At 34.1% G+C, this 121,896-nt stretch overlaps 2 protein-coding genes across 2 annotated transcripts in view; both read right to left on the minus strand.

The window, feature by feature from the left end:
* The window catches only part of LOC114329905 (uncharacterized), a 787,321-nt gene extending 774,398 nt beyond the window's left edge, over nucleotides 1-12,923 (minus strand). Inside the window, exon 1 of the mRNA XM_050645282.1 lies at nucleotides 12,708-12,923. The gene's annotated coding sequence lies outside the window, so the exon portion shown is untranslated. The remainder of the gene's footprint in view (nucleotides 1-12,707) is intronic.
* Nucleotides 12,924-48,927: 36,004 nt separating this feature from the next.
* On the minus strand, nucleotides 48,928-120,007 carry LOC114328161 (ubiquitin conjugation factor E4 A). The gene is made up of 12 exons (XM_028276945.2): nucleotides 119,405-120,007; nucleotides 116,680-116,960; nucleotides 104,678-105,010; nucleotides 98,628-98,834; nucleotides 97,849-97,955; nucleotides 94,115-94,306; nucleotides 84,321-84,609; nucleotides 77,598-77,743; nucleotides 76,853-77,002; nucleotides 61,258-61,501; nucleotides 51,614-51,981; nucleotides 48,928-49,198 (listed from the first exon to the last, which is right to left on the minus strand). The coding sequence occupies exons 1-12, from the start codon at nucleotides 119,919-119,921 to the stop codon at nucleotides 49,060-49,062; spliced, it is 2,973 nt and encodes a 990-aa protein (XP_028132746.1). The 5' UTR covers nucleotides 119,922-120,007; the 3' UTR covers nucleotides 48,928-49,059.
* Between the last annotated feature and the right edge of the window lie 1,889 nt (nucleotides 120,008-121,896).

Below are 121,896 nucleotides of genomic sequence, written 5' to 3' on the forward strand. Positions count from 1 at the left end.
ATCACATTCCAAATCAAGAAATAATAAGAACAGACTGGATTTATAATAAGGTAGATATAATAGATAAAGATTAGAGGAAGACCAGCATTAGAATAGAGCGAAGGAATCAGAGGAATGATAGATAAAGCCACAGAAGAGGAATGATCCAAACGAAAAAGGTGGTGGGAGCCTGTTAGACAATATATGTCTGTAAAGGTATTTTAATGTAGAAAAAGTGCGTTTATTTAAGAATAGTTCACTTGGTTATATGAAATTCGTTACAACTAATAGTCTTTAACTACTAATTTATTTTTAACTAGTACCTTAAACTATTAGACTATTAATTTCGAAAATTTGAAAAAACTCATGATACTATCGCGATGCAGTAAATACTGGTACTCATACATTATGTAAAAACTGTTTTTTTTTATTATATAAATTTTTTATCCCCCAGTATGTACTGGTCTCATTTTAGTTCCCATATTCCTACTTCGTTTGTTTTATTTTTAACAACTTAATCTTTCAGCATTGATAAAGAAATCCTATGAAATTTTACAGAGGAGTTTGCAACGCAATTTTTTTCATTTAGTATATATGTACTCATAATGAGTGCAAATTATTTTTTTGCTATCTTGGTTCGATTCTTTGAAAACTCTAGATGAATTTTTCTATTGCATTTCATTATTCCATACACATTTGCATATCCGTTAGACTCATCAACATCGTCATTATTATTAGCATATAAAATTCGGTGCTTTCAGTTTTTTGCAGCAGTTCTGTACTCCGGCCGCACAGCCATAAATTTTGTCGGCATTTTTTCCATAATTGTGAGAATAAATTAGACACAGAAACAAAGAAAGTTTATCCAGAATAGGATTAAAATATTGAATGACCATTCTGAGTCTACATATAAAAATACATGACACTTATGAACTGATCTCTCAATGGACTTCAGAAACTCAAATAAAATAAAACTCAGTAAAATGGCAATGGGATAACTCAAATAACTGTTAAGAGAATCATAATGTAAGTTTAAGAGATCATATAAGAAACGAAGTCTAAAAAGAAAAACCAATGTAGAAGATGTGATCAAAGATATCGCAAAATATAAGTAGAAATGCGCAGGACATTATGGCAAGGAAGGGCAAAGAGAAGTGAACAACAACAACGGCGACTAAGAGCGCATAAACGAAGTATCTATAGGTAGTCCACAAAAAAGATGGATCGACGACATTAAAGAAAAGGCAAGGAGAAACTGTCACCAGATCACTGTATACAGACGAACACGAAAAACACAATGTAACACAAGATGAAAAAATTAATCTATTAATATCTTCCGAAAACACAAGTGATGCAAACGTAAAGAATATAAATCGTCGACTTTATGACATACGCAGTTCTAGGTTACAAGATTGGCGAGTTGGCAAGAAAATTGTTTGTATTTTCATAAATCCTTATTTAATTTGTCTGCAAGACATTAAATTTTAAGCCATCTGAAATCTAGGTGAAAGTTATTTACCAATGACAATTATGCCAAAAAATGAATGCATGGTATAGGGTTTTAACTGCAAGTGATTCAAATTATACTGAAGTTGTTAAATATTGAAGTAAAAAATTCTACCAAAAAGTAATTTCCTGAATTTAAATGTTTTGGCTGTTTACTAAAAAGGTAGTTTCCGATGCACCTATATTGTTTTCAAATCATATTTTATTGATGTTGGCAATCGCATTGACCTATCTTATTTTATTCACAACAGCTCAAAAAGGCCAGTTGATGTTAGACCAGTATATTTTCTAAGATTGGCCAGCCAAGATATAGTCCGTCCGCTATAACTTTTCCCATGCGGTACGATTCATTTTCAATCAAATTAAGTCAAAACAGAAAGTGAAACGTACGCCGATGTGTGTAGTATATAGTATATAGTATACAGTATACAAAATGTATATACACATCGACGTTCGTTTCAATTTATGTTTTGACTTAATTTGATTGAAAATGAATCGTACCACATGGGAAAAGTTATAGCGGACGGACTATATATGTCTACGTCCAGGGCCTCTCTTGCCTTGTAGACTCAAATGTAGAAACCCCTCTTGCCTTGTAGACTGAACTGTCTTCTTCTTCTTCTTCTTTTTATATAGACATTACTCTGTCTGTTTTTCAATGTGCCTTCAGTAAGTTGTCATTCCATCTTTTTCGTGGTCTTCCCACTGATCGTCTTCCTATTGGGGAACCGTCTCCCGCCGTCCTTACTACTCTATTTGTTGTCATTCGGCTGATGTGGTCGTTCCATTCTACTCTTCTGCTTTTCACCCAGTTATTAATGTTGTCCACCTAGCATCTCCTTCGTATATTCGCACTTCTAGCTCTATCCCACAGCGTCTTACCATCGATTTTTCGCAATGTTTTCATCTATGCTGTTTCTAGCATTATTTTTGTCCTTTCTGTATCAGGTCGTGTTTCTGACGAGTATGTCATTATTGGTCAGACGACTATTTTGTAAATTCTGCCTTTCACTTCTTTTCCGATGTTTTTATTTCTCCATATTGTTTCATTCAGGCAACCTTCGGCTCTGTTTGCTTTATTCACCTGATCTTCAACTTCTGTTTCGAGCTTTCCGTAGCTGCATAGTGGGATGCCTAGATATTTAAACTCCATGACTTTTTCTATTATTTGACCCTCCAGCTCTAATTTACACCTTATTAGATCTGCTGTTATAACCATGCATTTAGTCTTTTTTGGGGAAATTAACATGTTAAATTTTCTAGCGGTTATATTAAATTCGTGCAGCATACGTTGTAAATCATCTTCACTTTGAAGGCCGCGTCTCACCATCAAATAATTTGATCAAACAGTTTGAGCAAACTCCGGAAGTACGTCAAAGTGACGTCACAATTGCAGTTTTTTTGAAATTCTAAAAATCTGTGCTCTCACTATCAGTCTAGTTTGATCAATTTTTTTGTATTGAGTTGTCTAACTTGTTTGTACTTTATTTAAAATTAAAATTTTTCATTACTATCCACAATGAACGCTCAGGATGTGACGTCACTAACTGTCACTTTCAGTTTGCTCAAACCAGTTTGATCAAATTATTTGATGGCGGGACGCGGCCTTGAGAAATTAGTATTGCGTCGTCTGCATAGCAGATTATTTTAAGTTGTTTTTCTCCCACTTGGTATCCTTTTTTTGGTCTTACTTTTTTTATTATTTCGTCCATGATCAGGTTGAACAACAGAGGACTCAGGGAATCTCCCTGTTTTATCCCATTGCCAGCTTCAATTGGGTCAGTTAGTTCTTCATCTACTTTTACTTTTATTGTGTTGTTCTGGTAAATATTTTAGATCGTTTTAATTATTCCTAGAGCAGAGGTGTAACCAGGATGATCCTAAGAGGGGGTTACATCTACTTGATGGTCTCTGGGGGTATGGAATAATACTGGTGTTAATCGTAGTATAGAGTTTAAAGTACATCCAAAAGGGGGGGTTATAACCCGCAAAACCACCCCCTGGTTACGCCTATGTCCTAGAGGTACCTCTCTTGCATACAATAAATGGATAACGTCCTTTAATTTGACCCTGTCAAATGCCTTCTTAAGGTCCACGAAACATAAGTATGGCGGTTTGTTATATTTTAACGTACAGACTGAACTGTAGAAGTCGATATTTACTATTACGCATAATGTGGCCGAAGTAAGCCAATTTTCTGCTCTTTGCGGTGTTAATAATTTCTTTGTCTTTTCTTAGCCTTTGGAGAATATTAAATTTATCTTAGTTGTGTGATTTATATAGGAGACCCTTCCAATACGTCGGTAGCACTACATTTCAAATATCTCGTTTTATGGCATCCTCTGTAACACTCCAGTTGTCCTCCTCTACTCCGTAGAGGAGGACACTTAAGACGTAATATCTAAGAATTTTTTGCTTTTATGTCGTCTAGACATCGTTTTTGTGGTCTTTCTCTACGACTGTGCTCGCGTAGTCTCCAATGTACCTACATCTCGTTCACCTTTAGATGATTTGTCGTGCCACGTGTCCTACATTTGCGTAATTCTTTCAATTGCATCTTCCACCTTCGTCCTGCTTCGCACGTCCTCATTTCGTATATGTTCCCTCACAGATACTCCTAACAGAGCTCGTTCGATCGCCCGCTGTGTCGTTCCTAATCTATTGGGTGATACCTCTGTAAGTGTCATGGTCTCCATTCCGTAGGTCATAACTGGTAGAATACAACTGTTGAATACCCTTTTCTTTACATTTATTGGTATCTTTTTGTTTTTCAAGACATCACAGAGTCTTCCTGCTGCCGCCCAAGTCATTCGGATTCTCCTAGGTTTTTTAAAATGAATTTTTATTTCATTGCTATGATCCCAGGTATCCTTAATATTGCAGCACACTTAGCATATTTTCTCCATTCTTTCTAACGGTGTATCGCTTATTGTAATTTGGGCATCTATGTTGGTGTTCTTACTAATGATCATTAATTTTGTCTTCTTACAATTTAGCTTTAGGCCGTATTTATTACATGTTTCTATAACATTATCCAACATCCTTTGAAGCCCCTGAGCACTGTCTGCCAGCAATACTGTATCGTATCTAATATTGTTTATAACTTGGCCTTTTACTGCAATACCATCTTCTGATTCGTCCAAGGCTTCTCAAAAAATTTTTTCAGGGTAGGTAAGTTAAATAATACTGGTGACAGTATGCAACCCTGTCTACCTCCTTTTCAGACTGTGAAGATCTCGGACAGTTCATTTTGAAATCGCACTGTTGCTTTTTGTTGGAGATATAAGTCTGAGATCAGTCTTGTATCCTTACCATCGAGTCCTGATGTTTTTAGGATATCGATTAGTTTCACATGTGGAATTTTGTCAAATACCTTCTCGATATCAATGAAACATGCACACATGTTGTTGTTACTGTATTAGAACTTGCAAAGTGAAAAGTGCTTCCCTCGTTCCGAATCCTGTTCTGAATCCAAATTGACACATGGTGTTCTTCTAATTTTGTGTATATGCGCGAATGAATGATAATAAGGAGTACTTTAAATACTAGGCTCATCAAACTTATTAATCTATGTTTTACACTTGTCCTTGACATTGATAGTACTTAGCCAGTATTTTGGTAAGAGGCCACTGTGACCAGCCTCATAATATGTTGTTGAATAGCTTCGTAAGAGCTGTGATTTGTGGTGTACCTCTAATTAGTCCAGTAAATGAACGGGAAGTTCGGCGATACCGTGTAATTTTCAGGGGCAACTCCGAATTGCATGAAAATTTGGATTTAGGTTCTACTTACCCTCCACTTCAAAGTTGAAATTGTGCCGTTGGTTACTTTTACTTGGGGGTGACAGTCACCCCTTCTCGGGGGTGAAAAACATACGTTCAAGATAAGACCGGAAATGGATAAATTGACTGATTTTAAGCAACTTTTGTTCTATAGCGTTTTTACGTAAGTCAATACTTTTCGAGTTATTTGCCATTGAAAATGTTGATTTTTCGACAAAAAACTACATTTTCAGACGGTTTTTCGCAATTAACTCAAAAAGTAAATATTTTATCGAAAAAAATATCCTCAGCAAAAGTGTAGCTTATAAAAAAAACCCAAAAAAATGGTGTATCAGTAAAGTCTATCAATCATATAAAAACAAAGTTGTAGCTCATGAAAAATACGTTCTTATTCGTCAAATTCCAAATCGAATATTTCAAGGTGAAATCACCGAAAAATTAAGCAATTTTCTGGAAAAACACATTTAAACTTTTTTAAAGTGTTTATAAAAAGCTTTGTTTTAATTGTTAACAAAAGTTTTAGCATTAAAAATAAGCGAGTTACGCTCAAAATAAAGTTGGCCCTCTATTTTTTTGTAAAAAATCATGAAAATCTCGCCGTGTTTAGCTCCTTAAATGAAATTAATCGCTACCGCTTTATAAACAATTTACTTACCTATCTATTTTTTATATGATCTGTCAGTCTCAGCGGTTTAAAGTGTTTATTTTTGAAAGGGTTATAATTGAGAAAGCTTGAATGGGTCACCAATCACGAGTGTATGCAAATTTTGAACAGCCATATCTTAACCAATTTTTGTCTTACGGAGAAACAAAATGAAACTAGCATATTTATAATAGCAAAACCTACATTTTTACTCTTTAAGATTTTTCTTATCACTAATAATTTTTAAGTTACTTTGAAAAAATGAAATTTTTCAAAAATTTTTAGAAAAATTTTTTTTACTATAAAACCAAATGTTTTCAAAAATAAGCACTTCAAACCAATCAAACTTACAAATCATATAAGCAATACACACATAGTTAAAATAGATGGTAAAGCCAAACGATTAATTTCATTTAGGGTGCTAAATAGAGGGAGGTTTTCACGATTTTTTTTTACCAAAAAAAGGGGCCAACTTTTTTTTTCAGTGTAACTCGTTTATTTTTGATGCTGTAAACTTTTGTAAAAAACAAATAATAAGCTTTTTTCGATACTTTAACAATGTTAATAAGGTTTTACCGAAAAACGCTTCTTTCTTCGGTGATTTCGCGTTGAATTATTCGATTTGGAATTAGACGAATAAGAACATATTTTTCATGAGCTACAACTTTGCTTCTACTCAATTTATAGACTTTACTGATACACCATTCTTTTCGTTTTTTTATAGCTACACTTTTTCTAAAAATATTTTTTTCGACAAAATATTTACTTTTTAAGTTATCTGGGAAAAACGGTCTGAAAAGGTAGTTTTTTTGTCGAAAAATCAACATTTTAAATCGCGAATAACTCGAAAATTATTGACTTACGTAAAAAACTATATAGAACAAAATGTGCTTAAAATAAGTTAATTTATCCATTTCTAGCCTTATTTTAAACACGCGCTTTCACCCCCCTAGAAGGGGTAAATGTCACCCCCCAAGTAAAAGCAACCAACGGCACAAATTCAACTTTGAAGTGGAGGGTAAGTAGAACCTAAATCCAAATTTTCATGCAATTCGGAGTTACCCCTGGAAATTACACTCCAAAACGGTCATTCATTGGGCTAAATAGCTTTAAAATTATTTTATTATGCTATTTAAATAATAACATAATTTACAGTTTAAAATAAAACAATATTTGGATTTAATATTAATATTTTTAACTAGAGGTAAGAAAGAAAGTACACACACCCAAAATTTAAAAAAAAAACGAACACACGAAGTCAAACAATTTTTATTTTAAAGCAATTTAATAACAAATACATAACAATGAAATAAAATAATAAAGTATTTAACAAACAAATTGAAAGTAGTGGTTTTAAAGTCAGTAGCTTACAAAATTTCAATGTAAAACGAACAAGAATAAAAAACCGCTAAACGCCGTAAAAATGAGTGGCGCATAAAATATTCCAGCTACAAAAGATCTGATATGAATGTTACGTGGCGCGAAAATGGATTTTCATTTGATGCAAAACAAAATTCTAGTTTTATTTTAAAAGATTTTTCCATAATATTTGCTAAATTTGAAGTAAACGCGCCACAAAAGAGTAACTTTGATACAGTTTGAATTTTGAAACTCTTTTGTGGCGCGTTTACTTCAAATTTAGCAAATATTATGGAAAAATCTTTTAAAATAAAACTAGAATTTTGTTTTGCATCAAATGAAAATCCATTTTCGCGCCACGTAACATTCATATCAGATCTTTTGTAGCTGGAATATTTTATGCGCCACTCATTTTTACGGCGTTTAGCGGTTTTTTATTCTTGTATTAGGAGTTTTTCAAAGTTATTTATAAATTAAATGTATGAAGTTGAATGCAATGTTCCTCTATTACACGTCAAGCTTTATAAATGGTCACCTTTGTTGCATTATCTCCCAAATCATCTAGTGTCCATCGAATGTACACTAGATTTTTTTCTATTCGAAATAGATTGAAAAAAAAATATATTGAGATGGCCAGTAAATGAAGTCGGATTGCCCGTTGCCAGATCAAATTTGGCGTCGTAACCACTACAACTCATAAACCATTTGGGGAATAATCGTTAATTGGATTATACTTTTGTATCTTAATAACTTCTCTAAACGGCTTAACCGATTTTGATCAGTAAACATGAGTTTGAAACGTATTGACCAGTAGTATCTGATGGATCTAAGGTCAAGTATGATAACTGAAGCTATTAGGTACAGGAATTATTTAGCTTTCGAAACCGTTTTTCCCACAGAAAATAGATTTTATCATATTTATGAAGCCTATAACCTAAAAATTTGAATTTTCCCGGATATGAGGTATACATCGTTAGATTCGTCTTGAGTCCTTATACAAACGCTAAGTTATTGGCACAATTCGTACGTTGAAATGTTGAGTAATTGTCGAAAAACCAAAATTTTCAAAGTTTAGTTTTTCAGTTTTTCGGCTATACTGAGCCGTGTGTATGTCTGATCCTGACGGCTTGGACACTATTTGAAAGCTTAAGTCAACACTATTGATTTGATATATTTGCGGTTCTCATGCCTTTTCTTGATCCGAATATATATACCCCCAAAAAATATGCCGTTTTGTACCTACAAAGTCCTATAGCTGGCTTATGGGTGGTCAAAAGTCACAAACTACACCGGTTCTAAATCGGCCCTGACCCCCTCTTTAAATACAGAGAAAAAATATCAAATCGGTTTAACTTTCAAACACACATACATACATATCCACAAACATTTTCCCTTTTTTAAATAAAAATTGAGTCACATTTCTAAGCTCTATAACTTTTGAATGGTACAACCGATTTTCAAAATTAGACATGCGTTGGAAAGGTAATGATCAGTTCTATTAGAAACCGCAAAGGTTGGACTTAAATTTCCGAAGTTTTTGGGAGTTTTGGGGACCAGAACGAAAAACAGACCCTAAATAGGAAGGGCCGTAAAATCGACACCCTTGGACCAAAATGGATGGTTGACATATGAATGGGTGAGTCTTTTTCTGAACTTGAAGATGGGAGTTGGCACAATTTTCAATTCAGTCAGATTTAGAAAATTGAAAATTTCGTGTATATAATAGTGTCGCATGTAGGGGGGTGTATTTCTGCGCCACTGGCGAGAACTGCCGTTATCTGGTAATCTTTCCGATATAAAACTAACAGCTTCGATAACTAATAAATCGAAAACTATTAATTTTATCAAAAAAATGTATAATGAACATTTTTTGTTTATAATTAATATTTTTACCAGCATTTGCGGTCAAAATATAAAAAAAAAAATTTCCACCCTCGAGATGAGGTGGCAACTACCCCCTTGGTAAAAGCGTCTTTCGGCATCATATAGATTTTGATCCTTGGACTATCCACTACTTATTGTCAAATTTTTAAACAAATCTATCCATTCTGTAAAAATTGCGAAGTGAAAAATTTCAGTTCCTGGACTAATTAATTATACCTTTGGAGCTCTATAATTTCTGAACGGCTTACCTGATGTTGATCACTAAACATGAATTTGAAACTTATTGACAAGTAGTATCTGATGCATCCAAGATCGAGTATGATAACTGAACGTATTACAGGAATTATTGAGCTTGAAAAACCGTTTTTTCCCATAAGAAATAGATTTGATCATACTTATGAACCCTATAACTTAAAAATTCGAATTTTTCCAGATATAAGGTATACACCGTTAGACGCGTCCTGAGTCCTTCTACAAACGCTCAGTTATTGGCGCAATTCGTAGGTTGAAATTTTGAGTAATTGTCGAAAAACCAAAATTTTCAAAGTTTAATTTTTCAGTTTTTTGGCTATGGTGAGCAGTGCGTATGTCTCAGCTTGATCGCTTAAGGGCCATTTGAAAGCTTAACTCAATCCTATTAATTTGGTGTATTTGCGGTTTTCCTGTCTTTTCTTGAACCTAAGATATATACGCCCAAAAAATATGCTATTTTGTATCTACTTAGTCCTCTAGCTAACTTACGGGTAGTCAGAAGTCAAAAATTAGACCGGTTCTGAATCGGCCCTCACACCCTCTTGAAACACAGAAAAAAAAATTCAGATCGGTTTAACTTTTCCACATACATACATACAAACATACATATCCACAAACATTTTCCATTTTTTAAATAAAAATTGAGTCATATTTCTGAGCTCGATAACTTTTGGATGGTACAACCGATTTTCAAAATTAAACATGCGTTAGAAAGGTAATGATCTATGCTATCAGAAGCCGCAAAGGTCGGGCTTAAATTTTTGAAATTTTTGGGAGTTTTGGGGACGAGAACGAAAAACAGGCTTTAAATGGGAAGGGCCGTAAATTTCACACCCTTGGACCAAAATGGAGAAGTAACATATGGATGGACGAGTCTTTTCGTAAACTTTAAGATGGGATGTGGCCCAATTTTCCATTCAGTCAGGTTTAGAAAATCGAAAATTTCGTGTAGGTATATATAGTGTCGCTTGTAGGGGTGTTGTGCGCCACTGGTGAGAACTGCCGTTCTCTGTGGATAATGTTAAAATTGTTTTTAAATTTTTTTGTATTTTGTGGTAGTCAGTGTTATCACCTCTAGTCCTTATGCAAGCTTCAGTTTGCGTTAGCACGCTCCTAATCAAATTATCAACGTTTTGTTGTGGTAGGTTGCTTCATCATTTAAGAGCACCTTGTACTAGCCGTGCGGTGCGTGTTTTGTTGGTTATCCCAGCGAGCTCTAATTTTTCTTTTAGGCATATCCCACAAATACTCTATAGGATTAAGCTCGGGTGAGTAAGCAGGCCACTTCAAACAAGGGATACCTTCTGCTTCAATGAAGTCTGTAGTCACTCTAATGGTATGTAGAGGTCCATTATCATGCAATAAAATTAAATTTTCTCCTGTTGCACCTCTCCAGAGCCTGACTACAGGTTATCAACATACCTGTGAGCAGTTAAAATTGATTGGGTGAAAATTAAAGGAGTTTTATTACGGATCACAATTCCTCTCCAGAACATAACACTTCCCCTTGTATATTTGTGAACAGATCTGACAGTTTTCGTTCTTGCTTGTCTTCCTCGACCTCTAAGTACACGATTCCGTGGGTCATCTGACTTTACGCAAATCCTGACTTTTTTTGAAAATAGCACATTTTGTCAATTCCCAATGTTCCAGTTTTGGTGGTGAAGAGTGAAGACACCAATTTAGGCGATCAATCTTGTGCTGCCTGGATAACTCGGGAACCCATAACTGTCTCCTGCTGTATACTTCTTGGTACGAACTCTTCTTCTTATCGTTTCAACTGAAACAATTACACCTGTAGCTTCCAAAAGCTGCCTTTGGAGCTGCAGGTGAGAAATGGTTGGGTGTCTTTCAACTGAATGGACAATTAAACGATCGTGGAGAGCCGTTATTACTTTTGGCGACTTTCCCTTGCTTTATTTTTGAGCTTTCCTAGTTCCTGTTACCTAGCATAGGTTTTGGACAGAACGCCCTGTATTACGCCTAGCTATACAGCTATGTCCCTCTGAGAACATTATTTTCTTCACAAGACCGATAATCTCTCCTCGTTGTAAGTTCTATAACCCCACATGAGGCATATTTTTGTTTTTGGACGCAAAAGTTAGTTTATTTATTTTCGTTCAATTTGCAACTCAAGCAAATAACCTATACCGTACCGAGCTGTACTATCCGATTGTCTTAATATTTGTTTATTTTCCATAAAAACCTTTATTCTTCGCAACAATAACAAGTTTTTTCAAAAGAAATAAATGTTACTTTGAAATACATGGTGATTCCATATAAGTTTGGGTGTGTGTATATTCTATATTCAGTGCGTCAACGTAGCATCATTAAATTCTTTCCTGGAGTTTCTTCATTATTTACTAACAAGAGATTTTTACTGTCATGATCAAATATGATGGATTGAGCGGTATTATTAAGGACCAATTACCAATCATATGTTTCCTGACAGGTGTTCTTACGTATAAGTTCACTATTCTTCAATAAAGTCTTAAATAAATATAGGTACTGGCAATGTCATTTTTCTACTTGCAAATATTAAGTCCAAATTCTTTTATGAATAAGTCAGATATAACTAAATTAATTTTTATGTTTTCCATTGTACCAAAAAACGTGATAATTGAGTTCATTTTTGTAGACTTTGACGAAAACATTGGCTAATGTAAAAAGACAGCTCCAAAAAAATGTGTTAACATCTGATTCATTTTATTATTGTGTGAAGATTTTGTTTGCAGCAATATGCAAATTTTGTTATGTTATTATTTTACTATCAGCTGATTTTTATGGTGTAACGTTTTGTTTTTGTTTGTGTAATCTGCTAATACATTTAACTTAAATCTGTTAGATCAATTAAAATTTTATGACTGGTATGTGGTATATTATTTAAAATTATTTGATTCACAGAGAAAACAAATTTTATCTTAGCATTCAAAATGTGTTTTGCGTTGCACTTCAAAAGTGACCTAACAATGACATGAATATTGAGTTTATTTTGAATTCATGAGCAAATATAAATATATGAATATTAACATAATATGTCAAAAATGATATACAACTTTTGCAAAACAAATTGAAATGATTATGTTTCTTTTAAATACATATTGAGTTCGTCTGTAGATATTTGTGTTTAGTATTTTGTATGTCTATTCTCCTGGGAGCGATTCAAACTGAACACCAAGCATGTCAGTGTTTTTGCAGGATAATAAACATCACCCCAGACTTCCAGGCACCCTTGAACTCGACTCGGGAGTAAACAACAACAATTGACAGTCGGCCAACAGTGACCTGTCAGAGATTCTTACCTTCACAAATATCGACGCGAAGCCCTAGTCACTAAACACCACCAAAAAAATCAAAATCACACACTAACTCGACCTCGGGGGCCGGCAAAACATGAAAGTCACTCACGAAATTCTCGCAACTCGGGACAAGATCGAAGCGAGCCGGTTGTTTATCCGCGGCCACGGCTGTCGCGATTTGTACAGCGCATGAAACCCCGCAAGTTGCTCGTTCTCATCGCAGACGGCAGGCACTTCCTCATTCCGCGTATGGCGCAAGCGCAAACGCGGCGCAGGATTCGCAGCCGACGGCGTCGAGCTTTTGTTTTGGTTGTAGCAGGAGAGTCGGATCGTTGCTGAACGCTGAACCGGTGAATTGTGATTATTATTGTGAATACAAGTCGACTTTTGGCGCTAGCAGGATGATGAAGGAGGAATATTAGCAATATGTATAGCCAAATAAAATCAAAATGTAAATCGGTACAGGTTGGAATAAATTTTATATAAATATATCAAAGTGTAGGTGAAAATAGAGATTTACATATCGGAAAAAACGGGAACATATCGGAAAAAACGGGAAAACAGGTTTTTTCCGTTTTTTTTCAGACTCCAGACCATTGGAAAAAATGGGAAAATTTAAATATTTTTTAATTGATACTTGAAACTAAAGATTTTTTTAAATATACACTGCGGTGCAGAAAAATCGATCCACTAAAAATTTGGTCATTTTTGATGGTTCGAATTTTCTAAACCTGTTGTCCGATTTAAGTGATTTTTTACCACGTTACAGCCTTATTCATTGACAATATCGCTATAATAATATTGTTGCTAGACAATCAAACTGTCATTGTATACCGGGTGTACGAATCAAACTGTGTTTTTTTTATCAAAGTTCGCATCACTCTGTGAATTATTCTAGCATTTATAAAATACTGAAATTAAAACCCAACTATAGCCTCAGGTTTTCTTAACATTTTGTCTTTCGATTCATTCGCATATGTTGGATAATAAAAAGTTAGGTACTTTAACAACTGGCCATGTTCATCATCAATACAGGGTGTTTCTAAATAAGTGCGACAAACTTTAAGGGGTAATTTTACATGAGAAAATAATGATAATATGCTTTATAATCATATGTCCGCAAACGCTTCGTTTCCGAGATACGGGATGTTCAATTTTTTTACAAACTGACGGTTTATTTATTGCTTTAAAACCAGATGAGATATGCAAATCAAATTTATTTGGTGGGTTTTAAGTCGTAGTTATTGCACATTTTTTGACATACAATTAAGAATTTAATATTTTCAATATTGGGGCGCAATTGGGTAATGACCGATAATATTACCCGTACGCACGCCAATGGTGAATATAAAATTTTTAATTGTATGTTAAAAAATTTGCAATAACTACGTCTTAAAACCCACCAAATTTCATTTGCATATATTAATTGGTTTTAAAGCAATAAATAAATCGTCAGTTTGTAAAAAAATTGAACATCCCGTATCTCGGAAACGAAGCGTTTGCGGACATATAATTATAAAGCAAATTGTCATTATTTTCTCATGTAAAATTACCCCTTAAAGTTTGTCGCACTTATTTAGAAACACCCTGTACTGATGACGAACATGGCCAGTTGTTAAAGTACCTAACTTTTTTATTATCCAACATAAGCGAATGCATTGAAAGACAAAATGTTAAGAGAACCTGAGGCTATGGTTGGGTTTTAATTTCAGTATTTTATAAATGATAGAATAATCCACAGGGTGATGCGAACTTTGATAAAAAAGCACAGTTTGATTCGTACACCCGGTATACAATGACAGTTTGACTGTCTAGCAACAATATTATTACAGTGATATTGTCAATGAATAAAGCTATAACGTGGTAAAAAATCGCTTAAATCGGACAACAGGTTTAGGAAATTCGATACATCAAAAATGACCAAATTTTTAGTGGATCGATTTTTTTGCACCGCAGTGTATTTTGTAAAAATAAATACAGGAACACACCTTAGTAATACCTATGTATTTATTAATATCTAAGATATAAGTACATACATACATGCATGTAAATATGGGGTCAACAAGTATAATTATTATCTAATAATTAAAAATATCAAAAACTTCAAAGGTAGAAAGGACATTATTTAATCAAAGCGCCCAGTGCCAGTGGTAAATACCTATACTTCCATCTGAGTCTGAATTTGCTTCTTCAGATCAAGCATCTGATGCAGACTCGATCTCCGCTTCATCATCCTAGACCAGCGGTTCCCAACCTGGGGTACGCGTACCCCTTGGGGTACGCAACGACCTGGTTGGGGGTACGCCGAAAATATTTGGTAATGGCGGACTTTATGTGTTTGTCGTACGTTACGTGATAAATCATTACGTGATTTTATGTTCAGTTTACTTTTTACTTGCTTATTGTGCGTGTTAGTTTTTGACTGATTTGTAAACGATTTAATTGTAATCAAGAAGATGGAAAAGTGGTTAAAAACTGGATCGTTTAAAACCAATCAGACTGATACGGCAAGTCAGGTGCTTAGCAAGCTTAGTACGTCCCGGGACTCAGCAGCAGAACATTCTTCTTGTGTGAGTACCAGTGATAGTAAACCTCAGAAATCTAGTACTAGTACTGGAACTTCCTCAAAGAAACGAAAATATTCAAATGAGTACTTGAAATATGGCTTTTCGTTTACTGGAGAGGAGGAAAGTAAAAACCCACTATGTGTTGTTTGTGGAGAAGTTTTAGGTAATGGTAGCATGAAACCTTCCTTACTTTTGCGCCACCTTGAATCCAAACACGCCCAGCACAAAAATAAAGAAATTACCTATTTTGAACGACTTTCAAAAAATTATGGGAAAGATGGGGTGGTTTCTTCTTATTTCGCATCAGTTAACAGAGATAATGAAAATGCTGTGGAAACCTCTTTCAAAATTAGCTACCATATTGCAAAAAGTGGTAAAAACCACACAATAGGTGAGGATTTGATAGCCCCTTGTATAAAAGATGCTGTTCAGTGTATGTTTGGTCAGGACTTTGTTCGTAAGGTGAACTCCATCCCGCTGTCAAACAACACAGTTTCACGGCGAATTCAAGACATTTCTAAGTACATTGAACAAAAAGTGGTTCAGCAATTAAAAGACAGTGATTTTTTTTCCATCCAAGTTGATGAAAGTACGGACATTGCTGCCCTAACAATCTTACTTGTTAATGCAAGGTATGTAAATCCCAACAAGGAGTTTGAAGAAAATCTGTTGCTGTGCCATGCATTAACTGAGCGTACTACAGGGGAAGATGTGTTCAATGTGATTTATAGCTACTTCTGTGAAAAAGAAATAGACTGGGGTAAATTGTGTGGTATATGCACTGACGGAGGAAAATCAATGTCTGGCATATATATCGGTCTTCAAGGGCGCGTAAAAGAAGTGGCCCCCCACGTAGCATGGAGCCATTGTTGCATCCACAGACAGAGTCTTGCAGCCAAAAAGTTGCCGTCTTCTTTGAATGATGTTCTCAATGAAGCAGTTAAAGTAGTCAACTTTGTTAAAGCCAATGCAACAAACTCCAGACTGTTCAAAGTGCTTTGTGAAAGTATGGGTGGCATTCACTCCACGTTGCTTTTGCACAAGGAAGTAAGGTGGCTATCTCGCGGGAAGGTTCTTACAAGACTTTTTGAGCTCAGACATGAACTGCAAGTATTTTTTGAAGAGCATCCTTTTTATTTAGCCTCCAAGTTTCATGATAGTGACTGGCTTCAAAAGCTTGCTTATTTAGCTGACATTTTTTCTCAGATCAATAAACTCAACTTAGAGTTACAGAACAACTCAATTACAGTATTCAAAGTTGCTGACAAAATTGAATCCATGCTGAAGAAAATTGATTTTTGGAAAACCTGTATTCAAATCAATCAAGCTGAAGTTTTTGGCACGCCTCATGATTTCTTGAGTGACAATAATCTGCCCATATCTGACAAAGTGAAACATCAAACATTTGACAAACCTAAAGGACTCTTTTAGAAAGTATTTTCCTAAACGAGGTGACGGAGAGAACTGGATTGCAGATCCTTTCAATGAAGAAAACGTCAAGACTGCTACATTGACCGTTCATGAGATGGAAAAGCTCCTAGAACTTTTAAGTGACTCCTCCTTGAAATCCGAGTTCAAGAAGAAACCCCTTGGACAATTTTGGGTGAGCATTAGGGATGAATATGGACCCTTAGCCACAAAAACCCCTCTGGTTTTACTTCCTTTTACAAACACAGAACTAGTTGAGAGATCGTTCTCTTCCTATGATTTCATTAAGAATAAGTATAGGAATAAGCTAAATGCAAGTCCTGACTTAAGAGTGTATTTATCAAACTTTGATATTGATTTCAAAATATTATGTGCAACAAAACAAGCCCAAGGGTCACACTAAAACAGTTTTGGCTTGTTTTAAGAATAATTTTGATTTCTTTTTTTTTTTCAATAAACTTATTTGCTAATTCTAGTATATTTTTGTGATAAGAAATATTGTATTTTCTTTGTTACTATTTTTTACAGTTGGTATTTAGAATTTACTAAGTTTACTAGAAACATATATAGGCAGGCCTAATTTTGGAACAATAACTTTATTGTCAAATAAAAGATAAAAAAAAACTCTTGCGTAAATATTTACTTTCCATGATTAATGTTCTTGCAACTTTTTTTTCTTGGGGGTACAATTTGAAATAAATTTATTCAAGGGGTACGGCAGTGAAAAAAGGTTGGGAACCGCTGTCCTAGACGGATAAAACAACATGATTTTTGTCTGTCTCTTCTAAAAGTATATCTGGTCTAGCATCGTAAATAAATGTCTACTTTTCGTTTATAACAAAATTTAAATGAATAGGAATAACTTCAGAATTTTATCCTGTGATAATATATTTTTTCTTTTGCTTGTATATATGAGGTCGTGTAAAGACCAGGTTCTTTATGAAGAGGCGGAAGATGGAGGTCCATTTAAAATTTGGGAGGCAATTGGCATAAGTGGCTGCGACGTACACAAACCTTGCCACCATATAACGGGATGAGTACTATTCGCACTATCCCATAAAGAATTTCGACTAAAACATCCAGTTTTTGTTCTAAATTGGGCTATATTTGCCACCACCTTCCCTACATCTAGATTTAGTGAACGAGCCATTTCAGAAATAAAGTCTATAGCTTCCATTAGTTGGTCTTCATTTAATTTTATTATTTAAAGCGTGCATGAAGAAGATTAGCTGCAAAGTGAATCGGCTTAACAAAATTCGTAGCGTTCTTCAACATATTTTAACGAGCTTTCGATAAGAGAACTACTCGATTTAATATTGCGTCTTTTATATATTTATCGCTTTACTTTAAAAATAGCACTAGAAAAAAGAATACAGAGAAATCAGGAAACCCATTTCGCTCTAATCGACCTAGAAAAAACCTATGATAGTGTCCCCATAATAGAACTATGGAAGGTAATGAAAGACATCGGTATCGATGGAAAACTCATACAAGCAACTAAAATGTTATATGAGACCACTAACACCAGAATCAAAAACGGCAAAAATTTCACTGAGGCATTTAATATTTCAAAAGGCCTCCAACAAGGATGTTGTCTATCTCCCACTCTCTTTAAAATATACCTTGACCAGTCCTTACAGAGGTGGACAAAAGCAGTAAAACCGATGGGACTGAAAGTGGGAGACGACTCCCTATTTGCATTATACTTTGCGGACGACCAAGTTGTTATAGTCCAAGATCAAGATGACTGAAGCTATATGATACGGAAGCTAAATGAACATTACCAACACGCAGGATTAGTAATAAATATGGACAAGTCAGAATACTTCATACTGGGAAACGAAGACATTGAAAACCTACCATTGGAACAAGGACATATTGTTGGTGTGAAACAATGCAAATATTTGGGAGCTATATTTAACAAACGAGGAAATATATATATATATATATATATATATATATATATATATATATATATATATATATATATATATATATATATATATAATATATATATATATATATATATATATATATATATATATATATATATATATATATATCAAACAAATGAAATAGAGAATGTGGAAAAATCCCCTTACGAATAACTCACACATCCACTATTTCGGGCTGGGAAAAATTTTCTGAATAGAATCAAAGATCCAAACACCAGCTCTCAGAAATGTGTTTCGCCCTCTTCAACCTCCCTGGGCTCATCGGTAAAGATGAGAGGTTGAATATCTTTAGACACATTCCATCAAAAAACAACATCCGAGACATAGACATAACAGGAGCGTATATCTACGCATCATCTGACAATGACAGTCTCAAGTTTTAATTCCCTAATTACTTAAAGTAAAATATATGTTTAAAAAACAAAAAAAAAAAGAAGTCAATCTTTGAACACACTCAGTGATCAAAAGATACAAAGTTGGTTCACCGACCAATCGTAACAAAATCAAACAAATGAAATAGAGAATGTGGAAAAATCCCCTTACGAATAACTCACACATCCACTATTTCGGGCTGGGAAAAATTTTCTGAATAGAATCAAAGATCCAAACACCAGCTCTCAGAAATGTGTTTCGCCCTCTTCAACCTCCCTGGGCTCATCGGTAAAGATGAGAGGTTGAATATCTTTAGACACATTCCATCAAAAAACAACATCCGAGACATAGACATAACAGGAGCGTATATCTACGCATCATCTGACAATGACAGTCTCAAGTTTTAATTCCCTAATTACTTAAAGTAAAATATATGTTTAAAAAACAAAAAAAAAAGAAGTCAATCTTTGAACACACTCAGTGATCAAAAGATACAAAGTTGGTTCACCGACCAATCGTAACAAAATCAAACAAATGAAATAGAGAATGTGGAAAAATCCCCTTACGAATAACTCACACATCCACTATTTCGGGCTGGGAAAAATTTTCTGAATAGAATCAAAGATCCAAACACCAGCTCTCAGAAATGTGTTTCGCCCTCTTCAACATCCGAGACATATGTCTATGTCTCGGATGTTGTTTTTTGATGGAATGTGTCTAAAGATATTCAACCTCTCATCTTTACCGATGAGCCCAGGGAGGTTGAAGAGGGCGAAACACATTTCTGAGAGCTGGTGTTTGGATCTTTGATTCTATTCAGAAAATTTTTCCCAGCCCGAAATAGTGGATGTGTGAGTTATTCGTAAGGGGATTTTTCCACATTCTCTATTTCATTTGTTTGATTTTGTTACGATTGGTCGGTGAACCAACTTTGTATCTTTTGATCACTGAGTGTGTTCAAAGATTGACTTCTTTTTTTTTTGTTTTTTAAACATATATTTTACTTTAAGTAATTAGGGAATTAAAACTTGAGACTGTCATTGTCAGATGATGCGTAGATATACGCTCCTGTTATGTCTATGTCTCGGATGTTGTTTTTTGATGGAATGTGTCTAAAGATATTCAACCTCTCATCTTTACCGATGAGCCCAGGGAGGTTGAATAGGGCGAAACACATTTCTGAGAGCTGGTGTTTGGATCTTTGATTCTATTCAGAAAATTTTTCCCAGCCCGAAATAGTGGATGTGTGAGTTATTCGTAAGGGGATTTTTCCACATTCTCTATTTCATTTGTTTGATTTTGTTACGATTGGTCGGTGAACCAACTTTGTATCTTTTGATCACTGAGTGTGTTCAAAGATTGACTTCTTTTTTTTTTGTTTTATATATATATATATATATATATATATATATATATATACATATATACAAGCTGTACGCTCCCGAGGAAGCTGAAGCTGTTTTCACTTGAAGATCCTTTTTGTGGGGGATCATCCCATTCTGACTTTGGTTTTACAATTGCTGGTGTGACTTCGCTGTTTCCACTACCTTTCTCCATTCTTCTCTCTCTCTGATTTTGCTTCCTATATTTCTAATTTCCATACTTCTTAAGTCTTCCTCCACTTGTTGTCTCCATCTGAGTTTAGGCCTGCCTCTGGTTCTTGTACCTGGTGGTATCCATTCGGTTATAACTCTTAACGGATTGTTCTTCTCTCTTCTCATTATGTGTCCATACCATCTAATTCTCTGTGCTTTTGTTGTTCTTACTATGTTCTCTTGACCCATCCATTCTTGTATTTCGTGGTTCATCCATTGCCTTGCATCCTCTTCGTTTTCCCTCTTTGGTCCCAGAATTTTTCTCATAATTTTTCTCTCAAAAACTTTCAGCTGCTCTTCTTCTCTTGCTGTTAATGTGAATGTCTCCAAAGCATATAGCACTATTGGTCTTATGGTCGTTTTGTAGATTTTCATTTTTGTATTTCGGCTTATCTTCTTATCTTTGAAATTTTTTTTATTTCTGTAGAATGCTTTGTTTCCTGCTTGAATTCTTCTTTTCATATCTACACTTTCATTTCTTCTGTTGACTAATACTCCCAAATATTTGAATGTTTCAACCTCTTCGAAGCTGTGTGCGTCTATTGTCATTTCTGTCAGTTGCGTCTTCTTTTTTTTACTTACATTCATGTATTTTGTTTTATTTTCATTTATTTCCAGTCCTCTTAGTTTGGATTCGTTTTCTATTTCTTGAAAGGTTTTCTTTAATGCCTTTTTATCTGTTGCTACTATGGTTATATCGTCCGCATATCCAATTATTTGTACTGTATTTTTATTTATAGTTCCTGCGTTTGACAACTTTTTTATTATCTTATCTAATGATAGAATAAATAGTACAGTTGAGAGCGCATCTCCTTGTCTTACTCCATTTTTAATTTTTATTATTTCTGTTCTCTCTCTTCCGGTGTCTATTGTTGCTTGGGAATCTCGCATTGTCATTTCTATCAGTCTTATAATTTTATTTGGTATTTCACTCTCTTGTAAGTCTTGGATCATTTTTCTTCTACTTAGTTTGTCAAAAGCCTGTTTAAAGTCTAGAAAAAGTATATGTGCTTCTCCGTCGTACTCGTATGTTTTCTCTATCGCTTGTTTTAGTGTATGGATAGCATCTATCGTGGATCTTCCTTTTCTGAAACCGTACTGGTAGTCTCCTATGCTTTGTTCTGTGTATATTGTTAGTCTGTCTCTAATTATACCAGTCAGTACTTTATATGTTACATTCAGTAAATTAATTGCTCGGTAGTTTTTACATATCCTGTGGTCTCCTTGTTTTGGGATTGTCACAATAATTCCTTTCTTCCATTCTTCGGGCATTGTTTCCTTATTCCATATATTCTGTATTAGTTCATAAATCTTTCTGTATAGTGCTTCACCCCCGTATTTTATAAGTTCTGCACATATTCCGTCGTCTCCCGCTGTTTTCCCGTTTTTCAGTTTGCATATTGTATCTTTTACTTCTGTATAGGTCAATTCTTCTTCTTCACCTTGTTCCGGGTTCATTATTGTTTCTCTTTCTTCTTCTACATCCGTTTCTTGATACATTTCTTCGAAATACTTCTGCCATGTTTCTGCTTCTATGGCTACATTAGCTGTCCGTTTTCTACTACCTAGCTTTAAGTATTGGTACAGTGGTTTTGAATTGTGTCTCTTATTTTCTGTTTCGATCTCGTTCATAATTTCGTCTACTTTTTTATTTTTCTTTGATTTAAACAATTTCTTTGTCTTTTTCCTTTGATCTTGGTATTTTTCTCGTTCCTCTTCTTTACCTGTGCTTAGCCATTTCAATCTTGTTTTATTCTTTTCGTCCACTGCTAGTTTGCACTCTTCGTCAAACCAATTGTTTCTTCTTTCTTTTTGCATTTTTCCAACTACTTTCTATGCTGCAGTGTTTATTCCTTGTTTGATTTTTTTCCACTGCTCCTCCATTTCTTGTTCCTCGTTGAACTGCATCTCTACATTTACTTCTTTTACAAATCTTCTTTTTACTCCTTTATCTTTCAATTTATCTACGTCCCATCTTCCCTGTGCTTTTCGTCTTTCATTCTTTGTTGTTTTTATTTTACATTTTGCAATCACTAGCATATGGTCCGAATCGATGTTTGCCCCTCTGTGAGATCTCACGTCATTTATCGACTGTTTGTGTGACTTTTTAATAAGTACATGGTCTATTTGATTCCCCTCCAGACTGCCTGGTCTCATCCATGTTATCTTGTGTATGTTTTTGTGTTTATATCTCGTGCTACTTATGTCCGTGTTTAATGCCGCTGCTAAATTACATAATCTTTCTCCATTATTGTTTGTTGTGCTATGTAATGAGTTTTCCCCTGCAACCTCCCTAAAGCATTTTTCTTTACCTATTTGTGCGTTGAAATCGCCTATAATAATTAATATATCTTCTCCCGGGATTTTTTCGGCATTTTCTTCTAGTGTTTCATAGAACTGTTGTTTTATTAAGTCATCACTGTTTTCTGTGGGTGCATAGACATTTATTATGGACAACTTTTTCGGTTTGCTGTTTACTCTTATGTATGATAATCTTTGACTTATGGGTTTAAATTCCATAACTTTATGCCTCATTTCCCCTAACACAATAAAAGCAGTTCCTCCATATCCTTGTTTTTCTTCTCCAGCATACCATACTGTATAATTTTCTTTTTCGATTTTTCCATGTCCCCTCCCCCACCTGGTTTCTTGAATTCCTGCAATATCTATATTGTATTGTTTCAACTGTGTCGCTAGCTCTTCCATTTTTCCTTCTTCTAGCAGTGTCCTGACGTTCCATGTTCCAATTTTTTTTGTCATTTTTTTAATTCTCTTCCTTTTTTTTGTATTTTTCTTATTATTTTGAATAAACCGTGACTCATTGACCTCTTCGTTTGCATTGTCTGTTTCCTTTTCATCCATCCATTCTCTTTTGTCTAGTTTTTTGGGACATTTTCAATTTCTATAAGTTTATTTTCTCTTGCATTCCATTTTAGCACTTTGTCATTTATTTCTAATTTCTGGTATCTGATTTTTACTTTTGCTCCTTTGCTTCTCTATTGTTTTGCTATGTCTCTGATTTCTTTTTGTATCTTTGCTTCCTTGAACGTCAGCGCTGCATCTATGTATATTTCTCTACAGTCTCTTGTGTATTTGAGTTTACCTTTTTCTTGCAGTATTTTCTGTTTGTCTTCCCAGCTCTTCGTTTCTATTATACATTTCTTGTATCCTATCTTAAACGCACTTTTAACTTCTATTTTCAGTTGCAGCTCTGTTTCCATCATTTTTTGTATGTTTTCTCTTAGTCTAACTTCATCTTCCAGATCTACCTGAATTCCTGTTATGATTAATTTATTGCGTATTTTTTCTTTATCGATCTTCTCTAATCTATTCTCCATGAGTGTTAACGCTTTTTTGAGTTCTTCGTTTTCTTTCTCCCATTTTTGTTCTTTTTTTTTCTACTTCTCTTTTTAAATTTTCTGTTTCTGCTTTGTTTTGCCTAAGCTTCTGCTTAATATCTTCCAGTTCGTTTTTCATATCCTTGATTTCATCTTTAATCTCTGTTTTGCTTTCCAGGATATCTTCTTTAATTTCTTGCCTCATCTGGCTCAGCAATATCTTAATCTCCTCCATGTCCGTTAATATTGTACTTACTTTTTTTATACGCGTGTCTGGAGCTTTTTTGCTTTTATGTTGCTCTTCTTTGTCTTCTTCAATCGAGCTGTCGTGCTCCGGTTTGTGTCTTTTTCCTTCTTTTTTATTTTCTTCGTTGTTCATCTATTTGTCTTGTTGTTTGTTTTCTAGACTGAAAATCTTTATCAATATAATGCGAGAAAAATATATTTTTAGTTCACTTAAAGCTTATAATATACACAAAAAATAGGAAAATGTAACCTGTGTCTAATAGTAATTATTATTATTATTATCTTCTTATTTTTAATTACGTTTTGGTAAGGTCTCAGATATTTTGCACACGCCGGCAACGTCGCAGAATATTTGGCCGTACTTCTGTTTGCTAATTTATTTATGGCTTTCAGTAATTAAATATTCATTAATGTTTAATTATACACGTTTTTGTTATATTCAATGTTGGTTGTATTTGTAACTTAAAAAATATTGTTCTGTATAATATTATTGCAAATCTCCTCTCTTACGTGCATCAAATTAACAGAAAGATGACTTACAGTTGAAATGTTGAATTCACCACACACTTTGTGAAAATTTCACCAAAAACCAATGTTTACTTCCGTACTAAAACAACTTTTTTCACCAGAGAGCAAATCAACTTGTGTTCACACCAACTTTTAACACTCGAATATGAGTTACGTTATATGAGACCACTAACACCAGAATCAAAAACGGCAAAAATTTCACTGAGGCATTTAATATTTCAAAAGGCCTCCAACAAGGATGTTGTCTATCTCCCACTCTCTTTAAAATATACCTTGACCAGTCCTTACAGAGGTGGACAAAAGCAGTAAAACCGATGGGACTGAAAGTGGGAGACGACTCCCTATTTGCATTATACTTTGCGGACGACCAAGTTGTTATAGTCCAAGATCAAGATGACTTAAGCTATATGATACGGAAGCTAAATGAACATTACCAACAGGCAGGATTAGTAATAAATATGGACAAGTCAGAATGCTTCATAGTGGGAAACGAAGACATTGAAAACCTACCATTGGAGCAAGGACATATTGTTGGTGTGAAACAATGCAAATATTTGGGAGCTATATTTAACAAACGAGGAAATAGTGAAGATGAAATACAACATAGGATCAATAAAGGTAGAAGCATTACTAGATCTCTCAATTCAATTTTATGGGGCAAAGATATCAGGAAGGAAACAAAGAGAAGAATATATGAAATTTTAATGAAGAGCGCTACAATCTACGGTGCAGAAGTTTGGGACATAAGTGCAAGAAATAAAAAGAAGCTACTTAGTACAGAAATGGACTTTTTGAGGAGAAGTTGTCAGGTTTCGAGATTAGAACATGTAAGAAATGAAACAATTAGAGAACATGTGAAGGTTGAAAAAACTATAATAGGCGATATTGAAAAGAGACAGCTGACATGGTTCGGTCACGTTAAAAGAATGAATGAGACTCGCTGGCCGAGAAAAATATTAGAGTGGGTCTCACCGGAGAGAAGAAAAAGAAGACGACCACGGAGAAGCTGGAGGGACAATATTCAGGAGGCAATGGATTCGAGACAATTAGATGAAGATATGTGTTACAATAGAAAAAACTGAAAGCTGGGTATGGAGAGGCGGCGACAGCCGTAGAAATCCATTATATATAAAGACAAAAGGCACTTTTGGTAATATAGATCTATCCGATTCTACTAAATTTATCGATTTTGATACGGGATCCAAAATTTGTTTAGTGTATTGTAACATATTTCAATGTTTCCGTATTTTTCCATTTTTTCCTATTTTTTCCACAAAAAACAGGTTTTTTTCCTGTACCTACCCAATTTTTCCGGAAATGTTAAATCTCTAGGTAAAAACCAAAGATATTTTCAACAAAGTTTTCACCCCTTAGGATACAAGGATACAATGACAAATGAGATGTCGAATGAAAGCTTATAACCCAAGGATGGTATTAAAGATTAGAACTTTGACCTCGGACTTCCGGTTTTGCAACCGGAAGTACTGTTTTAAAGTCGCCGAAATAGTACATACGATATGTTATTCGACGCGCCTTAGCAAGACGAAAACAAATATATAAATCCGGTTTCATGCCTATCTGTCCGTCCTTCTGTCTGTCTGTCCACAAATATAACTCATATGTTATTAAAACAGATAAAATGACAAATAAGGTGTCGAATAGGAGCTTATAACCCAAACATGGTATTAAAGCTGCTGAGTTGCAACCGGAAGCACTGTTTTAAAGTCACCGAAAAAGAACAAGCGATATATTATTCGACGCACCTTAGCAATACGAGAACAAATACATATATACTTCCAGATTTTATAACACTGCTAGTTAAATTGTTATAACCTGAAGTGCCACATTATAGTCAAAACAAATACATGTAGACAAAGTTTGGCAAAAATGACACACAATTAATGTAATCGTGTTAACACAATTAATCAATCGACGCAAAGTTGCACGAAGAATTCAAATATCGACTTCCGGTTATACTTCCCTACTAGGAGTTACGAAGTTCATTTTCTTGTTTGACATGAATCATTCAGATTTATTATTTCGTAGGTAGATAATTTGTGAACATTAATTCTATACTCCAGATTCATTTCCGCGTTTCAGAAAAACAAGAATGCACAAAACTAGGAAACTACCATAAATTTTGGACAATGCGCAAAAAAATTATATACCTATAGAATATTAGTTATTTAAGTACATGTGATTGCATTATAAAAATATAAGTCTTCTTCTTTACGAGCCATCTCCGCGACGAAGGTTGGCAATCATCATTGCTATTCTAACTTTTGACACTACAGCCCGAAAGAGTTCGGTTGAGTTGCATCCAACAAATTCTTTGAGATTTCTCAGTCAGGACATTTTTCTTCTACCTATGCTGCTCCTTCCTTGAATCTTTTCCTGTATTATTAATTTTAGGAGTTCATATCTGTCACCACGTGTTATATGAGCCAAGTATTGCAGTTTTCTTATTTTGATGGAATCCAGTATCTCCCTGCTGTTCTCTATTCTTCTTACTTCTTCGTTGGTTATTCTATCTGTCCAGGAGATCTCAGCATTCTTCGATATGTACACATTTCAAATGCTTCCAATCTATTGAGACATTGTTTATTAAGAGTCCATGTCTCCACACCATATAAAAGAACAGAAAATACATAACACTTGCCTACTCGTTTTCTAAGATTTAGGTTGAGGTCTCTACTACATAATATTTGCTTCATATTATTTAATGCACTTCTAGTTTTTTCTATTCTAATTCTGATTTCTTTGGTTTAATCGTTCGTTTCATTATTGTTTGTCCCTAAATAGTTATAATTCTGAACATGTTCTATCGTCTTATTATTATCGTGTATATTGATGTTTCCAATATTTTTCTTTGATATAACCATGAATTTTGTTTTCTTTACGTTTAGTGACATACCAAATTCTTGACTCGTTGCAACAACCTTATCTAAAATGATTTGTAGATCAGTAATTAGTAATATTTTCTGCTATTAGTATTGTATCATCGCATATCAAATTTCTGGAGATCTACCTCTGGATCTTTTGCCTGCTACGTTTCCTTCAATTATCATTCGTTTCATGCCTTCCCTTCTTATATGTCCAAAACATCTCAGTTTTTTTTTTGGTTGATAGTTGTGGTGAGTCTAGTTCTTACGTTAAGTTCTTCTAGTATTGAATTATTTGTACGATGTGCGATGCTAATGTCATTATAGGCTTCGAATCCTCTTCGTAGGTAGCGATATTAAATATTGATGCACTAAGAAGCCGTAATTTTGTGTTTTTTGTAATGTTGGTGTTCTTCCATATTTTTGTGAGTTTGTTATTTCACAAGTAGCTTTTTGTGACAATGTCTATTTCCAGGTTTGATTTTAGTCAGATATTTATTTAATTTATTAGTTAGTATAGTAATTCTGTAAATTGTTACTAGTTTTCGGAATTGTTGGTTAATATAAGAGAGGTGGAATTCTACGAAGAATTTCTGAACTTACTTCTGTGAAGAAAGGAGAGTCATCTGATAGCAGGTCAAATAAGAACAAGCTGTCAAATTCTTCATTTCATCATCAAATGCGAAAAAGGTGTGTAGGATAAAGAAGGAGGCGGGCCCCCTCAACACCCTGCTGCCGACGTCCCGCAAGCTGTCACATCCAACGCCTGCTCCAGACGTGCTTTAGTGATCCCCAAGCGGCGACCCTAATCATAAACTATTAAATTCCATTCTCATGGCGCATTTTATGCCTACTGTCAGGTGTCATTTTTTGTGTCACGGCAGATATCCCTGACACCCTCTGAGTATTGGCGCTTCGAATAACCAGAAAGCATCCCCCATTCGCAGGGGGCCGCGCCCTATAGAATAACTGACAAAAAACTCCCACGTATTATTATTATTATTAAATTATTATCAGATTTAGCCATACGGCTCACACTCCCTCTGAGGGGAAAATTGACTCATCCCAGATACCTACGGTATCAAAAGGATTGAGCTCTGGTGGGACTCTTTCCGTGTTATCGAGCCCTAGGTGACTTGGAATGCAGGTGTATCTCCCAAAAATTTTCTTACACTTCTGGCCGTCGCAAGTAGTACAGCTTTCTGCATGGTCTTATAAATATGTTCATTGAGACCCAGCTTTTTTATGCTTTCGAGGAGGGTCTTCGGAATGACTCCAGTAGTAGACATAACAATAGGTATCGTCTGGGTACTTTGCATTCTCCATTGTCTCCGTATTTGAATTTCCAGATCTCTATACTTGGCGATCTTTTCAGTAAATTTACTACGTAGATTATTGTTGTTGGGTATCGCCACATCAATTAGTGTTGTTTGTCTTGTTAATTTATTAACTAGTACGAGATCTGGTCTATTATGTGCCACTGTTTGGTCTGTGAGCACACTGCGGTCCCAGTATAGCTTGTAGTTGCCATCCTCAAGCATACTCTCAGGAACGTATTGATAATATGGGAGATGGTCCGTTTGGAGAAGTCCCAGCTTGTTAGCTATCTCTTGATGAAGGATTTTTCCCACTGCGTCATGCCGTTCCTTGTATTCAGTTGCAGCAAATGCCTGGCAGCCCCCTGTAATATGTTGGATGGTTTCTTGGGCTTGACATCCATATCGGTATCTGTCGTTTTGAACCTGAGGGTCTTTGACGATATATTTCAGGTAATTTCTGGTTGGTATAACCTGATCCTGAATGGCCAGTAATGAACCCTCCGTTTCAGGGAACATCTTTCCTGATGTCAACCAATAGTTCGACGCTGTATTGTCGACATAGTCTTGGCTAACCTCATTGGGATGTCGCCCGTGCAGAGGTTTACCCATCCAGGTGCGCAGTTTTTCGTCCTTAGTAAGGTGGTTTATGCGCATTTCTGGTTCCCTCAGTTTGATCGGTGTTGTGTCATCTACTGCGCAAATTGCGCGGTGTAGAGTAGATGTCTCAGCCTGCATCTGAAAATAAGTTCTTAAATTAGCAATCTGTTTATCTAATTGCTCACCTATATCCATAAGTCCTCTTCCTCCTAAATACCGGGGTAATGTCGTTCGTTCTACTGCACTTTTAGGGTGGTGTTTTTGTGCCTTTGTAAGGTGTGTTCGTACTTTTCTCTGAAGATTTTCTATATCCGTTTTTGTCCACTTAACAATACCAAATGAATAGCCAAGCGCGGAACAAGCGTAGGTGTTCAGTGCCTTAAACAAATTTTTACTGTTAAGCTGTGAACGAAGCAGTTGTTTTACCCTTCTTATAAACTCAGTTGTTATCTCAGTTTTCATTTGCTTATGGTCAATTTTCCGCGCCTGCTTTACTCCAAGATATTTGTACATATCGTTATCGCCCATGGCCTCGATGTTCTGGCCATTTTGCATATCGAATCCACCGGGCTGTACATTTCCTCTAACTATATTCAAAACACGGCACTTGTCTAGACCGAACTGCATACTAATATCATTAGAGAATGTTTCTACAGTTTTTAGCATCTCTTCTAGGTGTTCTCGAGTGGAAGCCATTAATTTCAAATCATCCATATACAACAGATGATTGAGCTTCGCTACTACAGTATTATTGCTTTTAATGCTAAAACCTGAGTCAGTGGAGTTTAATAGTTGGGAAAGGGGGTTCAGAGCTAAACAGAACCACAGTGGACTCAACGAGTCTCCTTGAAACAGGCCCCGGCTGATTGCGATATTTTCGGTTTCGATATTGTTTTCACCAGGTATTTGGAGGTGAATTTTAGTCTTCCAATCTCTCATTATATGCCTTAAAAAGGTCACTATGTTATCATCGACTTTGTATATTTTCAATATATCTATTAGCCATTCATGCGGTACTGAATCAAAGGCCTTTTTATAGTCAATAAAAGCAGTAAAAAGGTTCCTTTTTTTAGTGAATGCCTGGTTAGAAATGACTGAGTCGATGATAAGCTGTTCTTTGCAACCCATGGAACCCTTAGCGCATCCTTTCTGTTGAGGCTCTATGATATTGTTTAGAGCACAGTGTTGGTAGATACGCCGGGTTACACAGGATGTGACCAATTTATACAATGTTGGAAGACAAGTAATTGGGCGGTACTTGGATGGATCTTGGGTGTTATTTTGATCCTTGGGTATTAAATAAGTAGTTCCCTGAGTTAGAAATGATGGTAATTCCTGCGGATTAGAAATAACATGATTAATTAATGTTGATAAGCACTCATGAATACTCCAAAACTTTTTAAGCCAAAAGTTCTGAACTCCGTCTGGTCCAGGAGATTTCCAGTTATGAAGCTCTTTGATGACATTTGAGACTTCTTCAGTCGTGAATGGTTCGTAGTTAGCAGTGACGTAGTGGTGACAGTTGTGTGTCGTATCTTCTATCCAGCCAGCATTGTTGTTAAGAGCAGCTGGTGTGGAAAGTTGATTTCCCCAAAACTCATGAATTTCTTCTTGGCTTGGGTAAGACTTGTCGACACTTTCTACGGTGGAATTGAGTTTTCGGTAAAACGCCTTCTCAGAGTTCTCAAAAAGTGCATTGTCACATTTTCGGTTGTTACTAACTTTATACCTTCTTAATCGTCCTGAATAGACGGAGAGTTTTTGTTTTAATGTATCCAGACACTGTTGAGCTGTGTTATTTTCTGGATCGTATCTCGAGTGTCTTGCAGTGCTCCGCATTATTTCTTCAGCTCTCTTAATGACTTTTCTACTTGTTACACCTCTTATATATTCTGTGACTTGACCAATATCCCTACGAAGTAATTCAATTTTTCCGAGAAGTCTTTTTTCCCAGGGTGCAATTCTGTTACCAGTCCTTCCGTTATTAGTACCCCCGTCGTGTTCTGATCTTAACGCCCATTACATTGGCAATTGCTGTTGCTGCACAGTAGATTAGCATATGCAGATACTCCAATGTGTGGGCTTCTACGACATAATTGGGTAGGACTTCAGTGTTCACAATTTGTAACAGCGCACCTAGTTTCTTACAAGAGTTTATTCGTGGTAGCGGTGGTCTGCTAAGTGGATTTGTTCCATTAAACTCTTGTACGGCACGAGCCATTTCGTTTGCTAGACTATCGCGCAACTCGTTGTTTTCCTGCTGTGTATTGTCAGGTTGAGTTTCTGGTATGGGAATCTCAGGAATCTGCTCATCAAGGATTTCATTAGGGACTTGATCTAAAACTAGCCCTTGGTTGTTAATCTCCCGTTCGACTTCGCTTTTCATCGTATTGCGTCTAGCCTCTGGGATAAGGTTGTTTCTTATGATTACCCGGTATTGATCTGATACTCTTTGCTCCGATACTTGAATATCTGGGTACTCCCTGCAAAATTCGGCATACAGCTGTTGTCTGAAGCCGATCGTTTCTTGACCGAGGTTTGTCACCTTATAATAGAAGCGCAAAATGCTTTCGTTAATGGACACAGTCCATTTCATGCGCTGCCTCGGTCGTCCCGCTTGAGTGAGCGCCGGCTGATGTTCCAGCGCAGCACCTTCAGCGGGTGGAGCTCTTGCTGTTGTTTGGCTCGCTTGTGGTTGTTGTTGTTGTTGGGCTGTAGCTGATTGTATGACAGGGGCCCGCCTCCTCAACACCCTGCCACCGACGTCCCGCATGCTGTCACGTCCAGCGCCGGCTCCAGACGTGCCCTGGCGATCCCCAGGCAGCGATCCTAAACATAAATCAATATTCTCCATATTAATGGGTGTGCATTTTATACCTACTGCCAGGTGTCAGTTTTTGTTCCACGGCAAGTATCCCTGCTACCCTCTGGGTATTGGCGCTACGAGTACCCAGAAAGCATCCCCCATTCGCAGGGGGCCGCGCCTGATAGAAGAACTGACAAAAAACTCCCACAGGTTATTAAATTATTATGAATATTATTATTATTATTATAGGAGAATATATATTTACACATAACTTAAAAAACAATTTCATTTAATTGCTTCATAAGTTCAAAATATATGTATTTTGAAAAGATATGTATTTCAAAATATATGTATTTTAAGGTAGGTAGGTGTAGGTAGGTAGGTAGGTAGGTAGGTAGGTAGGTAGGTAGGTAGGTAGGTAGGTAGGTAGGTATATGTAAGTACTAAAATACAACGTATCGATGCTATAGCAAGGCAAGTATACAAAAATCTAAACTGAAAAATAAAATAAACAAACAATTATGATATTTAATTGACGAAAATTTGAAAAGACATCACACTAAACGAAATAAAAAAACCCTTTTATCTTTTTATGTTGTGATATCGAAGGGATGGGGTTTTTACCGCTCCGTCGTCAATCGCCAACTCTCCCTTCCATAGTTTTATTTTAGTATTCCAGCAATTTCGCCCTAGTGATGATGATATGGGGTGTGTTTACTTTCCTTGAGACAGCTTTGTTTATGAAGGTTGGAGAACAAAGGATTTGGCAACTTCCATTCCCTTAAAAACAGTAAACGCCGTACCTATAGAATACGCTAATATAAGAAATTGATCTAAAATTAAATGTTGACTTAATTTGAAATAAAAGCATACATCTAAAGATATTTTGCTGTTGCATTTTACTTTTACAAATTATAATATATAAAGGGAATGTACCATAATTAAAAAAAGTGAATTAAAAGCTGTAATATAATATCTTAAAAAACTAGAAAAATTCTACCATTCTATTCTATTAATATATTCTATTGTTTTACCCAACAAAATCTTTGGAAACGATTCAAATTTAAAAAATATTATCAAATCATAAAAGGAAATTACTGATATTATGTACCTTATTATTCCAAAACATAATTTTATGGAATGGAATTTATGTATGGAATTTATGGAATTTTACGGAATGGGTAAAAAGCGAAGAAAACACTTCAGTTAAAGCTACTTCTAGTAATAAAGATTTTCTTTGTAGTAAAATATCAAAATTTTTGTTATATAGGGTGTCCCAAAAGTAGTGGAACGGTCGAATATTTCGCGAACTAAACATCGGATCGAAAAACTGAAAAATACGTGTTTAATCATTTTCAAAAATCTATCCAATGACACTAAACACCAACCCCCACTACACCCCCTGGAGATGGGGTGGGGGGTAATTTTAAAATCTCAAATGGAAACCCCTAGTTTTTCTTGCAGATTTGGATTAGTTACATAAAAGTAAGTAACTTTTATTCAAGACATTGTTTCGAACTGTGGATAGATGGCGCTATAATTGGGAAAAACGATTTATCCTGATACCATAGGTAAATTATAGAAACGGTCTAATATCTCGAGAAATACACTTCCAAATGAGAAACAAAAAAACAGGTTTTTAATATTTTTCAAAACCTATCGATAAACACCAAAAATTACCCTCCAACCCACCCCCTGGAGGCGGGGTGGGGGGTAAATTTAAAATCTTAAATAGCAACCCCACTTTTTATTGCAGATTCGAATTCGTCATGAAAAATTAAGCAACATTTATTCGAAACATTTTTTAAAATTGCTGATAGATGGCGCTAATAAATCGTATTTTTCCAATTAAAGCGCCATCTATCAATAATTCTAAAAAATGTTTCGAATAAATGTTGCTTAATTTTTCATGACGAATCCAAATCTGTAATAAAAAGTGGGGGTTGCTATTTAAGATTTTAAAGTTACCCCCAACCCCACCTCCAGGGGGTGGGTTGGAGGGTCATGTTTAGTGTTATTCGATAGGTTTTCGAAAAGTATTAAAAACCTTTTTTTTTGGTTTCTCATTTGGAAGTGTATTTCTCGAGATATTAGACCGTTTCTATAATTTACCTATGGTATCAGGATAAATCGTTTTTCTCAATTATAGACTCAAAAATGTCTTGAATAAAAGTTGCTTACTTTTACGTAACGAATCCAAATCTACAAGAAAAACTAGGGGTTTCCATTTGAGATTTTAAAGTTACCCTCCACCCCACCTCCAGGGGGTGTAGTGGGGGTTGGTGTTTGGTGTCATTGGATAGATTTTAGAAAATGATAGAACACGTATTTTTCAGTTTTTCGATCCGATGTTTAGTTCGCGAAATATTCGACCGTTCCACTACTTTTGGGACACTCTGTATAATATAAAAACATTCACACACAATACAAATCTATACTAAAATCACAATAAAGATGCACTAGAAATAAACAAATCAAGACTCTTGAATGTTACAAGGAGAACTCCTAAATCATGATATACAATGTATATACATTGTAAATCCCAAATCATGATGTACACAGTTTATACTTCCAAAAAGCATTTTTTTCAAAATTAAAAATTTTACTTTAAAACCAAATTATTTCAAAAATTAGCACTTTGGATCGATAAAACTTACAGATCATATAAAAACAACATAAGTAAAGCAACTTGTGTAGCGGTAACGATTAATTTCATTTAAGTTGCTAATTAGGAGGTGATTTTCCCGATTATTTTACCAAAACAAAAGGGACCAACTTTATTTTGAGCGTAACTTGCTTACATTTGAGGCTAGAAACTTTTTTTATAAAAATAGAAATAAAGCTTTTTTTACACTTTAAAAAAAGTTGTAATGATTTTTCCCCAAAAATTGCTTATTTTTGGATATTTCACGTTGAAATATTCTATTTGGAATTTGGCGAATATGAACTCGTGATTCCATTTCAAATCACTCAAATGTGGAGCAAAAAAAATTTGGATCTCCGATTTGTCTGAAAATTGATATATAGCTTCCGCGGGAAGATATTTAAGGTCAAAAAAATCTTCGTCTTCTTTTTTCTCAAAATGTTATTTTATGCGATGTTACAGTTATCTGGAGTTTATTTAAACAAATTTGCATTTACTATCGTAAAGTATCAACGGAAAACATAATATTTTAATACAAAGGATTCAAAAATGTCGTTATATGGGATTATAACAAGTTACTTTGATTCAAAACAAGTTTTTGATCAAATTTTATAATGTAGAAAACGTTAAAATATCGTTGTTACATTTTTCTCCATTCCCAAAATACATCATAATCGATTTGGCTAAAAATTTGCCCACAGATAGCCAAAATATAGGACTTTAAGTGGTGAGAAGGAGAAGGATTTGAATTATATTACAATACCAAAAAAGTTACATGCAATATCATAGTCAAAAATATAGGCGTCTACTGTAAGTACAATTAACTCGAAAATATCGACCTCACGACAAAAATTGTTAAAAATAAATTGTAATAATTGTAAATATGATTTATTTGGAACAATTTCAGTTCCTACCATTTTTGTCGAAAAGTTAAAAATGGCGGAGATATTGAGCAAAACAGGTTCTCCTTTAAAAACAAGATGGCGGCTAACGTAACGGAGGAATTCATTCGTGATTTTAAATTTAGGCTACTATTGACTCCGCTAAAGATTAGAAAAATAAATTTTGGGCAGCTCGGCATGCAAGGTCAAATGCTATCCCGACTGGACTAATATACTTTTGAGTCTGATATTACTGCATGTAACTTTTTTGGTATTGCAATATAATTCAAATCCTTCTAACCACTTAAAGTCCTATGTTTTGGCTATCCGCGGGCCAATTTTCAGCCAAATCGATGATGATGTATTTTGGGAATGGAGGAAAATGTAAAAAACGGCATTTTAACGTTTTCTACACTATAAAATTTAATCAAAAACTTGTTTTGAATCAAAATAACTTGTTATAATGCCATATAATGACATTTTTGAGTCCCTTCTATTAAAATATTATGTTTTTCATTGATGCTTTACGATAGAAAATGCAAATTTGTTTAAATAAACACCAAATCACTGTAAAATCGCATAAAATAACATTTTGAGAAAAAAGGAAGAAGATTTTTTGACCATAAATATCTTATTTGTATGTCCCGCCGAAGCTATACACCAATTTTCAGACAAATCGGAGAACCAAAATTTTTTGCCTGAGTGATTTGACATGGAATGTAATACCGAACCTATTTTTCGTTAGCGTTAACTATGCTTCTACTGGTGTCGCGAAAAAAGGTCGCCAACAATTGGTCGAGCGAAAAAATGTCGCGCACATTTGAGCGCGTATCAAAAGGTCGCCGGCGAAAAAACAGCGCCGACGAAATAAGGTCGCGTGCAATTGATCGCGCGAAAAAAGATCGCGTCATGTTTTACATTATTAAAACCATTCAATTGGTTTTCAAAAAGGTTCTAAAGAAATTCTATTTGCATACTTTAACTTTATGCATTATGAGCCGATTAGTCTTGGAATTCCATCTAATTACTTTTTAATGTATTTTGGATGTATAAGAAGATGGGAAAAATAACGTATATCTAAATACTTTTTAATGTATTTTGGATGTGTAGGAAGATGGGAAATATAGGAGAATGGGAAATTATTTCATATGGTATTTTCAGGTTATTCAAGTGAATATACTTGAAAATTGAACAATTTTTAACATGAAGAAAGTATTTTTTTGGTTCTACGTGAATAATTTTAATATATGGATCTAAATTCAGAAAGGTACTTTCCTTCACACTTTTTACAGGCTTAGGACTGTCAGCAAAAAACTGGCGTGTTTAAAAGTGTTTGCTCTTCCTAATCGGATATCGTTAAAAATGTACAGTAATAATAGTTCTATTTACAGTATATATTACATACAAACGAATACCAGGTACCAGTTTACCTATTTTTGGTATTTTCAGAGACCGGTAATTAGCATAATTGGTTCTTAGTAGAAAGTCGTTATGCAGATTAGTGAAGAATAAGTAGTTTAGATAAGGGCACCTTATTGTGTAGGTATTTATTAGGAATTCCATGAAGTCATTACGATAAGACATTATTGGAAATGCTAAAATAAATATTGTACAAAAGTTCTTTGTCTAATTGTGCGTTATTCACTAATGTGGTAATTATTATTCCATATTCGTGAAACGTACTTTTATTACTTTTTAATGTATTTTGGATGTATAAGAAGATGGGAAAAATATCGTATATCTCATTATTCATTAGCTTGTCGATTTGTCAAGATGGTCTTAACTTACGTAAAGAGTCAAAAAGGTGCCAATATGTTGGTGTATAATGGATATATCCATAGAAAGGAAAAAACGATTGATCAAAAGACAATTTGGAAGTGCGCTCAGTACAATAAGCATAAATGTACCGGGAGAGTTCACACAGTGGGAGATGAAGTAGTGAAAAGTACAAGTCACAACCACGTTACCGATGCGTCAATATTAGAAGCAAAAAAGGCTTGTAACAGAATGAAAGAACTGGCTCATCAAGTTGAACTAACAACACAAGGAATCATAGCTACCGTTTCACAAGAAGTGTCTGTGGGTGCAACTGGGCAGCTACCTTCTATTTCATCCCTAAAGCGAACTATTCAGAACACACGCCAAAGAGTGGAAGCTATTCCGGCAAATCCAAGAAGCTTAACAGAGCTTATTATTCCGGAAGAATACACCAGAAACAATAACGGCGAACCGTTTCTTTTATTTGACAGTGGTCCAAACGAACAGAGAATTTTAATATTTTCCACTGAAAGAAATTTAACTTTGATGGCGAGCTGTGAACACTGGTATGCCGATGGAACATTCACATGTACTCCTCTATTGTTTGGTCAGCTGTATACAATACATGGCGTACAGTATAGCAACGTTATTCCAACTGTTTTTGCTCTACTTCCTAATAAAACTCAGGCAACATACACTCGACTCTTCCATGAATTAAAAACGTTACGACCAGGTTTACGTCCTACAACAATAATGGTGGATTATGAAAAAGCAGCAATTAATGCTTTACAACAAGAGTTTCCTGAAGTCAGAATCCGTGGATGTTTCTTTCATTTCACACAATGTTTGTGGAGAAACATGCAAGGTACAGGACTGCAACAAGTTTATACAGAAGACGCGAATTTTGCTCTACATCTGCGACAATTGGCAGCCCTAGCCTTCGTACCTGAAGTAGATGTTGTTGCAACATTCGGAGAGCTACTGGACAGCGAGTTTTACACTCAAAATGAAAATTTACTAACACCTTTAATAAACTACTTTGAGGATGTATGGATAGGCAGATTGGATCGACGACAACAAAGAAGACCGCCAATGTTTCCAAGGAATCTTTGGAATTGCTTCGAATTTATAGAGGAAGATCTACCGCGTACTAATAATGCTGTCGAAGGTTGGCACAACAGCTTCTCCTCGATATTAAATGCAGCACACCCAAATCTATGGAAGTTTATTACGGGGCTAAAGAAAGAAGAGAGTTTAAATCGATTAAAAGTGGAGCAATACATAGCTGGAAACCAACAACCTCAAAAAAAAATTTATAAAGATACAGCGCGGCGAATAAAAACGATTTGTTTGCAATACGGGAACCGGCCAAATCTAGAATATTTAAGAGGAATTGCCCAAAATTTTCAACTGCAAGTATAAAAAACTAAAAAACAATTAAAAAAAAATTAAAAAAAACAAAAAAAAAATAAAAATTAAAAAAACACAAAAAAATAAAAATAAAAAAAAAAAAAAAAATTAGAAAAAAATAAAAAAATTAAAATTAAAAAAACTTTTAAACACGCCAGTTACTAACTGCCAGTCCTAAGCCTGGATAAAGTGTGAAGGAAAGTTAAAGTATGCAAATCTGTTATTAATATAAATGTATTCTTTAACTATGATATCTTCAATAAGTACTCACCAGTGACAATGTATTAATGAAATTGTGCCTGTTATATAATTTTTAACCACAATATCATTATTTTATTTGGGAAATTTTATTTTAATAAAGATGGTAGCCCTTAACCTACCCTATCTATATGTAGTATATACCCAGAGGCGGCTCTAGCCCATGTAGCGCCCGTGTGCAGTAGATGCCTTGGCGCCCTTTGGTAGACGCGCAGTCAAAATGGAATAGTCGAATAGGTACCTATCCAGTACTAGTACATGGGGTATTAGAGGCATTAGGTACGCTTATAATGTAAACAAAAATCCAGATGCAAATATTGCAATTTAAAGGTTGCGGAACAACCTACATATGATATAATTAAAAGTACACGTTTAAGGCACGCATGTGAAAGTTTGCAGAATGAGTGAACCGAGTTCTGCAATTCACATAAGTGCCTTAAAAATGTACTTTTTAACACGCATATCATACAATATTTTTTTCTACAAACGTCATTACAGGACAATATCTACAAAAACTTTTACTTGAACTTGACTCACATTCCATTTTTATATTTTTTTGACATTACATCAAAAATGCCTATACGGTAAATACGAACTGCAGTGCCATAAAATTTTTAAAGCACTAGTGCCTTAAAGTAGCATTTTTAACACTCGTATCGAGTGCTAAAAATTGCATTTTTAACACGGTTGTAGAAAAAAATATTTAATTAAAAATTAAATTTTTTACCTATGAGTAAGGTTAAAAATTGGTTGAGGAAATTTGACAGGTTTGAGTCCACGAGTAAATAGTACTTTTAGGAAGGAATTGGTTAAATGAATAAAAAAGAACACCGTTGTGATTATTTAAAAAAAAAACAATAATAATTTATTAACGAATTATTACAGGACGCACATACTATAACATATAATTATAAAAAAGATACTTTTCGTGCTTTTGCATTATAGAATAATATGATTTACCGCCAACCGTCACTAAACTCATCCATTATTGTATTCATTTGCAGCAGTAAAGTAACACTTTATTGTACTGAAAGAAGAATTTTAATTTACCTACCGCGATTAATCGAGATTGAATGTAAGTAGTCGATGGCAGTAATCGATTATTCATTTGAGTTAACTTACAATTTATGTACTTTAATTATTAAAAATATTGTACAAAATTAACGACATTGTTAATTAAATTTATGCCAAAAATAAAATTCTGTAGTATTTTGTAATTATATTCATAGAAAATAAATCAAAACTTGACCGAATTAGTAATTATTCAATATGTATTGATATATGTACTATCAATTAAAAATCGAAAGCGGCCATCATGCAAAAGTCATCTGTCATCACTGTCATAAAATTTTTATTAACTCTAATATTTAAAAAATTCTTAAATTTTAAATTATAAGTAAGTGTTAACCAATATCAAATTGTTCGCGATAGAATTTTGTATGCACCACGTCAGTAAAGCCTCTTTATCGAACTCGTCTGTTATTCGCCTAGCTCGCTAGTCTCGTTCGGCTCATAATATCAGACTCGTTCGATAAAGAGTAAATTTACTGACTTGGTACATAAATAACTATTACTTCAATTTTTATTTCATGTTCAATACTTACTAGTTATAAATTTGTCAATCGGCTTTGCGACAATGTTGACCTTAGATAATTTTTAATTATTTTTAATTTAGAAAATGATCTTTTACTGTGCGCTACTGTCACTGGCAATGTGAGGTAAATTCTAAGGGGAGTGAACAAATTTGGGAACACTGAAAGTAATTTATTTGCATACAAGTAATTTAAAATATCCAAACCTGTAGTAGAATCCAATGTAATTTTTCATTAATCGTTTTAAAGCATATTTTATGTTGAAAAACAAAGTAAAGGATCCGCTCTTTGGCGCTCGCTGCCGGCGCCCCCAACATCGCGGCGCCCGTGTGCACCGCACACCTTGCACAATAGGTAAAGCCGCCCCTGTATATACCCTGTAAAATATATTAAGCTTATATTAAAACTTACTCTTAAATAACCAAGGGTAAATTTTGCGACACTGCCAAGTCGTGAAATAATACCTCTAGGTACTTTCCCTACAACATTTACAGTTAAAATTACCTTAATTCGACCATTAAATTGGTCGAACATTTTACATGATCAATTTCAAATAGGATTATTTACTTCCAATTATTTTCCTATTATTTAAAGTGGAAAATAAAACTAAAGTCATTTAGAAGTCAATATTGGGTTGACGAAATATTTTTTACCAATAGGTTAAAATGACTAATAAGAAAATATTTAACTGTTTGGGTCATTATTTAACAGCAATCCTTTAGTTCTATTGCATCATCTAAATCTGACCTAAGCCTGGATTAAGTGTGAAGGAAAGTTAAAGTATGCAAATGAAAACATATTTTCTGACGCGATCTTTTTTCGCGCGATCAATTGCACGCGACCTTATTTCGTCGGCGCTGTTTTTTCGCCGGCGACCTTTTGATACGCGCTCAAATGTGCGCGACATTTTTTCGCTCGACCAATTGTTGGCGACCTTTTTTCGTAGATCCGCTTCTACTAGGTCTAGAGACCTCATGCGTACACCAGTTTTTTTAACTTTTTTACAGGCTATATTTTTGCTAAGAATGTTTTTTTCGATAAAATACTTACTTTTTGAATTATTTGCGAAAAATCGTCTAAAAGCATGTTTTTTTTTTGTTGAATAATGAACATATTTATTCACTCGCAAATAACTCAAAAAGTATTGACTTAGTGAAAAAACCATATAGAACAAAAATTGCTTAAGTATAATTAGTCACTTTATAGAATTCCGGACTTATTTTGAACGCATATTTTTTCACCCCCGGGAAGAGGTGAAACTTACCCCCAGGGCAAAAGCGCACATCGGCACAATATCACTTTTTTCTTTGACTTGTATTAGTTATGCGTATGCCAAATTTGATGTCAATCCAAGCCGTTCTTTAAAATTTACCGCAAAAACCGTGAGAAAATGTACTCAGTTTACCAACATAATCAAGGGTTTACCTCATAAATATATTATACAGAGTGGGCCAAAGAAAAGAGTCCACCTCGATATTTGGAAGTATTTATTAGAGTTCAAGGAAATGACGAAACAGGTCGATTTTTGATCTAAGGGGGACACATTTTTACGCTACATACATTTGTCATTTGTCAACTCCCTCCCTTTCACTTCCCCCACCCCTTATTGTTAAATAGGGAATAGGGGTCGAGTGCTAGCTCTTTTGAAAGGTTATTCAATTCTCTATTCAGTAATATAAATATTAACATAATTATTTATACAGGGTGTCCAGGAAAAAAATATTTTTATTAAATTAATTGACACAAAAAGAAGAATGTATGTAATTTATTTAATTCAAAATACATTCTACTGCTGTCACAAAACAGAAAAAATTATTTTTTGACATATAAACATTGCTTTTCGCTTAATTTCAATGTTCAAGCTGCCACCCATCTGCCTCTTGGTAGGTTAAATATTGAATTTAAGCGAAAAACAATAGTTATTTGTTAAATAAACATTTTTCTCTGTTTTCTGTCAGTAGTAGAATGTATTTTAAGTTTAATAAATTGCATACATTCTTCTTTTGTGTGAAATAATTTAATTCAAAATAATTTTTCTTGGACACCCTGTATAAATAATTATGTTAATGTTTATATTACTGAATAGAGAATGGAATAACCTTTTAAATGAGCTAGCACACGACCCCCATTCTCTATTTAAATATAAGGGGTGGGGGAAATGGAAGGGGGGGTTGACAAATGACTGATGTATGTACCGTAAAAATGTGTCCCCCTTAGATCAAAAATCGACCTGTTTCTTCATTTCCTTAAAATCTAATAATACTGCCAAATTTCGAGGTGGACTCTTTTCTTTGGGCCACTCTGTATATAATATTCAATTTATTTATACCCTTCTCTACCCGTCTTGTTTATAGCAGGACACGCGTTCTGCTATATTGCAGTTTTAATTATGTAAGCAACGGCCGTGAAATTATAATATGTGTCAAATTATTTAAAATTCCTTGGTCCCGATTCCTGGAAGATACATGGGGCCATGGCGCCCATATAACAACTTTCAGGGGTGGGGGGAGCAGACGTGAAGATTTTGCACATTACATTTTGTACACTATGGATACCAATATATAGTTTAAATCACCCGAAAAGCCAGGGGGCACGCCCCCCCTGCCCATGGGTATGGGCGCCTATGCATGGGGGATAACGTTTTCTATGTTTATCTGGCAAACTTTGGCAAAGAATCTTTGACTTGTACACGCTATTACACGCATTGTGCTTGGACGTATGTAATACCTACAGTGCGGTGGAATAAGTGTTGCCCCCCCCCCTGTTAACTTGTTTATTGTAAGAATATAAGCAAAACGCTCGAACAGGTCGATTTTTAAACTAATCATAGTATATTATAGCATCAACGTTTCGAACTTTACGCGATCCTTCTTCAGGTGACAGGCATAACTTTGATTTTTTTAAATGGTAAAGTACATCATGTGATACCTCATTTAACAGCTTTTAAAATACTGATTTCAAAAATGTATTACACTTTAATCCTTTTTGAGATCTCAGGCCCAATATTTCGGTCGAACTCTTTTTAAACGCATTTATTTTTTTCGAATTCTGAGAAAACTAATAAGTATTTTTGAAAAATTTAAACGCAGAATGAAAGATTAGATTATTACCGAGGGCTGACAGTCCCTTAAAATAAACAAAAAGTTTCTTTTGAATGATATATTTGAAATTAAAAATCACACTAAATTTTCTCTTTTTTCCACCACTGTGACTTATTAAAATAAACATTATAGGAGTTCTCAGGGACTTTGGACCATCGAGAATACTGTAATATTTCATTCTGCGTTTAAATTTTTCAAAAATATTTATTGGTTTTTTCAGGATTCGAGAAAAATGATTGCATTTAGAAAGAATTCGACCGAAATTTTTCGCCTACGCTCTCAAACAGGATTAAAGTATTATACATTTTTGAACTCAGTATTTTAAGAGCTTTTAAATGAGGTGTCACATGATGTACTTTCCCATTTAAAAAAATCAAAGTTATGGCTGTCACCTGAAGAGGGATCGCGTAAAGTTCGAAACATTGATGCTATAATATACTATGGTTAGTTTAAAAATCGACCTGTCCGAGCGTTTTGCTTATATTCTTAAAATAAACAAGTTAACAGGGGGCCAACTCTTATTCCACCGCACTGTATATGTTTTCAGTAGACCGCAATTATTATCTGGCTACCAGATACGCCAAAGTTAGAAATCTGTGGGGAATTCGAAAGCAATTATTTACGTCTTTTAATTACATACATACTCTTTTGGGAGTCGATTAGAACTTTGAGTTTAAGAGACACAAGAAAAAAAGGGAAAATTACTGAAGTTGCTTAAAATGGAAAACCTATGATTAAGAGAAATTTTGCGATCGAATGATTATTACGTAACCTCTTAACTTCTTTAATTGGGACCTTTTCCATAGCTATAATTTCTTCTTCTTCCTACTTTATATATAGGCTCAATGCCTGTTTTACTTCGATTTGTAGCCTCAATTAACGTTGTCTGACGTTTTCCTCGGCCATCCCAATTCCCAATGATCTTCCACTTGGCGATTTGTCGCTTGCTATTCGTACTATTCTGTTTTCTGTCTTCTATTTTCTTCTTTCTATGTGTGGATTCCATTCTATTTTTCTTCTTTTGGTTCATATGTTTATTCCTTTTGTAACTATAATTTGTTTTTTTATTGATCAATCTCTTTATATGGAACAATGTTCAGTATTTTGACAATAACGATAGCATTTTTCACAAACAATACCTGAGTCATTATTTATACCAAAACAATTTCGACACCGGCATGACTTAACTTTACATCGCAAAAATCCATAAAGTCATCGTTAAAATATTGAACAAAGGGCAATATGTATGGTTTTACGGTTTTCTCGAGTTAGCCATTATTTAGAAACTGAACAATTACCATTTGTCTGTTTACATATGAAATATTACCATCTTTATAATTTTTCGCTTCATACGTTGATCTTGAATTACCTTTCTCAGAAATAATATACAGTGATGAGCGCGCTAATAATCGACGCAATAAAATGACGCAAAAGAGGGAAAACATATTAAGTTGTGAGATAAAAAGAAATGAAACTAGTGGAGTGGAGGTGGGAAATTTAGCTATAAAAAACTATAAATTTACATTCAATTTATTGTTTCCCATCTTTAGACGGATCAGAGGAGTATTTCAACTAAAACTGTCACTGGCATAGTGACAGTTGCCAAACTCGTCCGAAACGTCTAAACAATAATAGTCCAGAAAGCCACTGCGCATTCGCTAGGAGAAATATTCTGATTCGGATTTTTTGCACAATCTCATTCAAAAAGGACCCCTTTTAACAAATTTGCATGTTGCCAAGTCCAAAAGTGGATCAAAAATTTTTTAAACGTTTTTTTTTTAATTATTTTTCCTGCATCGAACAAAGTTTTTTTTGGGTTTTTTGGATCATTCCAAACAGAAAACTTCTTCCAGGCTATCAAAGATAACTTAATTAGAGAACGTCTTCTGGAATCCAATGAAAAATCATTTGAAAAATTGGAAGAAAAGGCTTTAATCTTAGAATCTTCAATTATCGACAGTAAAGAATTTTCGTCAAGTAACAATTCTTTAAATATCAACCAAACCAGTCAATCTAAACAGAGATCAAAGTCAACGTTTCATATTAGGAAGCGTTCTCAATCTAGGTTAACAATCAATTTTCAGGAATTGGGTATAGATAATCGAAGCCTACGATGTGGTATGTGGTAAACAACATCTTGTTAAAAACTGTAAAATCGATCCTGAACGACTTCAGTGCAAAGGTTGTAAAAAATATGGTCACGTCATTTCAGTCTGTATTTCTGTATATTATATTTGGTTTGAGTGTTATAATTGTTCCTAGTTATCCGAACCTCTCAGCTTCCTCAAATCTATAGGTACTCTTAGATATTCTTGGTCTCTGCATTCCATGTATTTTGTTTTTGTCATTAATTTATAGTCCTTTTTATGGCTTTTTCTTCTAATTCTTTATTTATCCGTATCACTTACTGTTTGCTTCTCGCTACTCTATCATCAGTGAACGCCAGGCATTGATACTTTTTTATGATATAGATATTCATATAATTGCTTTTCTATTTATATTCACTTTCCGCAGCACGTGTTTCAGGGGGAGACTAGAGGATAAAATGAAGTGAGTCCCCCTGTCTTCCTCCTTCATTTACTAGGAAATTGTTTAATAGTTCATTATTTACTTTTCTTCGTAGTATTATTACTTAGTATCATTCTAACAATTTTTCTGCTTATTTCTAGTTTTTTAAGTGATTTATACAGTTTATTCTTTTTTACTTGATCAAATGTTTATTTAAAGTCTATAAATAATATTATGGTCCGTTTTTGGTATTGATAGCTTTCCTCTATAGTATCTTTTTCAGCAAAAGAATCTACTCTGTTATGCTTCTTCCTTGTCTAAAAACCACATGTATACACCAATTATATCTTCCATTTTTTTAGTATATTCTTTATATGCATTGCTAATATTTTGTATGCAATGTTTAGCAATGCCCCTTTGTATTTTTTAAATATTATTGCTTCCGACCATTCTTTAAGTAATAATTTTTCTGCATTCCATATTTTTTCGATTAATATCTGCATTTCTTCACACATGCTATTTCGTCCATATTTGAGCATCCCAGATGTTATTTCGTCATTTCCGGGATTTTTGTTATTATTTAGTATATATTTTTACCTTCTTCCCTAGTTGGAAGCGTCTCGTGGTTATGATTTGGATATGACTGTGTACTTGGATATTTTTCCTTGTTGTTTAAGTTTACTTCCAGATTTTCTTATTCATTCAGCAAATGTTCGAAATATTCCTTGCATCTTTATCTGCTATCTTTATTTTTGTAAATTCCTCAATTTCTTCCTATAGTTTTTCTTTATATCTTCTTTTCTCTTAATATTTTTTAGTTTTTTCATTATTCACTTTTAGCATCTTTTGATCTCAATTTCAGCAATCTGCTGAGTCTTCATTTACTTCGCTCCTTTAATTATTTTCTACATTCGTCATCAAACCATGTTTTCTTCATTTTTAAAATTTATTCTGTAATGTTTTTGGCTGATTTTACCATATCTCTCTTAATTGTTCTCCTACTTCTACAGTTTTGTCCATATTCTCGTTGAATGTTTTTGTTCCTAATATATTTTTTCATTTTCTGTCATTAATTTTGTAGCCATATTCATTCTTCGTTTTTCTGTGTTTAAATTCTTCAGAACTGGTATGATCTGTTTCATTTTCGCTCCTACGATAAACCTCCTCTGTACCTGCTGATGTTAGTAATACTTTTCTTCATACTTTTCAATAAGTAGATGGCTCACATGGTTGATTACTTTTCCATTTGGAGATTTACATGTGCCTTTATGTATACAAGTGCTCTTAACAATTAGATTATTTCATTTTCCGAAATATATCAGTAAGGGGAAATTATTATTTTTAGTTTCTTTGGTGCAAACTGTGTTTACCTCTTGTACGTGTATAGATTTCTTCCCTGTCAATTTTTGGGTGTTTGCGTCCTCTATTACCTACCACTTTCATACCAATACATCCTATTTAGGTATCTTCCCATATGCTTTATTCAAATCACCGTAAAATTCCTCCTTCATTTCTTTGCTGTTTTTATCTGATGGTGCGTGTATGTTCACAAGTGAAATTTTTTGAAATTTAGCTCTTATTTTTAGAATACATAATATTTCTGAAATTGCCTTAATCGCAACACTTATTAACTCCATTAATTTTTTGTTTATTGTGAGCCTTTTCTCAACATTCTATTAAATTTGTATCCCCACTGTTAAAGAAAATTTCATTTCAGAAAATGCTAGGGCAGATTTCAAGTAAAATTTGCCCTAGCTGCTTAGTGTCCCATATGGCTATAGTAAAATCAAATTTACATTTATTTAGGTACTTCTGCAATCACGTGTTTTAGCTTTCCTTCCTCAACTGCGCTGTGATATTCCACGTTGTCCATGCCTTGTTGTTACCGTTGCTTCGCCACTTTCTTTCTTTTTCTCGATTCCATTTCCATATTTCATTCCCAATAAACATCTGTTGAGATCCAATTTTAGCATGCTTTCCTTTTGTTCTTTCGTCCGTTGCATAGTTTCTTATGTTTGCTTGTATATCTCTTTGTACTTTGGTCACATCGTTATTTACGTTCTTAAATTTATTTTTCATAACTGCTATTTTTTCGCTAGTACTTAACTTTAACTCAACCAAACATGTTTTCTCTTCCAATTATGTCGCTACATTAAATGTTATTTCAGCTCTTATTTCTTTCCCAATAAAATTCTTCATTGTGTTTCGCAATTCTTCCGGCACATTATTTTTTATTGTGAGTCCTTGTACCTACTATATTTTTTACTCGTTCTTCACTTTCTAGTTTTCCTCTCTTTATTCGTCAAAGAGAGCTCTTTTTTAGCTGCTCCAATTCTTGCATGGCTTGTTCATTAACTTTAATTAACAAATTTTCTCTCAACCAATAACTTTCTCCCCCATATAAAGTAACAGGGCAAATGTGCGAAAAAGAAAAGAAAACCCCTGAATAATTTATTACAATGAATAAAAACATATAACAGTTATACACATGTAGAAAAAATTCTATTGAACATTCATAAAAATATTTTAAAAAATTGGGACAACTTCCTGATAACCATCTAAAAATCGCTCTACGATTGATTCGCTGCTTTCCTCCTCCTCTCGTCTATCCAATTTCTAATTTCTTGGGCTAATTCTGTGTTTGGTATCACTTGATCCATAGATAAGGGTGATCTGTTGAATGGATCCGTTTGATCACTAAGTAAGTGGCTAAAAGAAATAATAATTTTTTTTTAGAAAATATCGTGATTAAATATAAATATAGAAGCAGAAAAATAGTCGATTTTAGAAACGGAGGTTTCTCACCGATCGTTTATTCATTTGGAGAAAATAAAATCGTAAATAGTAATAAAATCGAAAATAACGAAAAGAATTATGAGGATATATACACAGAATATGGAGACAAGAGAAAAAGCCAAATGAGTGGAATAAGAGTATCTTCAGTAGATATACTTGAAAGAAAGGTACTGAGAATACTGTACTAACTTCACAATCAAGATGCAGTAGAAATTAACAAACCAAGATACTTCAATGTTACGAGAGCACCCTCGAATCATGATTTACAATGTATAAACTTTGTAAATCATAATTGAGATTTATACAAAGTATATACATTGAAAATCATAATTTGAAAGTGCTCCACGTAACATTGAAGTGTCTCGGTTTGTTTATTTCTACTGCATCTTGATTGCAAATTTAGTATAGGCCCCATAATACAATATATACAATATACAATATACAATCATATACAATAGGGAACTTGCATAAAATTTTAAATTCGAAAATAATGCTATAAATCACAACAGAACATAATTTAAAATATATATCAAAGAAAAAATTTGTTTTTTCTTTCGTTTGGCCTCTAAAAACGATTAAAATCGAGATATAATTTAAATTAAGCAGCCAGTCCAAAACTCGCCCTAATTGGTCGTGACGTCATAAAGTTAAAAATGTTCCAGTTTCGCGCCATTAACTCATTACGTTTCATATTAGTTTACTTGTTGTAGTCATTTTATATTGTATCTGTTTTATAAATTTTTAGATAGTTGCTGTGAACTATATATTTCATAAAATTCGGGTGTGTTTGTTAAGACAATTTTTTAAAATGACCAAAGAGGGTTTTTCTAAAGGGCAGTCTGATAACTTACCCATTATGAACATAAATCTTTATTATTATGATTAGTTTATTTTAATTTTATAGTAAAAACAGTTCCAGAAAAATATTTATTCTATAGGTAAATTTCATTCAATCTGTAATGACCACAATCTACCAAAAGTTCTATTTTCTTTTTGTTCAAAATACACTTGACTTATTAAAAAAAACCATTAAGCAGGCAGTAGACATTAAATACTTACATTAAAATTATTTTCACATACATTAAGACCGTGAGTATGAACTAAAATGTCTTTAATGCCCTTTCAACAAGCATGTAACCACTTTATTAAACGCCGGTTCTTATCGACTGGTAATCTACATAAAAATTATATTGGTGGTTTTAATGGTTTGTACTTTAACACAATGGTACTCAAGAACACTTATATAGTATTTACTTTTATTTTCCATAGTAAACACACACACAATTCAATACTATGCTTCTTTTCATGAGCATTTTTCAGTGCGTCCCAAATGATAGAAAAAAGGTAAGTCTGTGATTATATACATTCATGACATTTATTCTAACATATTTTAGTTAAATCTGACAGTTGTCAAATTTTATTTGCAATTTGGCATAAAAACAAATCAATTGTGTTTATTGCATTTATAAAATAGTATTTTTTTTATTTGTATAGTCTAATAAATTGTACAGATTATATTCGTAGATATATTATATAATTCGTAAATATTTTTTTCGATTATAGCGCCATCTATCGACAACTAGAACAATCACCGAACTAGAATAATTACCAAAGTAATCAACGACGTGCCTTTTTTTCTGTCACATAAAATTTAATGCGTTAGAAAGAAATCGAAAAACTGTGACGCACTGAAATATGTTCATGAGAAAAAGAATATCTCTTCAAAAACTGTATAAATTTTTATATGAGACAGGAGAAATGTCAAAATACAAAATATTACGATATAACGTCACAAATGTTCGCGCGTTTTTTGATTGTTTGAAATAATTAATTTAAATACACAGAAGATTTTAACTTTGTACTTCTAAGTTATTGTGAGTTTTTGTCCACCACTTTTATGTCACCATGTATTTTTCAACAGATTTTCAAAAAAACTGTTATGGAAAGACCTATTGGAAGACCGAGATGGAATGGAATGGGAATATATAGGAGGATGATATGGATGAGGATGCAAGAAATCTCCTTGGCAATCGATCGTGGAGAAGAATGAATACAAACAGAAACGAATGGAGAGGTATACTGAGGGATCCCGTAATATATTTACATATTAGTAAAACAATTAGAACCTTGTCTTAATGTTGGATATTTCTTTTGAATTTGTTGAATAAAAATAGTTTTTAGCTACCTAACCTGTTTCAATTGAACAACCATAGTAGAAAAGTTAAGTGCAGTTTAGAAGAAGATTTGCAGATCATTCCTAGAGAATAAAAGACAACTCGATCACAACACCTCAAGAATATAGGTCTGAACCGAGGAGAAAAAACTTACCGAGCAATGGTACTTCTATCCACAATTTGTTTCGAACTCGGTAGAATAACAGGATCAGCCATTAACGTAGACATAATAGGGTCCAAAAAATGTTCAGGTGCTTCTGCCAAAACTTCTTCGTTCGCTTTATATTCACTTGATTTTTCCGCAACCTTGGCTGCAACTTCTTTCAGTTCCCCTATCAAAGGCCCGCCGCCTATTCTAACCAGGACATCTTCCGCTAACGAGAAGAGACTAGGACTATACGAACGGCCATCTTGAGAAACAGCTAGGCAAAAAGCGGCGCTTTCTTTCAGGTTGACGTATATCTTACATATTTCTAGAACCGTATCCGCAGGATCGAAGTGATATTCTTTGGCATCCTTCACCTAAAAAATATCATGAAGGAAATTACTAAGAAAATGTTTACTAATTAAACGTTCATTACAGACAAGGTAATTTGGACAAGATAGCTTGGTAAACAGGTTTGGACCATTTTTGAAGTTATACTTCTTTAGGCATAAGGGTGAATTTTTACATTTCCTGGCGCATGCGCACACCGACAGTATATTAGTCAATTATCGTTATATATGACAGTATATTTAGCCGCTCAAACGTTATACGGGATCGTATTGGGTGTTAAAATCATCTGTCAATAACTGTTGGAGATTAAGGATCAACAAATGTTGTGTATATTAGTTTTTATTGTTGTGATGACAGAGAAAAAACTAAGTTTATAATTGTAGTGACTTTTTAAATAGTTTTTAAAAGCGACAGGTACGTAATAATTGTAAATGTTTCAGTATCCTAATAAAAATTATATGGGTACCTACCTATTTGGAAAATTTAAAATGAACCTATCAAAATAGCATGTAATGCTTTGATTTATATAATTTGATTACCATCAAAATTTCTGTCAATATTCACCTAATATATTGTTTTCTTACTCTATGTTTTGTTGTATTTTAATATTTCAATATTCTACAAAAATCAACATAATTTGGTTAAATTCAGAACTGTCAAAAGTTTAAACCGTTTAGTTCGTCGATCTTCCCACATGATGCAGGTGTCTCCGTGGGTAGAAGTGTAAGATGAATGAATTCCAATACTAACTGCGCAAACATAAGCGGGTTCGAACCCCAATAGAAACTTTTATTTTTTTGTTTTTTTTTTATACATTTTATGATTGTAAGTATATTTATTATATATATTTTTCTTCAGAAAATACGTATTTAGTTAAAAAATTTTCCGACAATTATTGTTCAGAAATTATTTGTGGCATTTTTCAATGTGTTTGTGTGTGTTTTATTCTTTTATTTTTTTAATTTTTGGTACTGTTTTAATAAAAATTTTGAAAAGTAGTAAGTATTAAAATAAGTTTAATATTTAAATAAAATATAAATAAACTGTTTAAAGTATATTAATTTCGTTGAAATCATATAATAGAAGTATACCTTCATATGTGCGTACAAAGTACACACACATTCTTTTTTTGTTTGAACTACCCGTATGTATGTTCATCTAGATATTTCGCTATGTAAAGCTATCTTCTTAAAGGATAAGATTAGCTATTGGCCTAGGTTAAATAGTCAAAGGATCCAGAGTTGAACTCCTTCGCTTCACCTATTGGGAACTCGTAATTTTTTTATTTAAGAAAATAAAGCTGCATCCACCCGAAGGTTATTACCGACATTCCTGTGACATTTGTAACAATTAACAATTAAACTTTATCCAACATATTTATACATTTTAAGTAACCTAATAAGTTGTACAGGGTAAATAACATCCTTCATGGATAAACGGACAAAGAGTAAATACCATCCGCTATGCAGATGACACTGTCTTAATGGCTGATTTGGGCCATAATCTCCAAATACTGTTAGATAGGGTCACTAAGAGTTGGGAAAAAATTTGGATGAATGGAGATCAATACTGCGAAAAACAAAGTTATGAAAATATCAAAGAACAAAAATTTACTCCTTCCAATTTACGTGAAGCACCAACAGCTTGAATATGTAGACCAATACAAATATATTGGCTACTGGTTCAATAATCAACGTGATTATAAACAAGAAGTAAGAGCGAGAATAGAGGTAGCCCAACAAAGCTTTACAAAAAATGTCACTGTTACAGAAGCTTATTTTGTGACAGTCACATTAATATCAGTCTTAGATGTCGTTTTCTGCATTGCTATGTATGGTCAAGAAGGCAGATCTGAACGAATATGGTATCAATATAAATGGAGAGAAGCTCAGTCATTTGAGATTCGCAGATGACATCGTCCTTATAGCCGATCGTATGGATGATGCAATAATAATGTTGAACAAGTTATATCACTCTTCCTTAGAGGTCGGACTAAAGATTAATATCAACAAGACGCAAATAATGACTAATCTGGTGCTAAATCGTAATATTGTTGTTGATGGAATGGATATTGAGCAGACTGCATCTTATAAGTACTTGGGACATGAAATTCGGTTGAGAAGAGATAACCAGACGTGTGAGCTCCCACGTCGCATAGGATTAGCCTGGACAGCGTTTGGTAAACTGAGCTATGTATTTAAATCGGACTTACCCATGTGCCTGAAAAGGAAAATCTTTGACCAGTGTGTGTTGCCTGTACTCACTTATGGGGCGGAAACATTAACACTTACAAAAAAGGTAGTGAACAAGATTCGCATAACTCAGAGGGCTATGGAGCGCCAGATGTTGGGTGTCTCCCTGAGGGACCGAATCCCAAACGAAGAAATACGTCGTAGAACAAAAACAACGGACACCGTCGAAAGAATCGCGTCGCTCAAGTGGAATTGGGCAGGACACGTCGTCAGATTGTCAACCGATGGACAAAACGTATTGCCGAGTGGAGGCCACGAGAAGAAGCACTACGGAGGAGAGGACGACCACCAACCAGGTGGGCTGATGATTTGAAGCGTATTGTCGGCACCTGGATGCAAGCCGCACAAGACAGAGAAAGATGGAAGGAGCTGAGGGAGACATATGTCCAGCAGTGGGCGAGTACGGGTTGATGATGATGTATGGTCAATATTATTGTATGGAACGGCCTGGCCATAACGCTGATGTACAAGTTAAAAACCTTTGAAGCCTAGCTTTATAGAAGGATCTTGAAAACATGGTGGACAAACCACACCACCAACGAAAATGTTGTGAGGAGAATAGGTACAAATACGGAGCTGTTAAAGATCATCAAAGTTAGAAAAGCTAGCTACTTAGCACACATAACAACACATAGCAACTAATCGTCCAGGGGAAGATTGAAGGAAAAAAACGGAGTCCCGGTAGGCGCCAGATTTCATTGCTTAAAAATATCAGAAACTGGACCGGCCTTCATTTAACATCTTTGTTTGGAGACGCATTGGACAGAGACAGATTTGTTAGTGTAGATGCTAACCTCCACTAAAGGAGACAACACTACAAGAATAAGTAACTAAATTGTCTAGAACAAAAGTTTCATCAAGTAATGCTTTCAGATGGCTTGGGAAAGTGTAAAAATCTCTTTGATTTATATATCTAGGATAGTCTATCAGAAAATTCCGTACACGGACTACTCCATTGCAAGTTGTGCATTTTAGAGGTTAGGTATTTGACAATAGATGGCGTGATTAACACCTATAGTTAATCATTTTGTAGACTTGATCATTTTTTCAATGGGGTGTTTAAGGTAGATGTTTTTTTTTATAATGAGCAGTCTGAAATGATTAGCCAGGAATGTGCTAAATATTTATGCGTTAGATGACTTTAAACAAACCAAATAGTTCTGCCGTATAGGTGGTGGAATTTTGATCAAGTTTAAATTGAAAAGAGTCATTTGAGATTACGGCTGCTGTTTCGACTCCAAAGTTCATCGTTGGATGCATCTGTATATATTTTAATCCAGTCATTGTATTGTTGGTCTAGGATTGAATTTAGTTTGCTTTTAAAAACAATGGGGTTGTTTTCATTTTAATTGTATGTACTTAACGTTGTAATGACTTTGGGTTGTTCAATAGTGATAGTGAAATGTTCAATAGATAGTGATTGGAATTAGTTTGGAATACTGTTGGGAACCGAATGTTCTACTACTTAATAAGGTCCCAAGTAGCACAATAAAAACATTTTAGTTTTATTTAAGGTTTATAAAGGTTTTATTCTGATAAATAAGAAGATACTGGTTTTAAAGTTACCTTGTAGATATACTGCCAGAAGTTTAAAACTGTTAAGCATTTGTCACTAGTTTTAAAGTATCTAGTAAGAGTATCAAATAAGTCTAATTAATCTTAATAGATAATTTGTCTTATAGTGATTTTAAAATGGTTTATTCTCAGTTCACTTTAAAACTAATCAGTTTTATGAAGAACTTCTGGACTGTTTGGTTTTATTAGATTCTAGTTTGTGACCTTTTAGTTTTATTGCAGTTTTAAAGATTCTTCAAATGTGACTAATAAAACCTATTATTAAAACTACTTGATCTCAAGATTATTATGTCAGTAAATCATATGACTTAAAACTATTTTTTCAGTTTTCTTTAAAGTTTCTTTTTTAAAAGCAATTATTAGACTATATTTAAACCAAACGCTCTTAACTGAATCAATTTGGTTATTCTAAAGACTAAACTATGCTTCTTGTTAGAAACAATAAAACTAAACTCATCCCCTCTTCTTTCAAGTCAAAAATGGTCGGCCATTTGTAGAGGAGGCATAATGCCTCCTCTACACATCGGCAGACGCGTCTGCGGATGCATCTGCCGATGTATCATCACGCGCTGACCAGACATCTGTAGTACACATCTGTAAATCGTTCAGTCTGTGTTAATTCTCGGGTGACGCAATATTTACTTTGAATTCACTGCGAAAACTAATGCGTCGTAGAGGTCCGAGGTAAACAACAGACGATCAAATTACCCGATCTACACATCTGCGGATGCATACGCAGATGCCGTCCGCGGACACGTCTGCCGATGTGTAGAGGAGGCATTAGAGCGAAACAGTGCGGTACCGTAAAACGGGGTTACTTTGCACCATTTATTATTATTTTTTTTTCTTAGAGTGGATATAAAGTTACTTGAAAGAAGATCTGAACTTTTTATTATATACATCTATTGAACAGGTCGTAATATAGCTTTTATTTTAGCTATTTTTTAGGTATATTGCATAATTAAAAGAAAAACCTAGTTTTATTAGTGGTGCAAAGTATACCCTAGAAGAGTCATACTTTGCACCACTCGATATTTTAATAATATTTGGCTACAATATGCTTACTGGTGCATAGTAATCCTACCGGATTTTAAACTTTGCACCAATTAAATGCAAAAAAATGTTCAGTGGCCAATTTTTTTAATTTAAACCTACCTACATTTATGAAAGAAGCATAAAAGGAAAAACATTGCTACATTTTAAATGAATAAACTTTATTATAACGGCAATAGTGAAAATACGAAGTTTGAAACTAATCCCACCACAATTTGTCGCATTCTGGAACAATGTACAATCCTCGTCTGGAAATTTTTTTGGGAGGTTTTATGGCACCAATGGCGAGTTTTTCATTAAATTCGCTTTCTTCTTCCATCTCTTGCACCTCATTTATTTCATCGTCTGATGAATCCCTGCCTACTGGAAAGTGGTCGTCCAAAACATTGTTCTCCTCTGAATCATCTACGATTTCTGGCTCAACAGCTTTATGAGGTGTGGAAGTAGATGCTTCAGTTAGATCTTTTAAACTAATTTCAGAATGGGCAATACTTTGTCCTGCCGGAACAGTTATTTTCTTTTTCTTCCCTTGTGTCTTAAACTTTGTGGCTTCCTTTCTTTTATCTTCTAAATACTGAATGAAAGTGTTTTCGATATCCGACGAACTTGATTTATTATTTGTTGAATCACTATCAGTTATCACATTAGATCGCTTAGTTGTTTTTAACCGCTCCAAGAGCGGTGTTACATCACAAGGAACGATACCGCATTTCTTAACCGGACTTTAATATCTGATCGCCATTCTTTTGTATTTTTTCGATTAATGACCGTAAAAGCGTTGGAAAATGCTGTTTCTCAAGTACATTTGATCTACTGCCTACATGAGTTTCCTTATATTGAGATAAAATTTCCCTCCAGGCCTTTTTCATTGGAGCAAAGAATGCAACATCTAACGGTTGTGTAACGGGGGTCCTATTCGGAGGCAAATATATAAAATGAATGTTGTGTTTTCGACACAAATCCAGGACTTCAACATTAATATGAGAAGACAAATTGTCTAATATAAAGGACCTTCTTTCCCTGAATTTTTTTAAGCCTAGGAAATAGAATGGTGTTAAACCAATTTGCAAATGTCTGTGATTCGAACCAACCAGAGGCAGTATTTGCATAACGTTTACCAGAGGGGCCATTTTCAGTACCGGTGTCCCACAAATTCTTGGATTTGTACACCACATAAGGAGGTAGTAGCTCACCAGCTGCATTTCCACACATCATAAGAGAAATGCTACTTTTTGAAGAGTTACAAATTCGTTCAGGATATTTAACCCCACGTTTAGTTAATACCTTTTTTTTTCCGGGATCATCTGTTAAGTTAGTCTCATCATAATTAAAAATAGCATGTGGCTCCACATCAGTTATAGTTTGTCTTAAATTTTCAATGTATTCAGTCATTTGGTCTGCATTGAGTGCTGCTCTGCTTCGTTTAATGTTTGAGGCTATCCTTGCAGTAAGGTCCTTATGGCGACTTAAAAATGATTTGACCCAATCGATACCTGGAGTATTATCCTTAAAGCGAGTAATATTTTTTCCTTGGCGATTTAAATAGCTCTTTATTATTTGCCGCAATTCCATCCCAGTAACAGGAAAACCAGCATCACCAAGGCGCTGAATACATTGTACGAAGCACCTTTCCTCTTCGTACGAGAATATTGTTGGGTATCCTGGTTTTCCAGCGTGTACTCCTTTTAATTTATAAAATATAGTTCTCCTTGGGATTTTAAAGGTTTCAGCTGCAACTCTTGTGTTCATGCCATCTTTTATGGCTGACAAACATGCCTTCAGATCTTCTTCTGTGTAGTCTGCATTTGCGAGATCCCAGTTTCCTTTTATAATGTCTGGGCATTTCCTAAAACAATTTTTCTATTTAACTTTTACTCCTGGGGATACTTTGCACCACTTGCAAGTTGGCGGTGCAAAGTATACCCAATTTCACGTCTTAAGTGCACATGTTAACAATGTTTTTTTTGTTATTGCTATCCTCGTTTAAAACCGTTATTTTAACAACTAAAAATCGCAATCGGTTATGGTATATATCATTAGATGTGTACTTACCAATTTTTGACCGCTGTGACTGTCTGTACTGTATGATTTTGCAAAGCCAGAAAATAATAAAATTTTAAGGTTGATATTCGAATCGTTACTGATGAATAACTAACGACCGCAGGGACAATCGCGCGCGTCTTACTGATGTATTGCGATGTTGCCTATGTGTTCTAAAGGTAGTACAAATATCTAAACAAAATTGAGCGTATATTTACACAAAATATACTTTTACACGTTCGGTGCAAAGTTACCCTGCTCAGTGCAAAGTAACCCCGTTTTACGGTAGTGTGTTGTAAAAAGTGGAAGTACAGTTAGTATGGAAGAAGTAAGTCGCAAGTACTTAAAAAATAAACGAACTGGTCATTACGGCTTAATTTTCAAAGAATACAACACACACAGCACTACGACGTCTCGATTTTAAGGTTAAATTCAAATTCAAACCGAGTGGCATTATTGACAGCAGCATTAAAACTAAACGGTTTTAATTCCAAGGAAACCTTGCTTTTATAAAGGATATCTGCTCTTGGAAAGGTACAAAATAAAACCATTTTTGATCTTAACAATTCTCTGTCGATAGGCTAAATAGTTTTATTTGGTTTTCGGCCATATTGCTTTCTGGAGATGCTAAAAGCCATGATAGATTACAATATAAGGCTTAAATAAAAATTATAAATACGCAAAGACATAAATTTAATTTATTTTAACATTAAAATTGTAGATAAACTTATTTTTCTTTCAAATTAATTAATATTTTTTGAATTGTTTTATTATTATTATTTTTTTAATCGCCAAAAGTCAGAAATTTTAGTACGAGTGAGTTGTTTAGGCCTATTTTTGTTAATATTATCAATAAAGTTGGGTGCGCAAGTGTTTTTCTACCTTGACAGTCCGAAATAACCAAGTACTTTTTATTATTTTATGGTTACAATTACGTATCTACCTATCATAACACATGTAAAACTTTGTTGGCCTATATGGAGTATATGGGTTTAAAGAATCATTTAATATGGTAAATTATTGTCCTTAAAAGTCTCCATTTAAGAAACCTTTTTAAGTTTGCTTTAAACTGCCTGCACTTAAAGTGTCTTTTAACATGGTTTTAAAAGCACCTTCACAGCAGCTTTAAAACCAGTTGCTTAAGAAAACAAAGTTTTAAGAAGGTTTTTACTTTTAGTTTTATTGACTTCTTTCAGTGTGGGCCATTTTATGCTGAAAGCGGTTTTATTGCAACCTTAAGGGTTACTTAAAAACGAATTGGTTTTAATTTTAGTTTTATTCTACAGTTTTAAAGCATCCTTAAAAGACTTAATAAACCCGTTCGGTGCTACTTGGGGTATCAACTACTTCATGAGGTGAAGTTGAAAATCTCTTGTTTATTTTCACTTTAATAATAATTGGGGCATATTTTTTCAAGTCGGAGATTGTTAATCCTTTCCATATTTCGCCAACAGCAGTTGAGGAATTTATTTCTGAAATATAGTTAGACTCAGAAGACTTCTTGGGTTGTTTGGTAATCCTTAGCATGGAGCGATTTAAATATACTTTTAAATTTTTTAAATCTTGTATTTATTAAATGCAGTTTTATGTGCTAGTGCTGGACACATAAATAAGCTCCACATTTTTCTCTTTTTACGTTTTTCAAAGCCTGATTGTATATGTTAAATGTATATGTTAAAAACTGTAAGTGATAGACCACGACCCTGTTTGAGACCTTTTATTGCAATTATTGTTGTTGTTATTTCATTACCTACCATAATTTGCACTTTGTTTCTTTATACAGTTTTTGTGTATATATTCAATCATTTCTCTCTAAGGTGCATACTTCTCATTGCTTCCTGCAGATGTTTTATGGGCACGCTATCATATGCTTTCTTCAAGTCGATAAAGGTCATATGTGTTTCAATATGTTTCTCTTTGTTCTTTCTATCAGTTGTGTCACGATCGATATATTATCTAGACATGATCTGGCTTTTCTGAATCCGGCTTGTTCTTCGCCAAAATGGTTCATGTGCTGTCCTATTTTTTCTTTTATAACTGTGAAAACGATTCATGCTAATGACGGCATTACACTGATACCTCTAGTTATTTGTTGACCTCTTGTCACCTTTTTTTAAATAAAGGACATGTATGATAAATTCCACTCATCTGGAATCTCCTTCCCTGCTTCAATTTTCTTGAACAACACCCGTATAAAGAATACTATCCTTGCGCCATATATCAGCAGTTTTATTTCTGTGTTTCCTGGTCCTGGTGCTTTGTTATTTTTGGCTTTTTTGATGTTTTAGTTATATCTTCCTTTGTAATTGAAGCTTTATTTGAAAAAAAAATTCTGTATACAAAATTTTTAAATCAATCTATATCAATTAGTACGTTTCTTACCTTAAAGTTCTTTTTATTTGGTCCAACAAGATTAAGTAAGAAATAATTTAACATAGCAGCTATCCTGTCGACCATCGTCGAGTGGGTAAAAACTAGATTAATTTTAGAAGTTAATTTTTCAAGCATCCCTATGGTATCTTTGCCTAAAATATTATCGAAGCGAGCTAGATTGCCGATGTGATGCATATATGAAGTGTTTTGGGTTCTTTCTCTTTCGTTCATATTTACCCATTCTTCGCTCTCTCTAGAAAAAAAAACAAAAGTAAAATGGGATAATCATCAACATCTAAGTTTAACAACTAAACCATATGACAACCAATAACAAATAACAGACAAACCTAAACAGTTGGTGATGGTATTGGTACTTGTATATTCCTTCAATAAAATGTCTATAAAATGTATATAGCATCTTATTTTCTCGTTTCAACATCTTGGCGACTCACCTCGCTATTTCTAGCAACATTGTTAGTAATTTTTGTTCTTTCTGACAATCGTAATAGGGGAACAAAAGAAATCTCCATTCGGCTTCTAATATCTTCGTTTATTACATCAATATCAAGTCTCAAAAATGTCATACTGTATATCAGATAGTCCGTTTCAATGGCATATACAGTGATGAGCGCGCTACTAACCAGAAAAATAACGCAAAAGATGGAAAACATAATGCGTTGTGAAATAAAAGGACATGAACATAGTAGTTAGAAAATGATCGGTATTAACCTATAAAACATCATCCATTCGGCATCATTAATTTCATTCGTTATTTTACTATGTCCTGATTTAACTGGTACGTTGCTCAGGTTTTCTCGCAGTCTATAATAGCCCATTCTCGCCTCACCTCTTATTGTTATATGTAAAGGAGGGAGATCCAGTAGTGCCTCCATAGCTGCCGTAGGTGTGCCCCTCATAGCCCCCGTGATCCCGAGACAAGCAAGTCTTTGCACCTTGCTTAATGTGATGATGGCACTTTTTTGCTGCACTTTTGGCCACCATACCACTGATGCATATGTAATTGTGGGTTTTACCACCATGTTATAAGTCCAATATACCATGTCTGGTCTCAAACCCCACATTTTTCCATGAGTACGTCTGGCTACCATTAACGTAGATACCGCTCTCTTCGTTATTCTTTCTATCTGCTGATTCCAAGTAAGTCTTGAGTCTATTATTATCCCGAGATACTTTACTTCACTCACCAGATTTAAATGTACACCATTTAGACTTAGAGGACCCAATTCCTCTGAATTCCTTCTTTTAGTAAATTTCATGATTTTGGACTTTAGAGGACTGATGTTAAGCCCTACATTTGAAGTCCATTCTGTAACTACGGTCAGAGCCTGTTGCATTCGATCTCTGACTGTACCATTAAATTTTCCGTGGGCTAAGATGACTAGGTCATCCGCATAGCCCAGGACGTGATGCCTATCGTTGTCGAGTCTAGCTATCAGGCCATCCATGACCAGATTCCACAATAGAGGAGATAAGACTCCCCCCTGTGGGCAGCCTCTGGCTACCTGAGCTGACACTGTATCCCCTAGCAACGTAGCATATATCACACGGCTTCTCAGCATGCAGTCTATCCATCTACAGCTTGTTTCGTCTATTCCTTTTAGACGGATCGCCCTTGTGATCGCTTCGTAGGAGGTGTTGTCAAATGCTCCCTCAATATCGAGAAATGCACCCAACATCACCTCTTGGTTTTCTAGAACGTACTCCACTCTCTGTACAAGATGGTGCAGTGCCGTTTCTGTGGAGACTCCCGCTCGATATGCATATTGTCCCCGATGTATCGGACTTTCAACCAATACACCATCCCTGATATGCCTATCGAGCAGTTTTTCTAAGGTCTTCAGTACGAATGACATCAGACTTAATGGCCGCAGAGACTTGGCCCTTTCCTGTCCGATTTTGCCAGGTTTGGGTATAAAAGCCACCCTTATCAGCCTCCATGCTTTTGGTATGTACCCCAGCCCTAAACTAGCCTGCAGTATCTTACACAATTTTTTGAAAAGAAGGTCGTTTCCCTTCTGTAGAAGTATTGGATAAATCCCGTCCGGACCCGGTGATTTATATGGCTCGAATGATTTTATTGCCCATTTGATTTTGTCCTGGTTTATAACTTCTTTTGCCACATGCCAGTTTTCCCTAGAACCATAATTCATGATATCCAGTCCGGTTTGCCATGTGTCTAGTGGTATCAGTTTTGTCTCAGACTCAGGAAAGTGCACCCTGAAAAGCTCTTTCAGGGTGTCTTCACCATTCTGAGTGTATTCACCTGACTCTTTTTGGAGCGAGGGAATACTTATCTGAGGGTCCTTTGAGAGAACTTTATGGAGCCTTGCCATTTCTGAAGTCCCTTCTATCTCTTCACAATGCCTTCTCCACGATTCTCTTTTTGCCCTTCTCAGTTCCTTATTGTAGTCAGTCAGAGCTTTGCGATAATCGCCACACTCGCCTGACCTTTTGGCGAAATTAAATTTTCGTCTAACCTCTGTCCTTTGATTTGCAAGATTATGATTCCACCAGGGAACTTTCCTGTTGGAATTCCTCACTATCTCCGGACAGTTGTCTTCGAACGCTGACGTGACAATCTCTTGAAATTGTTCGGCTGCCATGTCTAGGTCCATTGTATGCCTTATCTTCCCGTTAATCCTGCCTAAGCTATATTCTATGTCTGCTTGATATGCTTCCCAGTTTGTTTTACGAGGATTACGATAAGTTTCCTTGATAAGCTCATTGCCTGTCATTTCAAAACAAATGTGTCGATGGTCTGAAAAGGACACCTCATCTGACACATGCCAGTTTTTCACAGTTCTAGCCACGTTAGTCGTGGCAACTGTTATATCAATCACCTCCTTCCGTCGTGGAAGTCACGAAGGTTGGTTTGTTTCCTACGTTTAATATGTCAAAATTATGTTGCATTATAAACTGTAGTACTGACTCACCTCTTGCATTGGTGTTTGTACTGCCCCAAGTCAGATGGTGCGCATTCGCATCACAGCCAATGATTAATTGCAATCCATTTTTCCTGCAATCTCTCACTAGCTGCTCCAATTCCCTTGATGGTGGTTGTTCGGGATCATCATATGGGAGGTATGCTGATCCGAAAACTATCTGCTTCACCCCTCCTCCATCTATGATCATCATCTTTACCGTGGTTAAATCCCTGGAACAGTGATTTATCAACGGCAGTGTTTTGATGTTTCGTTTGACTATTATGCAAGTTCTCGGGACATCGGCAGATCGGCTATATATAAGCTCTCCACCAATACCCGATAGACCTCTTATTTTGCCCTTGTAAACCCAGGGTTCTTGTATCAAGGCTACATCAAACCTTCTCATGGCGACAGTAAGTTCTGCCGAAGCTGACTTACTATGCTGGAGATTCGCTTGCAGGATTCTGATTGGAGCCATCAATGCCTCTGATGGTTTTGAAGGATATCTTTTCAAGTCTGTAATACGCCTTGAAATTAGCAGCCTTCAATGTTTTATAGGAGACCTCGTCGATCGTGTATACGAGGATTTGCATGTCCTCTCCGACCTTCCGATTTTTCAACAACCAGTCTTCCGTCTTAAGGTCTTTATTTTGCCTCTCTAAACGGGTTCTGACTGTTGATTCTTCAGCCTCTTTCTCGGGGATGCGGGCGAGGACCATAGGGCGTTTGACCCGATGATTTCTGACCATATGACATCAAGATATATGCCTTAAGTACCTTTTCAAGTGGACATTTGCCCACGAGACGAATGGGACAGAGGAAACTCTCGACACAGACTGCAGGGTTGCACCTGGTATACGGACGGGTCTAAAACTGCAGACGGTTCGGGCGCAGGAATATTCTATAGTGGTGGAAATTTCAACATTTCTATTCCACTGAGGGAATGTACCTCCGTATTTCAGGCAGAGATTTTTGCAATCTTGCAGTGTGCAAGAGAAAACAACCTGAGGGCATTCGAACTGCAGCGGGTTAACATATGCACAGATAGCCAAGCAGCCAATCGGGCTCTTATAAGCCCTAAGGTGAACTCTAGGCTGGTGTGGGAATGTCGACAAGAACTTGATAGACTGGCACAACATAACAGTGTTATACTGGTATGGGTTCCAGGTCATCGGGGCATATACGGCAATGAAAGAGCTGATGCACTTGCCAAGAGAGCATCAGCTACAAAATACCTGGGTCCAGAGCCGGCCGTGGGAGTGCCAAAAAGCACCGTCCGCGAACGAAAAAAAGCCTGGATCCGAAGCCAACAACTCACACTGGGAGAGTGTACCCGGTCAAACACATGGCAAGATGTATATCGGACGGACATGTGCTAGTAGAGCTGAGTTACTGCTGAAAACAAGCAGGAATCAGCTCAGAGTCATAACAGGTTTCCTCACTGGACATGCGCCAGTTAAGGGTCACCTACATACAATGGGGCTGTTTCATGGAGACTTGAGCTGAAGACTCTGTAACAGAGAACCTGAAACAGTCAACCATATCTTGCATGACTGTGAGGCATTGGATCGGAGGCGGCAAACACTTTTCGGAGACATCGAAATGACTCTAAATTTATATGGCACCCACCCACTAGACCTGTATAAGCTGGTACAGGGTTCCAGAATTCTGGAATGGGTTTCATAAACAATGGAAGATGTACAATAAGCCAAGTGGCTGCAGTACAACCGGTTCACAACAGACGGCTTCCAGGAAAAAAAAACCTATAAAACATTACCACTTACAATAGTTTCCCATCTTTAGACGTTAGCTAAGATCTAGTTGACTTTAGTCATACGTATAGTGTTAACGTGACATTAAATTTTATTAATTTCAAATAATTTTGACGGAGCTGTTAAAACGAATAGAATGAGTGAGTTTGGTAGCAAGGCTGTCAATAAATAAATCAAAAACAGTAATAAATTAAAAGTTAATAATTTTACTTTAATTTTTAAAATATTTTTGTTTAAAAACTAATTTAATAATTAAACTTTCACAGTTTTCCCATTTTTTTATGCAAAGAATATTCAGCTACTACCTTGTCATAATTTGACGTTTATTTGTGTCAGTCGAAACGAAAAAATAGCTAACGTCCAAAGTTGGGAAACTATTGTAAGTGGTCATGCTGTAACGTTACAAACGTCACATCTTTGCTATTTTATTTTTAAATAATTATTCTATTTTATTATCTTTAATATTTCATTAGTAATAATCTTCTTCTATTTGTTTTACCTGTTTTCATTTGTTTTACTCTATTTCCTATCTCTCTTTTCATCTAAAATCTAAATCATCATACGGAACGTACTTCATATATTCTCACTCTATAGGTATCTGTCTTTAATACGGAACATACTGCCACTTCCTACACTTGCTTGCTTCCTACAATGACAGTGACACTTCGTCTCTTAATTCTCAATATGGTGGTGGAAAATTAATTTTGGTATAAAAGCCAATTACAAGGCTGATAATAGCTATCTATTTCCAGACTTTGATATTCTCTTGGGGTGAGTAGTTTGTAACATCACTGTACAAAATTTTCTAAGCCTGTATTCATTTTTTATAACGATTTTTCTACCTAACCTTCCATGTCTACGAGCACATGGTCAGTTTTAAATACCTATTTCTTTCTAATTTACATATATGCACGTGTAAATCAAATTTTAACTATTCCCCTCATCTTTAAATTTACCCTTGCCATCTACTAGTTTTTGAATACTATTTGGCAAAGGTGCATTTTGGTTATTAACTTCTTGATTGTCACTTATACGCATTATATCTTCTAGTTTTTGGGATAAAAGATCACCGTCCTCCCTCCGGCAGCTTCAACAATCCTCAATCGCCGGCGATACAAGAACGAGGAACATGACATCTAGACTGCAACGACATCATCAAGACTGCAACGACCAACACCTGTAGGCCTGGTGGCCCTAAAAACCTACAACACCAGAGCCAGTTTCAGAACCAACAGCAGTACCATTCGACATCAAGAAGTTACCATCGAACCAACACCACAAGCCATGCATAAGTATAATCCAGAATTGTTAGTTTTTGGCAAGAATTTGAATATATTTGTTAATGCATTTAATAAGTCACATTTTTATTATATCTTTATTGAACAATAAACATGATTGGTTAAAATATTGTTTTTTTTGCTTCCATTCTAAATTTTCAAAGTTCATATCTAAGATTAGGAGAGCACACACCTTGAGAGACTGAGCTGAGCTAGGGTGAACGATAACTATCTTAGTTGGTTGAAATATTATTTTCGAATAGTGTTTCAATTAGCTGGGGTAGTCTATCGTCGTTTTCGTATCACTGGCGCCCAACGTGGGCGCCAGTTTTCAAACAGACGTTCTTATTTTAGTCTAGTAAAATAAAATTTCACTACATGTAAAACAAAATGTAAATTCGTACAGGTTGAAACAAATTTTATATCAAAGTTTAGGTGGGTACAAAAAATATTTTCAAGAAAGTATCCAAATCACACAAGGGGATCATTCTTTAAATAATTAAAAAGGGGTCATTTTTGCAAAAAATTTACTTTTTTAATTGCTGAGGTCATTCAATTACTAATGAAGGTCTATAGGATTATTTTCTGCAAAGTTGAAGGGTTAATCTTTCACATATAACTTACTAAATTAAATTTGACCCCCTATTTATTTAAATAATTATACATGAAACTTTAAAAACAAATTTGCAAAAAAATATTTTTAGCGTTTTAAATAAGCACTATAAAATATCTTATTTTACAGAAGAAGTTGCACTATGTTATCAGTATTAATCAAAAAAAAATTAGTCCGAAAATATTTAATATTTTTTGAGATATTGAATTTGTTTATTAAATGTTACTCTATTTTCAATTGCAAAAACGCGGTTGTTGCCAAAGAAATATTCACCTGTATTAAATCTTATTAGTTTTATTTTTATGTATATTTTCGATAAATGTATTGATAAATTCAAATTTCAATTAAACTTCCCCCTAAAATGACATTTGAAAATTATTCAAATTTGTTTATAATTTGTTTTTTTAATAACGTCGCGGGGATTAAATATTTTGAAATGCCGTTTCGATAATTGGGTTTCTGGGAATTTTTCACTAATTAACAAATTTTTTTGTCTTTTTTTCCTCTTCTTTTTTTTTCTTGGAGTTATATTACTACGGGCCCTTTTAGGGTTAAGTTTCATTAAGAATGTCGAATCTCTAAGTTATAGATTCTAGACCTAAAAATATTAAGATTGGTCTAAAATCACTTAAATAAAATGTGGCTGGTTACTGAGTTACAGGGTGTTTAATTTAAAAATTAAAAATTATTTTTACCAAGTACTTTCAAACTATTTGACGCATCCTTATCATACTTGTCAGAAAGTGTGGATACTATACAGTCTACTAAATTGTGACAAATAAAAGTTTCTAGCTACTACCAGAGGCGTACGACAGGGGATAGTTAATGGTTGACCATTTCCAAATTCTACGCCACTGAGGGAATTACTATTTTAGCGAAATTTTTCGATTCTCCAATACTTTATATGTAAATAATATACTCTTTACTGGTAACGATTAAGTCATTAGTTTTCGAGATATTGGACGTTAAAAATGAAACGGCATAGTTATTTTGATTCATTCATTCATTCATTTTAAACTTCCAATATCTCTCAAACTGATGACTTTATCGATACCAATAAAGTTATTTACATAAAAAGTATTGGATAATCGAAAAATTTCGTTAAAATAGTAATTCACTCAGTGGCGTAGAATTTGGGAAGGGTCAATCATTCACTATCCCCTGTCGTACGCCTCTGGCACTAGCTAGAAACGTTTATTAATCACAATTTAGTAGGGTGTATAATAGCCACACTTTCTGCCAAGTATGATAAGGATACGTTAAATAGTTTTAAAGTACTTGGTAACATTAATTTTTAAATTTTTAAATAAAACTCAGTAAGTAGCCACATTTTATTTAAGAGATTTTAGTTCAATCTTAATATTTTTAGGTCTACAATCTAGATCTCATAGACTCGACATTCTTAATAAAATTTAACCTTAAAAGGGCCCGTAGTAATATAACCCCAAGGAAAAAAAGAAGAAGAAAAAACGACAAAAAAATTGTGTTAATTAGTAAAAAATTCCCAGGAACCTAATTATCGAAACGGCATTTTAAAATACTTAATCCCCGCGACGTTATTAAAAAAACAAATTATAAACAAATTTGTATGATTTTCAAATGCCATTTTAGGGGGGAGTTTAATTGAAATTTGAATGTATCCATACAATTATCGACAATATACATAAAAATAAAAATAATGAGATCTTAAGCAGGTGAATATTTCTTTGGCAACAACCGCGTTTTTGCAATTGAAAATCTAGTAACATTTAATAAACAACTTCAATATCTCAAAAAATATTAAATATTTTTTGACCAATTTTTTTTTGCTTAATACTGGTAACATAGCCCAACTTAGTCTGTAAAATAAGATATTTTATAGTGCTTATTTAAAACGCTAAAAATAATTATTTGCAAATTTGTTTTTTAAGTTTTATATACAATTATTTAAATAAATAGGGGGTCAAATTTAATTTAGTAAGTCTTATCTGAAAGATTTACCCTTCAAGCTTTGTAGAAAAAAATCCCATAGACCTTCATTGATAAGTGAATTACCTCAGCAGTTAAAAAAGTATTTTTTTGCAAAAATGACCCCTTTTTAATTATTTAAACAATGATCCCCTTGTATGATTTGGATACTTTCTTGAAAATATCTTTTGTACCCACCTAAACTTTGATATAAAATTTGTTTTAACCTGTATGAATTTACATTTTGACTTTTTTTTAATTTATTAGGCTATTTGGGTTTTCTGGACAAATAATAATCTACACCGAACAACCCTTAAGCTCGTGGGAGACTCCCTGAAGCTGGAGCCCCCAATGTCGCCGCCGATGCATCGATGCTGCAGTGACTAAACACCTAGAAACCGACCAACACATTTAGGCCTGGTGGCCAGAACATCCACGTCGCCAGAGGCAGAAACAACAGCAAGACACCAAGAACCCGCAGATAGATACCAAGTACCATCAATAAGTATAATCTCTGATCTGTTAAGTTTCGGCAAGGTCTTGTATATATATTTTTTAATACATTATTTAATTATGTCTTTTATGAAAAATAAACATGATTAGTTAAATATTATTGTTTTGTTTGCTCCATACTGGATTTTCATTGTTCATGTTTTTGATTAGGACAAGGTGGACTCACAACTTGGGAGATTGAGCTAGTCTACGGTAGACGAAACTATCACAGTTGATTGAAATATTATTCTTCAATATTATTTCAATTATCTGGGGTAGTTTATTGCATCACTTTGCAAAATTATCAGTATAGGTTTATACTGATAATTTCCCACTTCTACTAGTTTCATATCTTTTTATTTCAAAACGCATTATGTTGTCCATCTTTGGCGTTATTTTGCCGATTATTAGAACGCTCATCACTGTAATCGTAATTAAAAAATAAAAATCTCAGTGGTTGGCTGTATACCATAGTTTAAAAAAACTTACAGTGAAGTGTGTTGGGATACACGGCATCTCTTAGTAATCTTCTTATTAAAGCAAATCCTTTTAATAATTAAAAATGTCTTTAGCAAAACAACTACGTTTGTTGATAGTAAATACGATCGACCTACATTAGCACATATCGGTGTAACAGTTTAGGTTTGACCAAGGTCGGTTTGAAATAACAATAGTATTAATTATGTTTATAACCTAGTCGACTCAGCGCTTTTAACCAAAATAATCTTACTTTCATTATATACCAAAACAATAAACAGGAGAAGACTAATTATTATTTTCTAATTCCATTGCGAAGAGTAAGTCATTAATATTTGAGATCCCAAAGGGAAAACATCACAGCTACTGAGAACTAACGTACCACCAGCTCTTTACCGTTAGTACTCTAACTTACAAAATAAATGCATCTACGGTGATACGAGTTATTTCATCAACCCTTATGGTAGGGGGTAACCAACCCTTAATTATCTGAGGTAGCTCAGAAGCTAGGAGCTACCATATGGCGATCCAAGACCAGGGAAGAACACAGGACTGGTAAACGGGACGAGTATGGAGAAACACGTCAATGTTCTGGTACCTCAACCACCCTAGAACAGTGTGGTATATAGAAAAAGGATGGAGACGTCAGGCCCGAGACGGAGCTGAGAATGGTATGGAAAATGGAACTTGGTATGGAGATGGAACATCGTGGGACAACGGACAATGCTATGGAACGTGCAGCGAGGACTTTTGGGTGATACGAACACAGACCGTGTAAAAGTGGTAAGTCCATATTAGCTATTCTTATGGTATTTCCACGATATTACTCCTGATTCGTATAACCATATAATAACGTAATATAATCGTAATTTAAGATACATAATCTAAGTTTTACCTATTTTTATCTACCTAGTTTATTTTAATTACCTTATTGGTATTATAAGGAATTTTTTTTTACAAATATTATGGTTATTTATAGGACGTAATGATACATTTTTATTTGATATTGATTTTTATTTGATTTTTATATATTTACTAACATATATTTTTATCTTTACTGACTTTTTATCCATTTATTATTTTACCTACTGATTTTTATTACATTTTTATTGGTCTACTGATTTTTATGGTGATTTATATTGATTAATATAATGATTTTTTATTGCAATTTACTATATTTTTACTATTTTTGACATAACATTTTATATACATATATATTTACTATACCTCGTAAGACTGTCAAATTTATGCGTTCGTTACGGGTACAGGAATAAGGAAAATTATGAATAAATGAGTAGCAACAAAGTTACTTGGGAAGACTTCGTCAAAATAGTTGAGGAGATTACGCAAGAAGTAACAAGACAAAGTAGAAGGGTCTTGAAGAAGAAAGTACCTAAATCTAAGGATATACAAGAAGAAGTAACGACACAGCTAATTAATTGTATAACAAATTCGCACATTTAACGAAGAAAAATTGGGAAGCGCTATCGGACAAACAAAGAGAAGCGTGCAACAAATATTTCGGAAAAATAAGAGACAAAGTTATACGCTCATTTCAAGCTGTAAACTTAAGAACAGTAGTTCCAAGTTCAATACACCAACCAATCGACATGGAAATAGAGGAAGAACAAAGCGACGAAGAAGTAGAAGAGGAAAAAAGTGACGAGGAGATAGAGGAAAAAATTGACGGGGAAATAAAAGAGGGAAAAAGCGACATAAAACAAGATATAAAAATATTAAACATGGCTCTGACAATCAACGAATTTTTGAATATTGCAAGCAAGGTATTGTCCAACGAGTTTGATGGAAGCGCAGGGAAACTACAACCATTTTTGGACGCATTAGAGTTACTTGGAAAAATAGCAGAAGGACATGAAGAAACAGCGATAATATTAATAAAAACAAGATTGACTAATAAGGCTAGAAACCTGATAACCACAGAGGATACGATCCCACTTATAGCAGCGGCACTGAAGAAGGAATTAAGAGGCGACAATCCGAAAACGATAATAGACAAATTAGCAAAGAAAAGGCAAGGAAACAAAGATGCAGCAGTGTACGCATCCGAAGTAGAGGAATTAGCGGAACAGTTGAAGGTAGCATACATAGCGGAAGGAATGCCATTGGAGCTAGCGAAAAAATAGACAACGGAAACAGTCGTAGCAACAATGAAACGAAATGTTAATACAGATAGAGCTAAGTTAATACTGGAGGCAGGTAATTTCACAACACCGCAGGAAGTAGTATCTAAATTTTTATCGATTGATACGACAGAGGAGAACACACGGGGAAGAGTATTCAATTATAGGACGAACTATGACAATAGGAGAGGACAGCAGCAATACCGAAGAGGATACCATAACAAATACGACAGAGGAAGAAGAAATAACTTCGGGCAACGGAACGAAGGAGAAGAAACAGGAAACCAACGGAATTATTCCAACAGAGGATATAGACAATTCAACAACCAAACGTACAGAGGGAACCAGAGAGGAGGACGTAACAGAAACGTAAGGCTACTTGAGTTAGTCGGAAACAAGGAAAGTACACAGTCAGAAGTGGAATATAATATTTACAACTTCGATTTAAACCTTACGAATTTTGTACGAATGAAAACAGGAATCCTAGAAAACACAAATACCTTTATCATAGACACAGGAGCTGATACTTCAATACTGAAATGTTCACAAGATTTTATGAAGGAACATGTGAAAACTTCTGATGTAGGATTACTGCGTGACGTAACAACCTTTCGTGGGTTTAGGTTGACTTTACAAGCCTCCATTCCCCATCCAATTTTCCACACCCATAGCTACCTCAAATTTTCAAGGACCTTGTAGCTGGTATTTAGGAGCATTATTTCCCGGTAATTAATACACTGCTTTTTGGTTTCCCTTTTTGTGGATTGGTACCATAACTCCTTCTTTCCATTCATCTGGCATTGTTTCTTCTCGCCAAATGTCTTGAATTAGCTTGTATATAGATTTATACGCTTCTCCTCCGTGTTTTAAGCACTGTGTGGGTATATCATCGCTACCTGGTGCATTATTTTTAAGTTTGTTAATTGTCTGGAATGCTTGCTTGTATGTAGGATATTGGTCTTCTGTCATATATTTCAACTGTATGTACTTCTATGTTTGATGTATTTCTGCTAAATTGGTCATTTATCAGTTGATAGAAGTACTCCTTCCAGGTTTTTAATTATCATCAGTAATAAGCTGTCCACTGTCGTTTTGAAGAAAGTCTCCTGTTCTTGCTTGGTACCCGGCCTTGATGTTTGAAACTCCTTTATAGAATTGTCTTACTTGGTTTTCCTCCGATTTTCTTCTATGTATCTGATTATTTGTTCCTGGTACTCTTTCTTTTTCCTATTCTTTAGTTTTCTTGTCTGTTTTTGTCGTTTAACTTTCACTGATTTTGTGTGAGAGATGTTGTAGAATGTCCCTTCTAGCCAGGTTTCTTTCTTTTATGGATTTCAGGCAATCGTCATCGAACCATTTTTTGCTTTTCTCTTTTCGTCTTCTTATTTCATCTGATAAGCTTCTAAAAGTTAATTTTATATTTGTCCAGAGCAGAATCTTAGCACAGTAAATGAACGGGAAATACTGCGATACCGTGTAATTTTCAGGGCAACTCCGAATTGCATGAAAATTTGGATTTAGGTTCTACTTACCCTCCACTTCAAAGTTGAATGTGTGCCGTTGGTTACTTTTACGTGGGGGTGACAGTCAGCCCTTCCCGGGGGTGGAAAACATACGTTCAAAATAATCCCGGAAATGGATAAATTGGCTGATTATAAGCAACTTTCGTTCTATAGAGTTTTTTCTGTAAGTCAATATTTCTCGAGATATTTGCGATTGAAAATGTTTATATTTCGACAAAAAAACTACTTACGTTTTCAAACGGTTTTCCGCAAATAACTCAAAAAGTAAATATTTTACCGAAAAAAATAATCTTAGGAAAAGTGTAGCTTATAAAAAAACTAAAAATATGGTCTATGAGTAAAGTCTACAAACAGAGTAAAAGCAAAGTTGTAGCTCATGAAAAATACGTTCTTATTCGTCTAATGCCAAATCGAATATTTCAACATGAAATCACCGAAAAATTAAGCGCTTTTCGGGAAAAATCGATTTAAACTTTTTAAAGTGTTTACAAAAAGCTTCATTTTAATTGTTTATAAAAGTTTTTAGCATTAAAAATAAGCGAGTTACGGTCAAAATAAAGTTGGCCCCTTTTTTTTTGGTAACAAAATCATGAATATCTACCTGTGTCTAGCTCCCCAAATGAAATTAATCGTTACCGCTTTACAAACAATTTACTTTACTTTTCTATTTTTTATATGATGTCAGTTTCATCGGTTTAAAGTGCTTATAGTTGAAAGGGCTTGAACGAGTCACTATACACGAGTGTATGCAAACTTTGAATAGCCATATCTTAACCAATTTTTGTCTTACCGAAAAGCAAAATGAAACTAGCATATTTCTAACAGCAAAACCTACATCTTTTTATTTTTTGAGATTTTTCGTATCACTAATACTTTTTAAGTTATTTCGAAAAAAGGAAATTTTTCCAAAATTTTTAGAAACATTTTTTTACTATACAACCAAATTTTTTCAAAAATAAGCACTTTAAACCAGTCAAACTTACAGATCATATAAAGAATATACATACATTTAAAGCAAATGGTAAAGCGGTAACGATTAATTTCATTTAGGGTGTTAAATAGAGTTAGATTTTCACGATTTTTTTTCCAAAAAAAAGGGGCCAATTTTTTTCAGCGTTTATTTTTGATGCTAGGAACTTTTGTAAAAAATAAAAATAAAGCTTTTTTTAAACACTTTAAAAAATGTTAATCAGTTTTTCCCGAGAATTGCTTAATTTTTCGGTGATTTCATGTTGTAATATTCGATTTGGAATTAGACGAATAAGAACGTATTTTTCATGAGCTACAACTTTGCTTTTACTCGGTTTATATACTTTACTGATACACCATTTTTTTAATTTTTTTTTACAAGCTAAACTTTTTCTAAGAATATATTTTTTCGATCAAATATTTACTTTTTGAGTTATTCGCAGAAAACCGTCTGATAACGTAGTTTTTTTGTCGAAAAATAAACATTTTCAATCGCAAATATCTCGAAAACTATTGACTTACATAAAAAAACTCTATAGAACAAAAGTTGCTTATAATCAGTCAGTTTATCCATTTCCGGGCTTATCTTGAACGTACGTTTTTTCACCCCGAGAAGGGGTGACTGTCACCCCCCAAGTAAAAGCAACAAACGGGACTAATTCAACTTTGAAGTGGACGGTAAGTAGAACCTAAATCCAAATTCTCATGCAATTCGGAGTTGCCCCCGAAAATTACACTCCAAAACGGTCATTTATTGGGCTATCTATGTTGTTATAATACTCTGTGTGTGTAAACGCTATTTGTAGAGCCTTTTAAAATCTCTGATCTGTCTCATTAGGTTCTTCTTCTTCTTCTTCTTCTAAGGCACAACAGCCCAAATTGAGCCTCCTTTATTTTTTGCCTCCACCCTTGCCTGTCTGTGGCTGCTCTTCTCCATACACGGACTCCTAAAAGTGCTTGTGCGTCGCTGTTTACTATGTCCTCATTAGGTTTTTTAGTGGTCCCCAAAAACCACTTCTATGTAATAGGTACATTTACTAAAAATTTTAAAAATCCTAATGGATTTAATAAAATATGTCCAATTCAAAACGTTTTCGGACCTATCAGTTCATCATCAGTGAATCTAAAATATAATAAGTAATCCCACTATTATTCTATTTTAGATTCACTGATGATAGACTGATAGGTCCGAAAACGTTCTGAATTGGACATATTTTATTCAATCCATTGGGATTTTTAAAATTCTTAGTAAATATACCTATTACATAGAAGTGTTTTTTACTTCATGTTAGAGTTTTTAACTATATGGTATACAGCCAACCTAGGGAACTACCCCTTTTTAGTTTAAATAAGTTGTATCCACAACAACTTGAAAAATCTGAACTAAATTTACATTCGTGCCAATAAGCTTATATTCCCGATAAAATAATATAGTAATGAATACTTACTGTTGCTGTTGCATTTCCTTCAACTTCGCCATATTGGCTAAGGCTTCGTCAAGTAAGAAAATGGCATCGTTAATTAATAAATTTGCGAATTTTAAAAATAAGGGAGGATTAACAGCTTCCATATTCCTCTCGGCATCTTGAGCGAGTTTTCTACAAAATAACGTTTAAAATTTAATATTAATAGTAATCTTGCTAGTCCATATAAAAAATCTAAGACTAGGTTTCTTGTTGAAAAATCACTATACCCTGTTTTTAAACTAGGAGGAGTAATTCAAATTTACCGCACCGTAATGCTTGTTCGTAATTGGTCTAACTTCAGGCAAGTTTACTCCACTGGTATGAAATTTTGATACTATTGATATTTATGAAACTTTGATACTTTTGGCATTTCATAGTGTGTTTTATCGGCGATTTTTTGTGTTTTCTGCACTATACCTTTAATTTTTAGATTTTTAGTCTGCTTTTCTATAAAAAAAGAGTTATTTTTATAACTCTTTAGCGACGTATTAGTATAATATAATATTTATGGATTACCGTCGAAGGCCGATATGATCAACCAAAAAGAGGATGTATTTGGTGATTTTTCTAGTGACATTATTGGGTGCGAATGTGTCTTTTGAGTTTACTCCTCCTGTTTTAAAAACAGGATATAAAACTCTCAGTCCGATTGACCTCGCAACAACTTTCGTTTAATCTAGAAATTTTAAAATTACTTCAACTATCCTAGAAAAAATTGTTTTCTTACCTAATACTTTCTAAATACTCTGGTATCTCCCACAAATATTCAAATACAGCATACATGGGTCTACGGTAGTTGAATTTTTGCTCAAACTCTACACTTTGACCTGTCATCTCTATTTCTACAAAGACGTTCATCAAATTTTCTACAATCTGAAAAATATAAGATGTGTATAAGGAAAATATCAAAATAATTGAGGCGTTCTTTGCAAAAACCCTATTTGTTATTATTTACAACATTGAAGATATTTAAAAAAAAAAAGTTATTTAATTGAACCGTATTAAGTTTACAGAAATTCTCAAATTAGTGATTTATTATTTTGATGATTACACACAGTTTACAATTTAAATAACATTATTTTTTCCTTTGGTTTTTTATGAAGGGCATTTATTCATTTGACATATCGGGTTTTTGCAGGAAATTTTCATTAATTTATAGGAAAAACGATATTTATAGTAATAAACCAAAATAAAAAATGAACGAAAAATGGTGTTTACTTATAAAATCACACGACACAACTATTCGAAGGAACGTTAACCTGTAAAAACCTACTGACAGCCAAGCGATAAAGTTTCCCGCAAAAACACCAATAGTCATTAACAACTGTGGTTTTAATGGAATTTTCTTACGCAAGGAATGTAGGTAATTATTCCTTCAATCCATAGATGGCGCAAGTCCATTTCCGAAAAAAACTGACATATATGGGGTTTTTGCAAAGAACGCCTCAATTGTTAATAATAACTTAATTACCAACAAATGAAAGTATTTGATGGAATCTATATTTAACTTAAAAGGGATAGTTCCCTAGGTTGGCTATATACCATATAGTTAAATAAACTCTAACATCGAAGTAAAACAACTTCTAAGTAATATGTATAATTAATAAAATCCTAAAAAATCCCAATGGATTGCATAAAATGTGTTCAGAACGAACGTTCTCGGAGCTATCAGTTGGTTAACGAACTTTAACCAACCAAGAAAGTTTTCGGATAGGGTTTCACCATGTTCCCTAAGGTTATCTACTAACATCGGCGTTAAGCCATTCAATTTCACTACTTTAGAATGTAGATTGAATTATAATTACAACCATTGTTTGGTTCTGGGGCTAGTTAGCAAATATACGAGTTCACTGATGATCGAAAACGTTCGTTCTGAACACATTTTATGCAATCCATTGGAATTTTTTAGGATTTTATTAAATTATATCTATTACTTAGAAGTTGTTTTACTTCGATGTTGGAGTTTATTAAATCTACATTTGTATTCATGCCTCATGTTCCTTTACTATGTTTACACTGTTACTATTGTTGATTTCTGCAGGTACGGTGACATCTATATAACATATGAGGACTTCCGAAAGGGAGTCTGGATATATACGTTTAGTCTCGAACATATATACTATTATGCTCTGTATTTTCTTTCTGTTGCGAGATTGATCAGCATCTTATTAATTCGATTAATTAATTATTTTAATTGCTACTTATGAAAACAAAACCAAAATTTAATAAAACTTTCCAATAAACAATATTCTCAGGGCTAATTGATTTTAATGTATTACCTTTAGTTTGTGACTTCTAGTATTTCTCGTTGCTTACTTTATCCAGGACAGGGAAAATAAATATTCTCAAAATCATATAAATTGTATAACTATTATTTATTTATATACTATACCATAACTATAAGATTTAAAATGTATGCTAAACTTTATTCGGTTGTAAAAATTTCTTATCTGATAAAAAAAATCTTTAATTCTACTATCTCCTTTTTTGAACCAAAAGTCATTTAAATGATTCGGTGGTCTGTTTACAAAATTTAATTTTCACTTTTTAAATAGATTACTTATATCTTCTGTGAATTTATGAATGAATAAATTATGCTGTAAAACTGTTAAGTTGACAAAAAACAAATATGGTATGTAATATAAAACAACTCTCTCTTTTCACAAATAATCTGACTAACCTTTTCTATCTTCTTTACTTCTTCTCATGGATTGTGTTGTCCTCGGTTCTCCCACAACGTGCTCCTCGGATGCTGCGACTGTCCTTCTCCTTCAAACTGTTTCACAAACAAAAACAGCACTCGCTCGAATTCTCTGCTCAGTTAAATCTCTGACTCGATACAAACAATATCAATCTTTATAATTCTAAGATTTCTTCTCTCAGCTCGATATCTCGTGCAAGTTGATATAAACCGGCTACTCGTTCCAGACAGAAACTGGAATCTATTCGGACACAAGGAGTTTGTACTTCTCGACTTGATCACGATTTCGTCTCAACACGAATCTGCTTCCATGGCCACCAAATTAACCACTTTACACAAAAATACTACTTTCGAACTGGACTGGTTGCTTCCGATCTTAATTACACAGTGAATTCTTTTTCCCTCATCAATTCGAAAATCAACCACTCTATTCTCCCTCCATCGGTCTCCTCGCCAATCACAAGCATTCTCCATATATCATATCCCTACTTTTTTTCTTAAGAACAAATAGCATTGTATACAAATTTTCTGTCTTGTCAATTTCCAGGAGATATTATAATTAAATTTTACTTACATTCTAAAAAAACCTCTATTCTAAACTAAACAAATAGTTTACCATCGTTTCTTTCTAGGAAACCATTTAGAAACATGGTCTATTGTCCATTCCAAAGCGGCGCATTAACTTCTAAAACTACCGTTTTCTAGTTCATTGTTTTGAAATGTATTAATCCGTTCGTAGAAACTTTACCACTAGACTTTGACTCTTCCACGAAACACTGCTTACGGCTAAATTATTTTATTTACAAATTTTTGGTCATATACAGGGCGATGAAAATTTACGATCTCGTGGTCTTTGATACAAAATTAATTCTCTAAATTTTTCCCATAAAAATTATTTAACAATACATTACAACTTGGAAGTTTTATTTCCACGAAAATAAAACCTCTAATAGGACCAAGTTTCTGGGTACGCCTATTCGTGGTTTCTATTACATATTTGCCAACCAAACGAATGATGAATGAAAGAAGACACGGGGAAGTCTAAAAGTTGCACCTCAATGCCTGTTTATTTATTATGGCCAAATTCCAACGAAAACTTGGTTCCGATACTCACTTAGGAGTAAAACTAATATAAAATAATTCGCTGTAAAACGAAATTAGGAGGCATTTTGTATTTCGGTTTGTTCATAGAGGACCATAAACGCCCTTACGTAGTACGTTTCGCTCTCATTAGAGATCTTCAGAGGTAGCCATTTATACACCAATACCGAAGAAAGGAGAGAATTGGGTTGGAATGACTGAGGAGAATGGAGAGGGGTAACGTGAATGAGTTGAGGAGCATAGGCGTAACCAGGGGGTGGTTTTGGGGGTTATAACCCCCCCCCCCATTTGGATGTACTTTAAGCTCTATATGCGTAACACCATTACTATTCCATACTCCCCAGAGACCATAAAGTAGTTGTAACCCCCCCCCTTAGGATCATCCTGGTTACACCTCTGTTGAGGAGGGGTTAAATTAAACAGTTTTGCACAACGCAATTATTAAAGGGGTAATTATTTTTCCTGTATAAACCTATATCAGTTATTTTATACAGGCTATACGTTTTTAAAATATATTTCTCTTAAACGTTAACATGTGTGATTGGCTGGGATACGGACTGCGAAACCTGTGTTTTATTTGCCTAATCATATTTGACATTAATTCTTAGGACAGAAAGATATTAAAAGTTGATATATTGAAAACACTTCACTTGTTAAATAAACTTAAGTTCTATTGTTTCCTGATACTAATTAGACTAACTTATTCACGTTATAGTCGAGGAAATGAAACTGAAAAAATGGCAGAACCTCGCAATTTTTTCGTCCAGCATCGATTTGTACAAAAATTTGGGATTAGGCTCATTTCGCCCTCTAGTTCATTTTCTATATTGAGCCGTTGTACGCTTTTGACATTTTTTAAGGCTTTTTTTAAGGGTGAAAACTACCCCTAATTGTAAAAAATTATAAAATAACCTTTTAAACTTTAATATTGTAAATGTTTGGTTCTTATTAGTTACATAATGATTGTTTTACAAATGATTTATTTGAAACGTCACTTTTAAGTGTTTAAATCGTAAAATTTATTGTAAAAATGGATAAAACACAATCAAAAGTCAATGTAATTCTCATAGAAAACGAAGTCCCGCCCGAGGAGTCCCACCACAAATTATTCGCAATCCTTTTTTAAGATTCTATGAGATTTTCGTAGGTTTGATAAACAAAATTTAACAGAATCAGTGAGAAGAGGAGCCCAAATTTGAAGAGAGATGAGCAAAAAGATTATTTTTGATTCCTTTTTGTAAATTTTAAAATTATTTAGTGTTGTTTTATAATCAAAATTTAACCCTCACGCACAAGTTGTACATACAACTTCAGTGAGGAACTGAGTTTATTTTATATGTACAATTTATTTGCTATAAATAAACTCCATTATTATTATTATTATTTTATCCTTTAAAATATAATATCATAATATTTCAACCTTTAAAACACCCCTTGTTGGAGCTATATTTAAAAATTTTACTTATCCTCAAAAAATTATTTCGGCTTGCGTCGATTTACGTAAAAATTTGGGATTAGAATCATCTCACCCTGTACTTCATATTCTATATCGTGATCAAGGGCGTTGATTATTTTTACGGGTGTATACTACCCCTTATTGTCAAAAATTATATAAAAACATTGTAAACTTTAATATGGGTAAAATTTGGTTTTGATTGGTTAAATAATGATTGTTTTTATGCTTTAGGATATATCATAATATTTCAACCCAAAAACCACCCTTAATAACATTGCAATTTTTATAAGTAGATAATTTAATAGATCTATACAGAAAAAAGTAGAATTACGAATTACAGATATGTACAAATACAAATACAATAATTTTTTAGTCATCTTCTAGTATACGAACCGGTTCTGTGGTATTATATACATAGAAAATGCTCTATAAGCAGACTATTCGAATTTTTCGAAAAAAAAAATCGTTTTATAAACAGCTCCTTCAATCTTGGCGATAAAAAGTTTTTTCAAAAATTATTTTGTAAGATTTTTGAAGAGCTATAAGACTATATGTAAATTAAATTCCCTAAGATCCCTTATAGGTCTGGATCCCGAGTACCAAAAAAAGTTGATTAATAGCAAGCTGAAAATTTGTTAATAGCTTAAGGGTGTCTAGTCGGACAAACTTTGATATATTGGAACACTGGAACAGGGGAAGTTTTAATTGTGGAACAAGTTAAAAATTTGGATTTATTTTGTCCGACAGAACTTCCAATTGATTTGTTACCCTTTCATTATACTCTCATGCAAAAATCAGACTGCTATTACTAACCAACATGATTTCTGTCATTTAACAAGTTCTTCGTGTTCCACTCATTAAAATGCCCAGTTGGTGATACACACCGGTCTGATTTTTGCATGAGAGTTTAATGAACGGGCAGCAAATCAATTGGAAGTTCTGTCCGACAAAATACATCTGACGTTTTCGTAGTCTGACGTTCCAAATTTTTAACCTGTTCCACCATTAAAACTTCCCCTGTTCCAGTGTTCCCATATATTAAAGTTTGTCCGACTAGACACCGTTAAGCTATTAACAAATTTTCAGCTCGCTATTAATCAACTTTTTTTTCTTATGCTGGATCCAGTTTTTAATTGGGGTGGGTTTAAAGGGCTCGAATAAGGGGGTGTTTGCTCGTAAATATAGGTTTTAAACAGCTGTATCTCGCTAACTATTTCAGTGCACAAAGAAATTTTAGTCGTTAAAAAATCTACAATTTAGTAATCCATAATTTTTTTCGTATCTCCAGAATTTTCGGAGATATTTTGAAGAAAAAGGTGAAAAATACGAAATTGCAAAAAATAAATTTTTCTTTAAACTCCAATTTTTCTAAAATTAGGCCTTTTGAATATTTCAAACTTTTTGGGTGTATTGACAATACTAATATAAAAGGAATTACAGAAAGGTGAAGACCAATTTTTAATTAGGAGTGCAGTTAGGGGGTTATTTTCACTGATTTTTTGGTAGAGAAAAGCAGTTACCGACATTTTTTTGATCATAAGTCGCTTAATTTTAATGCTAGAAACGTTTTATTATTTTTTTTTGAAAGGTCTAATTATAGACTTGAAAAAAGTTTATGTAAGTTTTCCTCGAAAAATGCAAAGTTTTCCCGTTATTTGGCTTTGAATATGTCAAATTATGCATTTTAACTTGTCGTATCTCGGTTTTTATTGGTCGTAAAGATATTATAGAAAAAGAATTTGATTTGTGTTACTTAAAGATACAATTTTGATATCTACAATTTTTTTATTACATTCATATTTTTCGCGAGTTATTCTCAAAAAGACCCCCTAAAAAAGTCGATTTTTTTCGCCGAAGAACTGTTACTTTCAACCGCGAATAACTCGAAAAATATTAGTTTTAAGAAGAAAATGTACAAAACATTTTTTCGTTAGAAACACTTTTTACATCAATTTACATGGTTAAAATGTAATAAAAAATTCCCCACCCGAGATGGGGTGGCAACCACCCCAAGGTTTTAGCGTACAACGGTATGATATAGAAAATGATCCTTTGACTATCCCCTACCTTCTGTGAAAATTTCAAGTAAATCCATGCTGGACGAAAAAATTGCGATCCAAAATGCCTCATTTACTGGACTATTAGGAATATTCATAGATGTCGAAACGTTTTCATTAAAATACTAAACTTACCTCTCCTTTATGAGGATGTTCCCTAAACAACCGTAGCCTCTGAGTACTTCCTATATTACTTCTTTGAGTGTCGTGTTTGTGGTAAGGTAACATAGATTCCAAAGCCTCAGCTAACCTAGCTCTAACGTGGGGATTCTTCATGTGTCGTCTAGAACCCATGAATACTAATACAAAGGTAAGAATAGGGCACAATTTTTCGTAGCTTTGCTCCTCGAAGTCTTTCGGTGTAAATCTTCTCACAAATATTAGGAATGATACAATGTTTTCAACTATAAATTCTGGAATGCATCTAAAAGGAGATAAAGGTTGAGGTTGTCATTATTGTTATTATAAAATGATAATTTACAAGCAGTTTACATCTCTTTAGAACTGAAGAATTCGGCTGATAGTATTCGCGAAATATACGCTGCATAACCCTATCTTCTAGAAGATAGGACTAAGATAGGAATTGTAACTAAGCGTATAGACAGTTGATTACACCAGGGCAAAGTCCCTAAGAGCTGGAACAACTCTAAAGTAATCTTATTACACATGAAAGGTGATAATAGAAAGTTGTAAAACTACAGGCCCATCAGTCTACTGTCACACCTGTTTAAAATACTCACCAAAGTCATAACTACCCGACTAACAAGGAAATTAGATGAATACCAACCATATGAACAGGCAGGTTTTAGAAAAGGCTATTCAACTTCCGATCACCTGTTAACCACAAAAATACTAATAGAAAAATGTAACGAATATAAGTTTTCAATTTTTATAGCATTTATAGACTAAGAAAAATCTTTCGACACTATTGGGACCGTGCAAGTTCGGCAAAGCGACCCCTATTTCTACGCTCTATACTAAAATTCGCACTTTTAATTATATTGGCCAATTATATTAGTCCTGGTTACTGGATAATTGTCAAGACCATAGTCCAAAAAAATAATAAGAAGAAAAAATAAGATTCAGGTTATGTTATGAAAACGTCAACAATTGTATGTAGTAAATAAAATTAGTTATTAAAATGCAGTACTGCAAGCAAAATAAAATTAATTAAATTTACCTTTATATAATAATTGCATATCATATCAATATTGTGGAGCAATATATAATTTTTCTGCTTCATTGACAGAAGGTATGAAATATACGTCAATTTGACAATTTCAATTGACAATATGAATTATTTAAGATCGTTGCAATATTTCTCCGCGACTCGCGCAGGGTCGTTTCTCGTTTCCCCTTCCAAGTACTTGCACACCGCGAATAGAACACACGGCCGTAATAAACGCAATGCAAAATTGTAGAATAGACAGCAGATATATTAACTTAATAAAAGAAACTATGAACCAAGCTACAGCTACATACTACTACCTAAATGAAAATGAATACACGAACCCTGTACCATTAAACAGGGGAGTCAAACAGGGAGACACTCTATCACCCAAACTGTTCACCTTAGTTTTGGAGGACGTGTTTAAAAATCTAAATTGGAAATACAAGAAAATAAACATCAATGGCCGCTACCTCAGTAATCTTCGATTTACGGATGACATAATCCTGATAGCTACTGACCTACAAGAAATGCAAACCATGCTTTCAGAACTACACACAGAATCTTCTAAAATAGGACTGAAAATGAATTTAAACAAAACAAAAGTCATGCACTCCGAAGAAACCGTGACAATAATAAACGACAAAGTTATAGAAAAAGTTGAAGAATATATATACTTAGGACAAAAAATAATACTAAATAGGGAAATTCAAACGGAAGAAATAAAAAGAAGAAGAAAGTTAGCATGGGCAGCATTCGGCAATCCGAACTATATACTCAGAAATCAGCAAATTCAACTACATCTTAGATCTAAAGTTTTTGATGCATGCATTATTCCGATATTAACATATGGGGCACAAACATGGACAATCACAAAAAAGAATATGAACATACTCAGAGTCACTCAACACGCGATGGAAAGAGCAATGCTTGGCATATCACTTATGGACAGGAAAACAAACATATGGATAAGACAGAAAACCAAAGTCACCGATATGGTACAAAAATCATTAAAATTGAAATGGGAATACGCTGGACATGTAGCTAGGAGCGATCTAAACAAATGGCACAGAACAATTCTAACCTGGAGACCATACCAACACAAAAGACCCAGAGGCAGACCTCCTATGAGATGGACAGATGATCTGAAATGAACTGCCGGGAAAAATTGGTTACAAGTAGCGTACAACAAAAAACAATCAAAAGGAAGACTTGAAGAGGCTTACGTTCAGATATGGACGTGAATGGCTAGACGAAGAAGAAGAAGAAGACGCTGCATAAATTATAACGGAGTTGGTTATTCTCCCTCCTATAGCGCTACAACCCAAGTAGGGCCCTGCCCTCCCACAGCATCCGCCACTGTCATCAAGCATCTTTTTCCTTAGCTGCTCTCTTACAGTTCTTCTTCTTTACGTACCATCTCCGCGACGAAGGTTGGCAATCATCATTGCTATTCTAACTTTTGACACTACAGCCCGAAAGAGTTCAGTTGAGCTGCATCCAAACAATTCTATGAGATTCCTCAGCCTGGACATTTTTCTTCTAACTACGCTGCGCCTTCCTTGAATCTTTCCCTGCATTATTAATTTTAGGAGCTCATATCTGTCACCACGTGTTATATGACAAAAGTATTGAAGTTTTCTTATTTTGATGGAATTCAGTATCTCCCTGCAGTTCTGTATTCTCCTTAGTACTTGCTCATTATTTATTCTGTCTGTCCAGGAGATTCTCAGCATTCTTCGATACTTCCACATCTCAAATGCTTCCAACCTATTGAGACATTGTTTATTAAGAGTCCATGTCTCCACACCATACAAAAGAACAGAAAATACATAATTTTAGTACTCGTTTTCTAAGATTTAGGCTGAGGTCTCTACTACATAATATTTGTTTCATATTATTGAATGCACTTTTAGCCTTTTTTATTCTAACTCTGATTTCTTTATTATAATCGTCTGTTTCATTAATGTTTTTCCTTAATTAGCTATAATTCTGAACTCGTTCTATCTATGGTCTTATTATTTACGTGTAGATTGATGTTTATAATATTTTTCTTCGATATAACCATGCATTTTGTTTTCTTTATGTTTAGTGACAGACCAAATTCTTCGCTAGTTGCAACCACCTTATCTAAAATTCTTTGTAGATCTGTAATATTTTCTGCTATTAGTATTGTGTCATCAGCATATCTAATTTCACATATGGGTAGGCCATTTATTTTTATGCCTGCCACTTCATCTTCTAATGCTTTTTTGAATATTTCCTCTGAGTATGTATTAAACAGTGATGGCGACAAAACACAGCCCTGTCACCTCTTTTGATTTTTATTTTATTAGTTTTTAAATTATTTATTCGTATGACAGCTTCTTGTTCATAATATAGATTATTCACCCTCAATATCTCTCAAGCATAGATTCTCATTTCGCCCATCCACCTCTTCCTTTATCTTCCTACTATGTCCCACCAGCGTTCCAATAAGCATTATATTAAGTGTTCTGTTATTATACATTCTTGTAAGGTGACCTGCTCAGCGCAATCTTCGTATTTTTGCATAATCTGCTATAGAGGGTTCTTTGTAATATGGATATAACTCCTGGTTGAGCATTACTCTCCACATACTATTGTCGCAGATGGTAGCAGCTGGGAGTCATATCTGGTGAATACGATGACTGCGGAAGCAATTTGAAGCCCGATTCACCGTCCTTCAACGCTTCAATAACGCAATGTAATAGTCGCTGTCGATTCGCTAATCTGAGACCAACTGTCTACACAACAATCACAATAAAAGTCTGGTCAGCTTATCGGAGAATAGACCATTTTTGGGAAAAGTTATTTACCAGCAATTTTATTGCTGGAATAGAATCTTATGATTGTACATATTAATAATACAGGTATGCAAAGTCTAAGATTTTTACTTTACACCAAAAACACCCAAATAAAAATTATAAACAATTTTTTGGCTTATAAATAAATAGAACATCTCTGGAAATATTAAATTAATTTAAATCATGAATACGGTATTGGAAAAAAAGCGACAGGGCGCTTCTTTTAAAAGAAAAAACGTTTAATTGTGATGAGTGGTTCCTGAGATACAACCGGTCAAAGTGGACCGGCATTTACGGCAAAGATATAAATAATAGGATCATAATTGTCGAACCATCACCTTTCCATTTTTGTCCTCTTTCTCCACACCAATTTTCATATCGTTAAAATACTCATAACATATATTATTATAATAAAAACTATCGATATTACGAGTGAAAATTGACAAAAATCGCAAAATTCCAATAAAAAATTAGGTTGGAGAAAATGTAATCTCAAAGTTCAAAATCGGTATACGTTAAAAAAATGCATTTTCTCGGCTTCCCATGGAGCAATTTTCTTCATTCTTTTTTGTTCCCAAGTAACTCGAGTAGAGCATTCTAACTAACGCATTATTAAATGCCAAAAATAATTATGATACATAAGAATAACTATGATTTTTGTATAAAAAGACACTGTACCTATCTAATGTACTTTACAGAATTGAAATTGGACTATTTAAGCAGCCTCAGGAATAAAACCGGCCCCTTAAAATTATAAACAATTTTTTGGCTTATAAACAAATAGAATATCTCTAGAAATATTAAATTAATTTAAAACATGAATACGGTATTGGAAAAAAAGCGGCAGGACGCTTCTTTTAAAAGAAAAAACGTTTAATTGTGATGAGTGGTTCCTGAGATACAACCGGTCAAAGTGGACCGGCATTTACGGCAAAGATATAAACAATAGGATCATAATTTTCGAACCATCACCTTTTTATTTTTGTCCTCTTTCTCCACACCAATTTTCATATCGTTAAAATACTCATAACATATATTATTATAATAAAAACTAACGATATTACGAGTGAAAATTGACAAAAATCGCAAAATTCCAATCAAAAATTAGGTTGGAGAAAATGTAATCTCAAAGTTCAAAATCGGTATACGTTAAAAAAAATGCATTTTCTCGGCCTCCCATGGAGCACTTGTCTTCATTCTTTTTTTGTTCCCAAGTAACTCGAGTAGAGCCATCTAACTAATGCATTATTAAATGTCAAAGATGCTTTTCACTCATCAACCAAGCTATACGAAGTTGACATTAACCACAATCAAATTCCACAATTCAAAAACAGAAGAGAGCAAGTAATCTTCGCTCGTCTCCGGATTGGCCATACTCGATTAACCCATGACTACATACTTCAACGTGCCGATCAACCTGTGTGTGATTTGTGTAGAAGTGTCCTTACCGTAAAGCATTGTTTATTGCAGTGTCCGAAGTATAAAGTGCAACGAAAAAAGTGCAACATACCACCAACATTAAATAGTGCACTCGGAAAAGACAGTGATACAAAAAGCATCTTCACATTCCTCAAAGACTGCAACCTCTTACCAAAAATATAGTATTTTACTTTACTTTGTATAGATTTAGAGCTTTCTATCATTTCCTATTGTTATGTTTAAAATCTATTTTTAATTTATAATTTTGTAACACAATCCATACACGCTAATAACCCTGCGTGGTTGATGCGTAATGTAAGAAAAAAAAAGAAAAAAAAATATGCTTTTGTTTTGTTATAATAGATTAATTTATTTATAAGAAAAGAAAACTACTTATTTTTTCCAGTTGTAGTCTTTTTTTAGATAAACTTACTACAAGTGTTCCTTTTAACGTTAAAAACACAAATATTCTCATTTAAAAGCTGTATAATTATTTAAATAATCTTTATTTAAACAAATTAAAAATTTTTGTTATAAATAAATTAATTTATTATAACAAAACAAAAGCATCTTTGACATTTAATAATGCGTTAGTTAGATGGCTCTACTCGAGTTACTTGGGAACAAAAAAAGAATGAAGAAAATTGCTCTATGGGAAGCCGAGAAAATGCATTTTTTTTTAACGTATACCGATTTTGAACAGTGAGATTACATTTTCTCCAACCTAATTTTTGATTGGAATTTTGCGATTTTTGGCTATTTTCACTCGTAATATCAATAGTTTTTATTATAATAATATGTGTTATGAGTATTTTAACGATATGAAAATTGGTGTGGAGAAAGAGGACCGAAATAAAAAGGTGACAGTTCGAAATTTATGAGAAGCGTCCTGTCGCTTTTTTTTTCAATACCGTATTCATGATTTAAATTAATTTAATATTTTCCGAGATATTCTAAAAATTCCTAATAATATTTCCCGTTTATAAGCCAAAAAATTGTTTATAATTTTAAAATATTCCTGAGGCCGCTTAAATAGTCCAATTTCAATTCTGTAAAAGTACATTAGATGGGTACAGTGGAGTGTCTTTTTATACAAAAATCATAGTTATTCTTATGTATCATGATTATTGTGATTATTATAGAGACCGTAAATTTTTAATTAACAATTCAATTGTTGCTAAACTGTTCATTCAATTTCCATCGGCTTCTGGAATTATAATCTATACGAAAAGAGCTTTTATATTGCCAGTTATTTAATTATTGATAAACAATTATCTAATGATAAATAATTATCTAAAATTTTAGTTCAAAATTAAAGATTTTGTTGGAAAACCCCGCATTTTCCGGGGAAAATTTTCGTCGAATTAAATCGGGAAAACACGTCTCTATGCAGAATTTAATTACGGTGAATTTTTAATTGGGTGTTTTTGGTGTAAAGTTAAAATCTTTGGAGTTATAGAGCAAAATTTGAAAAAGACACGGTTTTCGGGCGCCATTTTGTTTATAAAAAAAAGTAGCACACTATCTGCGGACTTTGCATATCTATATTATTAATATATACAATCATAAGATTCGATTTCAGCAATAAAATTGCTGGTAAATAACTTTTCCTTGTATTTTGCTAATTAGCCCAGAGTATAAAGATGCACTAGAAATAAACAAGTACAAAAAGCACTCCCAAATCATTATCTGGGAGTGGTCCTCGAACATTCAACGTGTCTTGGTTTGTTTATTTCTATATAGCCCATCTTTATTCTGATTGTAGTGTAGACAATTGTGTCTCAGAATAGCGAATCGACAATAGTTTTTCCTTTTCACGATAGTCGATGGATATTATACCATCCATCCATCCAATGGCACTACAGCCCAAATCGAGCCTCGGCCTCCTTCAATAAGCTTCTCCAATCATTTCGATTTACCGCTGTTCTTTTCCACGAACGCGTTCCCAGGAAGTTCCTGGCATCCTCATCGACTTCGTCTTCCCATCTCTTTTTAGGTCTTCCAACAGGTCTTCTTCCCTGCATTCTTGCATTTAGCAATTTTCTGGGGATTCAATTCTCATGCATGCGGACCACGTGCCCTGCCCACCGTAATCTCTGCAGTTTAGTGTGTTGTGCTAGAGTTGGTTCGCTATATTGCTCGTATATTTCTCTATTATACCTAATTTGCCAGTTGTTATTTTCTCTTATTGGGCCCAGTATCCTACGTAATACTTTTCTTTCAAACACATCTAATGCATTGGCAGATTTCTGTGTCACCACCCATGTTTCGCAGCCATAACTTACTATGGGCCTGATTATTGTTTTATATACCCGGAGTTTTGTTTTCCGGTGTACGTCTCGCGATTTGAATATGTGGCCCATCGCGAAATAGGCTTTATTTGCCAGCACAAGCCTTCTATTTATTTCCGGTTCTTCTTCATTGCTTGCAACCAGATCCATTCCTAGGTACGTGAATCTATTCACATGTTCTATATCGTCAATAAAGTGTTGTTGCGCCGGTCTATTTGATCTGGTTTGTATGAGTAGTTTTGTTTTATTTGTGTTTATTGCTAGCCCTACTGCTTCTGCATTCTGTTTCAACTCAACGTAGGTTTCTTCCGCTGCATTCATTGTTCTGCTCATTATGTTTATATCATCCGCGTATGCTGCTAATTGGGTAGATTTGTTTGTAAGTATGTTATTTCCGCTTACCGTCAACCGTCTAATTACATATTCAAGAACAAGATTAAAAAGCGTTGGAGCCAGTCCGTCGCCTTGTTTCAGTCCTTGCGTTATCGTAAACGCATCAGTGATCTGTCCTTGAATACATACTTGTGCTTCTGTTTCTGTCATTTGCACTAGTCGTATTAATTTTGATGGTATGCCAAATTCTTCCAATATATTAGGTAGAATTGTTCTATCTATTGAATCATAGGCTTGTTTAAAATCTACAAAGAGATTGTAAACGCCCATCTCATATTCCCATGCTTTGGCTAGTATTTGTTTAACTGTAAATAGTTGGTCAATGGTAGATCTATTTTGCCTAAACCCTGCTTGATATTCCCCGATGATTTTTTCCGTGAGAGGTTGAAGTCTTCGATTAAGGATGTTTGTGAATATTTTGTATCCCGAACAAAGTAAAGAGATGCCTCTATAATTCTGACACAACAGTTTGTCTCCTTTTTTATGAATAGGGCAGATTATACTTTTCTTCCATTGTTGGGGGATTTCTTCTTCTATCCATATCTCTCGTATTAGCTGATACATCTGTTGTGTCAAATTCCTTCCTCCTTGCTTGAGTAGTTCTGCCGGTATTTTATCTATTCCCGGTGCTTTATGGTTTTTTTGTATGTGGATTGCCGTTTGGACCTCCTCTAGCGTTGGGGGTCTAGTTAATTGATTTTCTTCTCCATCTTCCCCCAGCTCTTGTTGTTGTACCTCCTGCCGTGCCTGCTGCTGCCTCTGTTGTTGTAATGGTGGTTGTGCCCCTTTGTTTAATACTTCCTTAAAATATGTCATCCAGGTTATCTTAATTTCGTCCATATCGCTAATGATTTCACCCTTCTTATTTTTGCAGAGGCTAGTCTTCGGATAGAGGATATTATACCATGCGCATCCCAAAATACTGATGTCATAATCCTGCCAGCCGACTATTGCATCTTTCCACGCTTTGGAGTCGGTTCATCACGTGCAATCCACTCGGCTGACTGTCGATTTGACTCCAATGTGAAATGATGGAATCATGTTTCATACATGGTAACATATCGACGCAAAAATTCGGTTTTATTACAATTGAACAGCTTCAAACACTTCTCAGAATCAATTTGTTGTTGTTTTTGCACAGAGTTGTTTACTTTGCACAGAGTTTTCGCATGCCCAAATATTTATGCACAATATATCCAACACGTTCCTTTAATATCTTTAGTCTCAACTATCTCGAACAACTTCACTTTACGTTCGTCCAAAATTATTTTGTGGACTTTTTTGATGTTGTCGTCGGTAACAGTCTCTTTGGGGCGTCCACTGCGTGTATTGTTCTCGGTGCTAATTTGGCCTCGATTAAACTTAGCAAACCACTTCTCAATGGTTGATTTTCTTGGTGCAGTCCGAATAATGTTTATCAAGCCAAGCCTTGGCTTAAACAGTATTTTCTTTCGACAAAAAGCAAAGCTTTATTAAGACACGAAATTCCTTTTTGTCCATTTTTTTAAACTAGTACAAGTTGCTTCACTCAAAATGCTATATCTCATAAACTAATAGTTCGACAGCTGTCAAATTTACACACGCATCTGTTGAACTAACACGCTAACTAAAAATAATATGGATTTTATACCAGTAGTCCCATCTATGTGGCAGCCTACGAACTTTTCATTCCACCTATTAATATATTCCATACATAATATAGTAATAAGTTCAGTGTTTCTTACTCTGTATATTATGATCTGTACATATCTGTACACCTCTTATACCCTGTACATTATAAAGAAGCAATCATATTCAATAAAAAAAATATAGCTAAGATAATAGATGCCTTACTTTAAAGTATCAGGTACATTACAATCTAATGGAAATGTGACTGGCAATTCTTTCAAAGGGGCGAAGGCAGTTGATTCCGGGGTATGTTGGTGCATTGAAACCTGGCATAACCAGTAAGACGTAGCTGATATTAAATCGAACATTTTGCTTATTACATCAGGATCCGAGAGGGCGCATTTTAAGGATAAATACCTAAAACAAAAAGTTAAGATTCAACATCAAATGTAATAGGTTAAGGTGCATCGAAAAAGGCGAAAAAAAAATTTTTTTTTGCGATGGAAAAGTAATACCTTACAAAAGTTGCCCAATCAATTGTTAAGTATTTTGGTAAAATCTGTTCGAAATTGGAAAATATCTTCTGCCTCCCCAAGACAATTAAAAATTTTGAAAAAATATTAATAGATGAAAAAAATTTTTATTTTGAAACGAAAATGTAATATCTCACAAAAGTTGCTTAACACACTATTTACCAATATATTAGTAAACTTGCGTTGAAATAAAAAAATGTTTTTTGCCCGCCACGGCAACTAAAAATTAGAAAAAATACATTAATATGCTAATATCTTTTGTAAGGGAAATGTAATATCTCATAAAAATTGAATAAATAAATTCGGTTTACATTGGAAACAATTTTCTGGTTTCACAAGGCAATTAAAAAGTTTACTTAAGAAAAGTATGCTCCAGTATTCTTTTTATAACAAAATAGCTTAACTTATCCGTCTCTCTGACGTCACCAAAAACATTCTGTTCGAAGATGTCTTCCGATTTAGCATTAAAGTGAATCCTAGTTTTTCTCGAATCAATTCGCGATTTTATAAATCCACTCCTCTAATACGCTCCACAAACTGCTAGAGAATGTTGTGTCACAAGCTTGACACATTGTTCTACACATTGTTTGTGGCAGTGATATTTCTCAATCTCAATGTTAAAAGGGTCTAAGTTAGAATTCCTAATAAAATCTCGCAGATTGTCACTCGAAAATCTAGAGAATATAGGTGATTCTGTAAGGTGATATTATTACTAGTTAATTAACTCAAAGTAGTCGTTTGAATCAAAATTTTTATAGGAGAAAGTTTGAAGACCCTCACGTTTTTTGATTTGGTCACTGGCGAACTTCTTTTGATGTCCAAGGGGTAGATCATTTGAATGTTGCAGACATACAAACCACTGAAGCAGTTTTTTAAGATGTTCTTTTAACAGTCGTATTGCATCACCCTTAACGCCAGTATTTACATCTGTTCCGTCGCATGTAATAGCTGGATTTGATACTTTCTGATGTACGAGACAGCGGAGACACATATATCCGAAATATTTGCACCCTGACTCATGCATAAGTGTTATGTGTTCTTCCGCGATCGATTGACGATAAAACTTTGTACCGTTTTTTACCTTTCTTCTTTACCGTTGTTCTCTTGAATATATTTGTTTTTGTTTTCCATAGGTATCAATCGAGCTTATCACCATTTTTCTGGGACCTCTTTGATTTAATAGAAATTCGCGATCATCCAGTCACTTTTTGAGATTTGCTACAAAGACAATGCATCAATAAAGTGTCACATTTGCATGCTGCAAGATCGAAACGTGTAGTTTTACTTTTGTCCTTAAAGCATCGAATTTTATTTTTGTAAAATTCACTGTTTTGCCTGTTCTTAAATGGTTTCATAAGTTTCATATATTTGTCATGATAGGCTTTTAAAAGCTGAATAATTCTTGTATGTTAAATTATTGGAATTGAAGTATAGCGATACGCTTTAATTACTATTTTTGCTAATTGTAATTTTAATATTTTTTCTCAAAAACAAAACAACGTTAGTCATTCAAACTGCATATTCAAATACGAAGGTTATGGCCTTACCCTGTGACATCTGTTGTTCGTCTATGCGGCAACAAACTGCACCCTCATTAATTAAGTATTTTATCAGACAGTTAATGTGTCAACAGCTAGCTATGCATTCGAAATTGTTTTTCTTAAAAACCGTAAAAGTAGACGCCAGACTTGATAGTGATTTATGTGATCATCTGGTCAGGGGAAAAGGAATACAAACATGATCATCGTTTGTGGTTGCTTTCTTTAGTCACTACGCAGCATGCGAACCATTCACACATACCGACGCGACCCTCTCCGAGAGACCTAAACGAACACATTTTCGTTGCAAAAATAAAATTACCGTTTGTTTTATTATATCCATTTTTAATTAAATTCCGCAACTCACCCATCGGAATAGAAGTCTTTTTCCATATTTCCTACATTTAATTATTGCAATCTGTTCGGAAATACCGGAAAATTCTGGCTATTTCTTGGTGAGGTTTTTATCCTCTTCCAACCACAAAACTTAATCACTTGTTTATATTTCGGTAAAACATTTTCAGGTATATTTGGTGGTTGCTTAAAAATGGAACGGTCCACAGCACATCTTGATTTTATTCCCCACGGTCCTGGTTTATCTATTTCAAAAATCTTTAATTTACAGACAACAATACTAACAAAAGTACCGCACCGTACCAAACATAAGCGAAAATTACACGCACGGACTCACAAAGCGGAGAATTTCAAAGGGGTTGGGAGACTGAAAAAAGAAATAAACCATTAAATATCGTTTAAATTTGCAATTGGCAACATTTTAAGTTTTCTTTAATTGATCTTAGATTGAGTTAGCACATATTTTATTCCAAATAAAATAAATTGAAATTTCCATAAAAATCATATATTAAATAAAATTTAAGATCGTTGGGGAGGCAGAAAATTCGTTTAGAAAAAAAAATTAAAAATACTAATATGCTAAAAAATAACACTAGCAACTTTTTCACGCTATTAGATATAACATTTCCAACTTTTATTTTTTCGATGCACCCTATTATAGGTATCTATGTGTATACAATGTAATTGCTTATTTATTTTGTAAATAATGCATTGGTAGGAAAACAGCTAGTCCAGAAAGACTTAAAAATTTTTGAAATAGAAATGCGTTATACAGTTGGGTCCATGGTTATTTACCCGTGTGTCATTATTAACGTCGCATACGACGAGCATACGAAAATACGTCGGAAATTTGACCAAGCAATAGCAAGTGAGAAAGTGGCTACTGCCTCTATCACAGATTATATTATAAGATTTGACGTTATCAAATAAATAGAATGTAAAATATTAGTTTTTCTTTAAAATTTTGGTGCAGAATTACAGCTACATTTGAAGTAGCTTAATAAATTATTTTAATATCATTCGTGATTAATAAATAAATAATCAATTAATAAGAAAATATAATTAAATCATTAATTTGTCATTTCTTTCACTTTTGCGGAAACTTAAACAAAACCATTCCTTAACTGTGCGAATGAGGTTAACTTTGTATGTAAATTACTGGCAAAATAAAATACACCTACCATAAAATTTCAAACTCGAATATAAAATTAGTTGTGACAATAACTTTGTGTAATATAAATACCTTCTAAATGCAAAAACAGGACAAAAAAAATCAGCAAAGAATCCAACAAACTGACAGTCACAAAGAAACAAACCAGAAATATAAGAAATTGTACTTAAAATCTGAAAACGTCCCCAAGCGTCTTTTTTTGTACCTATCTCTTTTCGATGTACTGAGTCTAGAGTCTAGAGCGTTCATAAAATAACATGTGTCTTTACTTAAGGGGATGGGTACGAACTTTCGGCTTCAATGCTATTTAAATGAATTAAATGCTAATTTAAAGAATAATAATAGATCTAGATATATACTTACTTTGTGAGCTCATCGCTCATTCTATCTTTGATAGTTCCCACAAAATCAGCATTCCCACCGGCTTGTTGTACAGCTTCATTAAAGAGTCTTTGGATTCTACCCATTTCCTATACATTTTTTGTATTAATATTTCTTATGCATATCAATTGAAAAAAAAAACTATTAAAATTATGAGGGTCATTCGGGAAGTTTTTTTTCGAATGACCCTCGTACAAAAGATATAATGTTTCACAAAAGTAAAAGAGCACATTATTGATGAGCTAGCTTTCTTAAGAATGATGTAAATAAGTTCAAGCAATTTTATTATACACAAACTAAATCTAAACTATTCGCGAACTCAATCGACTATAGGTGGCAGTGCAGTTGCATAAAAATGGCCGATGTAATTGGGATAACGTATTTTGGTATAATTAATATTGTTATTGATGTAATTAATTAATATAAATAAATTATTCATTAATTGAACACATCCGACAAGCTTTCAAGCAACGTTGATACATAGGTTAACGGATGACTTGCTTATATTTTCATCCTGATTCCTCTAGTTCCAAATAAGCGGCAGCACCCTCGCTTGAGCTCGCGAATATGTTTAGGTTTAGTGTTATATTCTTAAGGAATCTTTAGTGATGCCCAATAAATAACTAAACCGAAAGGAAAAACCTCTTTAGTGTAGAAACCTAAAACGGTCTTACCCCTTTAGAATCACTATATTTTTGAAAGTTTTAATTTAAGTTTTTATATTTTTGTTTATAAAAGAAACATAAGTATATCATACATACATGATTTTGTCGCATTAGTTTATCTACTCCAACCCTATATCCCAAATCTAAAGACTTGTGAGCCATGAAAAAACACTCGGTAACAAAATTGTAACTTTTGGCAGTCAATCGTTTTTCCTCCAAGGTATCATCAGAAGATACTGGTAAAAAGCAAGTTTCTGTAGACATATCAGACATATGAATGCCTTTTTCGACTATATCTTCATTCTAAAAAAATATAACTGTACATAGTATAATTAGTTCATTGAAATGTTACATTTTTAGGCCATACCTTCAATACCTTGCATTTGTTAGAGGAGTCAATTTTATTTTTTTAATGTGTAGCGGGGATCAATAGAAGCTTAAGTTCAAGTTTTTGGGGTCGCCACCCTTGTCCCCGGCCGCCATCTTGGAAAAGGGTGCAAAGGGGTTTCGCGCTATATCTCATAAACTACCAACCCTACGGAAAATATAATACAACATAGAATGTAGCAAATTAAATTTTCTACAATTTTGTTTCTATTACTTTTTATCGTCAAGTGACCAACAAAAAAGATATAAACAAAAATAAGTAAAAATTTTTTTAACAAGTTTCCTTTTGGAGGTTATAATTTTGTTTCAGTCCATTTTACAATAAAATTTTGCAATTAAAATAGCAATTTTGTAGAGGGTTTTTCAGCGAACAATTTCCACTATAAAGGTGTTTAATTCTATTTACTTATCTAGGTTTTACAGCGCTCCAAACCCTAAGCGTATATAGAAAAGGTCCAAGAAGTTGTTTGAGGACAAATTCGCCGGTCTAGAAGAATGATGCAACCGCAAAATTCTTCAGAAGAGCAAAAAAAAACGATTTTTAAATATTTAAAATAGGGATTAAATGAAGAGTAATCGTCCAGGAGCATTTTATTATGGCGTTTGTTTTTTGATAACGATGGCTTTTATTTTCATCGATATTGGTTCGAATTTCCTTATCTTAATTTAATCGCCCCATTTTCAACCCTATCTACAGTTGCCTCATTATGCATCTGAAACAAGGTCTAACATAGCGCATATTTCAGTAACGACGCAACTACCCTATAGTGGCTCAGCACATTTTTACAGTTCTGTCTTTTTGTATCATCTTTACATAGCATTTTAGAAGTTAATTGCGCAATAAACAGGAATTGACAAAATTTGCAGTTACGTCATTTTTCTTCCGTACCTGGCTGAATATCTGCCTGCTATTACTTTTATTATTATAATTTATCCTAGATGGCACAGCAGTCGGCCCCCCTCTACTTAACTTATTCTTACAGTTGTGCTACCTATTTGGCCACGTGCAGTCGTATTAAAAATTGTGAAAAGTACTTTGAGTTTTATAGATAATACTATTGAGAGTCTTGTGGGTAAAATTTATATTTTTGTGATTAGATAAGCATTTTGTAAGAGCGCATCATGAGTGGTGTTTATTTTATTTGTAAGAAACCTCTGGGGAAAATTATTTATCAGTGAAAAGTCGAGCCATCTTTACTCACTGTTGTCGGCGAACGTTTTTCGTCTCTTTATATGGCGGAAATAAAGACGATTCTCTGGAAACCCTGAGATACAAACGATTGGCTAAAACAGTGACCAAAAATGCATTTAATCTCTTCTCACTTCCTCCAACACAAGATGCAGCCCGTTTCGACAGACTCCGAGTGTATCACCAGATTCGGTCATGGCTTGGTAAACATTGTGATCCAGAAAATTGGGGCTGGAAAAAGAATGGAAAATTTTGGATACAAATCCAAACTGCCAAGCCTCCAGTACCCCCGAGCATATGAAATTCATCTTTAGCAGATGCAATGGAAACTGGAAGTGCATGTGGTTGCTGAAAAGCAGACCTCAAATGTTCAGCAGTGTGCCTCTATTGTGGTGCTGAAAGTTGCAGCAACATCGTGGGCATATCAACATTAATTATTGAAGAAAATGAATTGGTAGATGAATTACCGACAATGACGCCAATTCTAACTCTCATTATACCACAAAAATTCACCTCGGATACTGATTCAGATCTTGACTCGCAGCCTGGATCTTGACTCGCAGCCTGGACTATCGAAAAAAATTAAAAAAAATAATAACTACACTGGGGTGCAAAATTAACCGGACACCTTAAAAATGGGTCATTTTTGATGTCTCGAATTTCCTAAAACTGTTGTCCGATTTAAATGATTTTTTAATATTTTATAGCCTTATTCTTTAACAATATCGCTGTAATAGTGTTGTTGCTAAACAGTTAAATTTTCATTGTATACCAGGTGTACCAATCAAACTGTGTTTTTTTCTCACAGTTCGCATCACCCTGTGGAACATTCTAGCATTTATAAAATACTGAAATTAAAACCCAACTATAGATTCATGTTTTCTCAACATTCTGTTTTTTGATTCATTCGCTTATGTTGGACCATAAAAAAGTTAGGTATTTTAACAATTACCCATGTTTTTCATGAATACCGGGTGTTTCTAAATAAGTGTGGCAAACTTCGAGGGATGATTCTACATGAAAAAATAATGACAGTTTGCTTTATAAACCTATATCCGCAAATGCTTCGTTTCTGAGATAGGGGGTGTTGAAATTTTTCTTACAAACTGACGATTTATTTATTGCTTTAAAACCGCTTGAGATATGCAAATGAATTTTGGTGGGTTTTAAGACGTAGTTATTGTACATTTTTTGACATGCAAGTAAGAGCTTAATATTCACCATTGGCGCGCATACGGGTAATATGAGCGGTTATATTACCCGTATGCGCGCCAATGGTGAATATTAAATGCTTAATTGTATGTCAAAAAATGTGCAATAACTACGTCTTAAAACCGACCAAAATTCATTTGCATATCTCAACCGGTTTTAAAGTAATAAATAAATCGTCATTTTGTAATAAAAATTTCAACACCCCCTATCTCGGAAACGAAGCATTTGCGGACATACCGTTTATAAAGCAAACTCTCATTATTTTTATGCAGAATTTCCCCTTAAAGTTGGCCATACTTATTTAAAAGACCCTGTGTTGATGAAAAACATGGCTAGTTGTTAAAGTTCCTAACTTTTTTATGGTCCAATGTAGGCGAATGAATCAAAAAACAAAATGTTGAGAAAACATGAGGCTATAGTTGGAATTTAATTATAGTATTTTATAATTGCTAGAATGTTCCACAGGGTGATGCAAACTTTGAGAAAAAAACACAGTTAGATTGCTCCACCCGGTATACAATGAAAATTTAACTGTTTAGCAACAATACTATTACAGCGATATTGTTAAAGAATAAGGCTATATTATATTAAAAAAATCACCTAAATCGGACAACAGGTTTAGGAAATTCCAAACATCAAAAATGACCGATTTTTAAGGTGTCCGGTTAATTTTGCACCCCAGTGTATGATAGATCTTTTTCAACATAATAATAAATAATATTATTTTGTCTAGAAATTGTCCGTGGATTAGGCCTCTTAGGGATACCATACAAAAAACGCGCCTCCAGACTCTACCTCATAGGTAGCTTATAGCTACTCATAAATAGCTACCTCATAAATAGCTTAATAATAGCATAGGAATGTTAAAATCATAATAAATAAATAGATAGATAGAAAAGTAAGCCTAAGGTTTTTGCTTTTATTGCATTCCTATGAGAATTCGAGAATCTGATCAATTTTGGAGCGCTGTAAAACCAAGATAAATAAATAAAATTAAACAACTTTATAGTGGAAATTGTTCGTTGAAAAATCCTCTATAAAATCGTTATGATGTTATTTTATTGTAAAATGAACGGAAAAAAGTTATAACCTCCAAAAGGAAACTTCTTACAACATTTTCTCCTATTTTTGTTTATAACTTTTTTGTTGGTCACTTGACGATAAAAAGTAATAGAAACAAAATTGTAGAAAATTTAATTTGCTACATTTTTTTATGTTTTATTATATTTTCCGTAGGGTTGGTAGTTTATGAAATATAGCCCGAAACCCCTTTGCACCCCTTTTCCAAGATGGCGGCCGGGGGACAAGGGTGACGACCCCAAAAACTTGAACTTAAGCTTCTACTGAGCCCCCCTACACATTAAAAAAATAAAATCGACTCCTCTAAGAAATGCAACTCTAAATGTAACATTTCAATTGACTAAATTCCCTTAAACCTTGTTCCACGAATTAGAAACATGATTATGGCTGTGAAAGATACGTGTTTGGTATATAAAGACTTACAAGATTACAGTTTTTAAACAATGAACAAAATTGTCAAAATTGAAGAAAAATTATGTTAATATTGAAAATCTGTTTAACGTACAAGGCATAAAACTGATTAATACTGTCAATTTAACTTCTTTTCTTACATTATTGCCAATTTTTCATCGACATTCTGTATACAGGGTGAGGCAGATAACTGGCCTATTAGAAATATCTCGAGAACTAAAGGCAACAGAATCATGAATTTTGGAATACAGGGGTTTTGAAGGATGATATATTAAATAAAAATATTTTCATCTCTTTGCAACTGCCGGTTATACCGGAAGTTGCTTATAACTTCGTTTTTTTAAATGGGACACAATGTATATTTTTACATTTTTGGATTCTCTTCCATGTCTTCTTTCTTAAAATATGAGGTTTTGTAATGTTATACAGGGTATTTTAAAAGATAATTACGTTTTTTTTATTAATTTCGTAGCAATATTCACACCCTGTAGAATTGTAGTAGTTTGACAACTAAAACTCTACTTACGTTCAAATGATTTTTAATATAGTCTACTATTGTTAAGAATCATTAGCATAGCTATATTTTCAATTTTAGTATACAGGGTTGGCCGAAACTCGGAATGAGTATTTTCTGAGTTTTCTTAAATGGAACACCCTGTATTTTAGTATTGTAATGAAATGATATTTTCCACCTACCTCTACCTAAAGTATACTTTTCCGGACCTGATTGTAGGGAGCAAAGTTGTACTTTTCCTCCCTAGGGAGGAAAATATTTTTCCTCCCTAGGGAGGAAAAGTAAAAGTGACGTCATGGTATTTCTTTCATGAAATATAACTTATTGACGCCCTGTACAATATCTATTTTCTATTATTTAAGTATCTATACATTTTAACGTTTATTTAAAAATACTCTGTATTTTGCAGAATGGTAAAAAACAGTAAATTGTTATTTTGGTTTAACAATGTTTACATTAATAATTTGACTTATATTTGACAGTTGACAGTTATATTGTACCTACTTGTTAGTTTTAGTTCTAATAAATTTTGTTGGTTAGTTACATAAATAAATTAAGTAAAAATGAAAAAATGACTTGTTATTTGAGGAAGGTGGAAAAACCATATGTATAACATGGGAGTAAAGTGCCTTTTCCTCCCTTGAATGATTACTGCCCTCCGCTACGCGTCGGGCAGTAAACTTCATTCTCGGGAGGAAAAGTAGCACTTTCCTCCCTTGTTATACAAATAGCTATTTATGGTACTTTTTTATTTCTTAAGCATTCCCTATACCTAACTGCTTTAATTTGTGCTTAATTGTTAATCGCACCAACAATCTTAACTACGTAGGTATTTTGATAGCTAAACCATTATTGGTAATTTTAGGAATCAGTCTGGATTAATATGTATTTATTTCTGAAAAATTATTTATAATTGAATATTTTCACGGCCAACCTAATAAAATTTTACGTATTTTTTGTTGCAATTAATGTTTAGCTTGAATCACCAATAACTCACAAATTAAAGCAGTTAGCAAAATATCTTTTAAAATACTCTGTATAATATTACAAAATCTCATATTTTAAGAAAGAAGATATCGAGGAGAATCCAAAAATGTAAAAATATACAGGGTGTCCCATTTAAAAAAACGAAGTTATAAGCAACTTCCGGTATAACCGGAAGTTGCAAAGAGATGAAAATATTTTCATTTAATAGATCATCCTTCAAAACCCCTTTATTCCAATTTTCATGATTCTGTTGCCTTTAGTTCTCGAGATATTTCTAATAGGCCAGTTATCTGCCTCACCCTATATAGTATACAAGTTACAGGATTTTCCTAAATAAAATAAATGCTTTTTTGGGATAATACTTACAGTAACAGCACAATACGTGGGGTCGACTTTTAAAATTCTTTCATCATTAATCTTCGAACAAAATGGTTGGCACAAACTTAACAACAAATTACTTAAATTCAACATAAACCCATCTGTTACGTTCATATACATAGCTAGATTTATCTGTTGCACATGTGTGTTCCATAGCTTGCCTCTATTGGCATTTCTTTTAAGACAATTTCCGATCCAGAGTGTCATTTTCTCTTTAACTTTCGGACTACACTTTAACATAGCTAGAACGAATTTGTGCAAGTTTTTGTTTTGTTTTGAAAGATATATCCAAAGGTATTCTTCCGTTCCGTTGTTTACAGGCTAGAACAAACACATCAATACAATTCGAAAATAATAAGTATAAGTAAAGAAAAACAAATTATATCTTAAATTTCAAGAAATAGAAATAAAATAACTTGAAATCACAATGTCCAGCTACGGAGACCTGAACAAAGAAGTGGGAGATCAAGTACAAAATGCAAATAGACTGGCAGGATACCTTAATAACACTATCTATTGTTGTTCCACTATAACTTTTCCCACGCGTCACGATTAATTTTCAGTAGTAATTGCACAAGAGCTCTAAAATTATCGAATTTTTCCCGAGTGACACTTTGACAGTTTTAATTTCACGACCCCAAGGGGAGTGAAATTATGTCAAAGTGTCACGAGGGCAAAAATTCGATAATAATTTTAGAGACCGAGTGCAATTTGTTGCGATTATTTCATGAATAAAACTGTTCAAAACCAAAATTGTATTGTAATTTATTTATGTAAGTACAAATTAGTACAATTAAACACACAGTTGTTATAAATATTTGACGGTTGAAAGTCATCACTTTTATAATTTTTAAAACATTAATTGTCATTAATGTCACTGAATGTACTTTTTCGTAGCAACGAAGGGCATATGACGTAATATACTTGACGACGGGATATTATCAAAAATTATCGGGTATAGTATCACAAGAGAGTGAGAATAAATTGAAAATAATGCGACAGTTTTCCGAAAATTTGTTGTCTGGCAATAGACACGAGAGCCCTCAGGGCTCGAGTGGCACTCTGTCATATAAATATATGCTGCCATATAAATATATGCTGCTGGCACATAAACTGTCACTGTAATTGAAAATTATAAACGTCAAAATTTATAAGCTAAGACATTCGATATTGTTTATCCTTGTTTAACTTATTGTGATTTCTATGGAAAAGCGGCTTAATTTTGCGATAATATTATCTGTGAGGGGTGTAGGGTTGTGTTATTATGATAAGTAAAAAATTGATGAGAGCTGTCACAGAGTTTGTACCATATTCCAACCGTACAGCCTTAGTAAAACTTGAAGCGAAGCCAAATATTCTCAACATCATACAGGTCTACTATGCACCAACTGCAGATGCAGCAGATGAAGATGTGGAAAACTTTTATAGTGAAATCAAAGAATTGCTTAAATTGACAAAGAAACATGATGTTAACATAATTATGGGAGAGTTTAATTCCAAAATAGGGAAGGGCAGCTTTGAAGACGTAGTTGGACCTTATGGTCTTGGAACAAGGAACGAAAGGGGTGACCGACTTACATAATTTTGTCAGGAAGAAAACATGAGAGTTAAAAATACATGGTTCTAACTCTACCCCCGTCTCCTTTATACTTGGAAATCTCCAGCCGATAGAGCTCAGAACATAATAAGAAAGCAGATATACTTCATTCTCATCAACGGTAGATTCAGCACAACTGTCAAAAGAGCTTGCACATATCCTGGATCAGATGTGCCTTCTGACCATGTACTATTAGTTGCCGTCATAAAGATCGCTCTTTCATGCAAAAACAAACCTGAAACTCAACAACAGATAGTATTGGATAAACTGAAAGATCCAATGATACAAGCAGAAATAAGTAATGAAATAAACACACAAATTCAAATATTGACGACAAACATTACCGAAGATCTAACACCAACATGGAATACGATTACAAGTGCTGTAACAGACATCATGAAAAACAACTTGGGGTACAAACCAAAGAACAAGAAGCAAAAATGGATGACAGAAGAAATACTATTACTAATGGATGAACGACGACGACACAAGAATGACCCAGACGGCAGCAATATGTATAAAAACATTAATAGGCAAATAAAAGCAAAGATAAAAATAGCAAAAAATGAATGGTTTAAGCAACAATGTATCGATCTAGAACATTTAAAACGACAGCACGACGAACGTAATTTACATAAAAAGCTTAAGGAGACTGCTGGAATATACAGAAAACGAAGACCAACTACAATAGTTAATCAGGATAACCAGATAGTGCTAGGTGAAAAAGAGAAAATTCATATATGGGAAAACTATATCCAGGAGCTCTTTCATGACGAAAGACCCATGAGTGAAGTTTATACAGACGACCAGCTGACTGGCCCTTCAATCACTAAAGAAGAGATATAAAAGGCGATATTATATTCAAAAAACAATAAGGCACCTGGAGCAGATGAAATCCCTTCAGAAATACTCAAACTACTGGATGAAAGGGGAATTTCAGCACTACATAAAATATTTAAATATATTTATGAAACTGGTTGCTATCGTCAACAGTGGTTGCTCTCTACATTTATTCCCCTGCCCAAAAAACTCAATGCTAAAAGATGTGAGAATTACAGACTCATTAGCCTGATGAGTCACACTTAAAAAATATTCCTAAAAATACTACCTATATCAAAGATTATACAAAAAATGTGAATAGGACATCAGTGATTCTCAGTTTGGGTTTAGGCAAGGTTTAGGAACAAGAAAAGCAACAGTAGCAACACAGGTGTTGGTCCAAAATTGTTACGATCATAGGAAGGACGTGTTCCTGTGCTTTTTAGATTACGAGAAAGCGTTAGAAATGACATAAAATGCATTGAAAACTTGTATACTGGTATCAGACAGCACAATTAAAAATAGACAATTCTATATCCAAACCCATACATATAAGATGCAGGGATGTGTGCTTCCCCCTCTTTTATTTAACATTTATTCGGAAGCCATATTTCAAGAGTCTTTGGAAGATGCAGAGATGGGAATCAAAGTGAATGGGGTATTGATCAACAACATACGATATGCTGATGATGCTGTCTTAATTTGTGACAACATAGCAGATCTTCAACAACTTGTCACTATAATCGGAGAATACAGTAAGCGAATGGGATTAGAGATTAATACCAAAAAGACCAAATTCATGATCATCTCCAGAAACTTGGATGCATTTGAAAACTCCACCATAACACTGAATACTAAGTCCATTGAAAGAGTGAGCAAATTTAAATAAGTACATAGGAACGTGGCTTTTTGAAGACTGGGCATCGGACAGGGAAGTAAAATGTCGCATTGAGCAAGCTCTATAAGCTTTCGTAAAATTCAGCAAGGTACTGACCTGTTCAGAGTTCGATCTTACACTGAGACTAAGGTTTACTAAATGCTACTTTGTAATGTGGCTTTATCGCCGTATCCTAAAGATACCATGGACGGCGAAAGTCACAAATGTAGATGTCCTTAAAAAAATCAACCAAGAGCGCCAGAAGAAGAAGAAGTACCTGTAAGTTAAAAAGAGACCTAGTATAAAAAGTAGTTCGTGAATAATTTCGTGCATGGGAAAAGTTATGAACTTCACTCGTCGAGTGGAAGTACAATATATGACGAAACCGACATATTAACACTGAAATGAAGTCAAGAATTTATAAAGCCAATGTAAGACCAATGGTGACATATCCATCAGAAACAATATCTGCTGTTATCCATCCATCCATCCATCCAATGGCACTACAGCCCAAATCGAGCCTTGGCCTCCTTCAATAAGCTTCTCCAATCATTTCGATTTACCGCTGTTCTTTTCCATGAACGCGTTCCCAGGAAGTTCCTGGCATCCTCATCGACTTCGTCTTCCCATCTCTTTTTAGGTCTTCCAACCGGTCTTCTTCCCTGCATTCTTGCAATCAGCAATTTTCTGGGGATTCTATTCTCATGCATGCGGACCACGTGCCCTGCCCACCGTAATCTCTGTAGTTTAGTGTGTTGTGCTAGAGTTGGTTCGCTATATTGCTCGTATATTTCTCTATTATACCTAATTCGCCAGTTGTTATTTTCCCTTATTGGGCCCAGTATCCTACGTAATACTTTTCTTTCAAACACATCTAATGCATTGGCAGATTTCTGTGTCACCACCCATGTTTCGCAGCCATAACTTACTATGGGCCTGATTATTGTTTTATATACCCGGAGTTTTGTTTTCCGGTGTACGTCTCGCGATTTGAATATGTGGCCCATCGCGAAATATGCTTTATTTGCCAGCACAAGCCTTCTATTTATTTCCGGTTCTTCTTCACTGCTTGCAACCAGATCCATTCCTAGGTACGTGAATCTATTCACATGTTCTATATCGATCTGCTGTTATACGCAAATCTATTAAACAGTCGTTACTGAAATGGAAAGTGTATAAAAAGGATTAGATGGGCTAAAGTAATGGCGCGTCCGCATTGGTAAATTTTTCGTGCGTATTGAACTAATGGTTCATCGCAAGAATTTGCGTCGCAAATTTTTACCACTGAGTACACGATGCTCAAATCATTTGATCTTTGCTCGAAAACGATAACCGATGGAGCGTGTGCGTTGTGCGTCGAAAATTCTTGTGTCCGATTTATGCGACGAACACGTCCACACTAGCACAATTAATTTCAAGCACGCAAATATGTAGATCAAGTACAATCAGAAGTAAAAGTCGTTTACAAATACACGTTTTTAATATTCACATGTTTTTTGTGGTTTTTAGTTGAGAAAAACACCAAATTATTGGCTGAAATTTATATCTGTAGATGCATAAAAATCTGCAGTTTGTTTTCAATGTATTAGTAAAAAATTTGTGTGAACATAATTTGTGAAATCAGCTAATTTATTTTATTATAATTGTGAGTGTAACTTTTTTTAACTAAAGTAATTAACATTAAAACCTGTGCTGATACGGTTAATTTGTTTTGGAAACATTATAATTTTTATGAAGTGGCTACTTCTCACGTGATCAGGATTAATATCTTTATTTATTTATATTTTACACATAATATTTAGCTGTTAATGGTCATTTCTGCATTAAATTACAATTCAAAAGTGAGGATAACCATATCTTCAGAACTGTGTTCAAAATGCAAATATTCCATTGAAGGTGAAGATAAACCCTTATACTGTGACTGCTGCCGTGTAGTGTTTCACTTGTCAGAGGTTGCTCAGGCCTCTCTAGCTCAGAAACAAGGGCTGTGGTTCTACAAAAAAGAAACCTTCTCTATCTTTGTGTTGAGTGTCGTAATGCATTTAAATCAGCGCCCATGGTGGCAGAGGCGGCTTTACCTATTGTGCAGAGTGTGCGGTGCACACGGGCGCCGGGATGTTGGGGGCGCCGAGCACCAAAGAACGGCCCTTTACTTTGTTTCAACAGAAAATATGCTTTAAAACGATTAATGAAAAATTACATTGTCACTTAAGCGAGATTTATAGATTGCCGCCCGCCCGGCTGTCCGTCCAACGAACGGCAACTTTTTGATTCGTTTGAAGATGTACCGACAATTATTCCGAAATCGGTTGTGGAACCTATAAAGATCAAACTGCTTGGGACTTGCAGGGCATTTTCAAAGGCGTTTGTACAGGTGTCGCGGGGTAATTTTGCCCTGGGTAATTTTGGGTAAATGACCCCTTAGAAAAGCTTTGACGAAATGGATTAAGTATTATATTTAAGTTAACATGTACTACTATTTACTTGTGTACTCAAACCTTTCAAATTTCCTCAAAAAATTTTCAACCATCTCATAGATAAAATAGTTCATTTTTAATTAAATATTTTTAACAGATTTGGGTAGGTTGTTCTGACGCCGCACTGTGGTTCAAAAAGCTGAAAACGTGGTCATGAACCTTTAAAAGCGGTATATTGTTTATACACTTTGGAAACATGGCTAACTTGTCCCTGAGCTAAGAATAAGAATACATCCTTTCTGATCCTTATACCTGCGTATTACGACTCTACGATAGTATAAGAAAACAACTATAAACATGAACATCCCTAGATAGGGATTTTTTCTTTTACCTCATGACCACGTTTTCCGCATTTGGAACCACTGTATGCCGTGAATACCTATTGGCTCCCGACATCATTTAATATTGCACTATCTGCATCTGGATTTTTGTTTACATTATAAGCGTACCTAATACCCTCTAATACCCTATGTACTATGGTTTGTTTTTAAACTAGGAGGAGTAAACTAAAAAGACAGATTCACACAAAATAAAAAGTTCTAAAAATAATTGTTTTTTATATAAAAGTACCTAGAATAAAAATCTAAAAATTAAGGAATAACGCAGAAAACTCAAATTATCGTCGATATAACTTAATTAACTTATGAAACGCCAGTAGTGTCAAAATTTCATAAATGTCATTAGTGTAAAAATTTCAAACAGTGGAGTAAACTTGAATGAGATTGGACCAGTAATTACAAACAAGCAGTAGGCGCGGTAAATTTGAATTACTCCTCTTGGTGTAACAACAGACCATAGTACTAGATAGGTACCTATTCGACAATTCCATTTTGACTGCGCGTCTACCAAAGGGCGCCAGGGCATCGACTGCACACGGGCGCTACATGGGCTAGAGCCGCCTCTGCATGGTGGTCAGGATTGTCCAGGAACTTCAACAAGAGTAGAGGTGGTTAGTCTTAAAAAGGAGATTCAGGAGTTAAAATCTTCCCCAACAGTAAATACCGATGCAGTTTTTGAGGAGATAGAAGACAGGAGCCGGAGAAGCAAAAATATTATTATATATAATGTACCTGAAAACCATTCAAGTGATTCTAACATCCGTGCTGAACATGACAGAAATGTGGTACGCGGAGTTCTCAATAAAATTGGTGTAACCAACAGCACCTTTAAAGCCTTTCGTCTTGGTCGACTAACGGATAAAACAAGACCTCTTAAAGTCGCATTCAATGATTCAACCCTTGTTATCTCTTGTTTAAAACAGCGCAGAGCCTTAATGGGTTCAAATCTGCGAATTGGAGCTGATATTACCCTATTGCAACGTGAGAAAGTGAAGGCAGTTTATCCGGAAATGGAATACAGGAAAACACAGGGTGAAGAGGACTTGAGGATCAAATACTTTAATGGGGTGCCCAGAATCGTCAAGAAATTTTACTTTCTTCACACTTCTTCACACTTTCTAGTTATGATATTATCATTATCATTGAAACATGGCTTACTGCTAAAATCTTAGATGCTGAATTGGGATTGAGTGACTTTCATGTGTATAGGCACGACAGAGACACTCAAACTAGTTCGAAGACTCGTGGCGGTGGTGTCCTTATTGCTATCCATAAGCGCCTTCATTCAATGATGGTTAAGCCTATCGATTCCTCTGTGGAACATGTATTTGCACAGGTAATGTGTGCTACTAGAAAGGTAATCATTGGTGCTGTGTACTTTCCTCCACGTATGGTATTATAATATCACCCTGTACAAAAGATGTTTAAAACTCATTCAAAGTCATTAATCCATGTAGTATCTGTTCTTGGATTCAATAACCGCAAGTAACATTGAATTGTCATGTTTTGTTATTATTTAAATGTGTATATAAACATTAACTCGGTCGAGAAAGATCATTATGATTACCGATGTAGTTGGAAGGTATTCACGTATAGGATAGGTCAAGTTAATATTGTAAACAGCTTATGTAGTGAATCATCGACATTCGAATTAAATATAATGTTATCGGAAAACCTGAGTTTTAATTAATTGGGACCAGAAGGCATAACAACACTATTTAATACACACGGTCATCTGGGTCATTATATGAGGAGCATTCCACCTGTATGTTGGACTTAGCCGATAGATTCAGTGACTGTGAGTTCTGTATTTATGGTGACTACAACCTACCTGAGGTATAATCTTATATAATCTTATAATCCTGGTATAATCTTAATGATGGTGTAACAGTTGAGTGTCCGCAACACTATCCAGCAAATATTATTTGTACTTGCTACAATTTTCTTAATATGTCACAAGTAAATACTTTGCCTAACCTTAATAATAAATGTTTAGATCTAGTTTTTTGTACGCAGAGGGATGCAGTTGTGTCGATTTCTACTGATATTCTATTGAATACTTCTCAACATCATTCAGCTTATACTATATTGTTACCTGCAGCTAATTTAAATTTGTTTCTTAAATATGATGTCTTTTATCATGATTTTAAAAAATGTAATTATCAGGTTTTAAATGAATATTTAGCATCAATTCCTTGGAACGAGTTCCTGCATAGAAAATGTTTATCATATTTTATATGACGCCATCAGTATGTTTGAACTTTCCAGTTTGGTTTTCACAAGAATTGATTGAACTTGTCATACAGAAAAAAATAGCTCACCGGAATTTTAAAGCAGCAGGCAACTCATATGAGGAATTTTCAGTGGTAAGGGAAAGATGTAAATCATTACAAGCAGTATGTTATAAAAACTATTTAGAGAATATTCAAGAAAATCTTTCAAGCAATCCCCGCTCTTTTTGGAGACATGTTAATGCTACACGTGGGTCTAACGCTTATCCTAATGTAATGTCTGATGAAGGTGGGGATGTAATAGCTCAGTGTGGTGAGGAAATAGTCAATCTATTTGCCAATTATTTTTCAGGTACATATAATGATAGTGAGTATAATTTACCTAACTTTGAATTAGAATACAGTGTAGATATCCAAACTCTGGAATTTAGTCTGACTGATGTTTTTGAGGGAATTGTGAGTTTAAAAACTACATATTCTTCAGGGCCTGATGGTATACATGCAGCACTTATTAAGAACTGTATGTTTTCCCTTTGTAAACCTTTACAACAAATTTTCAATTTATCATTGTCATCATCTATATTTCCACATTATTCGAAAAATAGTTTTCTTACACCTATCTATAAATCTGGCAATCGCGAGTGTGTAAATAATTATAGAGGTATAACTATTCAATCAGCAATCCCAAAACTTCTAGACAAATTGGTATCGATAAATCTTACCTGGGCTTGCGGAAACATAATTATTGATGAGCAACATGGTTTTTCTAATGGAAACTCAACTGTAACAAACCTTGTCAACTACTAACAATACTTGTTGGGTGCATTTGAGAATAAGATTCAGGTCGACAGCATTTATACTGATTTCTCAAAGGCATTTGACAGGGTTAATCATAACCTGTCGGTTCATAAACTTCATGCATCTGGCTTTGGTGAACCCCTTGTTAATTGGATTAAATGCTTTTTGATGGGATGTACACAACAAGTTCGTATCAACAATTATGTTTCTAAAGAATTCCATTGTTGTTCTGGTGTCCCACAAGGGTCTCATTGTGGTCCCTTGCTCTTTAACTTGTTCATTAACGATATTGGTATGCTTTCTACTATTTGCTGATGATCTTAAGTTATTTCGTTACATACATGATATATAAGATAAAGATCTCCTGCAAGATGATGTTAATAGTATATCGACGGCTGAAAGGCAAAAATTACCAAGCGACATTTGGCTAGCTTAACTTAAAGTTTGAAATGTTGAAAAAAAAAATTCATAAAACATGATTTAGTGGTTTTATTGTCATAATTCCAACGAACTTTAAATGCAGTTTAGATACTTTTATAAACTACCCCTTGTAGACTATGTATTTTTTTAATAGTTTATTAAATAGTGTCGGTTAGTGATATTTTCTGCTAAATCGCAACCAGGAAAAAGTTACCAACCAACTATATTTTTTTACCTTCAACTGGAAAAAAATACTGAAGGTAACTGATTTTTATTATCGGAACTGGTAAAATTGACTAAACCTGATAAATTTTTGACTGTATTTTAAGAAATATAACCTAACCGAAAACCATTGATGTTTTGTAACAGGTAAAACGGTTGAACTAGAAAACTAAAAAATATAATTTACAGTAATTATCATATTAATAACAGGCCTTACTTTAAATCGTCTCGTCTTTATCCATACGACATGAATGATCAGTGAAATGTATAAATTTCTTATTTGAAATATGTACTGCTTTCTTGGCATACTGCTACACTACTTACCAAAAGTAAATCTTTGGTAGATGCCCCTGCGCTTGCCTAAGCTAGGTTTAGGATATTATGTATTCGTTTTCTACTATCCATTATATTAATAAAACAATACGATTACGTTGATCCAAAAAAGAGTTATTATAATAAGTAATACCCAATACTAAAAAATATAGATTTCAACTATTCCACAATTCGGAGCACACTGACCGATATTCTGTTATTAACTACAAATCAAACTATGATTTGGAGGCGTTCTAAACGGCGGAACAGGTTACGTGCATTAATGATAAGCTTCCCTTTAAAATTTCTTTTTTAAAGAAATATATCTCAGCAACAAAAACATTAAAAAACGGCAGGTAAATTATTACCAAACGACAAATACCACCTATTTTAGGTAGAAAGAAGGACTATTTACCTTGTTTAAGAAAGTTACATCTAGATATAATTTACTAAACAAAAAATGGTATTTAATTAATGTGCGAAAAAAAGTAATAAATGATAAAAAATATTTTTGGATAGGGTAAAATTTCTAATTTGGATAGGGTAAAATTTTTAAAAGCATTTTAAAAACTCTAGATATTGTTTGTAAAAAATCACTAAGCGCTTAAACATTTAAAATACAATCTAACAAAAACTTACTAACTGTAAAGGATTAAAATGAGATAGGTACCAAATGAAAGTTGTTCTTAAATTTACAAAATTCTAGTGGCTTGGTCGCCGAAAATTGTTAAAAACATCAATTATTTTAAATTACCAAGCGACAAAAAATTCATCGTAGCCACATGAGGATACAACCAATCGACGCAGAAAAATTTTCTGATTTCAGTGATATATATAACTCAATATCGCCCAAATTGGCGTTTGGTAACTTTTGCCTTTCAACCGTCGATATGTTCATGGTCGAAACAAAATGGTTTAAGCCTAAATCTGACTAAATGTTCTTGTATTTCATTTGGTCGTATAAATAATCTAACAGCTAATAGATATGTTCTTATTGATGTACTTTTGGATTCAGTTACTGAGATTAAAGATTTGGGTGTATTATTGGATTGTGCATTGACATTTAGAAGCCATTATATTAAAATTAAGTAAACAGGATTTCGCAATCTTGGTTTTATTTATCGCAACAGTCATGATGTCTCACCTACTGTATTCAAATTACTGTACTGCTCTCTAGTGCGTTCAGGACTTGAATACTGCTCTGTTGTTTGGTCTCCATTTCATCAAGTCTACATTGATGGATTGGAGAGCGTTCAGCAAAAGTTTCTAAGATCTTTAGCTTATAAAGCACATACTAATATAAGAAATACTGAAAATTTGGTCATAGATTATTCTGGAATAATGTCTCAATTTAACATTGCTACACTGAAGAACCGCAGGTTGAGAGCAGATATGTTGTTTCTATTTAAAATTCTAAACAATGTTATCAATTGTCCATCGTTATTGGATAATGTGTAGTTAAACACAATACATAGAACTCGACACACTGCACTCTTTTATATTCCTTTTCATAGGACTGAGTATGCTTGTCATTTTCCCTTATCGAGGATGCTCAGCTTTTGTAATAGCATGCTACTTAATTCATTCTGTCCAAGCATTAATATCTTCAAAAGGCAGCTTGGGAGTTTAATGATCTAAAATATGTGATATTTTTCATCTTCTGTGATTTGATATACTGTGTTATTTTACAAATTTTATTGTTTAATGGTCTTTTATTCGTTGATTTTTTGATGTTTTCTGTACATGATCTTTACTTTTACTATTCTTTTTTGTATTCTTTTGTAAATGGTTCTACCGTTGAAATAAATAAAAAAATATTTGCAACGGACAGCTGGTACGCACGAAAAATTTACCAATGCAGACGCAGCATAAGATGAATACGAATATGAAAGAAATTACCTGATCCACTGGATTTGTAAAGTGTACATACTGGCCATCTGGGGTCTTAGGTAAAGCAGAGTTGTTCAAAATGGCCCCTAACAGAGTTTCTGCAAAAGCTGACCCTATAGTATTCTCTGGAGCACAGCAATCTATAAAAACTTCGGCTAATATTTCATTATTAGGTACAACATCTAAATAGTTAAAAATTGAAGGGTTAACATCAGTTATTGTCGAAGGAGCCAATTCTGCTATTAGTATTTTATTGATAGCTCTAACAAAAGTAGTTATTGAAGTTGTGCCTAAAAATTGAAGTGATACAAAAAATAAATGTTGTTTTAAGTACCCATTCATTAACACATTTGCTGCCACTGACGCCAAAAGGCGTTTTGTGCTACTTGAGTCAGGTGGCGCTACGTCGTTTGGAGTTCATAACCTGTGAAATTAAATTGCATTCTTTTCATATTGGCTCCACACGAAAGTAATTGAATATAGGTGGCGGCAAATGTGTTAAATACCTTAATTGAATCAGTGTAAACAAAAACATTCTGTGTCATGAAAACCATTTTTGCCGAAAACTGGAAAAAACACTGTACAGTGTAGACTCCCTTTATAACAAGAACTGAAATGGTGGACTAATTACCTCGTTATAAGCGGATCTCGTTATATCAGAAACAATAATATTGAAATGTTTTGATGCCTCTTACGTAGTTTATTAGGTGTCAATGGTCGGCCTGAACAATGAGACTTCCATCGTAAATTGTAAATTTCCTACAATATTCAACATCGATCGATAGATAAACAGAAAGAATTTATGACAGGCGGTGAAATTTATTACAGCACTGGTCTCGATAATATCACATATGTTGGGCATTTCTATAAACAGACCGTTGGGGTATTTATTTATAGCCATTACTACGCTAAAATAGGTAAAGAAACATATTCTTCGGTTTTCATTTTTCCTCGTTATAACCAAAATTATTTAGCTTCCTCTAATCAAGAGGATCATGTGATTTTCTCAGAACTTAGAAGATTATGTAAGGATCTATCAAATCAATGCTATAACACTTACCTGAATCAAGTAAATCATAATTTATTCAGTAATCCTAAGTACTTTTGGCAGTTTGTAAACAGTAAGAGAGCATCAAATGATTTACCAAACAGTATGTACTATGGTAATGTTATAGCAACAAATGGACAACAGATTGCAAACTGTTTCCGTCAATTTTTTTCAACAGTTTATTCGCCACAATCAATATTAATACCTTGGAAGTAAAGGGAAAGAACAATCTTTTTATACCTAATATTTCAATATCAGTGAAAGATATTTTCAACAACATTTTATCCCTACCCAATAAGTTAAGCAGTGGTCTAGATGGTATTCCCGATTACTTTCTAAAGAACTGTATCTATTCACTAATTAATCCTTTACATCTTCTTTTGAGTCATCATTAAAGAAAACAGTTTTCCCAACTTTATGGAAGCATTCTTATATCTGCCCAATCTTTAAATCAGGTAATAAACAAGACATAACAAAATATCAAAGCGTTTGTAAACAATCCTCTATACCAAAACTTTTCGATGGACTAATGCATGATCAATTAAAATTTTATTTTAAAGAGCACCTAATACACAATCAACATGGATTTTCTCAGAATAAATCAATGGTAACAAATTTAGTATAAAAGTCAGATGGATACTATACTGATTTCTCCAAGGCATTTGACAGAGTATATCATAACATCTTATTAGAAAAATTAGATGCCTTTGGCTTCAGTCATCAATCCTTAGAATGGTTCAATAGCTTTTTAAGAGACCGCACACAGCAGGTGAGAATAGGCTTATTGCCCGAACCTGAAAGTATTTCACGTACTTGAAACCTTATTTCATCATTGATTACACCGCCATCTAGAAACATTTCAACGGTTTTCAACTATCATTCGATGCAGAATTCTTTATTAAATAGAATTCTTTAAAAAAACCGATTTTGTACAAAATGTCGCTTGGAACCCTATTGTTCTCAACTCTCGATTTTCCAGATGCTTCAAGAGTTTTGGAATCCTGAGTGGTCAGTTGAGGTTCAAATTAAAGCAAAACAATTATTATTATTAGCCTTTTGACTGCCATCCACAATACAACATGAGATGAATCATGTATGCGGGAGCCACGTTGCCACATAAACAAAGTTTGTTAAAACGAGGGAGCTGCATTTCTGGCAGTCAATACTTGTCTCTAATTGACAGGGTTTATCAACCACGTGACTTTTCCACTGCCGCCAATTAGAAAGAGATTCATACCCTGTTTACATTTTTCTCTATCGCACTGGGGGAACAATTTTAGATAGCAGCATGCAGTCTAAGTATTATACTGTCTATGGTTTAAACTGAACCTCAAATAATACAGTACAACCTGCCATATCTGGACCTGCCATATCCGGACCTCCCCATATTTGGACGGTTCTGCACCGTCCGGATCTACCGAGAAAGGCAGTCCTGCTGTTGCACAACGCACCCTCTCATCCCGACCCAAAAGAACTAAAAGATGGCGAAATAACGTATTATAGAATCTATAAAACATGTCTATCACCGAAAGTTATTGACAGCCTTGATTACTGGAATGTATGAAGGAGGAAACGTTTCAGAGACTATATATAAAAGAAGTAGTCTTGATATCCGGATCGGTCTGTTGCCACATTGATCCAGATTGGCAGGTTTTACTGTATTGAGGTGTTAACTTTAATACTTACTGTTTTCTTCTGCGTAAACCTTGTTAACAGCATTAAGAAAAAATGTATCTGCTCCAAGTTCAGCATCTCTCAACAATCCCAACATGTCAGCTGCAATATCTTGTCCAGAATAAACGTCTGGCTGTATAATGGACGTCGCCGTATTTTGCATAATTTTATCCTTAATATCCTCATATTGCTCAGCAGTTAACTCACTTTTGTGATCATTTAAATTTTGTAAACAATGGTATAAATACTTGACAACTTTTGTTTCGTGAATACTATCACTGTCGCTCCGTAATTCCGAGTTTTCATTGCACAAAAATAATCTTTCGAATAAAGCATATTGTAGTAAACTTAAATCTAAATCAGTTTTTTCGTGAACTTTGTAAACATCTTCTAGAAACAGAAAGTCTGAGTTAGATTTGTTGGGATCTATAGTAAATTTGAAAATGCCTTCTAAAACATTGCTGACATTAGAAATCTTTGTGGAACTTGTATTGCCGAACAGAGCTGAAAAAGGATTTGAACCTGACATAGTTGTTTAACTTCATAAATATTGCAAAAAACAAGATTTTTGATAAATCATTTGATTAGTTGTCATGTTAGTTAATGATGACAGTGACAGTGACAAGTAACAGTAACGTCAAAATATTCTTCTTTTTTTAAATTGAAGTAATCAGATGTCCTCTATTTAAGTTGTCAGTCAAGTATCAGTTACAACCTGCTAAAAACGCTATTTAAAAAAGTTCGAGAAGTATTGGTTTAGTCGGTTTTGGAAATTACAAGTAAAAATGTAGTTAAGGAACTGGTATTAATTGTTTTCCTGTTCAGTTTGAGTACCTACATGTCTATAATTAATTTTATACGTATCTTTTCCTTAAAAGTTTCCTAAATAGTTAAAAACTCATACAGAAGTAAAAAACTTTGATTTGTATAATGGTATGAAAAGTTTATTAAAAACTATTAAAATGTCATCCAAATGGATTGCAAAACGTTTTCGATCCGAATCAGATTATCTTCAGTGCGTTCTGCTTCATCTACTAAGTAGAACACACTGAAGATCTGATTCAGATCGAAAACGTTTTGCAATCCATTTGGATGACATTTTAATAGTTTTTAATAAACTTTTTATACCATTATACAAATCGAAGTTTTTACTGATGTATGAGTATCTTTTCCTTCTCGCAATGTGCCGCGCACTTCTGCATAGGCGTCCAGCGTACAATGTCTTGTAAGGTGAGATATTAGATAGTCCGGATCGAATTATTCTGTTTTAAGCAGCATATTGCGAAGCATTTCATAGCTGCGGATTCCTGTCCATTGACGAATATTACGCCGCCATGACATGAATTCTCTTACCCTCTATCTTTGCTTCGAGTAGGTACCAGTTCTGAAAAGTATATCGTTCTTCTCATAATATGTGCCCTAAGTATGCAGTCTTCTTACTTAATCAACAAGTTCCCTACCCTATGGAAGCCCGCTCTTCGTAATACTTCCTCTCATTTCTGACTCTGTCCGTCCATGATATTCTATAAGCATTCGACGCAGGAATCAAGTTTGTTAATGGAGATGGACTTTAACATCCATGCTTCCATTCCGTCAAAAGAACCCACCAAACGTAACGCTTTAGCATCTTGTATCACAAGTCGAAATCCAACTTGCAATCAGTCAGAAATTTATGAAGCCACAAAAAAGTATTTCTCGTTTGTTCTACTTTGCTCTTTATTCCAGTCTGAGGGCTCCAATTCTCGTTTAGCAGACAAAACCCAAACATTTAAACTATATACCTGACTTGTTCGATTTCTTCTCCACCTACATATATCTTTGAGTTTGGGTAATATTATTTCTACCTATTTGGGTAATCACTGTTCTTGTCTTCTTGATATTTATTTTCCAACACTAAGCTTCACTTGCAAGAGTTAGATCATCTAAAAGACATTGAAGATCTTCGACGTTATCTTACACTATCGCTGTGTCATCGGCACATCTGATGTTAATATAAATATGCCGTTTACTTTAATACCTCTATTAGAGTCTGCCACTTCTGCGGAAACTTTTCTACGTACCAATTATATATGTATAACGAATAAAAACATCGTTTTCTTTTATTAATTTATTTCAAATTCACATTCTTCGATTGCCCAGCCAGCGGTCTATATGTTGTATGCTGAACAATATGTAAATACGGCAAACTGCTTGTAACCTAAATCACCAGCATTCAGTTTATCTAAAAGTACAGCTCTCCTCTTTTACGATTTAACAGAGGTCCAAGTCGCATGAAAAAAAAATAACTCAGTTAACCGTCTGAAGTATAGAATGTATTTTATTCTTCAAAATTTCATACGACAGCTAACGTGTTTATTACAAGTTTAGATAACTATTGCAAAGAACATCCATTGAGCATTATAATCTCTAGGGATTATAGCTACCACCATGGCTTTCAAAATCCTATTCTCGGGTGAGGTAGATTACTCCTCTATGTTATTTATAGCTTGCTGTGTGTCTTTGCT

The sequence above is a fragment of the Diabrotica virgifera genome, chromosome 3 (genome assembly GCF_917563875.1).
Source record: "Diabrotica virgifera virgifera chromosome 3, PGI_DIABVI_V3a".
In the NCBI taxonomy this organism is placed as follows: domain Eukaryota; kingdom Metazoa; phylum Arthropoda; class Insecta; order Coleoptera; family Chrysomelidae; genus Diabrotica; species Diabrotica virgifera.

Bases quoted from the DNA above. Each gene is read 5' to 3' on its own strand.
- LOC114328161 (XM_028276945.2), bottom strand. From the start codon at position 119,921: ATGTCAGGTTCAAATCCTTTTTCAGCTCTGTTCGGCAATACAAGTTCC. The intron at 105,011-116,679 runs GTAATTTCTTTC...TGTTTGTTCTAG, and splicing joins TTACAAATCCAGTGGATCAG to CCTGTAAACAACGGAACGGA. The intron at 77,003-77,597 runs GTAAGAAAACAA...GTTATTTTGTAG, and splicing joins GAGTATTTAGAAAGTATTAG to AAAACTCGCTCAAGATGCCG.